At 46.8% G+C, this 136,008-nt stretch overlaps 1 protein-coding gene and 2 non-coding genes across 3 annotated transcripts; all 3 read right to left on the bottom strand.

Moving 5' to 3' along the window:
* Positions 1-5,670: 5,670 nt before the first annotated feature.
* LVRN (laeverin) lies at positions 5,671-67,755 on the bottom strand. Its single transcript, XM_038769888.1, has 20 exons — positions 67,169-67,755; positions 53,902-54,044; positions 52,230-52,369; positions 49,598-49,724; positions 46,379-46,533; positions 44,084-44,197; positions 36,625-36,765; positions 33,498-33,563; positions 33,317-33,382; positions 32,389-32,561; positions 31,031-31,107; positions 26,304-26,443; positions 25,151-25,206; positions 23,970-24,123; positions 20,740-20,834; positions 14,647-14,757; positions 13,333-13,500; positions 9,193-9,330; positions 6,954-7,032; positions 5,671-6,442 (listed from the first exon to the last, which is right to left on the bottom strand). The coding sequence occupies exons 1-20, from the start codon at positions 67,753-67,755 to the stop codon at positions 6,296-6,298; spliced, it is 2,877 nt and encodes a 958-aa protein (XP_038625816.1). The 3' UTR covers positions 5,671-6,295.
* Positions 67,756-102,974: 35,219 nt separating this feature from the next.
* Positions 102,975-103,112, bottom strand: LOC119948615. Its single transcript, XR_005456999.1, has one exon. It is a non-coding gene; the product is annotated as a small nucleolar RNA SNORA7 (small nucleolar RNA).
* Positions 103,113-129,978: 26,866 nt separating this feature from the next.
* LOC119948524 lies at positions 129,979-130,116 on the bottom strand. The gene has a single exon (XR_005456914.1). It is a non-coding gene; the product is annotated as a small nucleolar RNA SNORA7 (small nucleolar RNA).
* Between the last annotated feature and the right edge of the window lie 5,892 nt (positions 130,117-136,008).

Below are 136,008 nucleotides of genomic sequence, written 5' to 3' on the forward strand. Positions count from 1 at the left end.
AACACAGATGGCAAGAACATTAGAACGATCTTCCAAGTCCGCCTTCCACCGCTGAGGAGGAGGCCCTTTAAAGCTTAGAAAGCCATCCAAAAAGCGAAGGCGTGACTGCAGGTCCAATTTTTGAGGCTGTAACTTTTGTAGTAAAAATCATCCAGGAAGAGAGTGGGTGGGGAGGAGGGGGGGGAGAGGGAGGGGCGGATATTGTCCAGGACTTAGAACCTGTGCCAAAGTTTGACAACCCGCACCCTGCAGCATCCCCCTATTAGGGAGCTAGAAAAAGCGCTTAGTTCCTTTCCTCTGGACAGGTGATTGAGCTTCTCCTCTTGAGTTTTTGGTGCATACCTGGAGGAGGAGTTTAGATATTTAGTTTCTCTGAGCTAGGAAGGGTGGATGGATGGATGGAAGGCTCAAGTGAGTTAACTTTTTACAAAAAAACCTTAGGGAGCAAATAGAGGAAAAGGCGAGGGCTAATTTTTTTTTTAATGTATTTGTTAATCACTTACTATGTGCCAGGCACTGTTCTAAGCACTGGGGTAGATACAAGCTAATCAGGTTGGACACAATCCATGTCCCTCATCATCATCATCATCAATCGTATTTATTGAGCGCTTACTATGTGCAGAACACTGTACTGAGCGCTTGGGAAGTACAAATTGGCAACATATAGAGACAGTCCCTACCCAACAGTGGGCTCACAGTCTAAAAGGGGGAGACAGAGAACAAAACCAAACATACTAACAAAATAAAATAAATAGAATCCGGCTCAAAGTCTTAATCCCCAATTCAGGAAGCAGGGAAGCAGCATGGCCTAGTGGAGGGAGCACTGGCCTGGGATTCAGAAGATCGTGGGTTCTAATCCCGCTCCGCCACTTGTCTGCTGTGTGACCTCAGGCAAGTCACTTAACTTCTCTGTGCTTCAGCTTCCTCATCTCTAACATGGGGATTGGGACTGTGAGCTCCATGTGGGAAAGGGGCTGTGTCCAACCCGATTTGTCTGTATCTACCCCAGCACTTAGTACAGTGCCTGGCACGTAGAAAGCGCTTAAAAAATACCGTAATTATTATTTTTTCGCAGATGAGGGAACCGAGGCCCAGAGAAGTTAAGTGACTTGCCCAAAGTCACACAGCAGACAGAGAGTGGAGCTGGGATTAGAACCCAGATCCTCTGACTCTCTGGCCCCTGCTCTATCCACTAGGCCACACAGCTGGAGCCCCGTAACGGACACAACTGAGAGCAGTAACAGTAAGAGAGGAGCCAGCGACCAAAGCCCCTTGGTGTTCTGGCGAACTCCTGATGAAAGCAGCAGCCTGAGAGGGAGGAGCAGGAGGAGGAAGGCGGAAAGGAGGTAAAGAGGGGCAGAGACAAAGAACTGGAAAGGCAGATGGAAAAGAAAGGGGAAAGGAAATAATGCTGGCCAAGTGTCTTTGGTCAGAGCAGCAGCTCAGTCAGCAGGAAAGGAGTGAGAAGACATGGAGAAGAGGAAGCGATTGTAAACTGAGTCAGTAGATGGAGGAGGGAAGGAGACAGATCTGCAACCTGATGAACAAGGAATTTATTCTGACTGAGATTCAATCAATCAATCAATCGTATTTATTGAGCGCTTACTGTGTGCAGAGCACTGTACGAAGCGCTTGGGAAGTCCAAGTTGGCAACATATAGAGACAGTCCCTACTCAACAGTGGGCTCACAGTCTAAAACGGGGAGACAGAGAACAAAACCAAACATACTAACAAAATAAAATAAATAGATAGAATAAATATGTAATAGATTCACCAGTTAGCAAGGTGCCCTCACAGAGTAGATGAGGAGCAGTGTGGCCTCGTCAGAAGGTCATGGGTTGTAATCCCGACTCCGCCACTTGCCTGCTATGTGACCTTGGGCAAGTCACTTAACTTCTCTGTGCCTCAGTTACCTCATCTGGAAAATGGGGATTGAAAATGTGAGCCCCAATGGGGACAGGGACTTGGGTCCAACCCTTTCTGCTTGTATCAATCAATCAATCAATCGTATTTATTGAGCGCTTACTGTGTGCAGAGCATTGTACTAAGCGCTTGGGAAGTCCAAGTTGGCAACATATAGAGACGGTCCCTACCCAACAGCGGGCTCACAGTCTAAAAGGGGGAGACAGAGAACAAAACCAAACATACTAACAAAATAAAATAAATAGAATAGATATGTACAAGTAAAATACATAAATAAATAGAGTAATAAATATGTACAAACATATCTATCAATCAATCAATCATATTTATTGAACGCTTACTGTGTGCAGAGCACTGTACTAAGCACTTGGGAAGTACAAATTGGCAACATATAGAGATGGTTCCTACCCAACAGTGGGCTCACAGTCTAGAAATAATAATGGTATTTGTTAAGCACTTACTATGTGCCAGGCACTGTACTAAGCACTGGGGTGGATACAAGCAAATCGGGTTGGACACAGTCCCTGTCCCACGTGGGGCTCACAGTCTCAATCCCCATTTTACGCATGAGGTGACGGAGGCACCGAGAAGTGAAGTGACTTGCCCAAGGCCACACAACAGACAAGTGGCAGAGCTGGGATTAGAACCCAGGACCTTTTGACTCCCTGGATCGTGCTCTATCCACTACACCATGAGTATCCACCCCAGAACTTAGTAGAGTGCCTGTCACATAGTAAGTGCTTAATAAATAGCATTACTATTATTATCATTATTATTATTATTAGTGATTGCATGAATGCTAGACTCAAAGGAATTTAACTTCAGTCTAAAGTTGGGGCAGTTTATGACCAGCTGGGGAAAAGTGGCAGGAGGAGCAAGGAACAGATGTCTAGAAAGACTGCATAATTATAACTCTGAGGAGACTGTAGCTAAAGGTAATATATGTCAATCAATCAATCAATCAATCAATTGTATTTATTGAGTGCTTACTGTGTGCAGAGCACTGGACTAAGCACTTGGGAAGTACAAGTTGGCAACATATAGAGACAGTCCCTACCCAAATCAGTCATATCTATTGAGCACTAACTGTGTGCAGAGCCCTTTCTGCTTGTATCAATCAATCAATCAATCATATTGATTGATTAACTACTTAGGAGAGTCTAATATAACAGAGTTCGTAGACACGTTCCCTTGTCCACAACATGCTTACGGTCTAGAAGTCCTTTTAGAAGTCAGATGGTGCTGGCGAAAGGCCTTCAGCTTCCACTGAAGAAGCATTTTGATGGGTTTGTTTTGTGACAGATTCTGGACATATTTATCATGTAGACTGAGGAATACAAGTTGGAAGTGGAATAAGGGGTGAAACTCATAATTGTTTGGGGATTTTGTAAATATCAAGGACAACACGTAACCTGCTCTTAAGTGTGGGTATGAGTCAATTTCATTATGAAAGGATCATAATTTATTGCACATGAAGAGAGAAAGGACCTGGAAAAATTGACTACAGCTGCCCAATAAAGGCATAATCTACATATAATAATAATAATGACATTTATTAAGCACTTACTATGTGCAAAGCGCTGTTCGAAGTGCTGGAATAATGACGGCATTTGTTAAGTGCTTACTATGTGCCAAGCACTGTTCTAAGCGCTGGGGGGGGATACAAGGTGATCGGGTTGTCCCAGGTGGGGCTCACAGTCTTAATCCCCATTTTCCAGATGAGGTAACTGAGGCCCAGAGAAGTGAAGTGACTTGCCCAAAGTCACACAGCTGACAAGTGGCGGAGCCGGGATTAGAACCCATGACCTCTGGCTCCCAAGCCCGGGCTCTTTCCACCGAGCCACGCTGCTAGTGTCCACAAGTAGGGAATACCGAATTTCACGCAGAAGAATGGGGCGGATGAACCTCAGAAGGAGAGGAGGAGGGTGGAAGATCCCTGACCTCGAGTAATCAATCCTCTTTTCCAATTGTACATTTTCAAACTGTTTATAATTTTCTTAGGATCAAATGTAGAGCTGCATATATGTTGCCAACTTGTACTTCCCAAGCGCTTAGTACAGTGCTCTGCACACAGTAAGCGCTCAATAAATACGATTGATGATTTAAAATAACTGGCAGCAATTAGGGAAGGAAAAAAGAGTGTACAAGCCAAACAAGTTAATGTAGTCATAGGCAAGAAAGAAAAATAAAAGACACTTTATTAACTACATATTTGGATGATTTGCAGAAGGGGGGTGAAAATGCCTCAAGAACTGTTTAATTCTTCATATGTCATACTCTTGAGAAGCACAGAAGCTGTAATAGGATTTGTATACATTTCCCCAAATGACTTAGGCAGGAAGGATAAACTTTACAAGACCGTGTGAGCCCTCTGTGCCACAGTATGTTTTTATTTGATTTATGGCCTAGAGAGCTGAAGTGGTTAATCTATATAACTATTTATAAACAGGGTGGAAATGACAAGAAATACAGAAAATTACTCTAAAAATTAAACTGTTTTAGTATAATTGCTATTTAATGATGGTTTCTATTAAGCACTTACCATGTGCCAAGCAATCAATCAATCAAGGCTATTTATTGAGTGCTTACTGTGTGCAGAGCAATGTACTAAGCGCTTAGAGGAGCACAGAAGAATAAGTAGACACTATCCCTGTCCTTGAGGAGTTTTACAATCTAGTGGGGGCTTTCAATCTAGTGGGGAATACTGTGGAAGATACAGATAATCAGATTAGACATAGTTCCTGTTCCACATGGACCTCACAATCTAAGAAAGAGGGATTACAGTAATTTATCCCCATTTTACAGATGAGGAAACCAAGGCCCAGAGAGGTTAAACTACTTGCCCAAGGTCACACAGGAGGCAAGTGATAGAGCCTGGGCTCTCCTGAATTCCAGCCCTATGATCTTTCCACTAGGCCATGCTACCTCCCAATTGGAAGTAAAACTGTTCTTTTTTATTGTTTAAATTAATAAAATTTTATCCATTCGAAGAAAACTGTAGCTTTAGCAAAGAGCCTCTGTCTGAACTAGATTATAATCGGAAAGAAATGCATTTATTTAAAAGGCTTACAAGGAAAACCCTTGGATTTACACATAAAACTGATTCATATGAACTTCCTGTGTGTACAATGTGTACCTACTGCTCTAAATCATCATCATCATCAATCATCATCAATCGTATTTATTGAGCGCTTACTGTGTGCAGAGCACTGTACTAAGCGCTTGGGAAGTACAAATTGGCAACATATAGAGACAGTCCCTAGCCAACAGTGGGCTCACAGTCTAAAAGGGGGAGACAAAACCAAACATACTACAAAATAAAATAGAATAGATATGTACAAGTAAATGTAATTGTCTTCTTTTAATCAGGGATAATGTAGGAATAAAACCAGTAAATTGTGTGATTCTCAGCATGTGACAGTTCAAACACAATTGTGCCACGCAAGGAGCCCAGTTTCTAATTCAGATTCAATTGGGCTCAAATAAAATTAATGTTTGAAGAGGTTTTCTGGGATGAATTTAATACAACTCTGAGTGCCATAGTAAGGATGGAATGTTCCCTATTATTTAAGGATTTCCCTTTGCCACTGGGACAGCTAGCACAAGATTTCTTTGTGTCGTGCATGTCTCAGTCCACAAAAATCGTCTAATGAAAGTGTTCCCTCCTATTACATGTAAAAAGGAGGTAGTGTGGTCTAGTGGAAAGAGCAGAGAAGCCAGGTTCTAATTCCAACTCTTCTGCTGGCTTGCTGTGTGACTTCGGACAAGCCATTTAACCTCTCTGTGCCTCAGTTTACTCCTCTGGAAAATAGGGATAAGAAATTTGCTCTCCATACCTTTTAGATTATCAGGCCCGTGTGGGACAGATACCGCACCTGATCTGTTTATCTTGTGTCTAGCTTAGTGGTTGGCATATAGTAAGTGCTTAATAAATACCATAGCTGGCTTAAATAAACCAACAGAGTCTGCCATTGTCTACATGTGTCACAAGCTATCCCTCCTGGGTTATTTCTTCGAGGAGCAATTTCAGTGTATTTCATGGCCAATAATATAGCGTTGTTGCTGAACTGAGCAGTAGAATAGTCTTTTTCAAGGGTGTGAAATTCTCTCTCTCACGGAGCTAAATATGACAGACAGCATGAATGATTTGAAATAATGATTCCTATCCTCTTCAGTATTCACTTGGTCTCAGGACCTTCCTCTAAATGAAACAAATAAAAAATTAGGACACTTCTGTTGGGAGCAGTAAATGCCCCCTATTCTAACCCCCAACAAAATATGTGATTCTTCTTTGTTTGAATTCCAAGCTGTTTTCGAATAAAAACCGAAAACAAACCACAGTGTTAAATTACAGGATAGACACTGTATAAAGTCAATCGGCTATATTTTTCTTTAACCAATTAGCAAGTCTGCTTTTCCTCTTCTCATTGTTCACGTTGGCATTCCTTATTATTTGCAATTTCTCTTCCGTTAGAGTTTTCTGCTCCTCTGTGAGTATACACGCGAAAAGACGCTGCAACTAAAAAGTTCAAGATGTAGTTAGTCGACAGAATTAATCTAATTTCCCAGTTTTCCTCCGAAATTTCAGACGGCCTTCGGGGCATGGAGTAGATTGCACAATAGCTATTAAACCTCAGTCTGCCGAGAGAGGGGCCAGACTGCCATAGACTCGACGGGAATGCTATGGCTCTTCTCCAGATCTGCCCAGCCGGGCTGAACGTTTTCCCCGCTATTCCGAAGGATCGGGGCTGACCAGTATGGCTTGATGCCCTGAATGACAGCACCTGCGCTGGATGGGTCCCTTCAGGGGGCACGACTGGGACAAGGCCAACAACTTAACATCCTGCTGGGATGCTGGAGAAGTTGCTAGGAAGTGGCCATGGAGGCCACCAGCTTCCCAAGCCATTCCGACTTCTGAGCTCGGTTTTAGTAATGATCCCCAGGGAGGCCTTTCTGCCCTCTGTGGCTCCATAACGTGCCAGATGGAGGTGATTCAATGAATTATCTTTTATCTCGGGCAAGGTTCTTACCTCTAGGATCTGTGAATTTGAATGTATATGTCTGCCCAGAATTTGTGTTAGCATCTGTAATGAAGTATCCTCTCCGTACCTATGGTACAGTGAGAGATCAGTCAAGAATGGGAAAATATCATTTCACTATCAAACAATACTTCATTCCATAAATTCATAAAATGCATGCACACGCGCAAAGATTCCAAGTTCCAAGTGTTAATTGATTAACACTGCAGATGAAATTCTTTATAAGGTCTTCTTTTAAAGCCTTATTGAAGGCGTATCTCTAGGCTGTAAGGTCACCTCTAGACTGTAAGCTCATTACGAGTGGGGAATGTGTCTACTTTCTCTTGTACTGTACTCACCCAAGCGCTTAGAACAGCGCTCTGCACATAGTAAGCTCTCAATAAATACCATTGATCGCACTTGGATTTGCACCCTTTACTGATTCCCAAATCTAGAACTCCAGCCTTGAGCTCCCTCCCACTCTGCAGCCTCGCATTCCCTCCTGCCTTCAAGACACCTCTACTTGGACGTCCTCCTAACACCTCAAACTTAAGGTGTCCAAAACAGAACTCTTTATCTTCCCGCTGAAACCCTGTCCTCCCCCTGACTTGCCCATCACAGTAGACGGCACCAACATCCTTCCCGTCTCACAAGCTCGTAGCCTTGGCGTTATCTTTGACTCCTCTCGTTCAACCCACATATTCGCTCCATCACTAAGTCTTGTCACTTCAACCTTCACAACATTGCTAAAATCCACCTTGCCCCCTCCTACCTCGCCTCACTACTCTCCCACTACGATCCAGCCCGCACACTTCGCTCAATGCCAACCTATTCTCTGTACCTCGATCCCATCTGTCTCGCTGCTGACCTCTCGCCCACGTCCTACCTCTGGCTTGGAACGCCCTCCCTCTTCATCTCTGACAGACTATTACTCTCTCCACTTTCAAAGCCTTACTGAAGACACGTCTCCTCCAAGAGGCCTTCCCTGACTAAGCTCTCATTTCCTCTTTTCCCACTCCCTTCTGCCTTGCCCTCCTCCCAGCCCCAAAGCACTTATGTATATATCCGTAATTTATTTATTTATATCAATGTCTGCCTCCCCCTCTAGACTGTAAGCTCCTTGTGGGCAGGGAACGTGTCTGTTATATTGTTGTGTTGTACTCCCCCAGGCACTTAGTACACTGCTCTGCACACAGTAAGTGCTCAGTAAATATGATTGTTGGGAGCAGGATGTTGGAGGCTCCTTGTGGGCAGGGAATGTATCTGTTATATTGTTGTGTTGTACTCCCCCACGCACTTAGTACAGTGCTCTGCATACAGTAAGCGCTCAATAAATATGATTGTTGGGACCAGTAGAGACGCCTTATTTTTACCACAAACAAAATACGTGGTTCTTCTTTGTTTGAATTCCAAGCACTTATCTGTAATTTATCTGTATTACTGTCTGTCTTCCCCTCTAGACTGTAAGTTTGTTGTGTCCAGGGACTATGCCTATCAACTCTGTTATACTGTTCTCTCCCAAATGCTTAGTACAGTGCTCTGCACTCAGTAGGCACTCAATAAATACAATTATTTGATTGGTTAAAATAGAATTACATCCATTAATATAGAAGATAATAGGGAAAATATTATTTACACCTGCTGTGTAGAGAAGACTGTATCTCTACTGGTAAACATTTAGTGTCCAAGAATTGCCAAGCAATTTACAAAGATTATCTTTGACTTTTCCAATAACCCTGGGTGGTAGGCTGAGGGGAAGGTGTAATCTCCATTTCACAGAGAGAAGTGGAAGAAGAGGTTAAGCAACCACTCCAAAACTCACGTGAGTCAGAAGAAAACCCTCAGAGGGAAAGAGATGTACTTCTACCTCTGGTGTCCTAAACCATTAATTAATAAATTAATTAATAATAGCATTTATTAAGTGCTTACTATGTGCAAAGCACTGTTCTAAGCGCTGGGGAGGTTACAAGGTGATCAGGTTGTCCCACGGGGGGCTCACAGTCTTAATCCCCATTTGACAGATGAGGTAACTGAGGCCCAGAGAAGTTAAGTGACTTGCCCAAAGTCACACAGCTGACAATTGGCGGAGCTGGGATTTGAACCCATGACCTCTGACTCCAAAGCCCGGGCTCTTTCCACTGAGCCACGCTGCTTCGACCCCAACATGTCATCCCTCTAAATAATAACTGATTTCTGATTATAAATTTTAAGTCAAGCCAGAGACCAAAATCCCATCTGGTCCGGTTCTTACCTCTCATTTACAGCTTTCCAATTGGTGAGTAGAAATTCCTTTGCTATGTGCCATCCAACTTCAGTTGCTGCTACAAGCTCAATTATATTTGTTTCATTTGTTTCAATCAAAGACTGGTTGAGTGAATAATGTAGATACCTGGCAAAAGCACATTTAAAAAAATATATCAAAATTATACAAACAAGCCTGCCCTGAAATCTCAATCGTTTTGGAATGTATTTTGCTGAAAGCGAATTCTGTCATGTATCTAATGCACCACTACACGCATTAGCAGAGTACTGAGTAATAGCGGGCATTGTTCTGTAAAGAACAAGTGCTGTCAGGCCAATATTACCTCCTTCTCTGACAGGAAAGGCAGATCAGATTGGGAAAGCAAAAAGTACACAGAAACGTATTTTGACTTTATCAAAATAAATACAGTCTTCTAGACTGTAAGCTCGCTGTGGGCGGGGAACATGTCTACCAACTCTGTAGACAGGGAAGCAGCATGGCCTAGTGGCTAGAGCACGGGCCTGGGAGTTGGAAGGACCTGGGTTCTAATCCCGGCTCCGTCACTTGTCTGCTGTGTGACCTTGGGCACGTCACTTTGTTTCTCTGTGCCTCAGTTGCCTCATCTGTAAAATGGGGATTAGGACTGTGAGCCCACTGTGGGACAGCGTCTGTGTCCCACCCAATTAACTTGTACTTAGTACAAGTACAATGCTTGGCACATAACAAAAATTACAATTATTATTATTACTCTCCCAAGCACTTAGTGCAGTGCTCTGCACACAGTAAGCACTCAATAGATATGACTAATTGATTAATTAGCACCAATTTAGAGTCTGTCCTGACTTGCATTTATTGATGAACTGAAAATGCAGTGGAGTCAGTAATCGTGGGTAGAGGGGAAGGCCTATCCTCTAAGCTCCTGTCTGGGGCCAAAGAAAGTTCTTTGGGGGGCTTTGAGGGGAGGGAATGGAGCTCTCTAGCCTCTTCTCCCACTCTCTGGGGTAGACAGATGGTAACATTAAGATTAAGAGTATTAGCCCCCTGTGGGACAGAGAGGCATCCAGTTCAATCCTGCTAGATTGTAAGATTAATAATAATAACAATCATGGTATTTATTAAGCGCTCACTTTGTGCCAAGCACTGTAGTAAGCATGGGGGTAATACAAGGTAATCAGATCCCGACATGGGATTGACAGTCTAAGTTGGAGGGAGAACTGGTATTACCGAATCCCCATTTTGCAGCTGAGGGAGCTGAGGCCCAGAGAAGCAGCGTGGCTCAGTGGAAAGAGCCCGGGGTTTGGAGTCAGAGGTCACGGGTTCAAATCTCGGCTCCACCAATTGTCAGCTGTGTGACTTTGGGCAAGTCACTTAACTTCTCTGGGCCTCAGTTACCTCATCTGTCAAATGGGGATTAAGACTGTGAGCCCCCCGTGGGACAACCTGATCACCTTGTAACCTCCCAAGTGCTTAGAACAGTGCTTTGCACATAGTAAGCGCTTAATAAATGCCATTATTATTATTATTATTATTATTATTATTATTAGAGAAGTGAAGTGACTTGCCTAAGGTCACACAGCAGGTATGTGGCAGAGCCAGGATTAGATCCCAGGTCCTCTGAGTCCCAGGCCCATGCTCTTTCCACTATGACTTCATCGTAATGTACTCTCCCAATCTAATACAGCGTTCCTCAAACAGTAAGCGCTCAGTAAATACCACTGATTCATTAATTGATCTTTCAAACAGAAATTTTCTCTCTCTGAAATCCCTTAAACCCTCATTTCCACCTTAGAGGGCTGACTGAGTGATTTTTGAAAAATGAACCCGAGTCACACAGGATCGATTTGAATGTCACTTCATTACCAGTAATAGCCACAATAATGATAGTGTCATATCTGTAATTCCCTTCTTACACCATAATCCCCTACCACACCAAATTCTACATGGGCCATTGTTCCTATATTCACTAATGCCGCTGGTATTCTCAGATCCTTGGGCCCCGCAAATCTCACAGGGCGTTTCTGCATTTGTAACCGTCGCGTCTAGCAGGATTGTAAATTACTTTTAGGATTGACCCACTGTGCTTCAGTCTGCGATCGACCCACGCTTTGTACCCGGCCCATCGTTCCAACTGTAGCATGGTCCGTGGGCTGGAGGGACTGTGGCGTTTCCTGTTAAGTTAGCGGTTCGTGGAATGTTATCCTCTTAGAAACCTGATAACTACCGCCTTCAGTAAAATTCCCTGCCATTTACAATATAGGCAGTCCTCAAACTTAGGACACGATTGGGTCCTGAAAAACTACATCTTAAGTCGCAATATTGTAAACTGAATTCAATTTTCTCATCAGAACAATGAGATTGGTTCCCCCTCGTCCCCCTCTCCATCCCTCCCATCTTACCTCCTTCCCTTCCCCACAGCACCTGTATATATGTATATATGTTTGTACATATTTATTACTCTACTTATTTATTTATTTATTTATTTTACTTGTACATAGCTATTCTATTTATTTTATTTTGTTAGTATGTTTGGTTTTGTTCTTTGTTTCCCCCTTTTAGACTGTGAGCCCACTGTTGGGTAGGGACTGTCTCTATATGTTGCCAATTTGTATTTCCCAAGCGCTTAGTACAGTGCTCTGCACATAGTAAGCGCTTAATAAAAACGATTGATGATGATGATGATGATGAACCAAAGTCAAGATACCCTGGTCTTACCAGACTTACCCACTCAACTAATATAACTACAAGTTATATTACTCATCATGAACATTAGACAATAGCCTTTTTAGAGCCCAAATTTCAAAAACCGCCCCACTTGCCAAACTGGCCCCTAAGTTGCCCAATTAAGAGATCTATTATGAACCTGAATATGTTTTTCTTACTTAAATGGAAGTGGAGATGAGAAGAATGTGGATGTGAGGTGTCACAAACGCACGAGAACCCTACTTTAAGGAGGCTTTTTTGTAGTATTTGTTAAATGCTTACTAGATGCCAAGCACTGTACTAAGTGCTGCAGTAGATAAAAGCTAATCAGGTTGGACACAGTCCAGTCCAGTGCAGCTCACAGTTTTAACCCCATTTTGCAGATGAAGGAACTGAGGCCCAGGGAAGTGAAGTGACTTGCCCAAGGTCCCACAGCAGACAAATGGCGGAGTCAGGATTCAAACCCAGGCCCTCTGACTCTCAGACCAGTGCTCTCTGCATTAGGCTACGGTGTGTCTCAAAAAGTTATTGAATTTTTTCAATGATACCTCTTTCTTGCTACTTTACACGCAACACAGCGTGCCATAATGTCTCCTTGTGGAGTAGAAGTAAAAAAGGTATATAAATCATTTGTCTTTCCAAAGAAAATATGATTTTAGAGACTTCCTGGTGATTCTACTGACCTATTTAACAGATTCTATCAGAGCAAAAAGACATAAATAATAGCTTCTGAGAGGAAAAGCACTTTAGAAAACAGAAATATTTCATTTTATGTCTCGTCTTATGCTGTCGAGTCGTCACCGACCCATAGCGACGCCATGGCCACGTCTCTCCCAGAACGCTCCGCTCTCCATCTGCAATCGTTCTGCTAGTTTAGACACAGAATTTTCTTGGTAAAAATATGGAAGTGGTTTACCATAGCCTCCTTCCGTGCAGTAAACTTGAGTTTCCACCCTCGACTCGCTCCCACGCTGCTGCTGCCCAGCACGGGTGAGTTTTGACTTGCAGCAGATGGCCTTCCACTCGCTAGCCACTGCCCAAGCTAGGAATGGAGTGGATATGCCTCTGCTTGACTCTCCCTCCCTCAGTCGAGACAAAGGACCTGGGTTCTAATTCCAGCTCTGCCACTTATCTGCTGTGGGACCTTGGGCAGTTCCCTTCACGTATCTGTGTCTCAGTTCCCTCATTTGCAAAATGGGGATTCGATAATACCTATTCTCCCTCCGACGTAGACTGGGACCTGATTATGTTGTCTCCCTCAGCATTTAGTACAGTGCTTGGCACGTAGTAAGCGTATAACAAAAACCGCAATTATCATTATTATTATCCATCAAAGTAATATCTAGGAAACTAATGTGGTGCGTAATTTGAAATACCTCTTTTCTTGCTTCTCCAAGCAAAATATGAATAAGCTCCCAATGGACCCACATGCAAAATGTCCATAATCACCTGTTAAGTATCCAGGGTTCTCTACTGCAGCTCAGGGCAGAGAGTAGTAGATTTTGTTCTTCTTCCATTGCATCACTAGTATACATATTCCACAAAAACTCCCAATGTCTATAGTTTCCCATGGCAATACCATAACAGAATATGGGAGTACTAATGGGAAAAGATATCCTGCAAGATAAAACATGCAGTGGCATTGATTTCTAGAATGAAGACATGCTCTTAGCAGGTCGATATTACAGCGAGCTGAGAAATGCTCAGAAAATTTTGGGATGAAAAGTTTGGGAATCATCAGCGAATCTGATGCCGTTAAAGTAGATGATATGGTCGGGTGTAAAGTTTAGAGAAATGAAGAAATGGTGATTCTCGTACTAGGAATAGGCAGCGCAAAGTAAAGTGGAGTTGGCAGTGACCTAGTGACGTCACGACATCAACTTGATTGGCAAGGAGTTCGTTGGCATTGTTCACTCCTCTGCCCTTGTCTTCCTTTCCTACTGCTGGCACAGGTGGGCTCAGGACAGTATAAAAAGTCCAGGATGGTCAATGACAAGGAAGGAGAAGGAATGGCAGAGTTGTAAATACGCTGGGATATCATCTGCAAGCAGCGTGGCTTAGTGGAAAGAACACGGGCTTGGGAGTCAGAGGACGTGGGTTCTAATCCCGGTTCCACCACTTGTCCGCTGTGTGACCTTGGGAAAGCCGCTTAATTTCTCTGGGCCTCAGTTGCTTCATCTGTAAAATGGGGATTAAGACTGTGAGCCCCACAGGGGACAACCTGATTATCTTGTATCTATCCCAGCGCTTAGAACAGTGCTTGGCACATATAAGCGCTTAACAAATACCATCACTGTCATTATTATTACCCTTCTAAAAGAATAAGGAGGTATACACGAGAAAACCCCGCCACAAACTTACTGCCATATCTCCACTAGCCCCACCTTACAAAAATACTGGCTTACCAATTCCCCTTTGTTTAACCGTCTACAAAGCTGAGCCCACCAGCAATCAGCAGGTAGTGTTCATTCAGATTCTTTTTATTGTTTTCAAACTGCTTTTACCAGAGGACTGCAGAGACCTAGCCTGAGAGAAATGAATACGAACTACTGTTGGAGCCATTGGAGAGGGATGTAATTAACCAGGAGAAAGAGCAGAATGGCTAAATTCCAGGAATGGGAGAACTATGGAAGAAGGTGAAATGGAACGCACTGGAAGGAGGGTAGACCGTAAAGGGGAAACAGGTGTGGAGGCCAAAAGAGTCATAAGATGAAAGCGTTTCAGAACCACTCATATAGGAAGACATTGCATTATTACTCTTACTTGCTTTTGTCAGGGGAGTTCATCCACTTTGTGAAGAATTCCTTTGACAGTTGTAGACAATCATCGAGGCCCAACCAACATGCTATTTCAAAGACTTTTTGTAGTGACAATCTTGAAGGAAAGGCCAATGAATAAAAATATCAATTTACTTAATTCAACTTTTTCATAAACCAAGAACGTGAATTTAATGACGGTTGGATCTTTCAAGAAAGCATTCCTCCAATAATGTAACAATTAATAATAATAATTATGGTACTTAAGTTAATAATGTGCCAAGCGCTCTTCTAAACACTGGGGTAGATGCAAGCTAATCAGGTTGGATACAGTCCCTGTTCCAAAAGGGGCTCACACTCTTAATCCTTTTGAGAAGCAGCGTGGCTCAGTGGAAAAGAGCCCGGGCTTTGGAGTCAGAGGTCATGGGTTCAAATCCCGGCTCCGCCAATTGTCAGCTGTGTGACTTTGGGCAAGTCACTTAACTTCTCTGTGCCTCAGTTACCTCATCTGTAAAATGGGGATGGAGACTGTGAGCCCCCTGTGGGACAACCTGATCACCTTGTAATCTCCCCAGCGCTTAGAACAGTGCTTTGCACATAGTAAGCGCTTAATAAATGCCATCATCATCATCATTAATCCTCATTTCACAGATGAGGTAACTAAGGCCCAGAGAAGCTAAGTGACTTGCCCAAGGTCACACAGCAGACATGTGGCAGAGCTGGGATTAGAACCCAGGTCCTTCGAGCTCCCAGGTCCGTGCCGTATCCACTAAGCCATGCTGCTTCTTGTCAGGTTCAGGAGAAAAGAAAAATTATACTTTTGTGGAAAAGAAACAGCACATTGAGAGTTTGTGGGAAATAGCTAAGGAGAACTTCTGTTAGGACTGGCATTAAGATCATAATGATGGCATTTATTAAGTCTTCAACTAAACACTGTGCCGAGCACTGGCATAGATGCAAGATTATCAGATCAGATATAGGTCCTGTCCCCTATGGGAGCTCATGAATGCCAATGGACTCAAAATCTCTGCTATTTGCAGCTTTTCATCTATGCGCTCGGATCTTTACCCTTTGGGCACTTGGCATTCACCTCCCCACCCTCAACCCCACAGCACTTACAAACCTATCCATAATTTATTTATTTATATTAATGCCCGTCTCCCCATCTAGATGGCGAATTCCTTTTGGACAGGGAACACGTCTGAGGAACTCTGTTGCATTGTACTGTTCCACGCACTTAGTACAGTGCTCTGCACCCAGTAAACACTCAAATAAATACCACTGATTGATTGATTTCCAAAGGTAGTCTTTATGTGTATGTCCGGGGCGGACCCTAGAGAGGTTAAGAGAAGTGTAATTTAGGGACGGAAGAAGCACACAGATTCTTGGAAGCTGGCTGCTCCATGTTCTGACTGTAAGTTCACTGTGGGCAGGGAATGTGTCTGTTTATTGTCACATTGTACTCTCCCGAGCGTTTAGTACACTATTCTGCACACAGTAAGTGCTCAATAAATACGACTGAATGAATGAATGAATAAATGACGTATTCCAACCATAAATCTGTTTCACTGTTCACGGTGCTCAGTGGGCTGGCCTGCCCAAGTTCTGGGGTGCCTTAGGATATATTCTAGCAAACATGATGCTTTGGGCTGCTTTGGAGACCCTGGATCCCGAGAACAAGAAGGATGGGTTCGCCAGACCTATCTGAGATTCCAAGGGTCTCTAAAATCTGGGCCAATTCCAGAGAATCGTCCCAGTGGGCTGCGGGCCTCTAGACCCAAGGGAATGAACCATTCCAAGCTGGATCTCTAGAAAGGGAGAAGGGCTTGGAGAGCCGGGGGGGGGGCCTTGAATACTCCGGGAATTGGGGTCTCAGAGTCCTGAGCAGAGAGAAGCAGCATGGCTTAGTGGAGAGAGCATTGGCTTGGGAGTCAGAAGGACCTGAGTTCTAATTCCGGGTCGGTCGCATGTCTGCTGGGTGACCTTGGGCAAGTCACTTCACTTCTCTGGGCCTCAGTCACCTCATCTGTAAAATGGAGATTAAGCACGTGAGCCCCATGTGGGGCCTGGCCTGTGTCCAAGCTTGTGTCTACCCCAGAGCTTAGTACAGTGCCTGGCACGTAGTAAGCGCTTAACAAATACCACCATGATCGAAACTGTGAGCCCCATGTGGGACAGGGACTGTGTCCAACCCGATTTGCTTGTATCCACCTCAGTGTTTAGTACAGTGGCTGACACACAGTAAGTGCTTAACAAATACCATTATTATTATTATTATTATTGTTAGAAAGTCAAAAGGTGACCTACTGCATGCACAAGTGGTAGCATCTCCCCAGCTGTCCTACCTCACAGCCTCACTGCAAAATTGAGATTGAGACTGTGAGCCCTCGTTGTGAGCAGGGAATGTGTCTATTTATTGTTGGACTGTACTCTCCCAAGCACTTAGTACAGTGCTCTGCACACGGTAAGTGCTGAATAAATATGATTGAATGAACGACAGGGACTGTGTCCAACTTGATTTGCTTGTATCCACCCCAGCGCTTAGTACAGCATCATGGCTCAGTGGAAAAAGCCCGGACTTTGGAGTCAGAAGTCATGGGTTCAAATCCCGGCACTGCCAAATGTCAGCTGTGTGACTTTGGGCAAGTCACTTAACTTCTCTGTGCCTCAGTTACCTCACCTATAAAATGGGGATTAAGACTTTGAGCCCCTCGTGGGACAACCTGATCACCTTGTAACCTCTCCAGTGCTTAGAACAGTGCTTTGCACATAGAAAGCGCTTAATAAATGCCATTATTATTCTTATTATTACAGTACCTGGCACATACTAAGCACTTAACAAATACCATTATCATGATTATTATTAGGTCATATTGCATACTGCCAGAGACAAGCAATTATCCGTTACTGTTCATGCCCCAGGGGAGAAAGTGATCCTTCTGCTTGCCCCATGAAGGGCACATCCTCCACTGTACACATCGGGAGAAAGATTAAGGTTCATTATATGAACAGATAAGAGAGAAAATTAACTGTAAGAAGGAGTTATGTATATTCTTCAGCATATCCCAATCTCTAATAATAATAATAATGGTGGTATTTGTTAAGCGCTTACTATGTGCAAAGCACTTTTCTAAGCGCTGGGGGGGATACAAGGTGATCAGGTTGTCCCACATGGGGCTGACAGTCTTAATCCCCATTTTACAGATGAGGTAACTGAGGCACAGAGAAGTTAAGTGACTTGCCCAAGGTCACGCAGCTGACAAGTGGCTGAGCCGGGATTCGAACCCATGACCTCAGACTCCCAAGCCTGCAGTCTTTCCACTGAGCCACACTGCTTCACTTTGAGGGAACTCAGTATTAATACTTGACCACAAAAATATTACACTGATCTTCAGTAAGTTTCCTAAAATATTTGAACATCCTCTCCACCTCTGCGTGGCAGTGTGTTGTTGTACACCCATTGCATTGTACTCTCCCCAGTGCTTAGTACAGTGCTCTGCACACAGAAAGCACTCAATAAATACTACTGATCGATTGATTGACTTCAGTTTTCAACGGTCTCTTCGTTTGATCGTTCACACAACACTAAAATCCCATTTTCTCCGTGGAGCCTTCTCTGATTCCTTGGGAAAACTGACAATTCCCACTGACAGACATCTTGCACAATTCCTTCTTCATTCATTTCCCTCTTGAATGCATTGACCTCTTTTCTTACACAGAGCAACGAACTCTATTTAAGGTTTGTTCAGTTGTCTGTATGTCCCGAATACCCTCAGAGAGCTAGAAGAGAGGTCATTTGGTCCAGTCTCCTGCCTTTAAAGCACACAAATGACAAGTAGGTTGGCCCTTTGGTTTGAAGGCAATGTTAGTGATGGCTAGACCATCCCTGAGCACGTGTCCGAGATAAATGGCTAATACATCCAGCATAACTGATTGTCTCGTCTTAAAATGTAAGCTTAAATTGCAAGCTCCAGGAGGACAGAGCCCATGTCTACTTTTTTATTTATGGTATTTGTTAAGGGCTCACTATGTGTCAAACACTGCTCTAAGCACTGGGGAAGGTACAAGTTAATTAGGTCAGACCCAATCCCTGACCCACATGGGGCTCACCTTCTAAGTAGGAAGGAGACTAGGTATTGAATCCCCGTGGAGGAAATGGAGGCACAGAAAAATTAGGTGACTTGCCCATGGTCACATGGCAAGCAATTGGCAGAGCCAGGATTAGACCCAGCCTCTGCTTTTTCCACTAGGCCATGCCGCTTCTCACTGTATTGAACTCATTTTCTACTGCCTGGTTAGTGATCTTAATGAATTCCTTGAAAACATAATGTTAAGTGAAAGGGCGCTAAATGAAATATAGTTTCCCATAGAAAATAATGTAAAATCATATTAATAAAATGACCCAAACAATATAAGCATATCTTTAAGTGATAAAAACGCCATAGTTAACCCCTCTTACCGTTCACGATCAAATGACAAAATAAATATGTAGCATAAAGATTATAAGATAATAAGAGAATAATAAGATCAGGTGTTTGAACAATTAAATGATAACACATATATGCACAAAAAATTCTCCCCACCAATAGCTTTGCAATGTTGATTGGACGGTCATCTGTGTTCAGACACTTCAGAATATCTAATTTAACAACGAATTTAAAGATGTAAACTTTTAGGACATTTGCATTTGTGGCATCTGACTTTGCACGCTAGACTACACATTCCTCTTCCTTCCCAGAAGCGAGTTCCTACGTTATAACATTATTTGAGGTTTGCTTTGAAATCATGATGTCCCCTACTCTGTTAATCTGAGGGATGACTCTGCTCACTGCAGTGCAAAACTCAGCAGCTGTATGTCCCAGACACAGAATGCTGTAAGGGAGACCAAGAGCACTGTAAGGAATACCAACGTTAAAATCCAATGGCACTCACGAGGAAAAGTGCTAAATAGAAGAGCTTCATTCCTGGAGCTGTTTAGCACAGTGCCTAATGAGGCACTTACAAATGGGATAAGCTTCTTTGCTCTGAAACACTGAGCAGCATATGAACCAAAAGTCATGGTTATCAGTGGATCCGGTGACCCTTATTGCCGCAGGTAGCAGTCCCTGAATTTTGATTTGAGTTTGGAGCCTGGGTCAAATAACTCCACATTCAAAATCATCTGAAGTTGTCCCCAGATGTAAAGGATTTCTGCCCAGAATCTAGAATCTTTGAAGCAAGGAAAGAAGAGTAAATTAAACATGGCACTGGGGTTTCCCCTTGGCTTCTGCTTTTTGCCACAATTTTGCCCAGCTGTACTGAAATATCCATAAGTAAAGGAGTTTATTAGAAAGCCCACCTTCAAGTCAGGAAAGTCTCTAATTGGGAGCCCAAAGACTGAACAGCAGCAGAAGGAAAGAACACAGAAGCAGAATCTCCAGGTACAAGATAGTCCTATAAAGAACGAAAAAGAGAAAGAGAGAGAGCGAGAGAGATGAAAAAATAGGTTGTCAGCTGAAAATCTTGGGCACACCAACCCAAAACTGTAACTCAGAAGGGATGCAAACATAAAAGAGGAACTGGTCTGACATCTTCAGCGACTTTTACTTTCTTTGCCGGGCTGTTAGAATTACAGGATATGGAAAAGACTTTGGGAAAAGTTAGGACGTGGAATTATTTGAAGACCTGAAAGCAAATCACTCCGCGTCCTTCCTTTGCTCTCTTCTCTTCCCCCTAACTTTTTCCACTCCACTTCACACACACACTCACACACACACACACACACACGTTTAAATTGAAGTGGAAATGAAACCTGAGCCCCTGTTCGCTCACTCTTCGAGATTAGAGACAGCCTGAGGGTGGGAAAGTTTGAAAAGCGGTCATATAGTGCCCACTGCTTTCATGGTAACTACATTCTGGAGGGTAGTATCTTTCTGGGAGGTAGTATCCATTCAAAAGCAAAATTCTCCTTGAGAAAGTAAGTCAGAACAGCACGCGGAGAACTTGAGCAGAGATTTCAACTAGGTTCTATTTATTTTTGTTAAAATATTTTCCATTTTGGTGTTTTATCTACTAAAACTATCACTTTATTCGATTATTAGCTATATTGGGAAATACTTACAGACTGAAAATGTCATCTTGTATTGCTGTGATATTTTCACTAACGTAACCTGAAAATACGTGGAACACAGGAGCGAGTCTTTTCAGAATATATTTCTATAAACAAGAGAAAATGGCATGTTACTTTCATTTACCACGATAGCATTTACTTTTTATTTCCCTTTACCTAAAGAGGCTGTAATTATGACATGGTTCCTGGAGGTTCGATAGCTTTTTCCGAAGAAATTTCACCGATTCACCATTTAAAAGTCTTTAAATAAATATTACCGTTATCACTGATGATGAGGAAGAGTTCCAGGTGTTCTTTTACCATAGAGTCAACAAATCCCCATGGAATTTCCAAACTAAGGAGACAGGTGGATAAGACCCAGAGTTTTGCGTAAGTAAATAAAGGAGTCATTTGTTGTTTGGATGGAGGAGGCTCAGTTGGAGAGCTACCGAGCAAATGGCAGCTTTGAGGTAGATGCTCTTCAAATACATAAGCCATTTTTAAATGATCAGATTGTAACAGCATTTAACCTTACACATCCACCCAAATGACCCCGCCACTAGTACTAACCCTAGTCCCATTTTGAACTCCATCTACCGAAGGTTAGCCTATTATAGTAGTTTTCTTCAAGTGTATCCATCCCCGACCTTAATTCCTTGCCCAGGCTTCGTCCCACTTTCAGTTTCCATTGGCTGACAGGAGTGTAAAGGAGCAGGAGTGGGGGTTTGGAGGGGACAGCGGAAAAGGCAAAGAGATTTTACTGCACAGCCCCGGCCTTGGAGTCAGAAGGCTGGCTCTGCCACTCATCTGCCATGTGACCTTAGGCAAGTAACTTCACTTCTCTGGGCCTCAGTTACCTCATCTGGAAAATGGGGATAGGGACTGTGTCCAACCCGATTCGCTTCTATCCACCCCAGCGCTTAGCACTGTGCCTGGCACATAGTAAGTACTTAACAAATATTGCTATTATTATTATGCTCCCCTGACCTCACCCTGAATCAGCTTCAGGTGATCCTGGCCACTCGTCTGCAATTGTGCCTCTCATTCTTCTGGATTCAAGCTCACTCGCTGTCCTTTCCCTTCTCTCCATTTCTCCCACAACCCAAGTTGCCCTCCTTCAAATGGAGCTTCTTACATCTACCTGGATCATTCTAATTAATGGAAGTTTTTACGTGCTGATGAGGTGCCAAGCACTGTTCCACGTGGAACTTACAGTCTAAATAGGAGGGAGATGGATTTAAGTCCTTATTTTACAGATGAGGAAACTGAGGCACGGAGAAGTATCTTGCTCGAGGCCACACAGCAAGCAACTGGCAGAGCCAGGATCAGAATCCAGTTCCTTTTACTCCCAGGCCCATGCTCTTTCCACTAGACCATGCTGCTTCCCTAATCATTCCCCTAGAGGCCCAAGTGTGGAGGCCATGATCAGCCAATCAATCGATCAATCAATCGTATTCTTTAAATAATAATAATAATAATAATGATGGCATTTGTTAAGCACTTACTATGTACCAAGCACTGTTCTAAGCGCTGGGTGGGGGGGGAATACAAGGTAATCAGGTTGTCCCACGTGGGGCTCACAGTCTTAATCCCCATTTTACAGATGAGGTAACTGAGGCACAGAGAAGTTAAGTGACTTGCCCAGAGTCACACAGCTGACAAGTGGCAGAGCTGGGATTAGAACCCATGACCTCTGACTCCCAAGCCCGTGCTCTTTCCACTGAGCCACGCTGCTTCTCTAATGGCATTTATTAAGCGCTTACTATGTGCAAAGCACTGTTCTAAGCGCTGAAGCACTGTTCTAAGCGCTTATTGAGTGCTTACTGTTTGATCACTGTTTTAGACTGTGAGCCCACTGCTGGGTAGGGACTGTCTCAATATGTTACCAACTTGTACTTCCCAAGCGCTTAGTACAGTGCTCTGCACACAGTAAGCGCTCAATAAATACGATTGATGATGATGATCACTTTCTTTGGCCCTTTTTGATTTTTTAAAATTATGCTGGGTCTCTTAACCACTTGAAACTCTACATTTCTCCTGGGATATTCTCAGAAGAGCACCCCAAGTTTGAAGAAAGGTGACTAGAAAGCAAATGTGTGTCAATAATCTTTTTGGACCTAGGGAAGCAATTACTGACAGGGCTTCCCTCCTCCTCTCTGCTCATAAGAAGAGTTACTGGAAAATCTTCAACCAGATTTCTGAGAACCAATAATAAAAATACTAAAGCCAAGGAGTTGGAACTCTAATTCAGAATAACTCATCATCATCATCATCATCATCATCATCATCATCATCATCATCATCACCATCAACAGAATTATCAGAACGTTACTACTTGAATCCAATGCTCTCAGGAAATAAACAGAAGATTAAAACCTCGTCTTTCTCTTCAGGGAATTTACAATCGAATGGAGAAGACAAGCCAATAGACATAGTTTGACAAATATACAATAGTTAAAAGAATAAAACAGATAAGTGAAGCTATTACAAATATAAGTGCCTCGGAGGGGTGAGGTGACTGAGGGGATGGAGTGAGGGGAAAGTGGAATCAGGGGATGTCACATGAAAGAGGAGGCCTCTGAGAAGGGCTTGGCCATTATGAGTAAGAATTATTTGTCATTTTGCTGCTATTCTCATATACGAGGAAAATTCTGGCTGTGTCTCTGTGGGTCCCAGAACAGTGAATGACTACAACAATTACATGATCTTCTGATCTTCGGAGAAGCAGCGTGGCTCACTGGAAAGAGCATGGGCTTTGGAGTCAGAGGTCGGGGTTCAAATCCCGGCTCTGCCACTTGTCAGCTGTGTGACTTCAGGCAAGTCACTTAACTTCTCTGTGCCTCAGTTACCTCATCTGTAAAATGGGGATTAAGACTGTGAGCCCCCCGTGGGACAACCTGATCACCTTGTAACCTCCCCAGAGCTTAGAACAGTGCTTTGCACATAGTAAGCACTTAATAAATGCCATTATTATTATGAGGTCTACACAAACCCCTGTGCAAATTTGGTAATCTATTTTAGACAGTCACTAAACTGGAAGCTTAAGGAAAGACAGGGATGGCTTGGAAAGCACAATCAAAAAAAGGTTTTCCTGATCCTTGAGGAATAACAGTTTAGGATCAGGAAAGGACTCAGCGAACGTGAACCAGCTGCAAAGCAACATATACATCCTAGTTAGTATATAGAACACAGAAGAAGAGATGACTATCCTTATTTTGTTTTGGTACAAAGAATGCAGTTACCTCTAATAATGGATAGAGATCATAGCTTTTCTGAATGTTTTCAGAATCACTGTTTAGCAGGAACAGCAGAGTTGAATGCCACACCACCACATCTTCTTCATTGGCAAGGTACTTGGTTAATTCGAGTGCAGTTTCAATCTCAATGTAATTGGCTCTATTTTTTTTTAAGAAAAAGACCTGGTTAAGAATAGCTCTTAGTAATCAGTACTGAGAAAGTGAGAATTGAGCCCGTAGCAATAACGATGAGCACAATGTCCTTACAAAATTAGGACCGTGGGGGCAAAGTTTTGGATTTATGGACTGAGTCTGCTACCTTGAAATAAGCAGAATTCCTTAATGCTGCTATATGTATAAGAACCATCCCTAAGGCAGGGCTGAATAGGAGGGCAACTGGGACAGCCTAAAGATGGCCCTGGTTGGGGAATTTAGAAGTCATCGAGCCATCTGCATCCTTTGCAGATGCTGGAAAGGAGTAATATTACCAAAGAAACATTAGTCATCCACATGTTGTTGTAGGAGACCCTTTAAAATAAAAATGAACATAAACCCCAGAAATTTTGAAATCTGAATAAGATTTTTGTCTTGTCTTATGCTGTCATCTCCGACCTATAGCGACGCCATGGATGCCTCTCTCCCAGAACATTCCACATCCATCTGCAATTGTTCTGGTAGTGTACCAATAGAGTTTTCTTGGTAAAACTGTGGAAGTGGTTTACCATTGCCTCCTTCCACGCATAAACTAGAATCTCCGCCCTCCATTCTCTCCTTTGCCGCTGCTGCTCAGCACAGGTGAGTTTTGACTTGTAGCAGATTACCTTCCACTCACTAGCCACTGCCCAAGCTAGGAATGGAATGGATATTCATTCATTATTCATTCATTCAATCGTATTTATTGAGCGCTTACTGTGTGCAGAGCACTGTACTAAGCGCTTGGAAAGTACAGCTTGGCAACAGATAATGCCTCTGCTTGCCTTTCCCTCCCGTCATCGAGACTGGTAGAGTACTGGAAACTCTCCAGGTGTGACCTTGAGAGGGGATATGATTTTTAGGCACGTTTTATTTTTAAAAATTAAATTATTTCTTCCGGAATTTCACATTTTTATCCCTGACAAATCTCCACCCTAATCCTAATGGAATCAGCAGAAAGTTCCCATAACGGAATCAGAGGATGCTGTACTCACCTACTCAATGAAAAGGCATCCTCCAGCAACTGTAACCTTTGAATAACTGGAATAGCCTGCATGAATTAATTACAAAGTACAGTCAGAATCAAGCCCACAGTCAAGAGAAACGACTTTTCCTTCAAATGCATTTTGCACTGAAATTATTTCATCTGCCTGTCGGCTTTGAGTAGAGGATCTCTTAGGGCATCAATTCCTATTAATGACATATGATTAGAAATGACACTAAAGAGCTCTTTCAAATGCACTACATGCAAAGTTGAACAGGAAAATCATTTTTTTAAAGACTTAACCTTTATACACTTCGATTTTAGAGTAATATTGCAGGATTTCCTTTGGGCCCTAAAATGCTTTAGCTTCCCTCAGCTGGAGAGGGGCTCTCACTGGTGTCTCCAATAGCTTAGTGTGCGTGAGGGTCAAGGCTGCCAGACTATGAGACACTGATGACCTGCACCTTCTTCTTCTCTTTCCCCAGCTCCTGGATAGAAGCATATCCCCCCCAGCGCTTAGAACAGTGCTTGGCACACAGTAAGCACTTAACAAATACTGTCAATATTGTTATCATTATTATTATTATCATAGAAGCAGTGTGGTTCAGTGATTAGAGAACGGGCTTGGGAGTCAGAAGGACTTGGGTTCTAATCTGAGGTCCGCCACACATCTGCTGTGTGACCTTGGGTAAGTCACTTAACTTCTCTGAGCCTCAGTTACTTCATCTGTAAAATGGAGATTAAGACTGCGAGCCCCACATGGGACAACCTGATCACCTTGTATCCCCCCCCAGCGCTTAGAACAGTGCTTCGCACATAGTAAGCGCTTAACAAATGCCATCATTATTATTATTCTCTAGGCCTCAGTTACCTCACCTGTAAAATGAGGATTAAGAGTGTGAGCCTCACGTGGGAGAGGGTCAGTGTCCAACCTGATTAACTTGTGTCTATCCCAGCGCTTAGAACAGTGCTTGGCACATAGTAAGCGCTTAACAAGTGCCATAATTATTATTACTATTATTGTTCCTCTAAGGAGATAAAGGGGCAAATACGAGGGAAGAATGTGTAGGGACCTAGGCAATGTCTGTTCAGAATATCCCAGGGAGGTAATGGGGCCATCGTAACAGAAACCAGATCAGAACGTGTCCCACGGTCAGTCTTACCTTTGGATTTTTTTCCAAGAGCAGAGCCAATTTCTTCCACCCTAATTGATCATAATTAACTCTGTAGTATCCAGTCATGTCCAGATTCAAAATCACCCAGTCATGTTCTGAATCTGATGTCTGCATTTCAGGAAAAACTCCTGCAAGGGGAAATTTAGATATTTATTTTTTTTAATCACAATTTAAAAAAATCATTTGCAAAGGCCTCTGCTCCTCATATCTTAGTACCAAAGCATAAGTTCATTCATTCATTCAATCGTATTTATTGAGCACTTACTGTGTGCAGAGCACTGTACTAAGCACTTGGAAAGTACAATTTGGCAACAGATAGAGACAATCCCTACCCAACAATGGGCTCACAGTCTAGAAGGGGGGAGACAGACAAAAAACAAAGCAAGGAGACAGGCATCAATAGTATCAATATAAATAAATAGAATTATAGATATTTACACATCATTAATAAAATTAATAGAATAATAAATATGTACATATAAACACAAGTGTTGTGGGGTGGGGGGGTAGAGCAGAAGGAGGGAGTAGGGGCGATGGGGAGGGGAGGAGGAGCAGAGGAAAAAGGGGGCTCAGTCTGGGAAGACCTCCTGGAGGAGGTGAGCTCTCAGTAGGGCTTTGAAGGGGAGAAGAGAGCTAGCTTGGCGGATGGGCGGAGGGCATTCCAGGCCAGAGGTAGGACGTGGGCCGGGGGTCGACAGCGGGACTGGCAAGAACAAGGCACAGTGAGGAAGTTAGCGGCAGAGGAGCAGAGTGTGCAGGCTGGGCTGTAGAAGGAGAGAAGGGAGGTGAGGTAGGAGGGGGCGAGGTGATGGAGAGCTTTGAAACCAATAGTAAGGAGTTTTTGCTTCATATGAAGGTTGATAGGCAACCACTGGAGATTTTTGAGGACGGGGGTGACATGCCCAGAGCGTTTCTGTAGAAAGATAATCTGGGCAGCAGAGAGAAGTATAGACTGAAGTTGAGGTTGGGAGATCAGAAAGGATGCTGAAGCAGTAATCCAGTCGGGATATGGTAGTGATTGTACTAACAAGGTAGCAGTTTGGATGGAGAGGAAAGAGCGGATCTTGTTGTGCAGGTGAGACCAGCAGGTTTTGGTGATGGACTGGATGTGTGGGGTGAATGGGAGAGCGGAGTCAAGGATGACACCAAGGCTGCGGGCTTGTGAGTCAGGAAGGATGGTATTGCCGTCCACAGTAATGGGAAAGTCAGGGAGAGGACAGGGTTTGGGAGGAAAGATAAGGAGCTCAGTCTTAGACATGTTGAATTTTATGTGGCAGACGGACATCCAGGTGGATGTGTCCTGAAGGCATGAGGAGATACGATCCTGGAGGGAGGGAGAGAGAACAGGGGAGGAGATGTAGATTTGGGTGTCATCTGCGTAGAGATGATAGTTGAAGCCGTGGGAGCGAATGAGTTCACCAAGGGAGTGAGTATAGATGGAGAACAGAAGGGGACCAAGAACTGACCCTTGAGGACCCCTACAATGAGGGGATGGGAGGGGGAGGAGGAGCCCACGAAGGAGACTGAGAACGAACGGCCAGAGAGATAAGAGGAGAACCAGGAGAGGACGGAGTCTGTGAAGGCAAGGTTGGATAACGTGTTGAGGAGAAGGGGATGGTCGACGGTGTCAACCAAGGCATATTTAGGCTTCATGGATGCAAATCATCTCATAACTTCAATGATTTACTTCTACAGCCAAAGGTAAAAAAGGAGGAAGAAGAAGTCTGACATTTTGAGATACAGGCTAACCCAAGTTAAGACTCTAGATCAACCAAAAGGATATATTTGAGTTACAGAAGTACTCATTATTGAATTTAATTAATTGGGAATACAATTTCTCCCGTGAACTTCAAATTAAAGGAAGCAATATGAATTTACTCAGCTGGTGCCATAGGAGGAGCTCTACAATAAATACCACGCTCAGAAACTCTATTCTAAAATTGTAATTTCAATACATTTAGAGATTCATCAAAGACCTGCCTCCGGGGAATCCTTCTTAATCACTTCCAGACAGGAAGGGAGCATTTTTTGTTTTCTTCATGAAATTTTAGGCAGTTTGTATCTAATTGTATAATTAAGATTATCTTGGAGGAAGTGTAGTTTTTAAGGAATGCATGTACAATATGTTAGGGTCAAACGTTATCTTCAGAAAATAAACCTTTAGGCAGTGTTTCAGAGGTCGACAGTGCAATGCATCGAGTGGGAGCTCAATCAACATTACTACTACTACTAGTTACTGCTACTACTATTCATTCATTCACTTAATCGTATTTATTGAGCGCTTACTGTGTGCAGAGCACTGTACTATGCGCTTGGGAAGTACAAGTTGGCAACATATAGAGACGGTCTCTACCCAACAGCGGGCTCACAGTCTAGAATACTACTACTACTATTACTACTACTACTTCATGTGCAAAAGATTCTGTTTAGAGCCGGAAACTATTATAACAAAGCAAGTTCAGAACTGTTTGAAAATTATGGATCTTTACCTAAGTCCCAGGAAGAGCATTTTGGTCTACCATATTTAGATAAACTAGCAGGAGGGTAAAAAAGTAGGCAGGTATCAAGAGAGGTTTATTAGGGAGAAAGCCTGGAAATTGGGGTGGGGAAAAGGGCAAGAATGGTAAGAAACAACACGACTTTCCTTATATTTCCTTAAGAAGCAGCGTGGCTCAGTGGAAAGAGCCTGGGCTTGGGAGTCAGAGGACACAGGTTCTAATCCCGGCTCTGCCAGTTGTCAGCTGTGTGACCTTGGGCAAGCCACTTAACTTCTCTGTGCCTCAGTTACCTCATCTGTAAAATGGGGATTAAGACCGTGAGCCCCACGCTGGACAACCTGATTACCTTGCATCTACCCCAGTGCTTAGAACAGTGCTCGGCACATAGTAAGCGCTTCACAAATCCCATAATTATTATGATTATTATTATATGGTCCCACATGCTGCATTGTGGTTACTATATTCCCCTGTTCTTCCACCTTGTTCTATACACACCATATAATGAAAACACGTGTTTTCACGCAGAAATGGCAACTGTATCAGAACTTGAGTAGATTTTCATGAATGTTTCTCCTATAAATGATACAGACTAGTTAAACAATGATTCATTGTTAAACTGGGAGCTTTTTCATTAACCTCGGTTGAATGGAAGAGGCATTTTTCTTACTTTTCATAGTGAGCTGAATTCTGCCCTCGCGGGAGGAGAGTCGATTGTCTTAAGTCCACAGGGGGAGGCCAATGTGGGTTCATGGGGGAGGAAGGGGGCATGGCCTTCTCTTCCCACCCTTCACATATGGCACAAAAATATAATGTGGCATCCTTAGGTAGATAGAGCTAGCGCCATTTGGGAACATGGCAGGAAATAGGAAAGCAAATGCCTACTGTCTCAAAGATTCAACTCCGAGGGCAGCGGCCAGTACTCTGCTCCCCTTCTGACGTCTCGCCAACACAGCTGGAAGAGACATACTGGGGAAGAGAAGAGTGGGGAGGCCAAAAGTACAGGCTGGGGTACTAGGGAGCGATTCTCTGACTGAAGCACATGTAAGCTGCAAGCCTGCTTCAAGGGGAAAATAAAAGGAGTAGCAGGAGGGAGGGTGTTCCTTACGCAGCTTCCGACAGTGCCGCCTCATATTCATTCATTCAATCATATTTATTGAGCGCTTACTGTGTGCAGAGCACTGTACTAAGAGCTTGGAAAGTACGATTCAGCAGTAAAGAGAGACAATCCCTGCCCACACCGGGCTTACAGTCTAGAATGGGGGAGACAGACATCAGAACAAGTAAACAGGCAGCAATATAAATAAATAGAATTATAGATATGTAGATACATACACAAGTGCTGTGGGGCAGGGAGAGGGGAGTAGAGCAAATGGAGCGAGTCGAGGTGACGCGGAGGGGAGGGGGAACTGAGGAAAAGGGGGGCTTAGTCTGGGAAGGCCTCTTGGAGGAGGTGAGCCTTCAGTAGGGCTTGGAAGGAGGGGAAGTGTGAGTGTTTGGCAGATTTGAGGAGGGAGGGTATTTCCAGGCCAGAGGTAGGACGTGGGCCAGTGGTCGACTCATATCCTAGGGAGGGCTAGTTGGAAGAATATGGCTCAGTGTGCGTTGTGAGGGAACAGAATAAAAAACATTATGTAAAACCCAGGAGCAAGGATTAAGCAATACGGTGTGAATTTTAACTGTGAAGGACTTCATTTGGAGGTGATTTGCGGGGGCGGGGGGATAATAATAATAATAATAATAATAATAATAATAATAATAATAATAATAATAATGTTGGCATTTGTTAAGCGCTTACTATGTGCCAAGCACTGTTCTAAGCACTGGAGGGATACAAGGTAATCAAGATTGTCGCACGTGGGGCTCACAGTCTTAATCCCCATTTTACAGATGAGGAAAGTGAGGCACAGGGAAGTTAAGTGACTTGCCCAAAATCACACCGCTGACAAGTGGCAGAGCCGGGATTAGAACCCATGATGTCTGACTCTCAAGCCCCTGCTCTTTCCACTGAGCCACGCTGCTTCTCTAGGGATGGGACATTGCTTTTCAATTGAAACTTTTTTTGACTTAAAGTTACATGTACCACACCAGACTGATAATAGACTTCATTTCTAGATTAGAAAGTGTTTCAAATCTAAGGTACAACTAAATTAATGGTGCAGTTCCTGCCACTGTTTATGCAATAATAAAACAAAACATTTAAGAAAAATTGTTACTTACTGCTGCTTTCATTTAGCCAGACTAAGGGCTGGACAGTTCCATTTTTTATCCAAGAAATAGGAACAATCCAGGTATTCCTTTATTGGGGGAAAATTGAACATTTTAATTCATTCTTGTACCAAAAGAAAAAGTTCTAAATGGATATAAAATCAGATTGTAAAACAGTGGCGAGAACAGGCTCCTCTTTCCGCAATGCTGCCTCAGGTCTCAGCTAAAGCCAGACTAGCCCATCGGGATGCTGGAAAAAATCCTAGTGGATTGGTGCCCCAGGGGGTTGCTTCAAGCGAGTTAGAGCTGTGGGGCAGACAAAATTGGAGGAGCTTATGCTATTCAACCCGCCTCCCCTCACCCTTTCTCTTCCTGGGATCTTCTAGGAAGAATTCCGGAGGCAGTCCGGTCTTGGCCTCAAAACTCTTGTCAGTCATATCCTCAATCAGGCCAGTCCTGGCTTTCTCCGACCTGGTTCACCCTTCCATCCTCCCCTTCTTTCTACTTCTCTTTCTCCCAGCCTTATCACCTCTCATGCCTTCTTGAACTTTTCTGCTAGCTAAGGGCTCTGTCCAAAGCAAGATACAGATAGCCTTCGCTCCATCCTGAAAGGCTGTCAGTGATAGATGTGCAGCCAGCGGGTCTATCCCTGCATAGGATCCTGCCTAACTGTAATCGGGCACTCCTGTGCCTACTGAGATGCAGAGAAGCAGAGCGTCTTGGGAAGGAAAAGGATCGAAATATTCTCCAAGATGAAAAAATGCCCCCTGTTCCCACCGTTCCCGGAGGCTGTGGCTCACTTCCAGAAGAGGCCCTAGGGAAGGGGTCAGCTTCCTACTCCTCCTTTACCAAAGAACCTTCGGTCTTTTCGCTAAATGTGGCTGGAGGCCCTGCGGACCCTTCCCGATTGGGAGGGGAGCTGGTGACACCCGCCGCTTATTTTCCAGGGTAAGCAGCATGAGGAAGAGTGAACCATCTTCAGGGCCATGTTCCCCGGCATCTTTCCGATTGTACTTGGATGCTGAATCCCGGTGGAAGAACTCAACTTTGCCTCCTTAGATGCTGGTCCCTGACTAGGCCCTCACTGAGCTCTGCGGGGTGGGAGGGGGTCTGTCCTCCACCAAGCCCCTTGGGCTGGCAACTGAGTCAAGGGAAGGTCGGTCTAGAGGAACCCAAGCTTCAAAATCCCCCTTCTGACTCCAGCCGCACGAAACCGCTGCGCCCGAGAGAACAGCCCTTTCTAGGAGAGCGGGCAATTACTAAAGGCAGCTCTTATTCATGCCTTAACCTGGCTTCCATTTGGCAGAGTTTAACCCCAAAGGAAAGGAAAGAGAACGCTGACTGAAGCAGAGGATAGTACAGCAACCTACTTGTTGTTGGGAATGGACTGGTTTTGGGGGTTTTCAGTATAAAATGGTTCCTGCTTGACAGTGCCAGTGGACACATCTAGGGTTATAATGGGTAATCCATGCTGGCACGTCCAAGGGTCCATTATTCCTTTCACTGATGTTGGCAGGAGAACTTCGTTCTGTTCATCTACAGCCTTTAAAATGTCACAAAAACAGGTCTGTTAATTAGTTGTAATAACCTTTACAGATAGCCTCTTCCCCGTGGGTTTTTATACTCAGCAAAATGTGCTGCGCTGCTCCTCACCCCCATCATGTCACGTGGGACATCACCCACCTCTGGAAGCTCAGCCCAGTGGCCTGACGGAGTGGGAAATATTGGACTGAAGCAGTTTAACCCTGCCTGAGCTAGCGGAACATTAGCCAAAGGGTCCTGACTCGTTTTTTGGTATTCTTATTTGGTGGGACCTTTTCATAAATACAGGACAATTCCCCTGGCTTCTGTACTGGACAGGCGATTGGAGGGGGAAGGAAAATGGCAGTCTCTACTACCATCTCATTCAAGAGGGTTCGGGAAACACTCACGGACCAGAGATTATTCGGGGGGGGGATGTTAAGGACGTTAAGATAGGGCATCCCCAGTCCTGAGGATGATTACTCAGGGGGGCAGTTCCTCCAAGCATCTTGTTAGCATTCATTCATTCAATCGTATTTATTGAGCGCTTACTGTGTGCAAAGCACTGTACTGAGCGCTTGGGAGAGTACGATAGTACAATAAACAGACACATTCCCTGCCCACGACGAGCTGACAGTTGGAGATAGACTCCTCGCTCGGCTGAATGGACCATAGGACTAACCCAGTAACGGCTTTGCTACGGGCTCATGAACAACACAGTATATGCTCTAATCTGCAATTCGGGTGGCAACAGAAGACGAAAATCATAAAATGTACCATTTGAAAATGTCTCCACAGATCATCTTGCTGAACGTTTAAGAAGGAAAATGTTTTCAAGTATGACTGCAAAGAAATGAAAATGAAAATTAAGATTAAACGAATGATAATGCATCAAGCTCTTATTGTTACTTTCAAAGCATGCAAGGAAGTCCAGGTAAAAGCAATTTTCTAAACTCACATTGAGTGCTTTGATAAACAGTCTCTCGGTCAAAAAACTGGAAAGCATCCGGACCAGAGAAGCTCCCTAAAATGTAAGGATATGTGAAGATAAACATCATTGGAATAAAATTAAATATTCAGGCATAGATCCTGACCTCCCATTTGTTGGAATCAGTACGCTGGCCTCCTCTGTTTTGACTAAATATTAAACAGAGACAGGAAATACATTCATATATGTTTTCCCCTGAAACTGAATGTATTTGTATTATTCAAGGATGTAATCCAGTGTAACCCACTTCCTGGCCCTGGTCCCTATCCCCTTTCACCTACTGTTATCCCACTCTTGTGCCTGCCTTCTCCGATATTATCAGCATCTCTCTCCTCTGGCTCCTTCCCCTCAGCCCTTAAACGTGCCCAGGGACGCCTATTCACTTCAGGGCAGGGAATGTGTGCTTTGCTTCTGCTGTGTTCTCTCAAGTGTTCAGTAGAGTGCTCTGCCGTTGATTGATTTAATTCTCATCCCATTTCTGGTCTCCTAGTCATGGCTAAACTCTTGCAACTGGCTGTCTACCTCTCCTCGCTAACATAGTCCTTCTTGAGCCCTGACAAACTGGCTTTCACGCTCACCACTCTACTGACACCATGCTCCCAAAGATGGCGGCCCAATGGCCAAATCCAATAATATCTTCTCCGTGGTAATGCTTCCGGATCTTTCACTGCCTCTGGCTCTGCTAACCACTTTGAAACTCCACCTGGCCTTAACCTAAGGACCATCGTGCTTCCCTGGTTTTCTTCCCTCTCTGGCAACTCCATCTTTCCCTCCATTGTTGGTTGCCCTTCTTCCCCCCAGTACCCAACAGTTAGTATCCCCTGAGGCTCAATAGCTTAGCTCTCCTTAGCTTCTCTCTCAGAGAACTTGTCTGCTCACAAGGCTTCAACTGCTCTCTGTTTTCAGATGACTCTCAGACCTCCTTTGCCCTCCCCGATCCTTCAATTTTTTTGTGTGTTTTTATGGTATTTGTTAAGCACTTGCTATGTGTCAGGCACTGTACTAAGCCCTGGGATAGATACAAAGTATTCAGGTGGGACCCAGTCCATGTCCAACATGGGGCTCACAGTCTTAATCCCCATTTTACAGAAGAGGTAATTGAGGCACAGAGATGTTAAGTGACTTGCCCAAAGTCACACTGCAGACAAGTGGTGGAGCCAGGATTAGAACTCAGATTCTTCTGGCTCCCAGGCTGTGCTCGATCCACTAGGCAACGCTGCTTCCCAATTCCATATTTTTTTCTTATTTGTAGATCTCCATCTAGTCTGCCTCCACCTAAAACTTACACTAAACATATGCAAAACTCATTGCCCCTCAAAATCTCTCCCCCCTCCCAACTTTCTCAAAACCATAAACAGAACCTAAATGCCTTCCAGATTCTCTACCTTGCAATAAGACTTAATTCTTCTCTCTCCTTTTCCCTCCAGAGTTTTGACAATACCTTTCACAGGCAAATCCTCCTTAGAATGTGCACGTTTTTAAAGTTTTAAAAAGTAAATCGTTCAAGTCCTAAACTGATAATAGACTGTAAATTTCTCACTCCCAGAAACCATGCTTATTACCAGTGAAACTGGCAAGTGCTTCTGCCCAGCTAAATAGGGTTGTGTGTGGAGGGCAGGGGGAGAAAATATATGATCCTCCTTCACTTTTCTCCTTTGGCTAAGACCCTACCTGTATTCCCTCTTACTGTAGGTTTCTAGGGTTTTTTTGAAATTCCCTGTAGATATCTCAATTGAACAACCCAGAAGAGAGCTAAGCCAATAACGGCCAGGGTTGCAGAATGGAAAAAGTGAAATTGGGGGCAGACAGGACGTGGTTTTGCTCTTTCTCTCTTGCCCCATGAGAGGAATGAAGAGGCTCCCAGAGGACAGAAGAGCATGGATCCATGCTGAAGTCCAAAGCAAGACCCAGAGAGATGAATTGTGGTGAAATCCAGACTAAGCATCCTTCAAATGATTTAAAGTCTGTAAGAAGCAAGCCTGAGGAAAAGTGCAAGAGAGGGACAGGAGTGGGGTTTATTAAAGTGAAAGGATGCCCACATAATTGGGATGAACAATACTTTGCTGGGGGGGGGGGGGGGGGGGGGGTTCCATCTTGTTAACTTAAAAGCCTCCTGAGCGGCCCACTAAATGCCCCGCTTTGCTCCTGGAGTGGTGGAAGGGAACCCGACCACCACGGTAGTGGAGTGGCAGCAGTGGGGAAAATGGAGGAATAGAAAAGGGAGCAGGGAGGAAATGTGGCCTATTGAAAAGGCCACTGGATTGGGAGTCAGAAGACTCAGGTTCCAGTCCTGGCTCCACCACTTGCCTGCTGGGTAACCTTGGGTACATCACTTAATTTATTCCTGCCTTAGTTTTCTCAACTGTTTTCTCTCCTAGACTACGAACCCCATGTGGAATAGGGACTGTGTTTAGCTTACATCTGTCTTGTGTCTATCTCAGTGCTTAACACACTGCTTGGCACAGAGTAAGCGCTTAATAAATACCATCATTTTCCCTCTCATTTTTCTTTCTCTGCACCAGTAGTTGTGTCTGTCTCTTTACTGCCTTTTCTGTTCAGCTTCCAGTCCCATCTCTCGCTCCCATTTTATGCCTCCAAAATACAATCCCTTGGTTTTTATTTGGGCAGCCAGGGGGAAGTAAGAGCAAGGATGAGGGAGGAGGGCTTCTATCAACCACTAACTGCAAACTGCTGGTAGCGGAGCAGAGGGCAATGGGCTTGGACACTGCCCTGTGGATAAAGCAGCCCTAGCATTTCCATATACTGTGTCCCTGTACCAAATGTTTATACATTCCTCTCCTGGGGTTCCACAGTGGTTTATTCATGTCTGCCTCTGCCATTTAGTTATAGCCATTGTCCCTGGTATTTATAGATCTCTTATTTATAATGGAGTATTTACATTTGTCGTGCCTTCCTCCTTAAGAGCAGAGACCACCTCAACCACTAACCCGGCACTCTGCTCGCCGTGGGCACGCGATCCAATGGAAATGAAATGAAAATACGATACTGGAATTTCACACTCGCATAGTTTGATGGATTTTCTTAAGTTCGCTTTTTAAAAATGCATCAAAGACTGAAGCACAAAATCTGAATTTACCTTGCTGTAGCTAATCGCATCAAAGAGAGCATTGAGTTGAATCGTTTCTGTAACTTTTTCTTTCATGGACACAGGTCTTAAGAGGAGTGCGTTGTCTACTTCAAACACGTGTGTTAAAACATTATGATAAAAAAGTTTATCCTGCAAAAGAAAAGATAGAGGCGAGTTGGATCGTGAATTCCTGAGAAAGCATGGGTTTCAAAGTTACTACAGCATATGAGAAAATATCTATCACTGGAAAACACAGAGCTATTTATATGATTAAGTGACGATTTGCAATTTGCCGCTCTCAAGCTATTGGACACCAGTTGAACAAGAGCCAGAATGTGTCCAGCAAAATATTTATCTAAAATTCCTGTTCTCCCAGAACATAAAGCTTCTGGATAAATTTAAAGATTACTAACCACATCTTGGCTTCCTCCTACCACACAAAAAACTTGTCCACCCCTTGACCTTGATGCAATTTTTCCAGCACCTAAAATTATTCCCTGATTCGGCACTCCGAGAACTAACTCTTTCGGTTCCTGAGGGGATGTTTTAGTGCAGCACCGTCAAACTGTGCCTACCCTACAGAGATAATAATTATGGTATTTGGTAAGCACTTACTATGTGCCAGGCACTGTACTAAGCACTGGGTACCAAATGATTTAGTGAGCAAAGGGTTAATGCTCCTTCCAAAACGTTGTCTTATGTCGAGAATAAAATGGGAGAAGGGTGCTCACTACTTATCTCTTTCTTCAACATACATGTTTCTTCGATCTGGGCATCCTTTTTAATGCTTGCCCCAGTCCACGGTGCCTGTCTTAGATCCTACATGGGTAGAAGGCACTAATTCAATATTCAATACGGCTTAATGCTCAGAAAAGTACCAAGGTCAAGTGAGCACCGGTTGCAATCACCTTCATCATCACAGTTATTTATTCAGTTCACTACAATATGGCAAGCACTGACTCACGGGTCCCTTTGAGAAGTCGGCTAGTCCAATCTCCTGATCTCTGTCAGAACCACCCTTAAAATAATGGAAGGCGGGTGGGAATCTGTCCTGTTCCTATAGATGTTAAAGATGGAGAAAAATAGTTCTTCCTTATATACCGACCAAGGGGAAGCCTAGCTATCTGTGCTTCCTTCCAGAAGGAACAGCATCGTTACCGTATTTGTGATCTCTCAACGAAACAAAAGCTTCTTTATGCAGGAGGAAATGAACTGTTAAGAACGGGAGTCTCAAAGGGAAGAAGCACAATGGGGAGATCTAAAACCTAGCCCCTCCCTGTCCCAGGCAAGTGAACGCGTAAATGAACCCCTCTAGATGTATATTTCTGGTTAACTATATAGCACAGAGGTGGGTAGGCAGGGCATTGCCAGCTAGAAATCTAAAAATGTGGTAGTTCACGCTGTTCAGTAAAATGTCCATTGACTTCATTATAATGTGCACTCATTAGATTTCCTTTCTTTGGGCTGAAGCGGCACAAGAATGCCATCTAATGTAGTGTCATGCTATGTGAGCTCAGCATGCCTTTCTGATTCTTCCCAGAAATACTAGTATTATTATTATTATTATTATTATTGTTATCTTGCACTCTTGTCTGGTATCAAAGTCACACCTTAAAAATACAGCTCAAATCATGCTGTATTGTAATGATAATGACAATAATAATGATTATAATAGTATTTGTTAAGTGCTTACTATGTGCCAGGCACTGAACTAAGCGTTGGGGTAGATACAAGCAAATGGGGTTGGACGCAATCTCTGTCCCACGTGGGGCTCACAGTCTTAATCCCCATTTTATAGATGAGGTGACTGAGGCACCGACAACTGAAGTGACTTGCCCAAGGTCACATGGCAGATAAGTGGTGGAGCTGGGATTAGAACCCAAGTCCTTCGGACTCCCAGACTCCCGCTTTAGCCATTAGGCCTTGTAAATGACCATTGTAAAGAAATGGGGTAAGCGAGCAGGGCCATAGGATGGGGGTAGAGTTGCTACCATGTGGTGGGAGGAAGCCTGAGACCCCATAGCCTTATTTTGGTGCGGTGCTGCTGGGAGGGTGATGGGTGGAAGAGAGAAGTTGGCCGAGGCCAACAGGGAGGATTGATAAGTAGAGGATGAAAATAAGACTCCTTCAGGAACAGACATCATCTTAGCTCAACAAAAAAGAAGATGGCCATTGCTGCTGGTGTCCTACTTAGTCCCTACTAACAGGTGCTTCGGGGAAGCCAGTAAAACTCCTTGGCTGGCTAGATTTTGTTTGTGAGGCACGTGCAGTGATGTGATGTGAAGTTGTTCTTCCTGGATGATTTCCTTTAAAATCCACGGCAACCACCGTTCCAAAGCATATAACGCAACTGACAAGGGGATTTCTCCTAACAAAGAGCTAATGTCTCTATCCTGAGAGGCCCCGAAGCATCACATCGCGCGGCCCTGCTGCTCCTGGAAGGATTCTCTCCTCCGGATGCCGCCGTGAGGGCCGGGGCTCCCCCACCCTCCCTCCCTCAGCCCCCAAGCAGCCTGCTGTCGGGCGCTTATGCCCCGCGGCCGGGCTCCTGGCCGCCCCCCGCCCAGACATCTGCATCCCTGCCCGAGGACACCGAGGTCCCTGGGCAGGGCCCCCACACCCCCATCATCACTAGACTCATCCCTCGAAGCCAGCTCCACTCCATCCAAGTAGCCAACTGGGATCGTGGGTCATTGTGTCCCCCTGCTTCCACCTTCCCAACCCCATAAGCGACCTTCTTTGAGGAGCCCCCCCCACTTCCCCCTTCCCGGTCCGGACCTGACTGATTCCCCCCCCAACCCCGGCTCCCCTCCCCGGGGATAACCATTCGCGTCAGCCCACCCATGCTATTTGGCTGTTCACTCCTCTCCCCAGGCATCTCCTCTCCCATGACCCCCCCTTAACAGTTCCACCCTACTCCAGAACTGCCATCCACAGCACTCCATCCTCCACCACCTCAGAGACATTTTTGCCATGAGCCCCTGGACTCTCCTTGCCATTTGCCTCTTTGAGTTGATCTGACCGACCCATGGACCCATCCTTCTGCTTTGGGCATCATCTGCCTATTTTATGGTCGCTTCTGCAGGTTAATTGTTATCTGCTCTCTGTGATGTCATCATCTGATTATTTTATGATTGCCATAGCATGTTAATTGTTAACCACTCTCTGTGATGTCATCACCTACTTATTTCATTATTGCTGCTGTATTATTGCTACTGCATGTTAATTATTAACTACCCGCTATGCTGTCATTTAACTTGCTGACCTCACCATGGGCTATCAATTCCCCTGCTCCCAACTGCCCTTCCCTTTCCTCACCTTCCCCTTCCCCTCTCCCACCCAGCTCTTTCCCTCCCTTTCCCCCCCACCCCTCCCCCTTCCCCCCTCTCCAGAATCCCTCTGTACCAGCGCCAACCTTCAACTCCTCCCTTCCAACCCCCTCCTGTCAACCTACGCATCAAGCAAAAACTCCTCACCCTGGGCTTCAAGGCTGTCCATCACCTCGCCCCTCCTACCTCACCTCCCTTCTCTCCTTCTCCAGCCCAGCCCGCACCCTCCGCTCCTCTGCCGCTAACCTCCTCACTGTACCTCGCTCTCGCCTGTCCCGCCATCGACCCCCGGCCCACGTCCCTCCCCTGGCCTGGATTGCCCTCCCTCCATACATCCGCCAAGCTAGCTCTCTTCCTTCAAAGCCCTACTTAGAGCTCACCTCCTCCAGGAGGCCTTCCCAGACTGAGCCCCCTTTTTCCTCTCCTCCTCCCCATCCCCCCGCCCTACCTCCTTCCCCTCCCCACAGCACTTGTATATATATTTGTACAGATTTATTACTCTATTTATTTTACTTGTACATATTTACTATTCTATTTTGCTACTGATGTGCATATAGCTTTAATTCTATTTGTTCTGACGACTTTGACACCTGTCTACATGTTTTATTTTGTTGTCTGTCTCCCCCTTCTAGACTGTGAGCCCGCTGTTGGGTAGGGACCGTCTCTATAGGTTGCCGACTTGTACTTCCCAAGCGCTTAGTACAGTGCTCTGCACACAGTAAGCGCTCAATAAATACGATTGAATGAATGAATGAATAATCTAGTCCTTGAAACCACAAAGTCTGGGCATCCTGTGGTGGAAATGGAGAACTTCCTTGGATAATGTCCTCAAACAATGAGAAGCGGGAAGTCTGGCATGCAGAACAGGTTAAGGAAATGGGCCTGGGTTGAGAGTGGGAGGTTGAGGGGAGGTGGACAGGTCGGGGCATTGGAACATGGGCGCATTTTTGCATTTGCTCCGAAGTTCTAATCACATGCCCTCCTCCCATCCCTCTGCGGTGGTACCTTTTGGCCAGTGGGGAAGGGGGATTATCTCTCTTCCTCCACCTTGGGTATACTCATCCTGACCATTCCCCAAGCTCTCAACCCTTTCCTCAAGGTAGAAGCTCTTTTGTTCTTCATGGTTTAGGTGTGCTCCTGTACGAAGGCAGGAGAATGGACACGAAGGCTTCTCAAAAGTCCTCTCCAGTCGGATGAGTTTATCACACCAACTTTGCTCTTTGGTTCAAAATCTGCAGTGTGGGTCAAGACTAGGAGTCCCACTTCAGACAGACTTTCTGCGGTATAACAGAATTGTGGGATGAAGCAGCAAGAGTAGGTTAAAACTAAATTCTGTGAACATTTTTGAGGGTTGAGAAAGTGGAAAAGCTTCTTATAGGATACAAACAGTGTCCCAACACTTCTCCTAGGACTGAACAAAACACAAGGAATTCTCTGAATCTTTGATTTAATGGGTGAAGGTCCTTAGGATTATTTTGGAGTCAAAGAGGGATTTGTTATAATAAAACCCTTTCGGAGAGTTCTGTGATTAACTGGGGGTCTAACACGGACTTTTATAATGAACTATCCATGGGCGGGGGTTTACTTCACATGGGCTGTATCATAAAAGATTCTATATTGTAGTTGGGTGTGTTGCAAACTTCCAGATACACTACAACAAAAAGAGGCCCGAGCAGCAGACAGATTTCCTCTCATTTACTCATTGCTCATTTACCATGGCAACAACCTCATAATGGCAGAGAGCAAATGGATAGCACTCCAAATCACAAACAGATGCTGAACGGTTAGAGCCAAAACAGTATAGTTTCCTCTGGGAAATAATGTAAAGTGCATTAATGCATTCCCCAAGATCAAAACTTTGACTGAAACCAAATAAATACAGAAAGAGTGATTTTTTTTTTAAAAAAAGGCATAACGAATGGTTACGTGATCAAATGGGAACATAAATATATACTGATGATAAAATATTTGGGATCAGATTTTTTGTATGTACCTACGTAAAGAATTTTCAAAGTGCTATCTTTCACATCCTATTCAGCAAAAGAGACACCTTATGCTAACAACTAAGGATCTATTATTACCTGTGCTAAACAGATCAGCCATTACCTAATGCCATCTTGAAATGGACTCTAATCACTCTATTCAAGTCAGTCAAAATACTTAAGATGTTGAAGAGAAGAGCAAGGGCCATGTTTAAGCTAAAGTACCCTTTGCAAAGTAAACTCTAAGTGAGAGAACACTGAAAATTCGATAAGACTATAGATCTTCATTTAACAGGGACTGGCTTGGTTTCTTGTCTCTTGGTTGCTTGGTTTCGCAACCCAAACCCTTGTAACTGTCCTCTACAAAACTCTTCCTTATCAAGGGTTGGGAAAGGTAAATGGAGAGATTATTTTTCCATTCCATTATTTTAGGGGGTTTGCCTTAAATTTGAAGTTGGCTTAGTTTCTGAGAAATATGATACTTTAAAGGAATGTTCTACTTGGAAAGGGAGTTAGCTACCGATATACATTTCCTGTTTCTAAATTTCAATCACCTTGGAGTTTCATCTGCCTATGAAGTCACAGAAGCTTCTCTGAATGCAAATAAGGCATATACTATAATTCCCTCTTGAAACTGTGGGAACAGTTTACCGCTCATTTAAGCAAAAGTCTAATCAATGTGCATGTTGACCCATTCATTGAATGGAGAATCTCTTACTTGGTGTGGCAATAGTTGTCTTTGTCTTGGATAAGACTTGGATAAGAATCTTGGATAAGATTCCGCCTCAAATCAAACTGTTTTTCCTGACTACGCTCAGTTCTTCCATAACATATGTTTCCACTGTGTGTTTTGGATAGAATGCTGTTAAGGAAGTAGGGAACTCTCTTCTGTCCATACATAACTATCTGGACACGATGCAATGTCGCAAGAAACGAGTGCACACAACTGCCACATTGTAGGTGAACTGAGTTCATGTCCAGTCTTTCATTTGTTCTTTCCTGAGATTAAAGAGGGTGCCCGATTCTAGAAAAATGGTGATTTTTGTTAAGTGCTTACTATGCGCCAAGCACTGTTCTAAGCGCTGGAGTAGATACAAGTTCATCAGGTAGGACACAGTCCCTGACCAGCATGGACCTAAGCAGGGGGAAGAACGGGCACTGAATCCCCATTTTATATGTGAGGTAACTGAGGCCCAGAGAAATGAAATGCGGCTTGGTGGACACAGCCCGGGCTGGGGAGCCAGAAGGACCGGGTTCTAATCCTGACTCTGCCATTTGCTGTGTGACCTTGGACAAGTCGCTTAACTTCTCTGTGCCTCAGTTACCTCATCTGTAAAATGGGGATTGGTCATGAGCCCCATGTGGGACATGGACTGGGCTCAACCTGATTACTTTGTATCCACTCCAGAGCTTAGAACAGTGCCTGGCACCTACGAAAATACCACTTTTTAAAAAAGTGCCTTGCCCGCGGTCACACAGTAAGCAAGTGGTAGAACCAGGATCGGAACCCAGGTCCTCTGGCTCCCTGATCTGTGTTTTTTCCACTAGGCCATACTGTTCTTTTATACTGATGGTATTGACACCTGTCTACTTGTTTTGATTTGTTGTCTGTCTCCCCCTTCTAGACTGTGGGCCCGTTGTTGGGTAGGGACCGTCTCCATATGCTGCCGATTTGTACTTCCCAAGTGCTTAGTACAGTGCTCTGCACACAGTAAGCGCTCAACAAATATGATTGAATGAATGAATAAATGAATACTGGCTCTCCTGGAAACCCTACCCCAAGAGACGAACACTGCAGAAGACAAGCTGTCTCAAAACTACTGCTTGAGGCTGGTGGTACTTGAGAGTCTATTTGAGACCCACCCTCCGGTTGGGAAACAGCACCATGATTTTCCAGGAAAGTCATCAAAAATCTTCTGAACTGCATTCACATACCTAAGCACGTATAGGAAGCTGTAGTCATAACAGTTCTCCAAAAAGCACATTCAAAATCACATCTTACTCCTAGTAGTCAAAGCAACAGTCAAATATTTTAACTAGGCTGCTGCAAGTTCGAGGTATACTGGTAAGTCAATAAATACGACTGATGATGATGAAGTCAAGAAATCAGCTGGTGTTAGCAAAAGGAAAGTGCTCAAAGTCATCTTGGTCACTTACCAACTGAAGGGAAGGCAAAATATAGTTAGCCCCCACGCATTCAAAGTAAGATGCAAATCCCTCGTTGAGCCAGATATCATTCCACCAATTCATGGTCACTAGGTTTCCAAACCACTAGATGAAAAGGAGCAGAAAAGACCGTTTTTAAATTACAACCGCATTGGGTGCTTATTGTTAATTAGTTTTCTTGGTTGGTGAAAATTAAGCTGTAAAAATTCAATTTGAAAGAAATCATTTCCAATAAGAAAAAATGCTGGCCATTATTGCTAATCACTAAGTAGTCATTATTAAACGGGCATGTCTTGTGGGGAGATTTTGTGAAGGTAAACATCCTTTAATTTAAATCTTCTATGTGATCTTACTTTAAGCTGGCATTTTGAAAAATAAGGAAAACCAAGCTGAGATTTTTAAAAGGTGGCATTTTTTAAATTCCATTTTTTTCCAACAGCCACGATTAAGGTAAGTGGCTATTTTCTATGTGCGCTCAACTAACGGAAAGTATTGAATAGATGATGATGAAGCAGAACCAGGAAAACAGCCCCGTGGTTTCCAGAATCAGCAAATTCAAGTCCCGAGGCTTAACAGAACTCTAATAACGGCTGGAGGCCTAAGACTTAGTAAGTTCTATCTTTTAATGATGTGTCCCTTAAGGATCAGCAGTGAACACTACGTTTTAATTTTTCAATCCATGATCTCTTTTATTGCTACGTCATTCTGAAGCAAGTTATCACTGAATCCCAATGTTAATTTTTCTGACTTTAAATAAAAACATGATTTTTCACATTGTCTTACAGTACTTCACAATTAAGAGAGTATCAAGGTCATCTATTTGAATAACTTCATCAAATAACTGTGATGGGATTACTGCATAAGTGCAGAAATGCAGAGATTGTGTCATCTTTCCAAAGAGAACAACGGAAAATCTGAAATCACCTTGAGGCATGGACCACTTTGACTACACTTTTTCTTAATGATTACGTTTAAAGCAACTCTCCAATAATTTTTCATGCCCGTGTTTAAGATACATTCCCAAAACATAATTTATGGGACGGTCAGGCGACAAACTCAATGGAAACCAGCTGCCAGTAAGATCAAGGGGAGAGTTTTCTGTTGATTTTCGATGTTTCCTGGTTTGCTTCAAATGACCAAAATATGTTAACTCTAATCATTCATTCAATCAATCGTATTTATTAAGCGCTTACTGTGTGCGGCGCACTGTACTAAGCGCTTGGGAAAGTGCAATACAACAATAAGCAGTGACATTCCCTGCCCACAATGAGCTCACAGTCTAGAGCTCATTGCTCTTTACACAGTAAGCGCTCAATAAATACGATTGAATGGAGGCGGAGGGAGACAGATAGCAATACAAAAGAAACAAAACTACAGATATGTCATAAGTGCAGAGCAAAGGGAGCAAGTCAGGGTGATGCAGAAGGGAGTGGGAGATGAGGAAAAGCGTGACTTAGTCTGGGAAGGGCTCTTGGAGGAGATGTGCCTTCAATACGGCGTTGGAGGGGGGGAGAGTAAGTGTCTGTCAGATTTGGGAAGGGAGGGCATTCCAGGCCAGAAGCAGGACGTGGCCAGGGGTTGGAAGCGAGACAGGCAAGATGGAAGCACAGTGAGAAGGTTAGCACTAGAGGAGTGCAGTGTGCAGGCTGGGATGGAGAGAAGCGATCTGAGATTGGAGGAGGCAAGGTGATGGGAGTGCTTTAAAGCCAATGGTGAGGAGTTTTTGTTCGATACGGAGGTGGATGGGCAACCGCTGGAGATTTTTGAGGAGCGGAGTGACATGTCCTGAACGTTTTTGTAGAAAGATGATCCCGACAGCAGAGTGAAGTATGGACTGGAGTGGGGAGAGACAGGAGGCTGGGAGGCCAGCAAGGAGGCTGAGGCGGTAACCTGGGCGGGATAGGATAAGTGACTGTATTAACGTGGTGGCAGTTTGGATGGAGAGGAAAGGGTGGATTTTAGCGATGCTGCGAAGGTGGGATCGACAGGATTTGGTGTCAGATTAAATATGTGGGTTGAATGAGAGAGAGGAGTCAAGGATAATGCCAAGGTTACGGGCTTGTGAGACAGGAAGCATGGTGGTGCCATCTACAGTGATGGGAAAGTCAGGGAGAGGACAGGTGGCAAGATAATCCATCAGTGTTTTATGAAAACATCTCCATTCCCCCTAATCATCCCACCCCAATACCTGAATCAATTTTCCTCTATTAAACTTTTCCTTTACAGGGACAGCTGCAGCACAGCTTCCCACTGAAGAGAAATATGATAGAACATTTTACCACATGCCTGATGTCCTATCTCATGGGAGACAATGAGGGAAATGATGCTCTTTTTGCCAGTGAATTTTGCATCTGGCAACTCCAGCAACAATAACTCATCAAAAATTAACAGACCCCAGTTTTCCATCGCGCTGACTCCAAAATCAGGCAAGGCAACCATATCTGAGTGGATTTAAAGCATAGGAAAAATAATTAAAGTACATCTTTAAAATGACTGGAAGTTTTATTCTCACATGATCACTTCATAATTATTGTAATTATGAAATAACAATCCCTTTACCAGAAGAGCCAGTAAACAGAGCAGCATCGTTGTTCCATTTACTAGTTGTTTCTGTTTTCTTTACTCTATTATTCAATGGTGCAGTTTTCAAAGGAACTCCATAAGCTATTTTTACAGAAGTATTGGGCCCAATGACAGTACAATTCTCCAGCAACTGATTTGTTCAAAATAGGCTCGCAAGGAGAGATCCCGTGTCTCTTCATTCGGGTTTTCTTGAGAAAAGCTGAGGCTCTGGGCTTATCCCAGCCTACATTCCTGCTCTCAAATTGGAGGAAGCACTGTAACATTTGTTTTCTCCCCTTGCCCTAGTCAATGGCAGAGCACAGAAATAAGAATGTGAGGTCACTGAAGCTCCCAAGCACTTAGTACAGTGCTCTGCACACAGTAAGTGCTCAATAAATAGCGATGATGATGATGATGGTGATGCTAACGATTAATCAGAACCTCTAATTCACATAGGTGTCCCGGTATATGGTTTTCACCAGGGATGAACTTCGGGCCAGCCCAGTCAGTGATAAATACCATTTGGCATTTACTCTTCACTTACTCCGGAGAATCAATCAAATCCTAAAAAAAGAAAGTTTCTTTCGTGTCGATCGAAACGTTCAGATATAAGCAGTTCCTCTTTCCTGTTATTTTTTCCCATCCAACTTGAGGCGTTATTAATGCCGCGATAAATTACTGCCTTACATAGGGGATTGAGTTAAATATTACTCTGATGGTAACAGCAGAGCCTATATGGCCTAAATCAATTGGGAGGTTCCTACTCCGCCTTTGGTTATCCTGTTTTATTTTTGTGCCCTGCAGACGGTCCGATAAGACAGTAGGTTCATTGATCTCAATAGCATCAGAAATGTTATTCTGTGGGAATCTCGGCTGAGATGAGTGCAGAGGACATTAAAGAAGTTGCAAATTACAAAGGGGTGAGAAGAGGAAATAAGCAAAAAGAAGAAAGATGGTAGGGTTGAAAACGTTAGCAAATTATGGGTCACTGAAGCTGAGAGGTATGTGTGACATTGAAGAACACAGTGAGATATAATAATAATAATAATGGAATTTATTAAGCGCTTACTATATGCAAAGCACTGTTCTAAGCGCTGGGGAGGTTACAAGGTGATGAGGTTGTCCCATGGGGGGTTCACAGTCTTAATCCCCATTTTACAGATGAGGTAACTGAGGCCCAGAGAAGTTAAGTGACTTGCCCAAAGTCACACAGTGGCGGAGCCGGGATTTGAACCCATGACCTCTGACTCCAAAGCCCATGCTCTTTCTACTGAGCCATGCTGCCTCTATAGAGAACCGTGTTAGGAGGAAAGAGAGTTTCTGGATTAAGCAAAAAGTTCAGGAGATTCTGAAACTTGTTTCTGACCATTCCAGTGGCAGTAGTAGTAGTAGAAGTAGTAGTAGTAGTATTTATTAAGTGCTTACTGTGTGCAGAACATTGGACTGAGTGTTGGGAGAGAATACACAGGAGGGAATTAGACACGGTCCCTGTCCCTTGAGGGCTTCACGATATAAAATAATCCTCACAGTCCATCTACCAATTCCAAATTGTGTGACTGTTTTGATGTAGAAAATACAAATGCCATTTACCTAAATGGAAAACACCTTGAATACTACTAAAATGAGTTGCTGGTACAATTTCAAATATCACTTACCTGAATATGTGGTTTTGGAGCATAGAAAACAAATGTCTAAATAAATCATCTGCCCAAAGGACCACAGAAGAAGAGAGTTAATTAAATCTTGGTATCTGGAGCTTTTATTAAGGATCTGAAAATACCAGGCAGGAACTCTCTTGGAAGCAAGCCGGGCAGACAGGACCTAGATTGTTGACCTCATCTCCCACCCACTTCTGTGTCGCCCAGACTTGCTCCCTTTACTCTTCTCCCCTTCCAGCCCCACAGCACATATGTACATATCTGTAATTTTATTTATTTGTAGTCATGTCTGTCTCCCCACTCCCCTCTAGACTGTAAGCTCACTGTGGGCAGGGAATGTCACTTTTTACTGTTGTAGTGTACTTTCCCAAGTGCTTAGTACAGTGCTTTGCATAAGGCTAAGTGCTCAATAAATACGAGTGAATGACTGAATGATCTTCACCCCAGGCCAGAAGAAGAAGGAAGGTAGGGTCTCATTCCTGCCTTCGATAGGGTCCCGTTCTAGCCACGGGGGCTCTTCGAGCCCTTAAGAGTGGCACTGATGACTCCACATCACCCCTGCTTCTGGAGGCTACTTCAGCTGGGGTTCAAACATGTACAATATAACAGAGTTTGTAGACATGTTCCCTGCCCACAACAAGCTCGTAGTGTAGAGGGGAGACAGATGTGAATGTAAATAAATAAATTATATAACTGTACATAAGCACCGTGGGGCTGAGGGAGGGGTGGAAAAGGGGAGCAAATCCAAATGTAAGGGCGACGCAGAAGGGAGTGGGGCAAGAGGAAATGAGGATTTAGTCTCGGTTTAGTCTCCTGACTCACCATCCTATGCTCTTTCCACTAAGCCAGGCTGCCTCTCTGAGCACTGCGCTAAACTATCGAGGGCTACATTTAAAATACTGAATCCAGCCCCTTCCCTGAAGGAGCGTAAGAGGGCATCACGCAGGGTTGGAATATCCCAAAGTCTATTCAGGCTCAGCGTTCAGTGGAGCGAGCTGCAGCTCTTGCACTTTCGCAGAAGGAACTGCGGAGCGGCAACACCTCTGCCCTATTCGTATCTTCAGCCCACCTCTGAGCTCTGCCCAGTATTCAGGGAATTTGTTCAACCTGTTGGGTGGAGAAAGTCTAAAGAACTGGGTTCAGCCACTTTCCTGGTGGAGGGGTTGATGAGGGCCAGCTCCCGAACTGTTGAGTGGTTCCGGCAGCAGCCCGGGAAGCTATCTCTGAGCCTCTCCTGACCTATACAGAGAAAAATGATGGACTTGAGAAACAAAAACCACATCACCTGTTTTAGACAGAGGATAACTGACGTTTAATAAGTCTTCCAAAAACGAAAAGATGGGCCCCGAGATGTTCAAGGCAAAGTCTGCGGCCCCTTTGGCAATCAAATCTTTCCGAGCCCAAATTCGTATCTGAAACAAAGCAGTGGAACAGAGGTTTAGACAACAACCTGGTAGGTGACAACCTGCATTCTCTGTTGTCAGAGAATGCTTGGGAGAGTACAATACGGCAGAGTTGGTAGACACGTTCCCTGCCCACAAGGAGCTTACAGCCTAGAGGGGCAGACAGATATTAATATAAATTACAGATATGTACATAAATGCTGCGGGGCTGAGGGTAGGGCAATTATCAAGTGCTTAAAAGGGACAGATTCAAGTGCATAGGCAATGCAGAGGGGTAGGGAATAGGGGGAAAAGAGGGCTTAGTCAGGGAAGGCCTCTTGGAGGAGATGTGATTTTAATAAAGCTTTGAAGGAGGGGAGAGAGGTAGACTGTGGTACGTGAAGGAGGAGAGAGTTCCAGGCCAGAGGAAGGATGTGGGCAAGGGGTCAGTGACAAGATAGATGAGACTGAGGTACAATGAGCTGTTGTGAAGGTAGAAATGACAGGATTTGGTGATTGATTGAATAGGTAGGTTGAATGAGAGAGATGAGTCAAGGATAATGCCAAGGTTACGGTCATGTGAGACAGGGAGGATAATGATGCTGTCTACAGCGATAGAAAAGTCAGGGGGCTGTCAGGGTTTGAGCGGAAAGATGAGGTGTTCTGTTTTGGACACGTTAAGCTTGAGGTGTCGGTGGAACACCCATATGGAGATGTCCTGAAGGAAAGAGGAAAAGCGAGACTTGCAGAGAAGCAGAGCGGTCAGGGCTGGAGAGGTAGATTTGGGAATCATCTGCATAGAAGTGGTAGTTGAAGCCATGGGAGCTAATGAGTTCTCCAAGGGAGTGGGTGTAGATGGAGAATAGATGGGGACCCAGAACTAAGCCCTGGTGGTGGGAGGCAGAGGAGGAGCCTTCAACAGAGACAAAGAAATAGTCGTCGGAGAGATAGGAGGAGGTGGTCAGGAGAGGAGAGTATTAATGAAGCCAAAGTTGGATATTGTTTCAGTTGTCGAATGCAGCTGAGAGGTCAAAGAGGACTAGGATGGAGTAGTAGAGGCCACTGGATTTGGCAAGACGTTCACTGGGGACCTTGGAGAGGGCTATCACTGCAGAGTGGAGGGGGAGGAGGACAGGGAGAGAATGGAAAGAGAAGAACTAAAGGCAGCAGGTGTAGACAACTCACTCAAGGAGTGTGGAGGGTAACGGGTAGGAGTGAGATGGGGCAATAACTGAAGGGACTCGTGGGGTCAAGGGACAGTTTTTTAGGATAGGGAATACATGAGCATGTTGGAAAGTAGTGGAAAAGAAACCATTGGCAAGTGAACAGTTGAAGATGGTAGTCAGAGAGGGAAGGAAGGAGGGGACAAGTGTTTTGATAAGATGCAAAGGGATGGGGTCAGAGGTACAGGGGAGGGGTAAACTTTAAGAGGAGGTGGGAGAGCTCTTGAGATACGGCTGGGAAAGATGGGTGAGCCAAAGAGGGGGCAGGAGGAGGGAGGGCCTGGAGAGGAGCAGGAGAGATTTTTAGGGAGATCACGTCTGATGGCTTAAATTTTATCAATGAAGTACACGGTCAGGTCATTAGTGGAACGAGATGGGAGGAGTAGGGAGACAGGGTGTTTGAGGAGGGAGTTAAATGTCAAACAGCTGACACGAATAAGGGGTGTAGGAGTCAATAAGGATGGAGAATAAATATGATCGATTGATTGAGAAGTAATGTTGCCGGGTGGAAGAGAGGACAGAATTAAAGTAGGTGAGGATGAATGGAGATGGATGAGGTCAACCTGGTATCTGAATTTCTGCCAGCAGCACTCCGTAGCTTGAGCACAGGAACGGAGGAAACGTACTCTGCAGGTGATCCAGGGTTGATGCTGTATCCCCTTTTATGGAATAAACTTTTAAGGGCTGTCTTTAAATATTAGAGTATCCTCATCATCTGGAAATGGCATATACAATTCATAACTTTCACACAAAGGATTTTTTATAAAAAGAATCCCTTCAAAAAACGGTTGGATGTACTCTTAAATGGCTGTATGTTAAACAGGACATAACAAGCCAGATCTTCTGAGGAAAGTATTACCTGGTTTCAAAAATGGCATTTAAGGCAATGCATTCACAGATCATTAGAATAGCATTTGCTGAATTACAACTCCATCTGTCCTGAAGAGATTCATTGGCCCGGAGGCAGGGGACTGGCCCAAATGACCAGCTCTAGAATTCCCAAAGGACAGGACACTGGGGTGGCCAATACACTGTAGGGTAACGGTGCAGAGTGTCGGCTGACGAATGAGAGAGCAAAAAGTCACCTGGCGTGCAGAAAAAAAAATCATTTTCAAGAGAGAATCAAGAAGTATAGAAGGGAAAAGAGAGGGCCCGGGGTATTTGCTGTTCTGAGTGTGGCGATATATATCTGAACGTGTCAGCTAATTCTGTCGCACTGTGCTCTCCCAAGCACTTAGTACAGTGCTCTGCACATAGTAAGAGCTCAATAAATACCATAGACGGATTGATTAATACACCGATGGAGTCTCACCTCATTGCCCCTCTCAGTTCTGCTGACATAGTCGAAGTCACACACCACAAATGCAGTCAGGTAAGTGGGCATTAGGGGAGTAGTGTGAAAGGTGGTAACAGTCCATGTTGTTCCATTTTCATCTTCCCTTTCAGATTTAGCTAAAGGAAATTAATTTATTTTAATACAGAAACATTCAAACCACAGTAGTTAAATGAGTCTAGAAAATGTACTTTCCTTTCACATCTGCCCACCCCAACATTCACTTAGCTGCTCTTCCCCCAGCCCTTCCTCACTGTCTCCCAGTTCCCTTCTCCCTCATTCTCTTCTCCAGTTAAAAAAAATCCTCACTGGAGAGTGGATTTAACCCTCATTGTCAGGGCAGAAGAGCTGAGGTGAGAATGCTCTGGAGTCTATTCTCTGATGCCCCAAAGCTAGAAGGTGTTTTGCTTTCCCCCTCTCCATCCCCACCGCCTTACCTCCTTCCCTTCCCCACAGCACCTGTATATATGTTTGTACATATTTATTACTCTATTTATTTTACTTGTACATATCTATTCTATTTATTTTATTTTGTTAATACGTTTGGTTTTGTTCTCTGTCTCCCCCTTCTAGACTGTGAGCCCACTGTTGGGTAGGGACCGTCTCTATATGTTTCCAACTTGTACTTCCCAAGCGCTTAGTACAGTTCTCTGCACACAGTAAGCGCTCAATAAATACGATTGATTGATTGATTGATTTCGATTAGCCTCCAGGTCTGCTGGACTAGAGTAAAGATCAGCTCTGTCGTTGCTGTGGCCTAGCTGGTGGCATGGTGGTGATCGGAGAAAGGATTTGCCCTAAACTGCTGTAAGAGAGTGCTGATTTAAGCCACCTTGCCTCCAGAGAAGAGCTGAGAGCCATCCTGGGGCTAGCTCCATCCTATAGGGTCAGCCACCTCAGCTCCCCCAGACCCAAATATTAGATGTCTGTTGCAAGAGAGCAACCACTTCTATCTATGACTGCGTATTACAGTGAGAAATGGACCAGGCTACCGTCTTTAATTCTGCTAAGAGAAATTCACTGCCTCTAATCTTCGTTAGAGTGACAAGTGATTAGTGAAAAGTGGCACTGGCTATGAGCCCGAGGTGGCGTGTTCTTCAAATCAAAACAATTACACAGAGCCACGGATATCTGCAGGTTAAATAATTCATACTTAGGCTGTGAGCCCCATGTGGGACAGTGTCTGTGTCCGACCTGATTAACTTGTACCTAGTCCGGCACTTAGAAGGGTGCCGGGAAAATAGTAAGTGCTTAACAAATGCCATAATTGTTATTAATTATTAAGTAAATAAGTCATTAAGAAATTAAGAAGTAAAGAAGTCATTAAGTCATTATTAAGTAAATAATAAAAATGAGAAGCAGGATGGTTTAGTGGATAGAGCACGGTCCTGGGCGTCAGAAGGACCTGAGTTCTAATCCCGGCTCCGCCACATGTCTGCTGTGTGACCTTGGGCAAGTCACTTCACTTCTCTGGGCCGCAGTTACCTCATCTGTAAAAAGGGGATTAAGAGTGCGAGCCCCATGGGGAACGGGGACTGTGTCCACCCTGATTCACTTGTATCTACCCCAGCACTTAGAACAGTGCTTGGCACATAGTAAGCGCTTAACAAGCACCATTATTATTATTATAAGATAGGGCTCTGTCACTTACCCAGGGGGGGCATATTGGAGAGGGCCACAAAAGCCGGGTGATGGACAATTGTAATATTAAACGTGGTCTTCATGGCAGGCTCGTCAAAACAAGGGAAAGCAGTTCTCGCTTTCGATGGCTCCATTTGGGAGGCAATCATAACCCTGGATTGAAAATATAAATATATTTAGCACAGCCCGTGGAAAAGTCAGTTGATCGTATTTAGTCACTTGTATCTGTTGAGCCCTCACTGTGTGCACAGCACTGTACTAAGCGCTTGGGAGAGTATGGTATAACAATAAACAGACACACTCCCTGCCCACAACGAGCTTACGGTCTACAGAAGGTGGGCAGCGCCATTAGTTGCCGGCGAAAGATAAGCGAAGAGAGAAACGGTTCACATCACATCATCTGCCCACATCTTGCAGAGGCGAACTATGTACAAGCTGAGCACTGTAATGCTGCACGGTCTTCTGTTTCACCATGATTGCTGTCGTCAACCTCATCAAACTCCAGTCAATCCATCCATCGTATCTATTGAGTGATTACTGTGTAAAGAGCACTGTACTAAGCGCTGTACGATGCAACAGATTGGTAGACAGGTTCCCTGCCCACAATGACCTTATGGTCTAGAGGGGGAGACAGATGTTGTTGGGTAGGGACTGCCTCTATTTGCTGCCGAATTGTGCTTTCCAAACGCTTAGTACGGTGCTCTGCACACAGTAAGTGCTCAATAAATACGACTGAATGAATGAAGAGAAATTACGGATATGTATGTAAGTGCTGTGGGGCTGAGGGGATGGTGAATAAAGGGAGCAAATCGAGGTGGCACAGAAGGTAGAGGGAAAAGAGGACACGAGGGCTTGGAGAAGGTCTGTTGGAGGAGATGCGCCTTCAATACGGCTTGGAAGGTGGGGAGAGAGATTATCGCCACAGAGAAAGCGACTGGTGATATGAGATCCCAGACTTTTGAGCTGTTGCTACTCAAAAGGACTAGTGCTACTGGAGGATCTATATCGGGGGGATTCTCCAGAGGGATGGATTCTCCCTCTGTAATAGCTCCCAAATAGATGGGGAATTAACAATGTGTGCCTATGCCACACGGATAGGACTGTGGCCCGGCCTCTTCTCACTTTCCATTTAAAAAAAAGAAGAAAAAAAGAGAAAAGATCAAATCTGAGAACCTGACATGAAACCCTGAATACACTGATGTTTTTCACAGAAAACTCTGGACGCTTTAAAAAAAAAATGGTACTAGTGAAGCACTTCCACAGAGGAAGCACTATACCAATTACTGGGGCAAATACAGGATAATCAGGTGGGATGCAGTTCCTGTCTCACATGGGGCTCACAGACTAAGTAAGTTGGAGTGGAATTAAATCCCCATTTTACAGATGAGGTAACTGAGGCACAGAGAAGTGAAGCGGCTTGCCCAAGGTCACGCAGCAGAAAAGGGAGAAGCAGCATAGTTTAGTGGAAAGAGCATGGGCCTGGAGTTGGAGGACCTGGGCTCGAATCCCGGCCTTGTCAGTTGCTTGCTGTGTGACCTTGGACAAGTCACTTAACTTGTCTCTATAGTTTCCTCAACTATAAAATGGGGATTAAATACCCGTTCTCCCTCCTACTTAGACTGCAAGCCTTGTATGGGACAGGGACCGTATCCGACCTAATTCACTTGATGATGATGATGATTACGGTTTTTGTTAAGTGCTTACTATGTGCCAAGCACTGTTCTAAGCGCCGGGGTAGACACAAGGTAATCAGGTTGTCCCACATGGGGCTCACAGTCTTAATCCCCATTTTACAGATAACTGAGGCACAGAGGAGTTAAGCAGCTTGCCCAAGGTCACACAGCAGACATATGGCGGAACCGGGATTAGAACCCACGTCCCCCGACTCCCAAGCCCGTGCTCTTTCCACTAAGGCACGCTGCTTCTCCATCTTGTACCCAGCCCAGCGGTTAGAACGGTGTTTGACACATAATAAGCTATGTAACAAATACCACACAAAAAAGCGGTGGGGCCAAGATTAGAACCCAGGTTTTCTGACTCTCAGGCTCGTGCTCTTTCCACTAGGCCACGCTGCTCCCCTAGCACTTACAAATGAGCAGATGTTAAAACCCCAGTGTACGGGTGATGCTAAATCACCTTGGACTGTATATCTTTGGACCTGGTCTACACTAGAAAAGTGAAGAGGATAATGGGGGTTATTATCCAGATAACTCAGGCAAAACAAAAATACAGAGTTTTGGAGATTTCAGGCCCAGCATTCCGGATAACCACCTCAATTGTCCACTTGTTTGCTGATTGAGGTCTGGCCTCTTTTGCAAAAAAAAAAGAACAACCCCCCTTCCTCTGTCTCCTATTACTCACTCAACTGGATTGGTTTGACTTGAAAGACCAGAAGGCTCATCCCTTTGTCAGGCTCTGGAGAGTTCAGGGCTCTATCCGTACTGAAATCTGCAAAAAGGAACTTTTAAAATGAATCGCTTTTGCCACCCGGAGTCCCAGAATTGCCATAACTTTTCAACTCTGTGTAACAGGCAACCTAGACCAGGGCATGATCCCCGAGAGGCAGTCTTTGGACTAAAACCAACCTGCCGAGGGATTTTTACTAAGACGCTTGGGGAGAGGGAGTGGAGAGTCTGAGGAAATGGAGCCGGAGAGGCTACACAGAAGGTGTGGTGGATGTGGTGGCCACCACCAGCTAAGCATTGCGGTTGGAGGGAGGGGCAGCTGCTCCCCTGAAAAGCAATGACTCCCTAAGCGGCTTATATGACGATTCAGGAATGATTGGTCAGGGAGAGGGAGCACAGGTTCAGTTCAGGCATGGAACCGGAAAAGGGAAAGCGGAGGAAGAGGAGAGGAGAGGACAGGGAGAGGGAGATGGAGAGGGAGAGGAGAGGAGAGGAGAGGGATGAACCCTCAAGAAGGGCTCCAGAACACAGCCTTGATCAGGCTCCGGCTTACCCTGCAGAATAACCCAGGAATAAGGGGTTTGGAGTAAGCAATGCGGCTATATACTACCCAGAAGTTCTGTACTAAAGTTAGCTGCTTTGATAAAGTTGGGAATCGAGTATATTAGTGAACAATCACCAAGTGGGAGAAGCAGGGGGCCTGGCGGAAAGAGCACGGGGCCGGGAGTCTGAGGACCTGAGTTCTAATCCTGGCTCTGCCACTTGTCTGCCGTGGGCTCGTGGGCAAGTCGCTTAACTTCCCTGTGCCTCAGTTACCTCATCTGTAAAGCGGGGATTAAGTCTGTGAGCCTCACGTGGGACAACCTGATTACCTCGTACCTATCCCGGCGTTCAGAACAGTGTTCGGCACACAGAAAGCGCTTAACAAATACCATCACTATTATCATTACTATTAGCTCACCTGTAAAATGGGGATTAAGACTGTGAGCCCTATGTGGACAGCCTTCTGTCCAACCTGATCATCCCGTATCTACTCCAGAGCTCAGTGCAGTGCTCGGCACACAGCAAGTGCTTAACAAATAACCACCATTATTAAACGGGAATCCGATCATGAAAACTGTCGAGCTCCACCAGCATCAGGTCTGTAGCGGTCCTCCCTGAATCTTGAAAGCACTGCCGTCAGATTCCCTACCACGGTTTCCCTCCAATCCTTCGGGCAGTGGGCTTCGTCATTCCGAGACATTCAAAGCTGTACGGCTAGTGGGTGGAATTAGGTCTCGGAGGCATAAGCTGCTACATCTTCCAGGGCCACGAGACGACCATACGATCAGTTTTACTCTGAATCCGTGGACTCCACGAGACCAAACACACATGACTCGTTACACTTCCATTTCTCCACTCGTCTCCCATTCTGGACTGTAAACTCATTATAGGCCGGGAATATGCCTACCAACTCTGCTCCCAGTGGCTTAATACAGTGCTCTGGTCACAGCAAGTTCTCGATAAATATGATTAACCGATCGACCGATTCCATTTATTCTACTTTGCTGGTAATCACTTCCCTGCTAATAGAGGATAAAAAAGAAAGCTTGGGCTGAACTGCCTTCAGTTTCTAGCTTCTCTATACAATCCCAAGCACCTAGCCCGCACTATACACATAGTAGATCTCATTAAATGTTGGTAATGAAAGAGAAGGGAAAGGAGCAGATAGAAAATTGGCTTGCACCTTCTCCAATGGTTCCACTTTAGAAAGGATGTAGAAATCCCAGCGGATTAAGGTAATAAAGAGAAATATCTGTGGCACATTGAACACTGATATTGTTCCCTTCTGGTTTCTAACAACACCACAGACAGCCTGTTAACGAAATCCCTGGATCAAATATCCACATTTACCCATCCTGACACCGTCATCTAGAGAGAAGTCTTGTGCTGGGACTTAATTCCTTTCTCCAGCTACTTCCAGTTTAGTTTTGCCTGGAAGGACTCCCTAAGTCCTTTGTATATATCTGTAATTAATCAATCAGTCAATTTATTTATTTATATTAACGGCTGTCTCCCCCTCTAGACTGTGAACTCGATGCAGGCCAGGAATGCCTCCGTTTGTTGTTGTATTGTACTCTCCCAAGTGCTTAGTACAGGGCTCTGCGCACAGTAAGCGCTCAATAAATGACTGACTGAATGAATGAATGAATGAATGAATGAAAAGCCCTGCGAGCTAGATCCCACTATTCACCTCAACCCACCCCACCACATGCCACCGAGCTGACGACTTTGGTCACAAAAGTAACCCTAAAATCTAGATTTTAGATTTGTAAACCTCTAGCATCCACTCGGTATTATAGTAATAGGTGGCTCTTTCTGTTGTGACTCTACATGCAGAAGTGTTATTGCCAATGATGACGATAACGCCATCACAAATTCAAAATCATCATCAATGAACATTTAAAGCGCCTCTTTCACTGCAAATGAATCACTGACGGGCTAGCTTGAAGTCCCGTAGCTGAGTCCTGCAAAGCCACACGGTCCTCCTCGTGGTGCAGGTGCCGGCCTTTCATGTCTAGAACAGGGTCTGAAAAGGGCAGGGCTCTAAAAGCAAGGAGCAGGCAGGATGGGTTTGGGCACGGCAGGACGGGCTTCGAAGAGCTAACAGGTCAGAAAAACCTGTTTGGAGACTTCTTCCTGAACCCCGTGAAGACAATGGACCCCACGGCCCCGCTGAAGTTGGCATCTCTGCCACGTGAGGCTTAAAATATATGCCCTCTACTTGGCGGACCCCGAGAGAATCGTGTCCGGGGGCTCTTTCTCCTACTAGCGTAAAAGTGAGCAGATACCGATACTGGATTCCAAATATTTTACACAGCTCCAGTTCCCATCTAACAAGTGCTGAAAGACACAGTCGTTTGAGGACTGAAAAGAAAAATGGGGAGCGATCCACAACAATTTGTCAAATCATCCCCCAAAAACCCACACCCTGGGCAGCCAGATGTTTTGCCCGCTGGACTCCAGATCAAGCATCAACACATGAGTCACTTCTTGTTTATTACTTGTTTGCAAAAAATATTGGACCTAAGTCCTACACTGAACAAAACTACCTCAGAGAAAGTCCACTCTCCCAGTGTCCTGGGATTACTGTGTGGTGACATCCCCCAAGCACTAAATGGCAGAGTTCATTCATCTCAAGTGGGCAGGGCTGTTTCTGTCACCGAGGACGGCATGCACCGGAGTCACGCACAGGCTCTCCTATCAGTGACACAGAGGACGAATCCACATTGGCACTTTATAATTGCCTCTTAGTAGGTCCTAGCCCTGCCTGACCTCTCAATTGTCTCTGAGGCTACACACAGTAAGCGCTCAGTAAATACGATTGAATGAACTGAATGAACCTCCACAACATTTGATAGAGCCTCACCTTCCTCTCCACCCAAATGGCCACTACCCATGAGGATAAAAATAATAATAATAATAATAATGACATTTATTAAGCGCTTACTATGTGCAAAGCACTGTTCTAAGCGCTGGGGAGGATACACGTTGATCGGGTTGTCCCACGAGGGGCTCACAGTTTTAATCCCCATTTTACAGATGAGGTAACCGAGGCACAGAGAAGTTAGGTGACTTGCCCAGAATCACACAGCTGACAAGCGGCGGAGCAGGGATTTGAACCCATGACCCCTGACTCCAAAGCCCGGGCTCTTTCCACTGAGCCACACTGCTTCTCAGTTGATGTTAAAGGAGCAGAATACACAAGCTGAGTTGTACTATGAGATCAGCAAGGTTAGGTAGGAGGCAGAGAGCTGATTGAGTGCTTGAAGACAAGAGTAACGAGCTTCTGTTAGATGCAGACGTGGATGGGCGACCACTGAAGGTTTCTGAGGAGCGAGGGAGGAAATGGACCGCAGTTTTTGTTTTCTACAAAGATGATCGAGGCATTTCCTCTCCATCCCAACCGCTACCCTGCTTGTTCAAGCTCTCATCCTATCCCGTCTGGACTACTGCATCAGCCTTCTCTCTGATCTCCCATCCTCGTGTCTCTCTCCACTTCAATCCATACTTCATGCTGCTGTCCGGATTATCTTTGTCCAGAAACGCTCTGGACATATCACTCCCCTCCTCAAAAATCTCCAGTGGCTACCAATCAATCTGCGCATCAGGCAGAAACTCCTCACCCTGGGCTTCAAGGCTGTCCATCACCTCGCCCCCTCCTACCTCACCTCCCTTCTCTCCTTCTACAGCCCAGTCTGCACCCTCCGCTCCTCCACCGCTGATCTCCTCACCGTACCTCGCTCTCGCCTGTCCCGCCATCGACCCCCGGCCCACGTCATCCCCCGGGCCTGGAATGCCCTCCCTCTGCCCATTCGCCAAGCTAGCTCTCTTCCTCCCTTCAAGGCCCTGCTGAGAGCTCACCTCCTCCAGGAGGCCTTCCCAGACTGAGCCCCTTCCTTCCTCTCCCCCTCGTCCCCCTCTCCATCCCCCCATCTTACCTCCTTCCCTTCCCCACAGCACCTGTATATATGTATATATGTTTGTACATATTTTTTACTCTATTCATTTATTCTATTTGTACATATCTATTCTATTTATTTTATTTTGTTAGTATGTTTGGTTTTGTTCTCTGTCTCCCCCTTTTAGACTGTGAGCCCACTGTTGGGTAGGGACTGTCTCTATATGTTGCCAATTTGTACTTCCCAAGCGCTTAGTACAGTGCTCTGCACATAGTAAGCGCTCAATAAATACGATTGATGATGATGATGATGAACAGAGTGAAGCATGAACTGGACTGGGGAGATTCAGGAGGCAAGTGGGTCAGCAAGGAGGATGATGGAGTAGTCAAGGTGGGACAGAAAAAGTGCTTGAATCAGCATACTAACAGTTGGATGGAAGGGAAAGGACAGATTTTAGTGATGTGACAGTAGAATCAACCAGATCAATCAATCAATCAATCAATCGTATTTATTGAGCGCTTACTGTGTGCACAGCACTGTACTACGCGCTTGGGAAATACAAGTTGGCAACACATAGAGATGGTCCCTACCCAACAGTGGGCTCAGAGTCTAGAAGGGGGAGACAGAGAACAAAACCAAACATATTAACAAAATAAATAGAATAGATACGTACAAGTAAAATAAATAGAGTAATAAATCCGTACAAACATATATACATCTATACAGGTGCTGTGGGGAAGGGAAGGAGGTAAGGTGGGGGGGAGGTGAATGGTGAAGTAGGGTTTAGAACCCAGGTCTCAAGCCGTCCAGCCTGTCCACTAGGCGACATTCCCGCCTAGCGAACCACTTTGAGAACGACTTCCCTAGGGTATTATTCCCGCTTCAATCCCTTAGTGGTACTTTTGACCTTCCAGATGGGCTCCACCCATCCCAAAAATCATCACAATTTTTTTTCCAAGGTGGTGGTAGGGAAGCAGCCATGGGAAACTGTGTTCCCATGTGCACAGGACAAGCCCAGATCCTCTTCATGAGGAGTGTCCTAGGAACACATTCTTTCTTCTTCATTCCCAAGGAAAGAAGGATGTGCCCACCAAATAATGCTGATGGCATTTGCTGAGCGCTTACTATGTGCAAAGCACTGTTCTAAGCGCTGGGGCGGTTACAAGGTGATCAGGTTGCCCCACGGGGGGCTCACAGTTTTAATCCCTCAGATGAGGGAACTGAGGCCCAGAGAAGTTAAGCGACTTGCCCAGAGTCACACAGCTGACAGTTGGCGGAGCTGGGATTTGAACCCATGACCTCTGACTCCAAAGCCCGTGCTCTTTCCACTGAGCCGCGCTGATCTCATTCGCTCTCTGAAGCCTAATATCTCCATCTTTCCGCCTTCATTTTTATACCGTTTTCCCTAACTCACCCTCCTCTTCTAGACTCTTCTGGTGAGGTGCTCCCTGCTTATCTGGGCGTGTCTGACAGGTAAATACCCTATCAAACTAATTTACTTCTCCTTCAGGGCAGCCTCCCCTACAAACAGCCTTATCTTTGGATGAACAGACTCCTGTCTTCCCTGTATTGTGTTTTAATCCAACCGGCTTGAAATAGTTGCAGTTAATGACTAATTTGACTGCCACCTATTTAGTCACTTGAGATAGGAGTCCTCTTTCTACTCTAAGGCTAATAGGAATAGCTTAAAACTCTGCAAAGCCCAGTGACTTTTTGGTTTCTTAAGCCTCTACCTTATAAACCTCCCCTCTGTCTCCCCGTAGCAGGGCATTTAATTAACCATTACGGGCAAATCAGTGGATCGATCAATCGTATTTATTGAGCACTTACTGTGTTGGGGGGGGGGGGGACCGTACTAAGAGCTTGGGGGAGTACAACATAATAGACACGATCCCCGCCCACAACGACCTTAAAGTCTCCAGGCCTCAAAAATCTGCAATTCCTACCCATTCTGCAACAGAAGGAACTCCTTAACATTGCTTTCAAGGCCCTCCGCTACCTCTCTCCTTTATACTGATCTGTCGTTCCCTTCACTTGCGCTTCCTAAACTCCTCTTTCCAACTGTGTCTCACTCTCAATTTTCCAGCCTCTCACCCCTTGTTGACATATTTTCCCCTATTTGGAATTCCCAGACCACCCTCCTCATCTTTACAGTCCTCCCCACGTCCTCCAGGAAGCGTTCCTTGATTAAATTCTACCACCTCTCATTGGGTCATCCCAACAGTCACCCCCTCAGCACTTGCCCCCTTCCCCTTAGCTGTCACGTCTATACTGATGAATGCATTCTATCGACTTAATAATCGCAATAATGATTGCGGTATTCGTTAACCTCTTACTACATGCCAGGCGCTGTACTAAGCGCTGGTGTAGATAGAAGCCAAGAGGGTTGGAAGCCAAGCACTGTTCTGAGCGATGGGGAGATACAAGGTGATCAGGTTGTCCCATGTGGGGCTCACAGTCTAAATTCCCATTTTACCGATGAGGGAACTGAGGCCCAGAGAAGGAACTGAGGCCCAGAGAAGTCAAGTGACTTGCCCAAAGTCACACAGCTGACAATTGGTGGAGTGGGGATTTGATCCCACGACCTCGGACTCCAAAGCCCGGGCTCTTTCCACTGAGCCGCGCTGCTTCTCTTACTTCTCTGCTTCTTTTTGCGTTCAAATTCAGCATCTTAAGTACAGAAAAATACGCTGCAAAGAAATAGTATATCCATTATTTTCAGGATTTTTAAGCGTGCTGCTCCGATGAAAATGAAATCGAAGGTTGACTACTTTCAGACCGAAAGTATGGAAGCCAAACTATAGAGCGTGAGCGGTTTCCGAACTCCCCGAGTGCCTAAAGCACCAAATGGTCGCTCAATATCCGCTCACACACTCTATATTTAGCAGGCATTCTCCAGCTCAGCTGCCTTGCTTTATAATTGTTTTTATAACGGAGCTATGTAACACTTCTTAAAGTAAACTCATCATAGGTCCTCTGCAGTACTGAGGAGCTCTAAAAATTGCTTACCGGGAGATAGCCTCCATAGTCATTTGCCCTTTGCCATGGTTAAGCATTAAAAACCGGGCAGAGAGCCACGCATGAGAATCTTTCAGGTAATATAGTCGGCGAGTCCTATCTGCAACCAAAAGAGCGTAAAAACTTACAACAGCGTAATACATTTTAATTTCAAACCCTTCCCCTTATCTTTCCATTGCAACATCTGGGCTCAGACGTTCAAGGCCTATAACCGTCGGTGGGCTGCGGGGTGTTGGCTGCCGTCCGGGACTCACTGCATTTTTCAAGCGTGGAGAGTTAGGTATCCTCCCACAGTCGTTCGATTCCCTCCCGGAGACCACGGAAGTTTCCAATTCCCCGGCTGTGACATCGCCGCTGGAAAAAGGTCGCCGCGCTCCTCCCCGGTGAGAAGCCAGGGGAGAGAAACGGGATGCACGCCAGGCCGACAGAGAGGCTGTGACCGCGTCGTGGCTACCGCCACGACCTTCCCTTCCGAGACATCCGACCGTGCCACGGTCCACGCTTCTGAGAGCCACACGGACCTTGGGAATGGCAAGAGAGGGTGGTAGAAGGCCGGAGGTCACCGCCAAACCTGTTACGGCTCCTGGTACCATGCGGCGACATCCCCCAAGCACTAAATGGCAGAGTTCATTCATCTCATGCGTGTGGGGCTGTTTCTGCCACAGAGGATGGCAGGCACTGGAGTCACTCACAGGCTCTCACATCAGCGAAACAAAGGATGAATCCAAATCGAGCCGGAGCCTCCGTGTCAGGATGGCACGGCGAACTACTCTGGGGCGGATTCTGGGAGGTGCTGATGCCATCCCAGCTTGTGAGAGGGGCAGACGCTCACACCTCGCGCTCTCCTCGACTTTGGGAAGTAGCACAGAGTAAAGCGCTCAGAGAAACCACAGCGGATTGATTGACGATATTAGAAAATATCTCGAGAAACTACATTGGTATCGATGCGGTCTGGCTGAAGACAAAAACTGGAGATTGGTGCTGTGTGGCTAGGGATATGTTGGGACACTGTTGGGTAGGGACTGTCTCTATACGTTGCCAACTTGTACTTCCCAAGCGCTTAGTATAGTGCTCTGCACACAGTAAGCGCTCAATAAATACAATTGATTGATTGATTGATTGATTGACAAGTGAGGGAAGGCTGGCTGGGAGAGGGCTGGAAAGCCTACCTCTTTACTGATCTCCAACGTACGATTCGTTTCTCTTATAAATGATGTGAGGGTCCACCACAGATTCCTTTCCTCTCCGCCGCCCGCGGGTCAGGGATATAGCTATAATTCTATTTGTTCTGACGATTTTGACTCCCGTCTACATGTTTTCTTTTGCTGTCTGTCTCCCCCTTCTAGACCGTGAGCCCGCTGCTGGGTAGGGACCATCTCTATATGTTGCCGACTGGTACCTCCCAAGCGCTTGGTACAGTGCTCTGCACACAGTAAGCGCTCAATAAATACGATTGGATGGATGAATGCATGACATTGAGAGTGGTTCATTCGTAAAGGCATCTCATTGGTAAACAATCGCGGTAAGGAGATGAAAGAATTTTAGGTTCTCTTTATAATTGAGGGTGTCCTCCGAGATCTGCCTCCGATCTGTCTCTGTCTCTGCCTCCGGCCTCTCCCCGCGCCAATCTACGACGCACAGTGCGGCCCGGGTCATCTGCTCAAAACATCACTCAGCCCACATCTCTTCTCAAAATGCCGCCAGTTCACGCTGGCGACACAAAATTGTTACCTAGGCAAAATGAATAAGGGCACAGTGGCCAAGGACTGCACGTGCCACCGAGAGGGAGGGGGCCGGTTGACTCAATGAAAACCGTCACCGCTACTGCCAAAACGACGAGTGCCGGACGGAGCCCTCGGCCCTCCCTAGCATCGATGTCTAAGCACTGTCTGGTTCTTCACTCCTCAGAAATTGAAGAGGAGAGAAAAACCACTTCTTTCCTTTATCACGCTTCTCTATGCTGAGGAGCAGCACGGCCCGGCGGATAGAGTAAGGCCCTGGGAGTCAGAAGGACCCGGGTTCTAATGTGTGACCTCGGGCCAGTCACTTCACGGCTCCGCGCCTCAGTCACCTCAACTGTAAAATGGGAATTACGACCGTGAGCCCCGTGTGGGACCCGGACCGTGTCCGACCCGACTGGCTTGTGTCCCCCAGCGCTCAGTACAGCGCCTGGCGCATAGCAAGCACTGACCAAACACCATAAAAATATACAGCACTTGGGCGCCACTGAAGTACCGTGACAAGACAGGAAGATAGGGAAGGATGGGCGAACCGGGAGCAAGAAGGAGAAGGAGACAAAGGGAAGACGGTGAAGGAAGAACGAAAGGAGGTAAGAAGGACGACGATCAGAAATTAAGCGTGAAAGGAAAATCCGCTCCCGCTCCGTAAGGCTGCAAGCTAGACCGACGGCAAGTGGTGTCCATAAATCCAGCAACAGTTCATTTTACCAGACGGAAACTCTTGCCAAACCTTTTTGAAAGCAACAGTGGAATTCAGAGGTTAACAAATAGACAGTCTGTGAAACGAAAGCTACAGATTGCAAATCCCCGAGGCAACTGACCAGACTGACTTCAAAGTCCCAGGCGTTTACTGCAGAAGATGGGTGGTGAAGCAATTTGGTGGGTTTATACTGTGGGTTTTCTTTTCCCCCTGCAAGCATTTGGAAACGTTTTGTCTAATAATAAAGCGGAAGGGCAAGCAACTGTGTAAACTGCAAATGCAAAACTAGTGAGGGAGTGAGAGCGCGTCTGAGAGAAAAGGACTTCTTGGCATCTCAGTTATAAACCATCTTCAACCGTGGAAAAGAGGGAGCGAGGGAGCTGGGGTGTGGGGAGAGAGAGAGGCAGGAATGGGCAAGGAGGAGGGAGAGGAGAGATGGAGATGGATGGGATGAAAAGGGAATTCGATCTGGCTGGAGAAGACGGATGCTGCCGGATTTTGACGGGCGGGGAGAATTCAGGCTGAGGGTCCTTCCTTGCGGAGGGCAGTTGATTCTTTACTGAGCGCTTACTGCGCGCAGGGCACTGTACTAAGCGCTTGGGAGAGGACGATCCGGTGGGGGGGGGGGAGCGGGAACCGGAGAGAATCAATCAATCGATCGTTTTAACTGAGCGCTTACTGCGTGCAGAGCACTGTACTAAGCGCTGGGGAGGGACAAGTCGGCAACGCAAGAGAGAAGCCTGCGAGGGGGCTGGAGGGAAGGCTGGGGGGGGGGGGGGCGAGGAAAGCGGGTGGAGAAGCCGGGTGGAGAAGGGAGAAAGAGGGGAGGAGGGGAGGGGCCGCACCGCGCCCTCCCGAGCGCTCAGCGCAGTGCTCCGCACCCAGCTTTGTCCACCCCGCTCCTGCGGTGATCGGACGGGGTTCCTGGAAGGGCCGGGCCCGGCGAGCGGGCCCGAGGAGGGGCGCCCATCACCTGCTCCGGCCCCGGTCCTCGTAGTGGTTGACGAAGAGCCCCGCCAAGTCCCCCGGCCGGTGCAGGGCCGCGGAGAAGTTGAGCTGCAGCAGGTAGAGGCGGCCGGGCCTCAGGGCCTCCCCCAGCTCCAGCACCAGGAAGTCGGTGTCCCGCGGCTGCCACCAGCGGTCCAGCGGGACGGCGGGGGGCTCGGCCGCGGCGGCGGGGAGCAGCGGCCCCCGGACGGCGGCGCCCTGGCAGCCCAGCCGGCCGCCGTGCAGCAGCACCGTGGCCGTCGCCCGCAGGCAGCGCGCCGTGATGGCCACGCGGCCGCCGAAGCGGGCCGGCGGGGCCCGGCCGGGCACCAGCCGGGGCCACAGCTCCAGCTCGTAGTGGCGCGGCCGCAGCTGGGCCGGGAGCCGCGCCCGCTCCCACGGCCCCCGCGGCGGCGGGGTGGGCGCCGCGGTGGGGGCCGCCGTGGGCGCCGGGCCCGGCCGGCAGCGGCCGTACAGGGCGGCCAGCACGCTCAGCGCCAGCAGCAGGGCGGCCAGCAGCGCGCTCAGCACGGCGCCCGCCGGCCGGCTCAGGTAGAAGCCCCGCGCGCCCATCCCACCGAGCGGGGGCCGCGCCGCGCCGCGCCTTCGCCTCGCCCGCTAATAACCGGCGCCGGCAGGGGAGGGGAGGGGAACGGGGGGCGGGCCCTCCTCCTTAGCCACCGGCCCAGCCGGCCGATCGTCATCAATCGTATTTATTGAGCGCTTACTATGTGCGGAGCGCTGGACTAAGCGCTTGGGAAGTGCAAATCATCAGCAATCGTCTTGACTGAGCGCTTACTACGTGCGGAGCACTGGGCTGAGCGCTTGGGAAGTACGAGCTGGCAACATCTAGAGACGGTCAATCAATCAATCAATCAATCGTATTTATCGAGCGCTTACTATGTGCAGAGCGCTGGGCTGAGCGCTTGGGAAGGACAAGTTGGCAACACATAGAGACGGTCCCTACCCACCGGCGGGCTCACAGTCGGAAAGGGGGAGACGGAGAACAGAACCAGACATACCAACAAAATAAAATAAATAGGATAGAAATGTACAAATAAAATAAATAGTGTAATAAGTGTGTACGAACATATAGACATATATACGGGTGCTGTGGGGAAGGGAAGGAGGTAAGATGGGGGGATGGAGAGGGGGACGAGGGGGAAGTCCCTGCCCAACGGTGGGCTCACAGGCTAAAAGGGGGAGACGGAGAACAGAACCAAACATGCCAACAAAATAAAATAAATAGGATAGAAATGTACAAATAAAATAAATAGTGTAATAAATGTGTACAAACATATAGACATATATACGGGTGCTGTGGGGAAGGGAAGGAGGTAAGATGGGGGGATGGAGAGGGGGACGAGGGGGAGGTCCCTACCCAACGGTGGGCTCACAGCCTAAAAGGGGGAGACGGAGAACAGAACCAAACATACCAACAAAATAAAATAAATAGGATAGAAATGTACAAGCGAAATAAATAAATAGAGTAATAAATATGTACAACCATATATACATATATACGGGTGCTGTGGGGAAGGGAAGGAGGGAAGATGGGGGGATGGAGAGGGGGACGAGGGAGAGGTCCCTACCCAACGGTGGGCTCACAGGCTAAAAGGGGGAGACGGAGAACAGAACCAGACATACCAACAAAATAAAATAAATAGGATAGAAATGTACAAGCAAAATAAATAAATAAATAAATAAATAAATAGAGTAATAAATATGTACAACCATATATACATATATACGGGTGCTGTGGGGAAGGGAAGGAGGTAAGATGGGGGGATGGAGAGGGGGACGAGGGAGAGGTCCCTACCTAACGGTGGGCTCACAGGCTAAAAGGGGGAGACGGAGAACAGAACCAAACACGCCAACAAAATAAAATAAATAGGATAGAAATGTACAAGCAAAATAAATAAAGAAATAGAGTAATAAATATGTACAAGCATATATACATATATACAGGTGCTGTGGGGAAGGGAAGGAGGTAAGGTGGGGGGATGGAGAGGGGGACGAGGGAGAGGTCCCTACCCAACGGTGGGCTCACAGTCTAAAAGGGGGAGACAGAGAACAAAACCGAACATACTAACAAAATAAAATAAATAGAATAGATATGGACAAATTAAATAAATAGAGTAAAAAAAATATGTACAAACATATATACATATATCCGATCATCATCATCAGTCGTCTTTATTGAGCGCTTACTACGTGCGGAGCACTGTACTAAGCGCGTGGGAAGTACAAACTGGCAACATCTAGAGACGGTCCCTACCCAACAGTGGGCTCACAGGCTAAAAGTCAGTCGGTCGTATTTCGTGAGCGCTCACTGTGTGCAGAGCGCTCGGGAAGGCCAAGCTGGCAACACGGGGAGACGGTCCCTACCCAACGGTGGGCTCACAGTCCAAAAGATCGATCGATCAATCAATCAATCGTATTTACTGAGCGCTTATTATGTGCAGAGCACCGGACTAAGCGCCTGGGAAGTACAAGTTGGCAACATATAGAGACAGTCCCTACCCAACAGTGGGCTCACAGTCCAAAAGATCGATCGATCAATCAATCAATCGTATTTACTGAGCACTTACTATGTGCAGAGCACCGGACTAAGCGCCTGGGAAGTACAAGTTGGCAACATATAGAGACGGTCCCTACCCAACAGTGGGCTCACAGTCTAGAAGGGGGAGACAGAGAATAAAACCAAACATACTAACAGAATAAAAGAAATAGGATAGATATGTACAAGTAAAATAAATAAGTAGAGTAATAAATATGTACAGACATATATACATATATACAGGTGCTGTGGGGAAGGGAAGGAGGTAAGATGGGGGGGATGGAGAGGGGGACGAGGGGGAGAGGAAGGAAGGGGCTCAGTCTGGGAAGGCCTCCTGGCTAATTTGTGTGACCTCACATCTTAAAAGATGTGACCTCTAGCCCCCTTTCACGGAGCCGCCGCAGACCAGCCACCCCGGTTATCACCTGTCGCAACATCATCCCCATCCAGGTCACGATCGCCCCCCCGATACTCCAGCCCACGACCATCTACAACGCTCCGTCCTGCACAAACCATCATCAATCGTATTTATTGAGCGCTTACTATGTGCAGAGCACTGTACTAAGCGCTTAGTAGGAACCACCCTTCCTACTAAGCGCTTAGTACAGCGCTTAGTAGGAACCACCCTTCCTCCCGGATTTGCCTCTGGCCCAGCTCACCGAGACCACCGTCACTCCGTCCCCAAGGGTCTCGCCTTTTCTCATTTTCCGTGACCAGCTGGGGAAGGTGGAGGGGCCGGGCTATAACCCTCACCCCCTCCAGAGCTACTTCCAAACCATCTCGCCTCCTCCATCGTTCACCTTAATATCATCAGAATGATGATGATGGCGTTCGTCGCGCGCTTAACTACGCGCCAGGCACCGTACTAAGCGCTGGGGCGGGTACGAGCAAGTCGGGTTGGACACGGTCCCTGTCCCACGTGGGCCTCACGGTCTCAATCCTCATTTTACCGACGAGGTGACTGAGGCTCAGAGAAGTGAAGTGACTTGACCAAGGTCACCCAGCAGACGAGTGGCCGAGCCGGAATTAGAACCCATGACCTTCCGATTCCCAGGCCCTAGCTCTAGCCGCTACGCCACGCTGCTTCAGATTATTTAGACTTCATGTCGTCCACCTCTATCACTCACTGTAGCTTCTAGTTGCCTCCAGGATCTACTCCTGATGATAACGAGGGCATTTATTAAGCGCTTACTGTGTGCAAAGCACCGTTCTAAGCGCTGGGGAGGTTGCAAGGCGATCAGGTTGTCCCACGGGGGGCTCACGGTCCTCATCCCCATTTTCCAGATGAGGCAACTGAGGCCCGGAGAAGTGAAGTGACTCGCCCCAAGTCCCACAGCTGACAATTGGCGGAGCTGGGATTTGAACCCCTGACCTCTGACTCCAAAGCCCGGGCTCTTTCCACTGAGCCACGCTGCTTCCCCATAGTAGAACGTAGTAGTAGTAGTAGAATGGATCTACTACTTCATTCTACCCGCTCTGCTCAGCTAGACTCACTCACTCCCCTTTCCCTTCGCCGCTCTCATACCACTAACCCGCAGCCCTGGATCACTGCCACCGTCCGCCTCCTTCGCTCTTATGCTCGAGCTGCCGAACGCTGCTGGCAAAAGTCTAAACCCCGTGCCAACCTAGTTCACTTCAAGTTTATCCTTTCCTGCCTTAACTCAGCCCTCTCCTCTGCCAGACAAAACTATTTCTCCACCCTTATTGACAGCCATGCCCATCACCCCCGCCGGCTCTTCCGTACGTTCAACTCCCTTCTCAGGCCCCCGGTTCCTCCCCCTCCTCCTTCCCTCACCCCCAACGATCTGGCCTCCTACTTCATTAACAAAATTCAATCCATCGGGTCCGACCTCCCCAAAGTCACTCCCCCACTTCTCCAACCCCCCGGCTCTCGACGCTCTCTGCTACTCTCCCATCCTTCCCAGTAGTATCCCCAGAGGAGCTCTCCTCCCTCCACTCAAGTGCTACTCCGGCCACCTGTGCTTCTGACCCCATTCCCTCTCATCTCATGAAATCTCCTGCTCCGTCCCCTCTCCCCTCCTTAACTTCCATCTTCAACCGCTCGCTCTCCGCTGGTTCCTTCCCCTCCGCCTTCAAACATGCCCATGTCTCTCCCATCCTCAAAAAACCCTCTCTTGACCCCACCTCACCTTCTAGTTATCGCCCCGTCTCCCTCCTACCATTCCTTTCCAAACTCCTCGAACGAGTCGTCTACACGCGCTGCCTCGAATTCCTCAACGCCGACTCTCTCCTCGACCCCCTCCGGTCTGGCTTCCGTCCCCTACATTCCACGGAAACCGCCCTCTCAAAGGTCACCGATGACCTCCTGCTTGCCAAATCCAACGGCTCCTACTCTATCCTGATCCTCCTCGACCTCTCAGCTGCCTTCGACACTGTGGACCACCCCCTTCTCCTCAACACGCTATCCGACCTTGGCTTCCCAGACTCCGTCCTCTCCCTGTTCTCCTCTTATCTCTCCGGTCGTTCATCCTCAGTCTCTTTTGCAGGCTCCTCCTCCCCCTCCCATCCCCTTACTGTGGGGGTTCCCCGAGGTTCGGTGCTTGGTCCCCTTCTGTTCTCGATCTACGCTCACTCCCTTGGTGACCTCATTCGCTCCCATGGCTTCGACTCTCACCTCTATGCTGATGACACCCAGATCTACATCTCTGCCCCTGCTCTCTCCCCCTCTCTCCGGGCTCGCATCTCCTCCTGCCTTCGGGACATCTCCATCTGGATGTCTGCCCACCACCTGAAACTCAACATGCCCAAGACTGAACTCCTTGTCTTCCCTCCCAAACCCTGCCCTCTCCCTGACTTTCCCATCTCTGTTGACGGCACTACCGTCCTTCCCGTCTCACGAGCCCGCGACCTTGGTGTCATCCTCGACTCCGCTCTCTCGTTCTCCCCTCACATCCAAGCCGTCACCAAAACCCGCCGGTCTCGGCTCCGCAACGTTGCCAAGCTCCGTCCTTTCCTCTCCATCCAAACCGCTACCCTGCTCGTTCAAGCTCTCATCCTATCCCGTCTGGACTACCGCATCAGCCTTCTCTCTGATCTCCCATCCTCGTGTCTCTCCCCACTTCAATCCATACTTCACGCCGCTGCCCGGATTGTCTTTGTCCAGAAACGCTCTGGGCATGTTACTCCCCTCCTCAAAAATCTCCGGTGGCTACCAATCAATCTGCGCATCAGGCAGAAACTCCTCACCCTGGGCTTCAAGGCTGTCCATCACCTCGCCCCCTCCTACCTCACCTCCCTTCTCTCCTTCTCCGGCCCAGCCCGCACCCTCCGCTCCTCTGCCGCTAATCTCCTCACCGTGCCTCGTTCTCGCCTGTCCCGCCGTCGACCCCCGGGCCTGGAATGCTCTCCCTCTGCCCATCTGCCAAGCTAGTCTCTTCCTCCCTTCGAGGCCCTACTGAGAGCTCACCTCCTCCAGGAGGCCTTCCCAGACTGAGCCCCTTCCTTCCTCTCCCCCTCGTCCCCCTCTCCATCCCCCCCATCTTACCTCCTTCCCTTTCCCACAGCACCTGTATATATGTATATATGTTTGTACATATTTATTACTCTATTTATTTATTTATGTATTTATCTTACTTGTACATATCTATTCTATTTATTTTATTTTGTTAGTATGTTTGGTTTTGTTCTCTGTCTCCCCCTCCTAGACTGTGAGCCCGCTGTTGGGTAGGGACTGTCTCTATGTGTTGCCGACTTGTACTTCCCAAGCGCTTAGTACAGTGCTCGGCACACAGTAAGCGCTCAATAAATACGATTGATTGATTCATTCATTCATTCATTCGACACCTTTCCCCACCCAACTACATTATTTCAATGGTCCTCGGAGACTTTAACACCCACCTCGATCATTCTACTAACCTCCCCCTCCCGCCATCCCTCCCCCGACGATACCTCCTCTCAGTGATCTGGTATCCGACCCCACTGCTCCCCTCTCTTCCCCTGCACACAATGCCCTGTTCTCTTAAATCCGCCAAACCGCGTCTGTCCTCTTTCGAAACCCTAACACTGAAAATGGACCTACTCAGAGGGACATTTTCTGATTAATCTCGTCTTCCCCATCATGTCATTCTACTAGCCCCCTTAACGCTCGTAAGTATATCTTCCTCCCTCTTGGATGGTGAGACCCCTGTGGCACCAAGGCTGTCTGATCCGATTACTGTCAATTGAATCTACCCCAGCATTCATTCATTCAAGCGTATCTATTGAGCGCTTACTGTGTGCAGAGCACTGTACTAAGCTCTCGGGAAGTACAGGTTGGCAACGTATAGAGACGGTCCCTACCCAACGACGGGTGCACACGGTAAGCATTTAATGAATGCCATAATAATCCCGATCTCTTATTTATTTACTTATTTATTTAATTCCCTACCTGCATCTTTTGCTCCGTTAGAGAGTAAGCATCTTGCGGGCAGGGATCACGCCTTCTGCCTTTACGATACCGGCCCCAACACTTAATACAGTGCTTTGCACGTTGAGGCCTCGCTAAGCATCCATGACGATGATGACGACGACGATGATTTCTCTCATCTCCGCCACGACTGTCATCTTTTCTCAGAGCGCCCGCTCCTCCGGCAGTGTGCAGCGTAGGGTGCCGCGGGCTGCTGCCGCTGAGCATGGCGGAGAGAACTGAGGGTCGACTGTCGATGCCGTCGAGTCGTTTCCGACCCTCAGCGACCCCACGGACACATCTCTCCCAGAACGCCCCGCTCTCCATCTGCCATTGTTCTGGTAGTGCATCCGTAGAGTTTTCTTGCTTAAAGATATGGAAGCGGTTTACCATTGCCTCCTTCCGTGCAGTAAACTTGAGCCTCCACCCCGGACTCTCCCGGGCCGCTGCTGCCCAGCGTAGGTGAGTTTTGACCTGTAGCAGATTGCCTTTCACTCGCTAGCCATTGGCCAAGCTAGGAATGGAAGGGGGGGTATTCCTCTGCTTGAATTCTCCCTCCCGAAGCCGAGACTGGTAGAGTACTGGAAACCCTCCAGGTGTGACACTGAGAAAGGATGAGGGTCGATAGGGGCGGGTATTCTGCTGCATCTTCTTTTCCACCAAGCCACCTTTTAGTTATTCGTGTCAGAAGTTAAAAAGCATCTTAGTCAGTTCTGCAGGTTGGCTTTCATCACCATCAGCGGTATTATTGGGCACCTAGGGCATGTAGAGCTCTGTACCTGAGACAGATAGAAGGAGAACGTATGGTCCCAGCCCTGGAAGAGCTCCCGTTCTAAGGGGGAAGACGAACTGACGAAGTTTGGCAGATCTATGTGGTAGTTGAGAGATGGTGAGAACACATGTAAATAACGGACACGAGGGAATAACTAGATCAAATACAAATAAATAAACATCTTAAGGGGGTACTGATCCCCGTAGAGGTAAACAAAAGCAGTGTCGTGCATTTGATAATCTCTTTTGCAGGCTCCTCCTCCTCCTCCCGTCCCCTTACTGTGGGGGTTCCCCAAGGTTCGGTGCTTGGTCCCCTTCTGTTCTCGATCTACACTCACTTCCTTGGTGACCTCATTCGCTCCCACGGCTTCAACTATCATCTCTATGCTGATGACACCCAGATCTACATCTCTGCCCCTGCTTTCTCCCCCTCTCTCCAGGCTCGCATCTCCTCCTGCCTTCGGGACATCTCCATCTGGATGTCTGCCCGCCACCTCAAACTCAACATGTCCAAGACTGAACTCCTTGTCTTCCCTCCCAAACCCTGCCCTCTCCCTGACTTTCCCATCACCGTTGACGGCACTACCGTCCTTCCCGTCTCACAAGCCCGCAACCTTGGTGTCATCCTCGACTCCGCTCTCTCGTTCTCCCCCCACATCCAAGCCGTCACCAAAACCTGCCGGTCTCAGCTCCGCAACATACCCAAGATCCGCCCTTTCCTCTCCATCCAAACCGCTACCCTGCTCGCTCAAGCTCTCATCCTATCCCGTCTGGACTACTGCATCAACCTTCTCTCTGATCTCCCATCCTCGTGTCTCTCCCCACTTCAATCCATACCTCCTGCTGCTGCCCGGATTGTCTTTGTCCAGAAACGCTCTGGGCATGTTACTCCCCTCCTCAAAAATCTCCAGTGGCTACCAATCAATCTGCGCATCAGGCAGAAACTCCTCACCCTGGGCTCCAAGGCTGTCCATCACCTCACCCCCTCCTACCTCACCTCCCTTCTCTCCTTCTCCGGCCCAGCCCGCACCCTCCGCTCCTCTGCCGCTAATCTCCTCACCGTGCCTCGTTCTCGCCTGTCCCGCCATCGACCCCTGGCCCACGTCATCCCCCGGGCCTGGAATGCCCTCCCTCTGCCCATCCGCCAAGCTAGCTCTCTTCCTCCCTTCAAGGCCCTACTGAGAGCTCACCTCCTCCAGAAGGCCTTCCCAGACTGAGCCCCTTCCTTCCTCTCCCCCTCGTCTCCCTCTCCATCCCCCCCATCTTGCCTCCTTCCCTTCCCCACAGCACCTGTATATATGTATATATGTTTGTACATATTTATTACTCTATTCATTTATTTTACTTGTACATATCTATTCTATTTATTTTATTTTGTTAGTATGCTTGGTTTTGTTCTCTGTCTCCCCCTTCTAGACTGTGAGCCCACTGTTGGGTAGGGACTGTCTCTATATGTTGCCAACTTGTATTTCCCAAGTGCTTAGTACAGTGCTCTGCACACAGTAAGCGCTCAATAAATACGATTGATTGATTGATTGATTGATTGATTGATAACTTCACCAGGGCAATGAATTTCACACACTATTTCTCATTTGGGTAGGTTTCAGTAGGCTGATGCGCTATCCGGTTTGCTCAATCCATCACTGGCATTTATCGAGCGCTTACTGTGCAGCAGGGCATCGTACTAAGCACTTGGGAGAGCACAATACGAAAGATTAAGAATAAAGGATCCCTGCCCACAAGAAGCTTACAGACGAGAGGGGGAAGCAGACACTAAAATCGATGTACATAAGCGTTGTGGAGTTGGGAGGGGGCCGATATCAAAGCACTTGAGAGGAAGTACTTGATAGCAAAGTATATCAAAGTACTTGAGAGGAACAGATCCAAGTACATAGGTGACGCAGAAGGGAGGGTTTAGACGGGGAAGTTGGACAATCCTGGATTTTGTGAATCAGCCCATCCGGCTGGAGCAAGTTTCTCCAAATGTCCCAGAGCTGTAGGCGGAGAGTCCCGTCGCAGGCTCAGGCGGTTATTGGGGCAAGGAGGGAGGTGCGAGTTTCCCCGAGCACTCAGAGAGGGCAGATGAAGGAGCCCCTGCCTTAGAAGCAGCGTAGCTTAGTGGCTAGAGCACGGGCCTGGGAGTAGGGAGGACCTGGGTTCTAATCCCGGCTCTGCCACTTGTCTACTGTGTCTCCCTGGGCAAATCACTTCACTTCTCTGGGCCTCAGTTCCCTTCTCCATAAAATGGGGATCGCGACTGCGAGCCTGATGCGGGACAGAGACTGTGTGCTTGTATCCACCCCAGAGCTTAGCACAGTGCCTGGCACACGGTAAGCGCTTAACAAATTTCACAATTACTAATTATTGCTATTAATTATTAAGGGAGTCCGCCTCATAATTCTCCCTCATGTTTTTAGGTAGATGGCTTTCTGCTATTAGAGCTCCTGGCTCAGTTTTTTTTTTTGAAAATGTATATTCATTCAGTCATATTTATTAAGCGCTCACTGTGGGCAGAGCACTGTGCTGAGCACTTGGGAAAGAATAAAACAACAATAAAGAGTGGCAATCCCTGCCCACGATGAGCTCACGGTCTAGAGGGATGTACAGCCCAATAATAATAATAATAATAACTGTGGTATTTGTTAAGTGCTTACTATGTGCCAAACACTGGGGTAGATACAAGATAATCGGGTCCCACATGCGGCTCACAGTCTAATTGGAGGGAGAACCGGTTTTGAATCCCATTTTGCAGAGGAAACTGAGACACAGAGAAGTGAAGTGACTTACCCACATTCACAATGCCCTAATCGTGTCAACCCAGCGGGGACTCTCAATTCCTGTCCAATTTTTTCTACGATGCGAGACCTGCTCTCCCCCTCCGGTTCCTGAGCAATTACAATCGTATCACTTGCGGGCCATGCTCGACGTCACGTGGCAAGGCAGAATCACAGACAACTAATAATGATGATAACAACAGCAATGATAAAATAATGGCGATGGCAATTATTAATCAGTCAATCAATCAATGGTATTTGTTTAGCACAAATTTGTACTTGGTATGGTATTTCTTTATGTACAATCGCATTTATTGAGCGCTTGCTGTGTGCAAGCACTGTACTAAGTGCTAGCACTATGTGTGGATTACACGCTTGGGAGAGTACGATAAGACAGAATAAGAAACGTTCCCTGCCCACAATGAGCTTCCAGTCTAAAGTTATTTAGCACCGTGAGCCAAGCACTGTGCTAAGCGCTGGGGTGAGAACAAGGTAATTAGAACGGACACGGCCCCGATCCCAGACGGGGCTCCCAGTCTAAGAGAGAGGGCGAATAGGTGGTATTTTCTCCCCATTTCACAGCTGAGGACCCTGAGGCCTAGCGCTATTAAGTGACTAGGACTTGGGTCTCCTGACTCCCAGCCCGTGTTTTTTTCACTAGTCCATGCTAAAGTCACTCATAATAACAATAGTTACAATAATTGTATAATTAATAATCATATAATTATATAAAATAGTTATAATTATTATCACTATTAAAGTCACCCATAATAATAATAATAGCTATTATTATTATATTTGGTAGATGCTTCCTGTGGGCTTGCTATGGGCCAATCACTGTAGTAAGCGTTGGGGCAGATACGAGATAGGTCAGTTGCAGTCATAAATTCAGTCTAAGTATGAGGGAAAATAGGTATCTAATCTCCATTTTACAAGTGAGGAAACTGAGGCAAAGAGAAGTCAAGTGGCTCACCCAAAGCCACACAGCAGGCAATTGGCAAAGCCATGATTAGAACCCAGGTTCTCTGACTCGGAGGCCCATGCTCTCCGTGCTTTCTCAACTCCGTATTATTGTACTTTACCCAGCACTTACTACAGAGAAGCAGCGTGGCTCAGTGGAAAGAGCCCGGGCTTGGGAGTCAGAGGTCATGGGTTCCAATCCTGGCTCCGCCAATTGTCAGCTGTGTGACTTTGGGCAAGTCACTTAACTTCCCTGTGCCTCACTTACCTCATCTGTAAAATGGGGATTCAGACCGTGAGCCCCCCATGGGACAACCTGATCACCTTGTAACCTCCCCAGCGCTTAGAACAGTGCTTTGCACATAGTAAGCGCTTAATAAATGCCATCGTTATTATTATTATCGCAATGCTCTGCACACAGTAAGTGCTCAATAAGTACGATTGATTCATTGATTTCCACTAGACCTTGCGGCTCCCGAGTATCGAAGCCACGTTCAATCAACACAGCTTCTCTAGGCATGTGAGGTGAATGGATGATAGCTGGCTACCAAAGGACTAGAAGAAAAAAAAAAGTGGTATTTGTTAAGTGCTTGCTCTGAGCCAGGCACTGTACTAAGCGCTGAGGGGAATACAAGCAAAAGAGAGCAAAACAGAGCCTCAGGCAAGTCTGTATCTCAGCAGAAAACTGGTAGACCAGCTGTGGCAGACAGACCAGCGTGGTGCACTGCAGCCAAGATGATGGGTGAATCTTCCCAAAAGAACGGAGTGAATTTTTTTGAAGTCTTAACCATATTGACTTAAGCTTTTCATCAAAATATAACTGTTCTCTTTCGGAATCTTGCTATTGGACGCTCATGCCTACAGTTAAGCCAGGAAGGGAATAGCCTTTGCTCCTTTGGTTTATATTCCCAACCTATTCCTCCAGCTTCTCCCTCTTGGGCCTGTTTTTAAACAAAGCAGTACATTTGATGGGATATGGGATTTTGCTGTCAATAATAACAATCACATTTCTAAGTGCTTACCATATGCTAAGCACTGTAATAATAATAATAATAATGGCATCTATTAAGCATTTACTATGTGCAAAGCACTGCTGTAAGTGCTGGGGAGGTTACAAGGTGATAAGGTTGTCCCACGGGGGGCTCACAATCTTAATCCCCATTTTACAGATGAGGTAACTGAGGCACAGAGAAGTGAAGTGACTTGCCCAAAGTCACACAGCTGACAATTAAGTGCTGGGGTAGATAAAAGATAATCAAGTCCCACATGGGGCTCAGAGTCTAAGGAGGAGGCAGAACAGGAATTGAGTCAACATTCTGCAGATGAGGGAACCGAGGCCCAGAGAAATTAAGTGACTTCCCCAAGGTCACACGGCAGGTACATAGTGAAGCCGGGATTAGAACCCAGGTCCTCTGACTCCTCTTTTCACTAGGGCACATTGCTTCCCTCTGTTTCCATCTGCAAGTGCTTGGGAGAATACAATAAAAAAGACATGAACCCTGCCATCCAGCTCAACAGACACAGACAGAACAGCAGCGATCAAAATCTGCACTTTTTCAGGAACCCCCGCGAAAAAAGTCAAGGGTGAGTGCTGGTGGGGTGGGGATAATAGAGGAAAACGGCTGCTTCTGAAACTTTATGATGCGGTGTCAATCACTGGTATTTATTGAGTACTTACTGTGTGCAGGGCACTGTACTGAACGCTTGGAAAAGTACAATCGGTAGAAGAGGTAATCGCGATCCCTGCCCACAAGGAACTTACAGATCATGGGGGGGAGACAGACGTTAAAATAAATGACAGGTAAGAGAAACGGCAGAGTATAAGGATATTTATGTAAGTGCTGTAGGGCCGGGTTATCCAAGTGCACAAGGGATACATATCCACATGCGTAGTTGATGCAGAGGGAAGGCAGATGGGGAAATAAGGACTTAGTCGGGGAAGGCCTCTTGGAGGAGATGTGATTTTAGGAGAGTCTGGAAAGTGGGGTGAGTGGTGGGCTGAAGGGGCCAGGTCCTAGGGAGGACGTGGGCAAAGCGTCAGTGGCGGGACAGAAGGGATCGAGGTACAGAGAGTAGGTTGTTGTGAAAGGAGTGGAGTTGGGTTGTAGGAGATCAGCAAGATACATTAGGAGGGAGAGAGCTGGTCGAATGCTTTAAAGCCAATGTGAGGTGTTTGTGTGTGATGCGGAGGTGGACGGGTAACCATCGGAGGTTCTTGAGGAATGGGGAAATATGGACTAAACGGGTTTCCAGAAAAACGATCCGAGCGACAAAGTACGGACGGAAGAGGGGAGAGATGAGATGCAGAGAGTTCGGCCAAGAAGTTGGTCTAATAATCAAGGTGGGCAATGATAAATGCTTGGATTAGTGGGGTAGCAGTTTGGATGGAGAGGCAGGAGCGGATTCAGGAGATGTTGTGAATGTAGAATCGACGGGATTCGGCGACAGGCTGAATATGCCAGTTGAATGAGAGGGATGAGTGGAGGGTAATTCCACGATTACGGGCTTGTGAGACAGGGATGACGGTGGTGCTGTCGACAGTGGAGGGGAGACACGGGGAGGGCAGGGTTTGGGTGGGAAGATGAGGAGTTCTGTTTTGGACATGTTGAGTCTGAGCTGACGTCAGGACATCCAAGTGGAGATGTCCTGAAGGCAGGAGGAAATGTGAGACCGCAGAGGAGGAGAGAGGTAAGGGCCTAGTGGGAGAGTTGGGAATCATCTGCATGGAGGTGGTAGTTGAAGCCATGAGAGTGAATGAGTCCTCCAAGGGAGTGGATGGAGATGGAGAGTAGAAGGGGGCCCAGAACTGAGCCCCACAGTTAGAGGACGGGAGGCAGAGAAGGAGCCGGTGAAAAGGACCGAGATGGCTTCACTTTAAGTTTTTCTTTTAAGTCTACTTACTAAGTTATGCTTACCAACCGAAATCCATTTTGACTTTCCTGTCACTTCTCCGGGACACATTCGAGCTAAATTCTTCTTCTTTCCTTATATTTCAAAAGTTCATCTCCCTCCGTTCTGCCATGGCACGAATCCAAGCTGCTGAATATTTTCCTTCTTTGGAGTCCTATCCTCCCTCGTCCCCATCTTTCATCTTTCTTTCAGTCTGTCTAAACAGACCCACCCTTCGCATTCCACCTTCCTTCTTTCATTTCTGGAAGGTTCTCTGGAGATTTTCCAGGCCAATATTTGCTTGGGGAGCTGGCTTCCCCAAGCCCCCCTCACCTCAGCCCCCCCAAACACGTGGGCTTGGGAGTCAGAGGTTGTGGGTTCTAATCCCGGCTCTGCCACTTGTCTGCTGTGTGACCTTGGCAAGCCACTTCACTTCTCTGGGTCTCAGTAACCTCATCGGTAAATTGACTGTAAGCCCGCCGTGGGACAACCTGATTGCCTCGTATCTACCCCAGAGCTTAGAACAGTGCCTGGCACATAGTAAGCGCTTAACAAATACCATCATTATCATTATTATTATTATCTACTCTTCAGGCAAATGGGAGTAAGATGGCTTGAAGAAGGGGGTGGTAGAAGGCCCGGGGTGTTGATATTTCCTTCCGTGGGGAGCGGGAGGAAAAATCCCCATTACCCCACAGTGCCCAAGGGGTGACCTGTGAGGTGCTCCACCCATGATTTTCCTAGTTGTGCCACCCAAAATGAGACTATACCATGAATTGTTTGGGACTGGATGCAGCGGGTCAGTCTTCCGGGCCATCAATTCTACTTTGCGAGAAACAGCGTGGCGTAGTAGATAGAACACGGGCCCGGGAGTCAGAAGGTCACGGGTTCTAATCCCGCTCTGCCACGTGTCTGCTGTGTGACCTTGGTTAAGTCACTTCACTTCTCTGTGCCTCAGTGACCTCTTCTGGAAAATGGGGATTGAGATGGTGAGCCCCACGTGGAACAGGGACCGTGCCCCACCCGATTTGCTTGTATCCACCCCAGCGCTCAGTACAGTGCTTGGCGCATAGCGAGCATTTAACTAATGCCACGATTATTATTATTTACCACACAACGTAATGAAATCATTCCCATCCGAAAGCCCGATACGCTATTTAGATTCTCAAAAATGGTCACTCTCACCGCCAGCATCTGTCATCTTAGATGAGGGGGTGGGGGTAGGGGAAGAGAGGGAAAAAGAAATAAAGAGAGAAGCGGGGCAGGGCTGGGGAGAGGGAGAGAAACTCTTGGGAAAAATGAAGAAGAGGCAACACTTCAACATAACTACCAAATAAATCCCCTCAAGGGCAGGTCAGTCCAGCACTCCGCAGCCCAAGATTTACATGAGATATTTAGGAGGAAGTGGGAGGCTGACATACAGAAAACACTCTGAGAGAAGTAGTGCATAATGCCAAATAGCATTTTTATCCAGGGGAATACAGGAAGCACTTGGGCCCATCTCAAAACATTCTATAATGCGGAAGAAAACCATCAGGTTCATAAAGAAGTCAACGGAAAACTGGAGCTTAGACCTGCCAATTGTTCTTCTCCCTCCGGCCTTACTAGGTTACCTTCCTTACTCCTTTTCTGCTTCTCTTACCTCTAGCATTTTCTCTGGGAAGTTTGGGTTCAGGTAAAGTGCTGTTTTCAAGCCCCATCAAGTTGAAATTTCACCGAACCTGCTGAGAAGTCAGAGCTTCATGAAGCGAATCCTGGGGAGACCGTGCCATAGGTTGCTTTATGCAAAACCTCAAAACGTGGCATCGAGCTCATATTTCCCACTGGTGTGCTACAGCAAGTTCCCCAGGGGACCCCAGGAATCTTAGGGGCCACCATCTTTGGCTGCATATCAGAATATGCATAGAGAAGCAGCGTGGCTCAGTGGAAAGAGCCCGGGTTTTGGAGTCAGAGGTCACGGGTTCAAATCCCCGCTTTGGGAAAGTCACTTAACTTCTCTGGGCCTCAGTTCCCTCATCTGTAAAATGGGGATTAAGACTGTGAGCCCCACGTGGGACAACCTGATCACCTTGCATCCCCCCAGCGCTTAGAACAGGGCTTTGCACATAGTAAGCGCTTAACAGATACCATCATCATCATTATCATTATTATTATTAGAATGCTCACACATTCTCCAGGGCGAACCCAGAGTCAGATATAAGCCTATCCTTCATTCTGTGGTCGGCCCAAAGTCTGTGAACGCGCCTGTCCTCTTTGCTCTTGGCATTCCTGCCACTCCCCTGGGTGTCTGGTGGGTGGCAAGCAGTAGTCCAAAACACAGGTCAGGAAGCCAAGGATCAAATTTTCCCCCCTGAGACATCCCACGTGCTTAGTGCTCTGCACATAGTAAATACCACGAACCGATCGATCCATCTCTGTGTTCTTCCAGTTTGGTGAGTGGAGGAGGTAGTCCCTGAGGTGATTGAAGGGAAGAGGCTCAAGAACTTAGTCGGTAGGATGGGAAACAACCCTAAGGAGCATAGATTATCTATCCGCGGCGGACTCACAGCATTCAAACAAGCTGAGGTATGGCAATACGGAGCTGGAAAAGAAAAAGGCTCTGATTTGCCTACTAAAGTGACTATTAGAATCACTAACCAGTGGATTCTCCCGGGAGAGAATTTCCCTAAGAAATTCGCAACCATCTCCAGCAGTGAAGGGCCAATGGAAGGGATTGAGTGACAAAAAACAAATCATGAGTCACGGGTATGCCAGGAAAGTCACGGTAACCAGATAGTGAACTTAATTTTTGGTTTGACTTGCATGGATGCAACTGAATATGGGATCCGGGGTTCCTGGAAAAAGGATAAAATAGAAAACAGATCATTCAAAAGAGGGTCATTACGTTAATCCAAGAATGAAATAATTAAAGAATTTATATTAAAACAAAACTTGTTGCATAAGGAGCACTGTTGGCAGAATTAGGGTACGTTGGTCGGGATCTCGACAGCTAAGCGGGGTCGGGCCTGGTTTATACTTGGATGGGAGACCTCCTGGGAATACTGGGTGCTGTAGGCTTTATTTCACCCCCCAACTGTGGGGCGGGGGCGGTCCCTCAAGGTTCAGTTCTGGGTTCCCCTCTATTCTCCATCTACACCCACTCCCTTGAATAACTCAGTTGCTCCCATGTCTTTAACTACCACCTCTATGCGGATGATACCCAAAGCTACATCTCCAGCCCTGGGCTTTCACTCTCTGCAGGCTTGCATTTCTGCCTGCCTTCAAGACGTGCCTATTTAGATGTCCTCCCATCACCTCAAGTTTAACATGTCCAAAACAGAACTCTTCATTTTCCCACCCCAACCCTGTTCTCCCCTTCACTTTCCCATCACTGTAGATGGCACCACCATCCGTCCTGTCTCACAAGCCTGTAAACCTGGTGTTATCCTTCACTCCTCTCTTTCATTCAACCCACATATTCAATCCGTCACTAAATCCTGTCGGTCCCACCTTCACAACATCGCTAAAATCTGCCCCTTCCTCTCCATCCAAACTGCTACCACGCTAATACAACCACTCATCCTATCCCGCCTCGATTATTGCATCGGCCTCCTTGTTTACCTCCTGTCTCTCCCCACTCCAGTCCATACTTCACCCTGCTGCCCAGATCACTGTCCTACAGAAACGCTCAGGACGTGTTTCTCTACTCGTCAAGAAACTTCAGGGGTTGCCCATCCACCTCCGCATCAAACAAAAGCTCCTCACCATTGACTTTAACGCACTCCCATCACCTCGTTCCCTCCTACCTCAGCTCACTACTCTCCTACTGCAATCCAGCCCGCACACTTTGCTCCTCTAATGCTTCTCACTGTGCCTCTATCTCATCTATCTCACCGCTGCCGACCCGTCCCCCACATCCTGCCTCTGGCCTCCAAAGCCCCCCTTCCTCAAATCCGACAGACAATTACTCTCCCCTCGTTCAAAGCCTTATTGACAGCACATCTCCTCCAAGAGGCCTTCCCTAAGCCCCCATTTCCTCTTCTCCCACTCCCATCTGGGTCATCCTGTCTTGCTCCCTTTGTTCATCCCCCCTCCCAGTCCCACTTACATACATATCTGTAATTTATTTATTTATATGAATGTCTGTCTCTCGTCGTCCCCCCCGCCTCCCCCGCAGCCACTAGACTGTAAGCTCATTGTGTGCAGGGAATGTGTCTGTTTATTGTTGTATCGTACTCTCCAAAGCGCTTAGTACAGTGCTCTGCACACACAGTAAGCGCTCAATAAATACAAGTGAATGAATGAATGCAGGAGTAATCTGAGCCATTTGGCACGTAGTTTCTAGAGGTAGAAATGGCCAATGAGAATGGGTAAACTGAAGCAACTCTCTTAGCACCAGACCATGCTACAGCTGAGGCTGTCCAGGGCAGGCCAGTTGACAGTTTCAAAAAACAATTTTCCAAGCCGACCGGTTATTAAGTTTAAATGATATCTGCAAGCCAGACAGGGATTTAGTACGGAATGGCACATAATAACAATAGTAAGCAGCATGGCCTAGTGGATAGAGCACTGGCTGGGAGTCAGAAGGTCATGGGTTCTAATCCCGCCTCCACCACTTGTCTGCTGGGTGGCCTTGAGCAAGTCACTCCATTTCTCTGGGCCTCAGTTACCTCATCTGTAAAATGGGGATTGAGACTGTGAGCCCCATGTGGGACGGGGACTGTGTCCAACCCAATTTGCTTGCACCCATCCCAGCGCTTAGTACAGTGCCTGGCACACATAATAAGCACATAACAAATGCCGTGATAATAACAATAGCAGTTGCACCAAACACTGTGGTAGATACAAGATAATCAGGTCCATCATGGCTCTCACAGTCTAAGAAGAAGGGAGAACAGGTGTTGAATCCCCATTTTGCTGATGAGGAAAGTGAGGCACAGAGAAAATGATAATAATCCTACATGTGGTATCTGTTAAGCATTTACTGTGTGCCAAGCACTGTACTAAGCACTGGGGTGGATACAAGCATATCAGGTTGGACACAGTCCCTGCCCCACATGGGGCTCACAGTCTTAATCCCCATTTCACAGCTGAGGGAACTGAGACACAGAGAAGTGACGTGACTTGACCGAGGTCACACGGCAGGGACGTAATGGAGTTGGGGTTAGAACCCTGGTCTTCTGATTCCCAGGCCAGTGCTCTTTTCCCTAGAAGACGCTGCTTCACTTGCAGTACTGCATGGAGAAGGGACAGAGAAAGGTAATCGAGCTGATCAGAGGGATGGGGTAACTTCTGTAAGAGAATAGTGGATTAAACTCTACCAAATCATGAAAGGTGCAGAAATTTAGAACTTTTTTTTTAACCAAACCCTCAATAGCAAGAAATTGTCGAGGGACATCTACTGAAGCTAGAAGGCGGTTGGTTCAAAACCAACAAAGAGAAACACTTCTCACAGTGGAGAAGAATGAAATCTTACTACAGAAATCTGTGCAGACTGAAATCAATCAATTAATCGTGTTTATTAAGTACTAACTGTGCAGAGCACTGTACTAAGCACTTGAGGTGGACACATTCCCTGCCCACAAAGAACTCACAGTCTAGAGTGGGAGACAGACATTAATATAAGTAAATAAATTACGGCTATTTACATAAGTGCTGTGGGGCTGAGGGCGGGGTGAATATCATCATCATCAATCGTATTTATTGAGCGCTTACTGTGTGCAGAGCACTGTACTAAGCGCTTGGGAAGTACAAATTGGCATCATATAGAGACAGTCCCTACCCAACAGTGGGCTCACAGTCTAAAAGAATATCAAGTGCTTTAAAGGGTACAGTTCCAAGCGCATGAGCAACGCAGAAGGGAGAGAGAATAGTGAAAAGGAGGGCTTATGTGTATCGCCTGGTGGGGATGTCGAAAAACTTTGAGCCTTTTTAGTACTGAAGGTGAGGAATAAAAGGATTGGTTTGGGGAAAATCAAGGAGAAAGCGAAACAGAAGGTTTCCCCGTTCGCTGCCCCTTCCTTGCTAGGCTCAGCCTTTTCTGGGAAGCCTTTGGCGGGAACGGAAAGGAATTAATACTCTTAATCAGAGCCCCCAGCCAATGCAGAGTAACATAATAATAATAGCAATAAATGCGGTGTTTGTTAAGCGCTTACTATGTGCCAGACGCTGTACTAAGTGCCGGGGTTGTACGCAAGTAAATTGGGTTGGACACAGTCCCTGTCCCACGTGGGGCTCGTAGTCTCCATCCCCATTTTACAGATGAGGTAACTGAGGCCCAGAGAAGTGAAGTGACTTGCCCAGGGTCACCCCGCAGACAAGTGGCAGAGCCGGGATTAGAAGCCGTGACTTTCTGATTCCCAGGCCGGTGCTCTGGCCGCTACACCATGTTGCTGCTCAAGTGTGCATCTGTACATCTCAGGGTATCCAAGAGATTCTCTCTCATGGACTCTCAGCGTCAAATTCAAACCGGAGGACAGGCCTACTCTTAAGATCATCGTGGCCTGAATGAGCCCGATCTGGTCTGCTGTTAGAAGCTACCCGAAGCCAGGCCGGACTAATAAATGGATGGGAGCTTATGTGACGGTTCCATCAGCAGGCAAGGGCCTCTGTAATACACTAGAAAAGGTAACACCAGCATTCCTCCTTTTTGGCCCACTCTGCTTTGCTTCCATTCATTCATCTCATCTTTCCTTTATCCCTGGGAGTTCGGGATTTATATCCCCACTTTACAGTGAGCCCGCTCTTCTAGACTGTGAGCCCGCTGTTGGGTAGGGACCGTCTCTATATGCAGCCAACTTGTACTTCCCAAGCACTTAGTGCAGTGCTCTGCACACAGTAAGCGCTCAATAAATACAATTGAATGAATGAATGAATCAATCAATCAGTCATTCAATTGGCCGTATTTACTGAACACTGACTATGTGCAGAGCACTGTATTAAGCGCGTGGGAGGGTGCAATATAGCAATATAACAGAGTTGGGAGACACGTTCCCTGCCCACCACGAGCTCATAAATGGGAAACAGAGAGCAAGTGGCTCGGTCGAGGTTACAGCTGTTACTCTCTAATCAGCGCTTAGAACAGTGCTTTGCACATAGTAAGTGCTTAATAAATGCCATTATTATTCCGATTATTATTATTATCATTACCCAGTCCTCCTCTCTCCCCTTGGCAGAGACCCGAAGGAATTCTTTCCTCTGAGGGGGGAACTCCAGAAAGGATGGCGGATTGCTCCATGATCCCCGGTGTCACTCCAATGAAATGGGGGGCAGTTGTAATTCCACTCGCATCAGGAAAAAAAAAACTTTCGCCCCACAAACTTTTTCCCCCTCTCTACTGTAAGCTCGTCGTGAGCAGGGAATGTGTCTACCAACTCTATTATCTTGTGCTCTCCCAAGTCCCCTGCACTCAGTAAGCGCCCAATAAATACCGTCGATGCCAAGTTGTGAAACTCAAGAAGAAATTACTCTTCCATCCTACTTCCCCTGTCGCCCGTCGCCCGGGGACAGGTTCGGGAATCGGGGAGGCGAGAGAAGGAGACCAGAATCGAGGGCAGAACGGTAGAAAATTTAGTCCTCAAGGTGAATCGAACTTCCCTTTCGGGAGGACTATGATTATTGAATTGTTGGGATGCGGCAAATGGAACTTCCCTTCCGGGAGGAATTCACTTATGCGTTGCTCACCCCTAGCAAAGCACCAAGCCCCCACCCACGAGAGCTCAGTGAGACACTCACCCATCCCACAGTCCCTCACTTAGTGCGCTGGTTCCAGAGACAGAGCGGGCGTCCGACCCGCTGGGCAGGGGAAACACGCAAGCAGATACTGTAAGTCTCGATCCGCTGTGCAGAACGTTGGAGGCGGCAGGTATTTATCACTCACGCTCCCAGGCTGTTCCAGCTTCCCACCTTCCACTTGTCTAATCTCTGCCTTCCCTTCCTCCATACCTCGATTGGCACGGGAGCGCGGGACACCTACTTCCTCACTCCCGGCCTGGGATGTCTAGTGGTCTCGGTCGCGCGGCCCCGTCCACGCTTCCGTCTTCCGCCTCGCTAGTTCAGGAAGTCACGGATAGCGTTTTGACCTTGAGATGGCAAGTACCCGGCTTCACCTTGGCACTTCCCGCAATTCCCAGGTGACAACCCCAGCCCGGGGAACTGGAGAGCAGAGACTTTCGATGGCTCCCCGTTTAGTTAGACTTCCGACCTGAAGGGCATTTACTTCCTCTCTTTCATTCAAACCCAATACTTAACCTCAGCAAGAATCTCAAGTGGAATCTTGCCTTCCAAACAGAACCACAACAAATAGCCAAATATTCGAAACCACTTTTCGAATGATCGGTGACCGTTCATTGATCTAGGCCGACTTTTTCTTCCTCAGAAACTTTTTCTTCTTCGTAAACAAGTCTTTCCCTCACCTTGCTGTACATCCGCTGTACACAGATGAAATCACGGATCAGTTTACTTAGTCTTCTGGGGTCAGAGATTCCCGTGACACCTTCCTCTTCCTTTGAGGAAGGAGAAAGAGTACATACCGTACTTTCTCCAGCTGAAAGAGAGATGCATTGTTAGTTGAAGTTATAACGATCCCTCCACTTGGAATAAGAACTAGCTCTCAGCTTTTGTTTACATTGGCAAATGGGGGCCAGGGCCAGAAGCAGTCTTCCTACAGGCCTAGGATTTCTGCTCCATAAACTAAACGGAGAGAGTCATTTCTGGGGTCTAATCACTGATCACACAGTTCAGGCACTGGTTTTCTAATAAAAGAAGGGAAAACCCCGGAACATCTGCACAGTTGTCCTCTCATATGCTTTCAATCCATGCAGAACGAAGGCGTGAGGAATTTAAAAGAAGGGAGACATTTTCAAGTTCCAGTATTCCATTATTTATGCTAGGAATATAGTGAGGCCCTGACTTGCTGGAACTTGATACATTTGAAGGATTTGCTTCAAATCATCTCCATTCCCTGGTGCATGCTCATTTCATAAATATTACCACATGCCCGGCACCAGGGCCCAGTCCTTCGGTGTGACAATGCTTCTGGAAGAGAGGCAATTCTCAAAAAGCCCACGGCTCCTTGTTTTCCCTGCCCCGTTCCAACAAACTCCGAGAAAGATCGTCGACACCGTCTTCATGGGGTTTGGGATAAGTGGCCCTCCTGGAAGCACAGCTGTTCCTGAGGGGCATGTTGCAATGGGAATGAGCCGAAACATGCCGAAGCACATTCAGACATCTGCTAATGTCTTAAGCTGTGGTTTCCAGCCCCAATGGGTGCTAGTTCTTCATAGTTACCGAGGGTCTGGAAACAATCTTCAGCCTTCACGAGGGGACTATTTGGGAGTGCGCCTTTTGGGACTGTGACCGGAAACCGGGACTGAGGGAACTGACGGGTGGGCAGCCAAGACCCTCACAGGATTGCAGCCTTCTCTAGGGGATGACATGGGTGTGCGCCCTTTGGGACCGGGGGAGCGTTTCAGGATTCCAGTGGAGGGATCGGCGTAACGTCCCGTGGGGGGACCTCTATCGTGATTCAGGGCAGAGATCAAGGTTTTCATTAGAGCGGGCCTAATTCATGGTTCATGGACACTTTGGCAAAGATGAGCCTTTCTGAGACCCTATTGATTTTGTCTGTCCCGCCTTAATCAATCAATCAATCAATCGTATTTATTGAGCGCTTACTATGTGCAGAGCACTGTACTAAGCGCTTGGGAAGTACAAATTGGCATCACATAGAGACAGTCCCTACCCAACAGTGGGCTCACAGTCTAAAAGGGGGAGACAGAGAACAGAACCAAACATACCAACAAAATAAAATAAAATAAAATAAAATAAAATAAAATACTGTCCGATGAGGCCGGGATTTGTACGGTGCCAAGAGTAGGATACCAACGTGAGTGGCATCTTGAGCCCACCTCTCTCCTCTTTGCCTCGGTCCCTCTTCACTACCTGTGTGTATTTGTTATACTTTCCTCCCAGGAGGTTTTTTTTCTTTTAGGTTCCCCCATTTCCCAACTGTGTAGCAGGCTACAGATTGGTAGGTGAAGAAAGAGCTCTAGTTAGACCATGAACAGGAATTTTACACAACTTTGATTTTCACCCCACAGCACTTACGTACATATGCATCACCAATCAATCAATCAATCAATCAATCAATAAATCATATTTATTGAGCACTTACTGTATGCAGAGCGCTCTTGGGAGAGTACAATATAACAATATAATCATATACTATAAATGATTTATTTGTGCAAATGTCTCCCTCTCTAGACTGTCAGCTCATCGCGGGCAGGGGCATTTACCAACTCTGCATTTACCAGGGGCATTGCGGCATTTACCAACTCTGCCGCATTACACTCTCCCAAGCACTTAGTACAGTAAGCGCTCGATAAATATCATAAATGATGATGATTTAAGATGCTACGAAATGGAGGTTTGTGAAATTTTTCAGATGTCCCATAAAAATAAACAGACAGGATCTGTCCCCCTTCATTGTTCTATCCAAAATATTTAAGAAAACCACATGTTAGGGCAAAGGTAACTGTATTATCATCTGCAGGTGGGTTGGCGTATTTGTAAGTCTCTGTTGGGGATCTGCCTGTCTTTGTGTCTCTGAGTAAGTGTTGTGTTTTGGGGAGTGCATGTATCACACACCCAACTGAGCACTTTCTTTTTACTCTCTATATACCGCTTGAACCCTAACTAATGCTTTCGATTGGGTCCATGAAAATAGAGAGTTAAGCAAAAGTGCTGCTAAATGAAGTGCAGTTTCTCAAAGGAAACAACGAAAGGTGAATGAATGAATTCTCAAGATCCCCACCCCTCAACATTGGTCAAGACACTTAAGTTGGTTGGGGGCAGGGAATGAGTCAGTTTATCGCTGTATTGTACTCTCTCAAGTGTCCAGTACAGTGCTCTGCACAAAGTAAGTGCTGAATAAGAATGAATGAATGAATGAATATGAAAAAACAGTGATAAACATTGTTGGGATGGGAGGGTCTGAGCGATGGGAAGGAGACCACATACTCTTTGGTAGCTCCCTGCCAGGGACTGGCACCCCTGGAATGCAAATCAGTCCCAGGGTATCTTGACAAGTTGATGAAATAGCGGGGGGCTAAACCCTGGGGGCCGCAGCGTCCCACCCAGTACTTGGGTAGGGATTGTCTCTTATCCGTTGCCGAATTGTACTTTCCAAGCGCTTAGTACAGTGCTCTGCACTCAGAAAGCACTCAATAAATACGATTGGATGAATGAATGAATAATGAGGGTGACATCCTGCTGTGTGGCCTACCTTGTGTAAGTCACCTCACTTCTCCGTGCCTCAGTTTCCCCAACAGTCAAATGGGGATTCAATACCTGTTCTCCCTCCTACTTAGACTGTGAACCCCAAGTGGGAAAGGGACTGTGTCCGACCTCATTAACATGTGTCCACCTTAGAATTTAGAACTGTGCGTGACACATAGTAAACACTTCACAAATACCATAATGATGATGATGCCAATAATAATAATAATTATAATAATAATAAGTTTCTCTACTCCGGTTCATTCTTTCCAGTCAAACGAGCTAGGGGCTTTGGCAGTAACTAAGTGAGAAAGAAATGCCCATGTCTCCAGTCTTAAGAGACTCCCTGAAACTTTTCTTCCCAAGACTCCCCAGACTGGCTTATCCAGTGGGTGGAGGATTGTATGATTTTGTGACAGAAACTGTCTTGGATGAGCAACTATTGTTAGCCTTCAGACACTATCATTATTATTATTATTGTACTCATTAAGGACTTATCATGTGCCAAATTGGAAGGAGTAGGATTTAGTCCCCACTTTAGAGTTGAGGAACTGAGGCCCAGAAAAATTAAATGGCTTGCCCCAGGTCTCAAAGCAGACAAGCGATGGAGCCGGGAGTAAAACCCAGGTCCTCTGATTTCCAGGCCTGTGCACTTTCCACTAGGCCATGAGAAACTCTGGGTTCTCTCCCAGTCTTCAAAACCCTTTTCAAGTCCCATCTCCCCTATGAGCCCTTCTCTGCTTCATCTCTCCTCTTCTCTAATTAATCTCTCCTCTCCCCAGCCTATTTCACCACCCGCTACTGCTACTTCAACATTTCTGCGTCATCTACGCACTCAGCCCTTGGGTACTGACTCTAATCCCTTCCCCCAGTAGCATTTATGTGCATATCTTTAAAGTTTGGTGCTTTCCCTTACCCATACCTTATTTTAGTGTCTGCCTCCCCATCTAGATTTAAGCTGCTTCAGGGCAGGGATCAGGCCTACTTACTCTATGGTCCTCACCCAAGCACTTAGTACAGAGTGAGCTCTCAATAAATATGATTGATTGATTGACTGACTGACTTCGGGGTAGGCTTGGCTGTGGATTCGGGAGAGGGGAAGGTTATTCATTCAATCATATTTATTGAGCACTTACTGTGTGCAGAACACTCTACTAAGCGCTTGACACTGTACTAAGGTTATGAACCATCCTTGTGTATTTAGAATCTATGGGCTGCTGGTGGGTGGGTTTTATATTAATTCTTAGATTGTGGGACACAGACTGTGTCAGTCAGTCAATCATATTTCTTGAGCACTTACTGTGTGCAGAACACTGTCCTAAGCACTTGGGAGAACACAATGAACAGACACATTCCCTGGCCACAACAAGCTTACAGTCTAGAGGGGGAGACGGACATTAATGTAAGTAAATCAGTTACAGATATATATATATATATATACAAGTGCTGTTGAGTCGTCCCCAACCCATAACAACTCCACGGACACATCTCTCCCAGCACACCTCACCTCCACCTGCAATCGTTCTGGCAGTGTATCCTTCTAGACTGTGAGCCCGTTGTTGGGTAGGGACCGTCTCTATAAGTTGCCAACTTGTACTTCCCAAGTGCTTGGTACAGTGCCCTGCACACAGTCAGTGCTCAATAAATATGATTGGATGAATGAATGGAGTTTTCTTGGTAAAAATTTGGAAGCGGTTGCCATTGCCTTCCTCAGCACAGTAAACTTGAGTCTGCACCCTCGACTCTCTCCCATGTCGCTGCTGCCCATACTGAATCCTCCCATAAGAATGGGAGGGGGTATGAATAAAGGGAGCAAGTCAGGGTGGCACAAAAGGGAGTGGAAGAAGAGGAAAGGAGGACTTAGTCGGGGAAGACCTCTTGAATCAGATGTGCCTCCAAGATAAGGCTTTGAAGCGGGGGAGAGTCATTATCTGGCGGATATGAAGAGGGAGGGCATCCCAGGCCAGAAGCAAGACACAGGCGAGAGGTTGGCAGTGAGACAGACAAGAGCGAGATAAGGTGAGAAGGTTACCATTAGAGGAGCAAAGTGGGCAGGCTGGGATGTAGTTGGAGAGTTGTGGGCAAGGTGATTGCTTTCAACAGAATGGTGAGGAGTTTCTGTTTGATGTGGAGGTGGATGGGCAACCACTGGAGTTTCTTGAGGATTGGGGAAACATGGCCCGAACATTTTTGTAGAAAAATGATCCGGGCAGCAGAGTGAAATATGGACTGGAGCAGGGAGAGACAGCAGGCAGGGAGGTCAACAAGGAGGCTGATACAGTAATCCTGGTGGGATAGGATAAGTTCTTGGATAAAAGTGGGAGCAGTTTGAATGGAGAGGAAAGGGCGGATTTTACTGATGTTGCAAAGGTCAAGCCAACAGGATTTAGTGATGGATTGATGATGTGGGCTGAATGAGAGGGAGAAGTAAGGATAATGCCGAGGTTATGGGCTTGTGAGACAGGAAGGATGGTGATGCCATCCACAGTAATGGGCAAGTCACGGGGATGATAGGGTTTGGCTGGGAAAATAAGAAGGCCTGTTTTCGATTAATTAAGTTGGAGGTGATGGGAGAACATCCAAGTAAAGATGTCTTGAAGGCAGGAGGAAATGTGAGACTGCCGAGAGGGAGAAAGGTCAGGGCTGGAGTTACAGATTTGAGTATCATCCACATAGCGGTGGTAGTTGAAGCCATGGAAATGAGTGAGTTCTCCAAGGGAGTGGGTGGAGATAGAGAATAGAAGGGGACCCAGAACTGAACCTTGAGGGACACCCACAGTTAGGGGGTGGGAGGAGCCCACGAAAGAGACTGAGAATGAGCAGCCAGAGAGAAAAGAGGAGAACCAGGAGAGGACAGAGTTAGTGAAGCCAAGGTTGGATAATGTTTCCCAGAGAAGGGGGTGGTCTACCGTGTCAAAGGCAGCTGAGAGGTCGAGGAGGATTAGGATAGAGTAGAGGCCATTGGATATGGCAAGAAGGTGAACACTGGTGACCTTTGAGAGGGCGGTTTCTGTGGAGTGAAGGGGAAGGAAGCCAGATCGGAGGGGGTCAAGGAGAGAACTGGAAGAGACGAACTTGAGACGGCAGATGTAGGCAACTCGCTCAAAGAGTTTGGAGAGAAATGGTAAGAGGGAGATGGGGTGATAACTGGAGGGAGCCCTGGGGTCAAGGGAGGGTTTTTTTTTAGGATAGGGGAGACATGGGCATGTTGGAAAGCAGTGGGGAAGAAGCCATTGGTGAGGGAACAGTTGCAGGTGGCAGTTAGGGAGGGAAGAAGGGAAGGGGCAACTGTTTTGATAAGGTGCGAAGGAATCCGGTTGATGCGCAGGTGGAGGGGGTGGATCTTGAGAGAGGGCAGGAGATCTCTTCTAGAGATCCTGCTGGAAAAGATGGGAGAGTTGAAGGAGGGGCAAGGAGGAGGGAGGGACTGGGAAGAGGCTGGAGAGATTTTAGGAAGACCACGCCTGTGTCCGAAATGATTGTCTAAATCTACCCCAATCAATCGTATTTATTGAGTGCTTACTGTGTGCAGAGCACTGTACTAAGCGCTTGGGAAGTACAAGTTGGCAACACATAGAGACAGTCCCTCCCCAACAGTGGGCTCACAGTCTAAAAGGGGGAGACAGAGAACAAAACCAAACATACTAAGAAAATAAAATAAATAGAATAGATATGTACAAGTAAAATAAATCAATAGAGTAATAAATATGTACAAACATATATACATATATACAGGTAATTAGCATTTAGCACAGTGCTTTAGCAGACAGGAAGAGCTTAACAAATACAACAAATGATTAATTCCGAGGGTGATTTAAATGTGATCAACAGCTGTTCATGTTAGTTTCACCTACAGGTAGAGGTGTCCAACGGGGTCTCTCCCACCAGTTTGAACCCTGCTCGGTGCACCTAAATGTTAGAATTGGGATATGGGGTGAGGCAAAATGCCCCCTGGATGGTGAGGATTAGTCTTTGAGGTTCCCCTTTAAATGCTGGTAAATGCAGAGCCTACAGTCGGCCGCAAAAACTCCTTCTCCAACCTTTAGTTTTAGAAAGATTAGTTGACGCCATTCCCAGTTGAATCTGGGCCATAAGGACGCCAATCCCCAGGAAGCTTCCTCAGGGACTTTTATCTGTTGATTCATTCATTCATTCAATCATATTTATTGAGCGCTTACTGTGTGGAGAGCACCGTACTAAGCGCTTGGGAAGTACAAGTCGGCAACATACAGAGACGGTCCCTACCCAACAACGGGCTCACGGTCTAGAAGGGGGAGACAGACAACGAAACAAAATATGTGGACAGGTGTCAAGTCATCAGAATAAATAGAAATAAAGCTAGATGCATATCATTAACAAAATAAATAGAATAGGAAATATGTACAAGTAAAATAAATAGAGTAATAAGTCTGTACAAACATACATACAGGTGCTGTGGGGAGGGGAAGGAGGTAAGGCCGGAGGGATGGGGAGGATTGTCATTCTTCCAAATATGAATGACAGGTAGCTCTGGAGGAAACAAAAAGTACTACTAGAGAAGCAGCGTGGTCTAGTGGAAAGAGCCCGGGCTTGGGAGTCAGAGGTCGTGGGTTCTAATCCCGGCTCCGCCACTTATCATCTGTGTGAGTCTGGATAAGTCACTTAACTTCTCTGTGCCTCAGTTCCCTCATCTGTAAAATGGGGATTAAGACTGTGAGCCCCACGTGGGACAACCTGATTACCTTGTATCTACCCCCGCGCTTAGTACAGTGCTTGGCAAATAGTAAGCGCTTAACAAATACCATCATTATTATTACTACTCCAATGGGGTCTACCATAGCAAAGTGGAAAATAGAGTATTGAGAAGCAGCGTGGCCTAATGGAAATCAATCAATCAATCAATCGTATTTATTGAGCGCTTACTATGTGCAGAGCACTGTACTAAGCGCTTGGGAAGTACAAATTGGCATCACATAGAGACAGTCCCTACCCGATAGTGGGCTCACAGTCCAAAAGGGGGAGACAGAGAACAGAACCAAACATACCAACAAAATAAAATAAGTAGGATAGAAATGTACAAGTAAAATAAATAAATAAATAAATAAATAAACAGAGTAATAAATATGTACAACCATATATACATATATACAGGTGCTGTGGGGAGGGGAAGGCGGTAAGGCGGGGGGATGGAGAGGGGGACGAGGGGGAGAGGAAAGAAGGGGCTCAATCTGGGAAGGCCTCCTGGAGGAGGTGAGCTCTCAGCAGGGCCTTGAAGGGAGGAAGAGAGCTAGCTTGGCGGATGGGCAGAGGGAGGGCATTCCAGGCCCGGGGGATGACGTGGGCCGGGGGTCGATGGCGGGACAGGCGAGAGCGAGGTACAGTGAGGAGATTAGTGGTGGAGGAGCGGAGGGTGCGGGCTGGGCAGTAGAAGGAGAGAAGGGAGGTGAGGTAGGAGGGGGCGAGGTGATGGAGAGCCTTGAAGCCCAGGGTGAGGAGTTTCTGCCTGATGCGCAGATTGATCGGTAGCCATTGGAGGTTTTTGAGGAGGGGAGTGATATGTCCAGAGCGTTTCTGGACAAAGATAATCCGGGCAGCAGCATGAAGTATGGATTGAAGTGGAGAGAGACACGAGGATGGGAGATCAGAGAGAAGGCTAGTGCAGTAGTCCAGACGGGATAGGATGAGAGCTTGAATTAGCAGGGTAGCGGTTTGGATGGAGAGGAAAGGGCGGATCTTGGCAATGTTGCGGAGCTGAGACCGGCAGGTTTTGGTGACGGCTTGGATGTGAGGGGTGAATGAGAGAGCGGAGTCGAGGATGACACCAAGGTTGCGGGCTTGTGAGACGGGAAGGATGGTAGTGCCGTCAACAGAGATGGGAAAGTCAGGGAGAGGACAAGGTTTGGGAGGGAAGACAAGGAGCTCAGTCTTCGACATGTTGAGCTTTAGGTGGCGGGCGGACATCCAGATGGAGATGTCCTGAAGGCAGGAGGAGATGCGAGCCTGGAGGGAGGGGGAGAGAGCAGGGGCAGAGATGGAGATCTGGGTGTCATCAGCGTAGAGGTGATAGTTGAAGCCGTGGGAGCGAATGAGGTCACCAAGGGAGTGAGTGTAGATTGAGAACAGAAGGGGACCAAGCACTGAACCTTGGGGAACTCCCACAGTAAGAGGATGGGAGGGGGAGGAGGAGCCTGCAAAAGAGACTGAGAAAGAACGACCGGAGAGATAAGAGGAGAACCAGGAGAGGACGGAGTCTGTGAAGCCAAGGTCAGATAACGTGTGGAGGAGAAGGGGGTGGTCCACAGTGTCAAAGGCAGCTGAGAGGTCGAGGAGGATTAGGACAGAGTATGAGCCGTTGGATTTGGCAAGCAGGAGGTCATTGGTGACCTTTGAGAGCGCAGTTTCCGTGGAATGAAGGGGACGGAAGCCAGACTGGAGGGGGTCGAGGAGAGAGTTGTTGTTGAGGAATTCTAGGCAGCGCGTGTAGACAACTCGTTCAAGGAGTTTGGAAAGGAATGGTAGGAGGGATATGGGACGATAACTAGAAGGTGAGGTGGGGTCAAGAGAGGGTTTTTTTAGGATGGGAGAGACATGGGCATGTTTGAAGGCAGAGGGGAAGGAACCAGTGGAGAGTGAGCGGTTGAAGATGGAAGTTAAGGAGGGGAGAAGGGATGGAGCGAGAGATTTCATAAGATGAGAGGGAATGGGGTCAGAAGCACAGGTGGCCGGAGTAGCACTTGAGAGGAGGGAGGAGAGTTCCTCTGAGGATACCACTGGGAAGGATGGGAGAGTAGCAGAGAATGTTGAGAGCCGGGGGGTTGGAGAAAGGGGGGAAGAGACTTTGGGGAGGTCGGACCTGATGGATTTAATTTTGTTAATGAAGTAGGAGGCCAGATCGTTGGGGGTGAGGGAAGGAGGAGGGGGAGGAACCGGGGGCCTGAGAAGGGAGTTGAATGTACGGAAGAGCTGGCGGGGGTGATGGGCATGGGTGTCAATAAGGGAGGAGAAATAGTTTTGTCTGGCAGAAGAGAGGGCTGAGTTAAGGCAGGAAAGGATAAACTTGAAGTGAACGAGGTTGGCATGGTGTTTAGACTTTCGCCAGCACCGTTCGGCAGCTCGAGCATAAGAGCGAAGGAGGCGGACAGTGGCAGTGATCCAGGGCTGTGGGTTAGTGGTGCGAGAGCGGCGAAGGGAAAGGGGAGCGAGCGAGTCTAGCTGAGTAGAAAGGGTAGAGTTGAGAGCAGTAATCTGATCATCAAGACTGGGTAGAGAGGAGAGGGCGGCGAGGTGGGGTGTGAGGCGTTCCGAAAGATGGGTGGGGTCCAGAGAGCGGAGATCTCTGTGAGGGAGTAATACGGAGTAATACGGAGTAATACGTGGAAAGCACACGGTTCTGAGAGTCAGAGGACCTGGGGGTTCATTCGTTCATTCATTCATTCATTCATTCAATCAATCGTATTTATTGAGCACTTACTGTGTGCAGAGCACTGTACTAGCGCTTGGAAAGTACAATTCGGCTTTAAAGAGAAACAATCCCTGCCCACAACGGGCTTTAATCCCCGCTCTGCCAGATGTCTTTTGTGTGACCTTGGGTAAGTCACTTCACTTCTCTGTGCCTCAGTTACCTCAGATGGAAAATGGGGATTAAATCCTATTCCCCTCCTACTTAGACTGCGAGCCCCATGTGGGACAGGGACTGTGTCCAATCTGATTAACTTGTATCTACCCCAGCATTTAGAACAGTGCTAGGCACACAGTAAGCACTGAACAAGCACTGTTACTATTATTATTATTTTTAATAATAAGTGCTTAGTACAGTGCTTGGCACACAATAAACTCAGTAAATACTGAATCCGCCCATACAGGTGGAAAGTCTTTCCAGATGCCCTAGTAATTTATCACATATCTATAGATCTACTGATTAGCATTTCCTCTTCTTTTAATTATTGTTCCTGAATTAAATGAAGATTAGTTGTTTTGGGAGATAGTTGATAGGGTCATCACAGTGTTTGTAGTAGGACCGTCAATCCACTCTATAACGAAACTGGAGCGGGTTTGAAAGCATGTTCTTATGGAGGATTTGTTTGTATAGAGAGATTTTTCAAAGCAGTGTTAAAATCTCTAGACTATAAGCTCCCCTCTAGACTTTCAGTTCCCTGAGAGCAGGGATTATGTCTATCAACTCTGTTGCACTGTACTCTCCCAAGCCCATAGTACAGAGCTCTGCCCGCAGTAAGTGCCCAATAAATACCATGATTGATTGATTGCTTTAAGTTTCCTTATAAGGCGACTTTTGTGAGCAAGGAATTTGCTCTAAAGAGGTTAAACTCATTTCAAATACTGAGGGGCATTCAATTACCAAAACGATTAAAAATCAGTTCTCCCATTTCTATGGCTTCCTAGGTTTCTTCATAGCCTCAGCATTTCATGTTCCTAATCAAAAAACTGCTGGGAAGAAATTGATCGGCCAGGCAATAGGAATTTTCTAAAGTTGCGAGACTGGAACGATAAAATCGTTGGATGCAGTTTAAATATCCAGATTCATTCTGGGTCGACTTTTCAGATAAGAATCAAAATTGTTTAAAACTCCATGTCCTTTCCTGGTAACTTGCAGAATATTAATTTTACAACTGTTTATCCGATAATTTCATAGTAGTATTTGATTTCAGTCCATCCTCCAAAATACTAGGTTTGACCTGAAATTGTTTTGTAGGTTTGAAAGAAACCTTGAGTTTAGAATGGAAGCTTGACTTTTTTTCCCCTTTAATTGGCCACAGAATGGAACTTGCTCTCAGCATATTAATTGGCTGCATCTCTTCCTTGAGTTCTTGATACAGACAGATTTCACATGGTGAGAACTGGAAAAATGCTAGATGACTACGCGGTCCTGATATGTCTACTCAGAATGATCAGGCCCGGCCTGGAATTGCATCATAAATCACACAGAAAAATACAGCTGGACTAATTTTGCAATTTTACGAGAACCTCAGATTGAAAAGATAGCAAAGATTTTCCTCCTTGTGAGCTGTCACTTCCCTCTGATGTATTTACACAGGTCTTTGTCTGTTGAGCAGTCTTCAGAGTCATCTTATACCTCACTACCTCAAATCTGGTCAGTTCTACCTTTGCAACGTTTCTACAATATTCCCTCTCCTCTGCACCCAGACCTCTACTCCACCGATCCAATCACTTATCCTATCCCTTCTCCATTACTGCATCAGCCTCTGCATTGACTTCCCACTTCCCTGTCTCCTGTCTCTCTTCCCTGCAGTCCATATTGCACTCTGCTGCCTGGATCGTTTTTCTAAAAATCCATTTCATGCAGGTCTCCCCAAGCTTCAAAAACCTTCAATGATTGCCCACCCAGCTCCGCCTCAAACAGAAACCCCCAACTCACCTCTCTCCTCTCCCACTACAACCCAACCCACCCACTTCGCTCCTCTGCCACCAACCTACTCACTGCACCTCGACCTCGACTCTTTCACTGCTGTCCACTTGCTCACGTCCTGTACCCCCTAAACACTTTGATACTCACCCCATCCCCAGCCCCACGGCACTTGTTCTGTGCTGCCTCCCGTATCTGTAATTTATTTTAACGACCGTCTGCCCAGAGACAGCTCCCCGGAGCTGGACACAGTCGGAGGAGGAAAGAACTGTGCCTGGGCAAGAGCAGTTCAGTGCCCCAGCTGTGGTACTTCAGTGCTCGGGGCAACAGTTCGCATACTAGAGGCAGTGTGGCTTCGTGGGAAGAGCACGGGCCCAAGAGTCAAGAGACCAGGACTTAATGTCGGCTCTGCTACTGGCCTCATGTGTGACCGTAGGGAAGTCTGGGCCTCGGTTTCCTCATCTGTGAAATGGGGATCAGATCTCAACTCTTCCTACCTCTTAGACTGTAAGCCTTGTGTAGGCCAGGGACTGCGTCTGATCCGATTATCTTCCATCTCTCCCCGGCGCTTAGTTTAGTGCTTAACATATTGTTGTTGCTGGCTTATGATGTCAAGTCCAACTCATAGTGACGCCATAGACACATCTCTCCCAGAACGCCCCACCTCCATCTGCAATCATTCTGGTTGTGTATCCATAGAGTTTTCTTGGTCAAAATACAGAAGCGGTTTACCACGGCCTCTTTCCATGCAGTAAACTTGAGTCTCCACCCTCGACTCTCTGCCATGCCCCTGCTGCCCAGCACAGGTGAGTTTTCACTTGTAGCAGATGGCCTTCCACTCGCTAGCCACTGCCCAAGCTAGGAATGGAATGGGTAGACCTCTGCTTGACTCTCCCTCCCATAGTCGAGACTGGTAGAGTACTGGAAACTCTCCAGGTGTGACCCTGAGAGGGGGCTTAACGTATAGTAAAGTATTTAATGCCATTCACTAATAAGAAATAGAATACATCACATAATAAATATAACAATACATCAGAACCAGGGCTGGGACCCAGGCTAACTGGGGATATTCCTCTTTCTGTATACAAAGGACATAATAGACACATCACATAAACTCAGCGTCAGGACCCCAAATGCACAAACCCCATCTCCTTGCTCTGCCTTCCTCCTTCTGGCACCATCCCCTCCGAATCCCGACTCCTCCTTATCGCCATTCCTTTCTTATGTTCTCTCCCTCTCTCTCTTCCTCGCCCCATCTCCCCAGGGCCCACAGTTCCTTTCCAGCAACCACTGCCATGATTCCCAGGCCTTGGGGAAGATCTAGGTGAAGTCTAGGGCCAAGTGTTCCTCTGTACTACCACCCCTCCAACCCCTGAACCCCAGGTCTACCCTGTCCCTGCTCCCCCTCTTTGTTTTTAATGGCATTTGTTTTGTAGTACTTAAGCACTTATCATGTGTCAAACACTGTTCTAAGCACTGAGGTAAGTACAAGTCAATTAGGTTGGACATAGTCCCTTTTCCACATGGGGCTTACGGTCTTAAGTGGGAGGGAGAACAGGTATTGAATCCTCTTTGTTAAGTTCTCACTATGTGCCAGGGACTGTACCAAGCACTGGGGTAGATGCAAGTGAATCAGATTGGACACAGTCTATGTCCCCCATGGAGCTCACAGCTTTAATCCCCATTTTACAGATGAGGTAGCTGAGGCCTAGAGAAGTTAAGTGACTTGCCTAAGGTCACACAGCAGCAAGTGGTGGAGCCGGGATTAGAACCCAGGTCCTCTGACTCCTGGGCCTGTGCACTTTCTACTAGGCCATGCTACTTCTCTACCCGGAAGATATGAGCGCTAAGCTGCCTTACCCCATCTTCCAGTCTTTAGCCAGAGCAGGGAGGACTCCAGACTTCACTCCCAGGGCAGCCTGGACCCTGGGGGCTGAGTTGTAGCAGGAGTCTGGGTTGGATTGGAAAGGGAAGCAGCCATCTTGCGTTCTGAGGTACGGCCTGCCTCACCCCAAATCCCGCTGCAGGCACTCGGGGCCTCCAGCCCGCCCAGCTGTGGGCAGGGAATGTGTCCGTTTATTGTTATATTGTACCCTTCCAAGTGCTTAGTACAGTGCTCTGCACACAGTAAGCGCTCAATAAATCCAATTGAATGAATGAATGAATGAATGAGTGAGGAATTGTCTCAAAAGAAATGACAGAAGCCTCCAGAGGTGTCTGAGCTGAGCAGGCCAGCAACACAGCAGACTATAGGCAGACACTCCAATTCCCGGGGGAATAGTCTAACCATCCCAAACCGGGCTCTATAACCAGTAGGGCAGGTGGGGTACGGTTGAGAAACGCCCCAAACCAGGGCGTTTGGGGGCTGAGGGAATCAAAGTGGCTTGAGAAAGCTGGGACCACAGGACGGAGGGTGGGGAGGTAGAGAGGCAGGGCAAGTCCTCATTTAAGGAGGCTATGAGGCGGGATGGAGCACCAAAAAGCCAAGAACTCGCTGGAAAGACGTCACAGAGAGTTCCAAACACGGAATACAAATGAGTGGGGAGAGGGGACACCAGGCCAAGCAGGATCGTCCTCATTAAGAAACAAATTCCTTCTGCTACAGGTGGTCAACAGAAAGGCTCGCTGGTGATGAATCACCTATAGGTGGTTTTCATGAGCAATTCGACAAAGACAAAGATAGAAAAACACAGACTGTGTCCCAGTCAGCACCCCGCTTGGCATTATTGCAAATTCAACATCTCCATATGGAGTAAATTTCCCTTCCCGACAGTCCCACCCCTCTCTAGGCAGAGCCTATATTTGTCTTGACTGCCTGCTGCATTCAAACAAAGGCGTTTTTAAGAAACAACCTCTTCCCTTGAGTTCTACGTCCGTCCGTTCCCCCCCCCCCCCGCACCATGCAGTCCTGCGGTTACCAAGCAAGCTCACCCAACTCGACCCTTATCGGGTAGTTCCAGTTGGCCTGTGTGTCTGCTTGGTCGACCGTCTGGCAAAACGAAGCAGGTCTAGAACGTCGCTCTGTGGGGCAGTGAGGGTGTTGTGCGGGACCCTCTACTTCTTCTTCTCTCTGTGGATCTTGTTCATGTTGCGGCTTTAATGGTGCCTGTGACTCTCTGGTGACTTCCATGCCGTGGTGTTTTTCTGGGCCTCTGGTTGACGCCCATAGGCTTTTCAGTGGTTTCCCAAGACCTTCATCGGGCCTCACCCTCACCTGGAATAAAGGCCAGCGGCTGGGATCTCTCTCTCTCTGCCTTCCCCTATCTTCTCCGTTATCCATTATCAGTTCCAGTGTCCCCCAAGCGATTCCAGACTCGGCATTCTTTTCCACATCGTGCTTGGCATTCACCCAGCCAAGCTGGGCAGCTCAGGAGGGAAACCAGAACTCCCCAATCAGGATAGTAGAAATCTACCCACCCTGAGACTCGGAGAGCAGATGGCACCAGCTGGAGGTATTTGGAAGGAAATGATGGATTTGCTGTTGCTTCTCGGTGACGTTTTTTAAAAAAAGGCGACCACGATTAGTCGACTCAAGAGGTTTACTGGAACATTGAGGGTTGTAGCAGACGTCGGGAGTGCTTAACCTGCTTGCTCCGATCAAGCCAGGCAACTGGGTGGTCAGCCCGACCAGCAGATCTCCCGTTCCCTGCTTCCTTGCTACTCCATGCCTCAGTACCCATCTTCTTTAGAGTCCATTTACCCTGCCCTGCAGGAACTTGAGAAAGAAGGGGTGACAAAGAGATCAGCAGATTGTGCAGCTGGGGATTATTAAGGGTGGGGGAAGGGGGTTAAGGAGAAGCAGCGAGAAAAGGGAGGAGAGGAAGGAGAAGAGCAGGGAGAAAGGGCAGAGGAGAAGGGAGAAAGAGGAGGCTGCAGAATTAATCTAATCGAACCATCTTGGTTTAGGGAATTTGCGGTCCTGAGGGTGAGGGGTAAAGCCCAGAGAGGAGGATTTACTACCTACGAACCTTTATTCATTAATAAAGTAACCCTATTGCTGAAAATTGCAGTAGCGGCAATTCTGGTAAACAGGGATTATATTCCAGCTACCGCCCAAGCATGTGAAGAAACAGCTGTAGGTTGGAATCAGTGCCATCCCGTTCGTGTTTTGTTTGTTTGTTTTATGGTATTTGTTAAGTACTGTACTAAGTGATTAATCAACTGTATTTATTGAGTGCTTCCTGTGTGTAGAGCACTGTACTAAGCACTTGGGGGGAGTACAGGGTTGGTAGACACTTTCCCTGCCCACAACAAGCTCACAGTGTAGAGGGGGATAACAGCACTGGGGTAGATCCAAGCTAATCAGGTTGGACACAGTCCATGTCCCACAAAGTGGCGGGGGAGGTCACACTTTTCATCCCCATTTTACAGATGAGGTAACTGAGGTACAGAGAAGTGAAGTGAGTTGCCCAAGGTCGCCCAGCAGACAACCGGTGGACAGCCAGGATTAGAACCCAGGCCCTTCCGACTCCCAGCCCACGCTCGATCCACTAGGTCTACGTTGCTTCTCGGAGGATGTGCACATGCAGAAGATGCTTTATTTGATTTTTTTTCATAGAAACCGAAACCTTACTCTGCCTCATTCTGCATGCTAGTATCCCTTGATCCTGTCTCCTTGTTTACCAAACCTCCTTCAGAGCAGCATCTTAGCATTTCTGGGGAACTCTGTGAAAAGTCCCTTTACCCCAGCCCCTGGTCTGCAGGAGGGGAGGGCAGCTTAAGATGAGGTTCACGAGACTGGATTCAATTGTTAGTTCACGCTTGCCTGAAGTGACTAATACTGGTGGAAATAAGGACTGAAGGCTGAATACTGAGTCAATGCTACCATGCCAGCATGAAGCAACGGTTTTCTAACTGAATGGCTTGGCCCCAAATCTGTTTTTCCATCTCCTTAGTCTCTTCATAGTTTGAAAAAGGGCAGCCCATCAAAGAGGATTTTGTACGTGGCCTAACCAGGAGAGATTATAAGCTATACTCAACATCAAATGTCAAGATAAGATCACAGACAATGAAGTTCTGGAACGTAGTCGGAATCCTAGCGTTTTATTTTATTTTTATATTTTTTTAGTATTTGTTGGGCGCTTACTATGTATCAAGCACTGGGTCGATAGAAGATAATCAGGTCAGACACAGTCCCTGTCCCACCTGGGGCTCACAGTCTAAAGAGGAGGGAGAACAGGTATCGAATCCCCATTTTACAGCTGAGGAAACTGAAGCCTAGTGAAGTGACTTGCCCAAGATCACACAGCAGGCAAATGGCAGACCTGGGATTAGAATCCAGGTCCTCTGACTCCCAGGATCTGCCTCTTTCCACTAGGTCACGTCGCTTCCCAAGAAGCATGAAGGCTACGATCACCCCAGCACAGCAATGCTGGGTGAGATGTGTGAAGAGGATGAGCTACAGCAGGAGAATCGTGACTGTGACTAGACTGTGATCCCGTTGTTGGGTAGGGACCGTCAAGATTTTGCGGATTTGTACTTCCCAAGCACTTAGTTCAGTGCTCTGCACACAGTAAGCGCTCAATAAATACGATTGAATGAATTGAACTTAAGAAACTGAAAGCAAGGAGGACTGAGAAAATGTTTTCAAAGACACGGTAAAACAAAGCCTCAGACAATGATACATCCTAGTTGAAAACTGAAAGGTATTTGCCAAGGTTGGTCCAGAAATGGCACATTTCTATCAAGAAAAGATCAGCTCTGTTTGAACACACTGTGTCTGTGAGCCCACTGTTGGGTAGGGACTGTCTCTATATGTTGCCAATTTGTACTTCCCAAGTGCTTAGTACAGTGCTCTGCACATAGTAAGCGCTCAATAAATACGATTGATGATGATGATGATGAACACAAGCTTCTTAAGAAATGAAAGACAAGAAGATAAAAGCAAAAACAGTGTTAAGTGCTGCAAGCATCGCACGTGACAGCACAGCAAGGGACAGCCTTTTTGAGCACGACATGTTCCACGTTGGCTTTTTCGGTCATGCATGCACCTGTGGGTGAATTTCACCATCAGTGGCCTCCTCTTTGAATAAGAAGGACAACAGGAGAGAGAGAGAGATTGTGTGTGTGTGTGTGTGTGTGTGTGTGTGTGTGTGTGTGTGTGTGTGAAGTATATGTATATATTTATATAAAACCAGGAGAGACATTCACTGGTTGGGTCTCGCCAAGGGAAATGGGGGATTCTTCTCTGTAAACAATCCCCACCAGATAATTTGAGTCCCCCCCAAAATCCACTCTGTGTCCTGAATTATCCACTTGCACAGACTATATGGAACCCAAAACCAGGTATCTTTTCAACCTTCCACCTGGAGGCTTTCACCTGGAAAATTCTCCTCAATGGACCGGAGGCAGAGGGTAAGAATAACCCCACTAGAACCATACCGGTTCCCCAAACGGCCTGCCCTGGCTCATTCTCCGTCCGGCAGACTGTCAACTTGCTGCTGGGAAGACACACGGTGGTGAACTCAAGTGTTTGAAAACTTTGCAAGTGCCTGACAACAAGTTCCTGACTAGGCTACTAAGGCTCTGAACAGCATAAAAACATTCTGCAAAACGTGCAGAGAAGCCAGTCTTGGACAAGGTCAGGCGATGGTTGTTATCCAACACTCTGAGCCTGCTACAGCCTCCCTTCGTGAGGAGGTAACTTTGGTTGGAACCTCCAAGCCAAGATCTATGCTCAGAAGATTTCATCAAAATTGCTGTTATAGTAGGAGTTGGGGTATTCATTCAATCGTATTTATTGAGCGCTTACTGTGTGCAGAGCATTCGACTTGCGCCCTTCATTCACCCCTCCCTCAGCCTCACATCACTTATGACTCAATCCATAATTGATTTATTTATATTACTGTCTGTCTCCCCGTCTAGGCTGTAAGCTCTTAATGGCCAAGGAACATGTCTACCAACTCTGTTATATTGTACTCTCCAAGCGCTTAGTACAGTGCTCTGCACACAATAAGCTCTCTACAAATACTATCGATTGATTATTGGAGAAATGGAAAAGGAGGTCACACATGGGAAAAAGAGGAAAGATGGGAGAGTACAATACAGGTTAGATCCTCCCGGTAGCCCGTTAGACAGTGGGACCAGGGAATCTTTCCCCGGCCAGCTGGGTGTGGGCTAACGGCTAGTGTTTTTGTTGTCTGTCTCCCCCTTCTAGACTGTGAGCCCATCGTTGGGTAGGGACTGTCTCTATATGTTGCCAACTTGTACTTCCCAAGCGCTTAGTACAGTGCTCTGCACCCAGTAAGCACTCAATAAATACTATTGAATGAATGAATGAGTAGTGGGAACTAAGTGGAAAGAAGGTGCTCCATGCTTGAGCATAGTGGATCGAGCACGGGAGTGGGAGGCAGAAGGTCATGGATTCTAATCCCGACTCCACTACTTGTCTGCTGTGTGACCTTGGGCAAGTCACTTCACTTCTCTGGGCCTCAGTTCCCTCATCTGTAAAATGGGGATTGAGACTGTGGGCCCCACGTGGCTCACATGATGTGCTTGTACCCACCCGAGAGCTTAGCACAGTGCCTGGCATGTAGTAAGTGCTTAACAAATACCATAATTATTATTATTGGGCCCCATCAGGGGTTCAGCTTAACCAAGGGACTTGCCAAGATGACCAGCTGGTAGCAAGAGTGTGAGACTACCAGGTGATGCACTCCTGACTCCATCTGGGTGTCTGCCGGGTGAGTTGGAGCAAACTGCTTCCCGAACAGGGGGACCGTTCAGGAAGTACAAGATAAGCACTGTCGGCACCAGGAGCCTCTATTTTCGGAGGCATTGAGATGCTCCGGTGATGATCTCGACTGTAAGAGCGTTGTGGGCAGGGAACGTGTCTACCGATTCTGATATATAATAATAATAATGGTATTTGTTAAGCCCCCTCCCAGGGTCGTACCTGGAGAGTTTCCAGTACTCTACCAGTCTCGACGACGGGAGGGAGAGTCACGCAGCGACATATTGAGACTGTGAGCCTAACGTGTGACAGGGACTGTGTCCAACCTGATTACCTTGTATCTACCCCAGCGCTTAGCACAGTGCCTGGCACATAGTAAGCGCTTAACAAACACCACAATTATTATTATTGTTCCCATTTCATTCTTATCTTGGGCAGTGGCTAGCTGGTGGAAGGCAATCTGCTACAAGTCAAAGCTTACCTGTGCTGGGCAGCAGCGGCATGGGAGAAACTCACGGGGGGAGACTCAAGATTGCTGTGTGGAAGGAGGCAATGGTAAACTGCTTCCGTACTTTTATCAAGTCAACTCTATGGATCCACTACCAGAATGACTGCAGATGGAGGTGGGACGTTCTGGGAGAGATAAGTCCACGGCGTCGCTATGGTTTGGAGACAGCCTGTCAGCATAAGACAAGATGAGATTCATTAAGCGCTTACTAGGTGCCAGGCACTGTACTAAGCGCTGGGGTGGATACAAGCAAATCAGGTTGTACACAGTCTCTGCTCCACAGAAGGTTCGCAGTCTTAATCCCCACTGTACAGATGAGGGAACCGAGGCACCGAGAAATGAAGTGACTTGCCCAAGGTCACACAGCAGACAAGTGAGCCCACTGTTGGGTAGGGACCGTCTCTATATGTTGTCAATTTGTACTTCCCAAGCGCTTAGTACAGTGCTCTGCACACAGTAAGCGCTCAATCAATACGATTGATGATGGTGGAGCCGGGATTAGAACCCATGGCCTTTCATTCATTCATTCATTCATTCAATCGTATTTATTGAGCGCTTACTGTGTGCAGAGCACTGTACTAAGCACTTGGAAAGTACAAGTTGGCAACATATAGGGACGGTCCCTACCCAACAGCGGGCTCACAGTCTAGAAAGGGGAGACAGAGAACAAAACAAAACATATTAACAAAATAAAATAAAATAGCATAAATAGGTACAAATAAAATAAATAAATAAATAGAGTAATAAATCCGTACAAACATATATACATATATACAGGTGCTGTGGGGAGGGGAAGGAGGTAAGGCAGGGGGGATGGGGAGGGGGAGGAGGGGGAGAGGGAGAGGAGAGGCCTTCTGATTCCCAGGTCCCTGCTCTATCCACTATGTCCTGTTGCTTCTCAAGCGTTTAGTACAGTGCTGTGCACAAAGTGCTCAATAAATACAATTGATTGATTGATGGATAACAAACCTTCGAGCAACACTAAGCCCACAGATTTAGAAGTTCTTCTTTTCAGTGTCAGCGGCTGGGCTTTCAGGCCAGCACAAGGGTGCTGACTGAACTGTTGTGACCCAGGATGGAAGGGGCCCCTGAGAGAGCTCTGGTGTCGGGATCTGTCACTCAAAGGCTTGAATGCCGTTTTAAACACCCCGGGATTTACCAAATCCTAATTGGGTTCGCCAAGGACTCCCACCCTCCACTCTCCACCTTCATTCTTAAGCCCGTGTGCATTTAGAAGAAAATTTAATCCATATGTTTCTAATTTACTAATACTTAAATCATCAACAACATGTTGTTTTGCAAGAGCAACTGGAGGTCCAAAAACTTTGGACACTTTTTCATGAGAACAGGAAGCTGGGTTTTTCCAAGAGTAAACACCAAAAGGTTTGAGTTCGCGATTCCAAAATCCGAACCCATGAGATTCGAATCGTGGGCTTCGCCAAGCAGTGCCCATTTGCCAGGACCAAAGAACTCCCCTGGCAGCAAGGGCTGAGCAGGGTGGAGGGAGCCAGTGAGAGATGCCAGCTCTGGCTCTGGGGGAGAGGGAGTCCTCGGGGCAGTGAAAAGTACTTCCAAAATCCTCTAGAAGTTCACGCCGGAAAGCCGGGGTCGGCAGTAGTAGGCAGGACACAACAGAAGTCACGCAGGATTTTACACTTAGAAATAACTCTCTGGCTCATATCCATATTTTAAAACCAAGAACAAAACCTAAAGTTTCTGCTTTTCTCTGAGCAGGTGGTGGAGTCTGTGGATACCGTATCTTTCACTCTAACAGTCCATCGATCGATCTTATTTATTGAGCACTTACCGTGTGCAGAGCACTGTACTAAGCTCTTGGGAGAGGGTAATCCAACAGAGTTGGTTAGTCACGTTACTAGAGACTGGAGAAATGAGGGAGTAGCTGAGGAAGGCTTTTTGGAGGAGAAAGGATTTCAGTAGGGCTTATTCAGTCCTTAAATAGTGTTTACTGAGCGTTTACTATCCACAGAGCACCGTACTAAGAGCTCGGGAGAGTACAATACAACAGAGTTGGTAGACGCAAATAATAATAATAATAATAATAATAGCATTAAGCGCTTACTATGTGCACTGTTCTAAGCGCTGGGCCTGTCCACAAAGAGCTTACAGTCTGCCATCTATTCCTACTTATTCAGTAAATTTTCTGCTGTACTGATTGTTGAGTTCAGCTGTCCTGTCCCAGGTTTGTGACGCTGTAAGAAGCCTCCCCCATCCCTATATTCTCCACCGAAAAAAGGCACACATGGACTTTAACGGGTGACGTCAAGAACGGGAACCACAAACCTATTGGCCTGAAATTGTCATGTGTTACCTATTAAAACTTGATTTTTAAAATACCAAGGCTCTCGTTGTCAGAGGAAAGCATTCCATGATGGAAACAGATTTGCTTTATTTGAAAAATTCTAAATGGGAGAAATTTTTCTTACAACTGCCCAAGCATAGGTTGAAATGCATGAACATTCAGGACTCCCCGTTATCGCCAAAGAGGAAAGATGCCTAATCCCCTTCAAAAACCTATGTGTGCTTCTCCTGGGAATGAAAAATGTACAGAGGAAGCAGCAATCTAAAGTGAATTGCAGGGCCACTCTGCGATGTCGTGAACCGAGCCGCCCAGAAACTGAAAATGGAGTTTCCACCTCATCATTTGAAATGAGCCGACGTGCCTCAGTTTGAATTTTCTCAGTCCAACCCATTATTACATCTCTTCAGATTCATATATCACTGGGGTAGCTGGACTCTTTCCCAAAACAGCTCTTTGAGGTGAGGAGAAAGCAGAAGTGGGCCGAAAGGCCTGGGAATGAGGGAGGAGAGAGAAATGAGTATAAATATGTACATATCCATAATTTATTTTAATGTCTGTCTCCCCCTCTAGACTGTAATGCTCACCGTGTGCAGGGAACATGTCTACTGAATCTCTGGGGGTGTTCTCTCCCAAATGCTTAGCACACAGTAAGTCCTTGACCTCCAACCTGTGACCTCGTGATTAAGTTGTCATTCACCCAACTGGGACCTGCTGGTGGGCAAGGTGACGTCAACTCAAGGTGAGAAGTAGTGTTGTCTAGTCTAGTGGACAGAGCAGGGACCCGGGAGTCGGAAGGGCCTGGGTTCCAATTCCAGCTCCCCCGTTTGCCTGCTGTGCAACCTTGAACAAATCACGTCATTTCTCTGTGCTTCAGTTACGTCATCTGTAAGATCAATCAATCAATCAATCAATCGTATTTATTGAGCGCTTACTATGTGCAGAGCACTGTACTAAGCGCTTGGGAAGTACAAATTGGCATCACATAGAGACAGTCCCTACCCAACAGTGGGCTCACAGTCTAAAAGGGGGAGACAGAGAACAGAACCAAACATACCAACAAAATAAAATAAGTAGGATAGAAATGTACAAGTAAAATAAATAAATAAATAAATAAATAGAGTAATAAATATGTACAACCATATATACATATATACAGGTGCTGTGGGGAAGGGAAGGAGGTAAGACGGGGGGATGGAGAGGGGGACGAGGGGAGAGGAAAGAAGGGGCTCAGTCTGGGAAGGCCTCCTGGAGGAGGTGAGCTCTCAGCAGGGCCTTGAAGGGAGGAAGAGAGCTAGCTTGGCGGAGGGGCAGAGGGAGGGCATTCCAGGCCCGGGGGATGACGTGGGCCGGGGGTCGATGGCGGGACAGGCGAGAGCGAGGTACAGTGAGGAGATTAGTGGTGGAGGAGCGGAGGGTTCGGGCTGGGCAGTAGAAGGAGAGAAGGGAGGTGAGGTAGGAGGGGGCGAGGTGATGGAGAGCCTTGAAGCCCAGGGTGAGGAGTTTCTGCTTGATGCGCAGATTGATCGGTAGCCATTGGAGGTTTTTGAGGAGGGGAGTAATATGTCCAGAGCATTTCTGGACAAAGATAATCCGGGCAGCAGCATGAAGTATGGATTGAAGTGGAGAGAGACACGAGGATGGGAGATCAGAGAGAAGGCTAGTGCAGTAGTCCAGACGGGATAGGATGAGAGCTTGAATGAGCAGGGTAGCAGTTTGGATGGAGAGGAAAGGGCGGATCTTGGCAATGTTGCGGAGCTGGGACCGGCAGGTTTTGGTGACGGCTTGGATGTGAGGGGTGAATGAGAGAGCGGAGTCGAGGATGACACCGAGGTTGCGGGCTTGTGAGACGGGAAGGATGGTAGTGCCGTCAACAGAGATGGGAAAGTTAGGGAGAGGACAAGGTTTGGGAGGGAAGACAAGGAGCTCAGTCTTCGACATGTTGAGCTTTAGGTGGCGGGCGGACATCCAGATGGAGATGTCCTGAAGGCAGGAGGAGATGCGAGCCTGGAGGGAGGGGGAGAGAGCAGGGGCAGAGATGTAGATCTGGGTGTCATCAGCGTAGAGATGATAGTTGAAGCCGTGGGAGCGAATGAGGCCACCAAGGGAGTGAGTGTAGATTGAGAACAGAAGGGGACCAAGCACTGAACCTTGGGGAACCCCCACAGTAAGAGGATGGGAGGGGGAGGAGGAGCCTGCAAAAGAGACTGAGAAAGAACGACCGGAGAGATAAGAGGAGAACCAGGAGAGGACGGAGTCAGTGAAGCCAAGGTCAGATAACGTGTTGAGGAGAAGGGGGTGGTCCACAGTGTCAAAGGCAGCTGAGAGGTCGAGGAGGATTAAGACAGAGTATGAGCCTGAGTATGAGTATGTAAGATGAGAATGAAGACTGTGAGCCCCACGTGGGACAGGGGCTGTGTCCAACCTGATTAGCTTGTATCTACCCCAGAGCTTAGTACAGTGGCTGGCACGTAGTGAGCGCTTAACACACACTATTTAAAAAAACTCAACTCAGGGAAAGGAGCTCTGAGGAGATACCATCTCTGTCCTATCTCCTGGGAGCACCCCTTCCCAAGCCTTTGAAGCAGCTTTGATCATTCCAAAGTGCCCTGGGGAAACTCTTCATCAAACCATGTTTCTCTGTTCCTTCAAGTCACACGAAAATCTCACGCTTCCCATGAAGCTTCTCCACATGACCCCTTCCATTCCAGTGTACTTCGGTAGCCCTCAGGCCTGTGTTTTCTCTATAGAAAATGTTAAAATGTTTCTGCTGTTTTGTTCTGTGCCTTGTGCATGTATTTTTCTGCCATTTAGGCTGCATATGTCTTTATGTGTGCGTATTTGTATCTATCTTGCCTCTCCTATTAGACTGTAAACACTTCAAGAGCAGGAACCATGTCCAGTTCTTTCTCTGAAATTCCATTCAGTGTGTGTGTGTGTTTATGTGTCTGTGTGGGTATAGGCATCCGTGTCAGTCCTGTCTCTTTGGGAACTCTCCACAGCACAGGAGAAATTGTATGTGTTTGTCCTCTTTCCCCTACCCGATTGTAAGCTCTTGAGGGTAGGGATTCTGTCTTATTCTCCCTCTGTAAATCCACTCAGCCTCTCCTATTGGCATTTTCCCAGGCCTTCCCTGACTTAAGTCCTCACTTCCCCTATTCGTCCTCCCTTCGGCGTCACCTGCCCCTTAAGCGCTTTCACATTCACCTCACCCCCAGATGCACAGAACTTACGTACATGTTCTTCACTTCGCTCCTCTAGTGCTAATGTAAGCCTAGTGTGGGCAGGGATTAATAATAGTAATAATAATGGCATTTATTAAGCACTTACTATGTGCCAAGCATTGTTCTAAGCGCTGGGGAGGTTACAAGGTGATCAGGTTGTCCCTCAGGGGGCTTACAGTCCTAATCCCCATTTTACAGATGAGGGAACTGAGGCACAGAGAAGTGAAGTGACCTGCCCAAAGTCACACAGCTGACAGTTGGTGGAGCTGGGATTTGAACCCATGACCTCTGACTCCAAAGCCCGTGCTCTTTCCACTGAGCCACGCCGTTTCTCTATCGCTGAATTGTACTTTCCAAGCACTTAGTACTTGCACTGTACACAGTAAGCACTTAATAAATACAACTGAATAAATGAATGAACCGTCTCACTGTGCCCCGATCTCGCCTGTCTCGCTGCCGACCCCTGCCCCAGATCCTGCCTCCATCCTGGAACATCCTCCCAGCCTCAAATCCTCCAGACAGTTACTTTCCCCAGCCCGTTCAAGGCCTTATTGAAGGCGCATCTCCTCCAAGAGGCCTTCCCAGACTGAGCCCCACTTTTCCTCATCTCCCACTCCCTTCCGTGTCACCATGACTTGCTCCCTCTGCTCTTCCCCACTTCACCCAGCCCCACGGCCCTTATGTATAGATCTGTCATTTTATTTATTTGTATTGACGTCTGTCTCTCCACCTCTAGACTGTGAGCTCACTGTGGACAGGGAATGTCACTGTTTATTATTGCATTGTACTTTCCCAAGCATTTAGTACAGTGCTCTGCACACAATAAGTGCCTAATAAATATGATTGAATGAATGAATGAATGAATGAATGAAATTGCTTTTTCTGTCTGTCCTCCCCTCTAGTCTGTAAGCAACCTGGGGTCAGGGATCCTATCTACCGACTCTTTCATACTGTACCCTCCCAAGCCTTCAGTACAGTGTTCTGCACACAGTAGACACTTAATCAATATTATTGATGGGCTGACTTGGCTTCCACCTCCATCTGTTGGGACCTCCCTGCCAGCCGTGGGGCTTCTGGAAAGAGGAATCAGGCTAGGAGTCTTTCCAGCCTCCTCTCCAGAATTGGGGTTCTCTGCCTGGGGGACCCCCATCATTCAGGGTACTGATGGCCCTATAATGACAAGTCCTGCGATGAGCAGGGCAGTGCTGCCACTGTCCTGGAGCCTGGAGCACGTGAAAGGAGACAGAAGCTTTGATAAATGTCTTCCCGTATTTACTCCACGGTTTCTGCTCCTCCACCTGGTTTCAGGGACTTGAAAAACACGCAGTTTCGGCAGCTGACAGCATCCAATGGATCAGGACATCTTGCTGACATTCCACGTACTTCTGGACGATCATTATACATGGCCCTCTCCAGCTTTGAGCCCCACCAGTCCCTATGGCAAATCATTTCTCAGAAGCTGCGCTGATCGGTAACCGACTCCAGCCCCAGAGGACGGGTGAAAACTCAGAGAAGGAAGAGTATAATATCTGTTTTCCTACTAACTAATCTGCCCGAGCCTTTGCGCCTTCTCTAAAATTGTTCTTCGTTCTACACCTGCTCTGGGTCAGCAGATGCACTGTCTTGAGGGAAATATTGACTCCAGCAGAGTATTTCCTGCCAACAGGATCCCTAGTGGAGCAGGGAAAGGAATGTTCAGAGTCTTTCTCTTGGAAAGCGTTTGTGTGGAGGGAGCTCTGGATGCTGGCTGTTAGATGGAAGAATGACAGGATTAGAAATATCCAAGGCCTCGGTATGTGAAGAAAAAGCCAAACCGGCCCAGCCTCCTGGCCTCTCCAGCTTTTGAGATGTACCCAGGAAGGTATAACTCATGTTTCTGCAACAGGGATCCTTCTCTAGAGAGACCCAGCATCGGTCGATAATAATAATGATGATGATGATGATGATGGCATCGGTTAAGCGCTTACTATGTGTCGAGCACTGCTAGAAACACTGGGGTAGATCCGCGTTAATCAGGTCGGACACGGCCCCTGTCCGACCTGGGGCTCACAGTCTAAGTAGGAGGGAGGGTGGGTTTTGAATCTCCATTTTCCAGATGAGGAAAGACCGAAGCACAGAGAAGTTAAGTGACTTGCCCAAGATCACACAGCAGGCGAGTGGGAGAGCCAGGATTGGAACTCAAATCCTTTGAATCCCAGACCTGGGCTCTTTCCTCTACACCGCGCTGCTTCCCAATCAATTGTGCAGCCAATCCGTGTCATTTATTGAACGCTCACTGCATGCAGAGCACAGTACGAAGTGTTTGGGAGAGCACAGCACAGCAGAGTTAGTAGACATGATGCCTGTCCAGGAGGGGCTTACAGTCTAGAGGGAGAGACAGACACTACCATAAATAAATTAATTCTGGATAGGTACATGAGTGCTCTGGGCCTGAGGGTGGGGTGAATATTGACACCTGTCTACACGTTTTGTTTTGTTGTCTGTCTCCCCCTTCTAGACTGTGAGCCCGCTGTTGGGTAGGGACCGTCTCTAGATGTTGCCGACTTGTACTTCCCAAGCGCTTAGTACAGTGCTCCGCACACAGTAAGCGCTCAATAAATATGATTGATTGAATGAATGAATGAATCAAGTGCTTAATGGATACAGATCTGAGGGCATTGCTGACACAGAAGGGGGTGTGAGTATGGAAAATGAAGGCCCGGGCAGGAAAGGCCCTCGTAACCCGTGATGAATCTGAGTTATGTCTTGAGGTCGAGGTCTGGCCACGGCAGGTTGCAGAAGAGTCTCAGTTCTAATGGAAAACTCCCTACCGTCATTCGCACACCCTGACTCAACATTTCCCCATTTCTTTCCTACTCCACTGTCTTTATGAAGATGCTGCCTCGATGCGCATTCTCCACCAGGCATAAACACAAACACCAAGGCAGTCATCCCCCCGCCAAGTTCTACCTTCCCCCAGGCTCAGAGTCGCTCTGTTTCATTCATTTTTCTATGACTGACTTGCCTGAACTGCAGTTCAATATTAATCATTGCCATGAATGATTCAGATAATAAATTATAGCATTCTCTTCTTCCTTTTACCCAAAGAGCAGAATGTTCTTCCCCAATTAGCAGCATCTCTGAAGGTACGTTTAATAATAATAATAATAATAATAATAATAATGGTATTTGTTAAGCACTTACTATGTGCCAAGTACTGTTCTAAGCGCTGGGGTAGATATACGGTAATCAGGTTGTCCCTCGTGGGGCTCACAGTTTTAATCCCCATTTTACAGATGAGGTAACTGAGGCACCGAGAAGTTAAGTGGCTTGCCCAAGGTCACACAGCAGACAAGTGGCGGAGCCGGGATTAGAACCCACATCCTGCGACTCCCACTGAGCCACTTTAACTGATGCTTACCCTGAGAAGCAGCGTGAGGAGCATCGTGGCCCAGTGGAAAGAGCTCGAACCTGGGACTCAGAGGAGCTGGATTCTAATCCTGGCTCTGCCACTTGTCTGCTGCGTGACCTTGGGCAAGTCACTTCACACCAGTTCCCTCATCTGCAAAATGGGGATTCCAGACCTGTTCTCCCTCCTACTTAGACTGTGAAACCAGTGTGGGACCTGATTATCTTGTATCTGCCCCAGTGTTTAGGACAGTGCTTGGCACATAGAATGTAATAAATACCACAAGTATTAATATAACAATTATATTATAATATGCAATAATAACAATCATCATAAAAGTGTTGAGAAAACCAAAATGCAAGCTGGAGGAAAGAAGGGGGAAAATCTACCAAAATTCAGGAAGCCCATACGCACCTCAGTAGCAGCAGTATCGATTGGGTGCCTGTACTTCCCAAGCGCTTAGTACAGTGCTCTGCATACAGTAAGCGCTCAATAAATACGATTGAATGGATACTCTTTTCTGGGCAGAGCGTAAATTATTCCCACACCATACCTCATACAATGTTAACGTCCAATGCCTCCCTGCACACTCTGCCTGTGTGCCCGAATGCTGAAAGCACAGAGAGGAGACAGAAAGGAGCTGACTGGCGAAAGTCATACCTCCGCAGCGCTTAGAACAGTGCTTCGCACGTAGTAAGCGCTTAATAAATGCCATTATTATTATTATAAAGGCGAAAGGACAGGGAGGTGTGGGCACCAATGGATGAAAGTGGGAGAGAAAACGAATTGAGATGGATGAAAACAGAGGGGAAAGAAGCTGAGTGAATCAAATCGATTAACTTTAGGAAAGTAAATTTCAACCAGTTTAAGACAATGGGAAGATTCTGGAGTCAATAACCAACTTGTTTGCAAATTCTTAGAATTCATTCATTCATTCATTCAATCGTATTTATTGAGCGCTTACTGTGTGCAGAGCACTGTACTAAGCGCTTGGGAAGTACAAGTTGGCAACATATAGAGACGGTCCCTACCCAACAGTGGGCTCACAGTCTAGAAGAATAATAATTATGGCATTTGTTAAGCATCTACTATGTGCCGAGTGCTGTTCTAAGCACTGGAACAGATACCAGGTTATCAGTTGGATACAGTCCCTGTCCCGCACCGGGCTCACAGTCTGGGTAGGAGGGAGCAGGATTTCATCCCCATTTTACAGATGAGGAAACTGAGGCACAGAGAAATTAAGTGACTTGCTCAAGCTCTTCCAGCAGACAAGTCGGGGAGCTGGGATTAGAAATCCCCTGACACCCAGGCGGGGGCTCTTTCCAATAGGCCATGCTGCTCTTCTTAGAAATCTTAGCGTTTCAGACCATGTTATCAAAGCAAAGTTCAAATGCGTGGCTTTGAGGCACATAATAATAATAACGATTGCATTTATTAAGCGCTTACTGTGTGCAAAGCACTGTTCTAAGCACTGGGGGGATACAAGGTGATCGGGTTGTCCCACGTAGGGCTCACAGTCTTAATCCCCATTTTCCAGATGAGGGAACTGAGGCCCAGAGAAGTGAAGTGACTTGCCCAAAGTCACACAGCTGACAATTGGCAGAGCCGGGATTTGAACCCGTGACCTCTGACTCCAAAGCCTGGGCTGTTTCCACTGAGCCACGCTGCTTCTCTCCATTCTCCTCCCTGCTACTTATCTTCACAGTTCTCATACCACGCTCCAGTTGACCAGTTTAGTTTCTTTTAAGCCAATTTCCTCACAATACCTCATTCTCTGTTCTCTTGCCAAGGACCTCCTGCCCGCACCCTCCCTCTTCCCTAGACTTCCTCCCCTTTCCCATCTGGCAGACCACTCATCTCCCAAACTTCAACCTTCAAGGTAAATGCTTAACAAATACCATAATTATTATTCTAGGAATTTGCAAACAAGTTGGTTATTGATACGGAATCTTCCCATTGTCTTAAACTGGTTGAAATTTACTTTCCTAAAGTTAATTGATTTGATTCACTCAGCTTCTTTCCCTTCTATTTTCATCCATCTCAATTCGTTCTCTCCCACTTTCGTCCATCGGTGCCCACACCTCCCTGTCCTTTCGCCTTTATAATAATAATAATGATGGCATTTATTAATGCCAAACCTCAAGGTCCTTCTGAATTCACATCTCCTTCAGGAGGCCTTCCCTGATAAACCGGCGCTTAGAACAGTGCTTTGCACATAGTAAGCGCTTAGCAAATGCCATTATTATTATTATTATTATCATTAACCTCTCATCTCCTAAGCCTATTTCCCTCCCATTTGCCAGTCCAGCATTTCCGTATCACTGAGCACTTGGCTTTCTCCCTACCTATAATTCATTTTAGTGTCTGCCTTCTCCTTGTGAGCTACTAATAATGATGGCATTTATTAAGCGCTTACTATGTGCAAAGCACTGTTCTAGGCGCTGGGGAGGTTACAAGGTGATCAGGTTGTCCCGTGGGGGGCTCACAGTCAATCCCCATTTTACAGATGAGGTCACTGAGGCACAGAGAAGTTAAGTGAGTTGTCCAAAGTCACACAGCTGACAGTTGGCGGAGCCGGAATTTGAACCCCTGACTCTGACTCCAAAGCCCGGGCTCTTTCCACTGAGCCACGCTGCTTCTCATTATCTACTAACTACTTATAAGAGCTACTAACTCTTATTAGACTCCCCGAGTGCTTAGTACAGTACTCTGCAATCAATCAGTGATATTTATTGAGTGCTTACTGTGTGCAGAGCACAGTACTAAGTGCTCGGGAGAGCGCACAATACAACAGAGTTGGTAGACACATTCCCTGCCCGCAAGGAGTTTACAGTCTAGAGGGGGAGACAGGCATTAAAAGAAATGAAGGATACATACGTAAGTGCTGTGGGGCTGAGGGAGGGGTGACTATCAGAAGCAGCGTGGCTCAGTGGAAAGAGCCCGGGCTTTGGAGTCAGAGGTCATGGATTCAAATCCCGGCTCCGCCAAGTGTCAGCTGTGTGACTTTGGGCAAGTCACTTAACTTCTCTGTGCCTCAGTTACCTCATCTGGAAAATGGGGATGGAGACTGTGAGCCCCCCGTGGGACAACCTGATCACCTTGTAACCTCCCCAGTGCTTAGAACAGTGCTTTGCACATAGTAAGCACTTAATAAACAGTGCTTTGCACATAGTAAGCGCTTAATAAATGCTATCATTATTATCATTATTATCAATAAATGCCATTTTTAAAAAGTGCTTAAAGGGGACAGGTGCAAGTTCATAGCTGACACAGAGCGGGAAAGATGAGGGCTTAGTAGGCAAAAGCCTTTTGAAGAAGATGTGATTTTAATAATCAATCAATCATATTTATTGAGCGCTTACTGTGTGCAGAGCACTGTACTAAGCGCTTGGGAAGTACAAGTTGGCAACATATAGAATAAGGTGGGGAGAGTGGTGGTCGGTCGGATACGAAGTGGGAGTTCCTGGCCAGAGGGAGGATGTGGACAAAGGGTCAGTGGTGAAGTAGATGAGATCAATCAATCAATCGTATTTATTGAGCGCTTACTGTGTGCAGAGCACTGTACTAAGCGCTTGGGAAGTACAAGTTGGCAACATATAGAGACAGTCCCCGAGGTACAGTGAGTAGGTTGGCGTTAGAGGAGTGACGCTTGCCAACTAGGTCGTAGTAGGAAGTCGGCAACGTAAGACAGGAGGGGTTTCTGTTTGATGCCACGATGGAAGGGCAACCACCGGAGGTTTTTGAGGATCTGGGAGATGCGAACTGAACAGTTTTTCCGACAGACGATCAGGGCAGCGGAGTGAATCAATCAATTAATCAATAGTATTTAGAATAATAATGGTATTTGTTCCACTAAGGTGCTCCTTGATCCCACCACTGTCTCTGCATGCCTTTCCTTTGTTGGGACCAGGGCGCCCATCTTCTCTCAGAGAAGCAGCGTGGCTCAGTGGAAAGAGCACGGGCTTTGGAGTCAGAGGTCATGGGTTCGAATCCCGGCTCTGCCACATGTCTGCTGTGTGACCTTGGGCAAGTCACTTAACTTTTCTGAGCCTCAGTTACCTCATCGGTAAAATGGGGATTAAGACTGTGAGCCCCATGTGGGACAACTTGATCACCTTGTATCCCCACCCCCGTAGCGCTTAGAACAGTGCTCTGCACAAAGTAAGTGCTTAACAAATGCCATTATTATTATTATTTCTTTCAGGGTGGCCCAATGGAAAGAGCCCGGGCCTGGACATCAGAGGACCTGAGTTCTAATCTCGGCTCTACCACTTGTCTGCTGTGTGACCTTGGGCAAGTCACTTAACTTCTCTGAGCCTCAGTTACCTCATCTGTAAAATGGGGATTAAGACGGTGATTCCCACGTGGGACATGGATTGTGTCCAACCCGATTAGCTTGTATCTACCCCAGTACTTAGTAGAGCGCTTGGCACACAGTAAGCACTTAACAAATATCACGAAAAAAAGCAATGAAAATGGGACCCGAGGGGGAATCTGGGAGCAGGAAGCATTTCCTTTTGAGTATCCTTCATCAGGCAGTTGATGCAGAAACATTGCTCCTATCGTTCCCATTTCAATGTCTGCCCCAGCACAACCCCGACTCTAGAGCTTTCAGAGAAATTCTTCGGGACAGGAGGAAACTGGGACATATGCAGAAGGGAGTCTATTGTCCAGACGTAAGCCCGTAGGCAAAGTCATTCGATGACCCTAACCCATCAAACGCTAGCCCACCTGACTCTTGGGCTTTCCAGTACCACTGGAAGCCCTTTAATGGTATTATTGATGGCCATGGCCTTTTGCTCATGGTGGCAGCAGTGGCGATATCGAAGGATACATGGTGGAAGAAAGAGGAAGTTTTCAGGAATCAATAAAGCCTTTCAGGTTGCTGTCACGGTCATTATCCCGATCGACGGACATCGATCGGTTTCGTCTCGGCATTGCTGGGGCCGGGGGTGGGGCTTAATGTTGGGCTCGGGAAAACCTCTACCCGATTTTTGGCGTTCAGTGGTTTCCCGGGCAGCGAGAATGGCACACACGGTGAGCTCTGCCTAAAGCGGGACTTTGCTGATAGCTTTGCTCTTCCATAGCTGACCTCTCCCATTCAGGCCTATCGAGACGGGGCGGGTGGGAGAAGGGGACATTAACTTTCATCTGACGCAGCAGATGGAGACAGACAGGAGCAGTTATTCCCAGGGGCCTGGAGGAGCAGCCAAGAAAGGCTGGAAATGACTGAACTGGGCCGGACTAACTCTGCCCCGCATGCCAGGGAACCGCGTCTAGGGTCAGGAAATCCAGGTGCCGGTGAGATCCCGTGGGATTCTCTCCAAGGTGGGAAGAGGAGGGGGACAGAAGCAGAGGTCAGGAGCTGATCCTGGCTGCTTGCATACCCTTGCACTACCTGAAATGGGCAAGCTCTCCTGAAGATCACTGACAAACACCCAAAGGTCTCTGGGGATAGTCAAACCCTGTAACTGAGTTGGATGGAAAGGGATGGGTGGAGAGGGCTGGATAGTGTTGGCTAGAAGAATCCGCTTTGTTCCTAGGGGAAAAACCCTGGAGGGTACAACCAGGTCTCCCAAAGAGAAGGTGGGAAGGTGGGAATGCTTCATTTTGCCTGAGGTGTTTATCTCTTGCTTTTTTCAGGATATGGATGACAGAGTTAATAGGAAAAGGTCAGGATCATTGTTTTTTTTTGTTTGTTTTTTTTTGATGGCATTTATTAAGCGCTTACTATGTGCAAAGCACTGTTCTAAGCGCTGAAGCGATGGCTACTCTTTGTGATACCTAAGAACTCCAGGGCTCTACCTCGATTCGTAATGCACTCTCTCTCCCTCAGAGTCTCAGAGAAGCAGGGACTAGCTGCAGTTCTTACTTTGCTTTTTCCAAATCCTCAGCCTTGACACGGTATCATTGGAGTCCTTTTGTATTTTGTTTCCCTCAGGCTTTCTTGTTAGTTCTGAAAAGATGGAGGGTGGGGAATGAGTGAAATGGAAGACACCCAAAATGTCTTGGTCTTGAGATCATAAATTCTGAGAATTGGGCCGGGGAGGTTGATTTTCTAGAAGCGTCTAAGGGCTGCCTCCTTCTCCTCTACATCAAGACGCAGGGTGATTCTGGGGACATCAGCCCCAGTTCACCTTCAAAGGGATTGAGATCTTCCAGCTAGGGTGGCCCTGGGCCCTCCACGTGGGAGCAATGCCCAGAGGCACTGACCAACAGGGACATCGATGGTCCGGGTTGATGACTCAGATCACCAACCCGACGGAACCCCTGTGGTGTCCCCTAGAGTATTAAGACTCCCCCCGCCCCTCCTCGAACCCCAGATTTTGCTGACCTGTGGCTCCCTGCTTTCGGGTGCTCTTGACATGCTCTGGTGCATTAAGCTCCCACCCTTCACTCTTTTAGGGGCACCGAGGAGAGTTTAGATTCTTTGAGCCTAGTATAGGATTCCCTGGAGCGAGTTCCAGCTGAGTTGGGAGACTGAGTGAACGCTTATGGGAACACTCTTTGGCCTTAATCAATCAAGCCATGGTATTTATCGAGCGATTAGAGCACCCTACTCAGCGCTTACATAGACCCAACTTTACAACAGGTGAGAGGCAGAGGAAGCTGAGCCTCGGCTTGAGATCGTAAATTCTGAGACTTGCTTCTGGGGAGGCTGATTTTCTAGAAACACCCAAGGGCCACTGCTATCTAGCTAGATAGGTGCCCAGCCCCGTCTCCCATTTGGAAACTGCCTGGCCTCTGGATCGGGATCGTGCTGCGGCTCACTGCTAGTATTAAAGGTTTGGTCCTTATAACAGGGAGGATCCACAAGATGCGTTCCCACGTGAAAGAGCATTTTGCCAATTCTCAGGGTTTTTGAGGGCACCGCAGAGGTCACTGCAGCCCAAGATGAATAGGTTCTAATGTGAGGGGAAAGATGCAAGGGGGATTGGTTTCTCCGTCTCCATCCCAAAATCATCATGCATCGAAAGCTAGCCCCCTTAGGAAGTGTGAGTGTGTGAGTGTGTGTGTGTGCGAGAGAGAGAGACAATATATATATATATGGTCAGGAGAGTCCTGACCTATAATCCATAGGAAGAATAGCTGAGGGAGAATCCTATCCCTAATGCTGCCCTGCCTTAAACTGCAAGGGGGAGCGGGGATGTGCACTCCAGAATATGCTTCTCAAGCCCCCTAAGAGTGTAGTCCTGGAATAAGGCTTCCTTATGCAGGGACGGGGATATGGAGACCCCTATTCAGCCCTATACTCTCTGGGAGTCTTTTTAGACTGTGAACCCACTGTTGGGTAGGGATTGTCTCTATATGTTGCCAACTTGGACTTCCCAAGCGCTTAGTACAGTGCTCTGCACACAGTAAGTGCTCAATAAATACGATTGATTGATTGATTGATTGATTGATTGATTGGGAGTCAGCAGGGGCACCTTCCAGCCCCAAGGGGTCCCAAGTCAGGAGCCTGGAGACTTGGGGTCACACATGACTACTCTCTCTGTCTTCATCAAGTGAAAAGAAGGAATTGGAACTCATTTCAGGGTCCCCACTGACCTTTCAGCATCATGTTTTTTTCACAAATTGCAATGAAATTGAAATTCCCCAAACATTTAATGTATTATACGTGTTCTAAAGTGCCGCATGTTTCTATTGAAGTGATTTTAGAAATGAGTAAGAAATCCCTCTCCTCTAGATTGACAGCCCTTTGGGAAGGGGATAGTGTCTGACCCGATTATCTTGTCTCTATCCCAGTGCTTAGTGCAGTGCTTGGCACACAGAAAATGCTTAACAAATACCACAATTATTGTTATTATTATTTAAGATATAGAAAAACAGAAAAGCGTGTTGAAAAATTCCCAGTACGTATCCTAGTTGTTCGGTTGAATAATGGTTGTTAAACTTTATGGTTGTCAGCTTATGTTTCGTTGCTTCTCCCCCTGAACCCTCTCCCCCGTCCCATTTTATAAGTTGCCTGGCACACCAGATGGCGGGTGTGTCTCCGACACATTTTAGGTTGTGAGTCAAGGAGGGGTCCAGTACGAGGAGAAATCTAGCATGCTCCTTGCCAGGGCGTGAGGCCGGGCCATAAACAGGAAGAAACACAAAATGGCTCCTGGCCAGACAGTGGAAGGATTCGTCAAAGAACAGACGAGGCAGACATTTGATGCTCATTCACTGCCAGGAACACAATGGTCTTTTGACACCCCTGGAAAATGGCAGTGTCAGCAGTGTCATCTCAGGCTAGTGTGGACAATCTGTATCGAAACATAAAACAGGGTTCAGGGGTCCAGTCGAATTCCCCTTCAGAATTCCAGGATCAAATCCTCCAACATCTGTTTCATCTGACCCTCTGCCTAGTCTGCGTTACTCCTGAGCCAACTGGCAATAGGTTTTCCTTGGCTGTCCAGAAATGGAGTGAGCATTTTTAGAAATGTCAATCCACCTTGACTCCCCTCCATCCCTCATGGGTTTTTTTGAGTTGAATCTTGCACTTGCTTGGTCTATGTAGAGGATTCTTTTTATTCCACTTGGTGAAGAATTAGCATGGATTCTAGAAAGTATTTGCTGGAACTGCCTGAATTTGTTACACACACACACACACACACACACACACACACACACACACACACACACACACACAGTTCAAGAATAAAAATTTAGCTGCTGGAAGCTGAGAATTATTCTAGAAAGTAAAGGATTTACTGCAACTGCCTGAGCCCATCACACACACTCTCTCTCTCTCTCTTCAAAAATAAAAATTTAGCTGCTGGAAGCCTAGAATTATTCTAAAAAGTAAAGGATTTACTGCAACTGCCTGGGCACATCACACACACACACTCTTCAAAAATAAAAATTTAGCTGCTGGAAACCTAGAATTATTCTAGAGAGTAAGCCCATTGTTGGGTAGGGATTGTCTCCGTCTGTTGCCGAATTGTACTTTCCAAGTGCTTAGTACAGTGCTCTGCACACAGTAAGCGCTCAATAAATACGGTTGAATGAATGAACCATTTGCTGTAACTGCCTGGACACATCACACACACACACACACACACTTCAAGAATAAAAATTTAGCAGCTGGAAGCCTAGAATTATTCAAGAGAGTAAGGATTTGCTGTAGCTGCCTGAACACATTTCACTCACACAGACACACACAATTCTAGAATAAAAGTACAAATAAAAATTTAGCCGCTGAAAGCCTAGAATTATTCTAGAGAGTAAGGATTTGCTCTGTCTGAACACATCGCAGACTCACACAAATGCACACACACTCTCTCGATTCAGGAATAAAATGCCACTGCTGGAAGGCCATGGACTCCATGGGCTTGGAGGACTCTGGGTTCAGTTGGTAGGAGAGTGTCCCCAATACAGTTGTGTGAGGGTACACACAATACAGTTGTGAGTGTCCCCAATACAGTTGTGTGGCCCTTCAGTCACTCTCTTCAGGGGCTTAGTATGGTGCTTGGCACATAGTACGTGCTTAACGAGAAGCAGCGTGGCTCAGTGGAAGGAGCCCGGGCTTTGGAGTCAGAGGTCACGGGTTCAAATTCCGGCTCCGCCAACTGCCAGCTGTGTGACTTTGGGCAAGTCACTTAACTTCTCTGTGCCTCAGTTACCTCCTCTGTAAAATGGGGATTAAAACTGTGAGCTCCCTGTGGGACAACCTGATCACCTTGGACCCTCCCCAGCACTTAGAACAGTGCTTTGCACATAGTAAGCGCTTAACAAATACCATCATTATTATTATTATTATTAACCAATACCATCATTAATTAATTAGGTGACTTAACCTCTGATTCAGCCAAGAGTACCCAAAAGCAGGAGGAGGAGGGAGTGATTAGAAGGGGGAAGTGGTAATATCGGTAATTGGGTGGGGCCGGTACAGGTTTTCAATGACTGGGAGTGGTCTAATGATTCGCAAAAACTAAATCTGAGGTTGGGAGTAGGTATTGTAGATGCAGTGTCCATTTCCCTAGAATCTCAATCATATTCATTCAGTCGTATTTATTGAGTGCTTACTGGGTGCAGAGCACTGTACTAAGTGCTTGGAAAGTACAATATATACTGCATGCCACCGACTGTTCTACAACACACTCTTCACCGTTTCCATTGGCTTACTCGTCAGCAGGTTAGCTTACTTATCAATCAATCAATCGCATTCACTGATTGTTTACTGTTTGCAGAGCACACTCTTGGGAGAGTACAATATAACAGAATTGGTAGACACGTTTCCTGACCACAGTGAGCTTTATAGTGTAGAAGGGGAGAGTCAACAGAGTTAGGTGGGAAGGTCTTGAGTGGACTTTGGGACCAACACCTTATATCACCCGATTTTGATTGGCATGGTTTCCTCTGATGGCTCCTCTCTTCCCATTCATATCCATTCCCCGACTGTCAAGTGTATTTGGCTCGAGTTTCAATTAGTGGTATAAAATCAGACCTACCTCCGGTAAGGGCACAGCAGACTTGAAGTAACGAGCGGTCTTGTCTTGACTTGTCTTATGCCGTCGAGTCGTTTCCGGCCCATAGCGACACCACGGACGCATCTCTCCCAGGACGCCCCGCTCTCCATCTGCAATCGCTCTGGTAGTGGATCCATAGAGTTTTCTTGGTAAAAATACGGAAGCGGTTTAACCATTGCCTCCTTCCACGCAGTAAACTCGAGTCTCCCCCCTCGACTCTCTCCCGTGCGGCTGCTGCCCAGCATGGGTGAGTTTTGACTTGTAGCAGATGGCCTTCCACTCGCTAGCCACTGGCCAAGCTAGGAATGGAATGGATAGGCCTCTGCCTGACTCTCCCTCCTTTAGCCGAGACTGGTAGGGCACTGGAAACTATCCAGGTATGACCCTGAGAGGGGAACTAGAGGTACCTCCTTAGAAAAACTCTTAGGCTTATTCAAATCACTATTGGCTACAATAGAGGTTACGGAACCCCAAGGCAAGAGTACACAAACAAATTACACTCGATTTTTTTTGTGAGGGGCCTGCAAAGAAAATTGAGACCATGCTTTTTTTTGTTTGCTTTTAGCTGTTACAAACTGTGTTCACATGCACTGTCAGATTACAGGAAATCAGCAAGTGTCGTTCTGGTTCAGCCTGTTTAGCCCTGCTATTATAAAATAAAACAGCTTGCTGACTCCTAACGTGACCACCGAGCCATCGGAAGAAAGGCGGGGAAGAGAAGGGGGGTGCTTTTCACAAGCCCCTTGGAAAAATTCTTTTCCAGATGACAGTGGAAAAGGGCAAAGACTGTTTCAGAAGCTGGCGACAGCATCCACTGGTCGAGGGTTGGGACATGAGGCGTGATATCGTCCCCATAGATTTGCTTGCAAATGCCCAGTGCTTTGAACTGGCCCCAGACTGTGGCATCTAGGTATTAAGTGAGACTGAGAGGGTGAGTCATTCCCCTCAGAGTTCCCAGACAGGGAGAGTTGCGGGATTGTTCTGAACCTGGTCCAGCCAGACAAGCTTAGAGTTGGTACTAGCCTGACCTTGCTCCTCAGAGCTGGGCTGAGATTCGGGGGCCGGGCCTAGCCCATTCAGAGCTCTCGTCCCGACATTTGCCGAGAACTCTCGGTTAGGCTGACTCAGAATTTAAGACCGTGGAGCGGTGCCATTTGCTGAGTCGGACCAATGGTCCAGTCAGGCCGGGACTCTATCTCCGGCACTGGTTAACAGCCAGACGGCGCTGAAATCTGCCCTTTCCTCTCCATCCAAATTGTTACCACGATGACAGAAGCACTTGCCCTAACCCGACTTGATTACTGCATCTGCCTCCTCGCTGACCTCCCTGCCTCCTGTCTCTCCCCACTCCAGGCCATAATTCACTCCGCTGCCGGGATCGTTTTTCCAAAAAACATTCAGTCCACATCTTTCCACTTCACAAGAACCTCCAGTGGTTGCCCACCCGGCTCCGCGTCAAACGGAAACCCCTTACCATTGCTTTAAAGCACTCAATCAGCTCGCCCCCTCCTACCTTACCTCACTGATCTCCTCCTACAACTCAGCCGACACATTTCGCTCCTCTAAGCGCTAGCTTCGCTTAGTGCCCGGATCTCATCTATCTCGCCACCGATCCCTTTCCCATGTCCTCCCCCTAGTCTGGAATTCCCTCCCCTTCCAAATACACCGGACCACTACTCTCTCCACCTTTAAAGTCTTTTTAAGGTCACGTCTCCTCCAAGAGGACTTCTCCAATTAACTCCTCTTCTCCCTCTACTTTCTGTGTCGTCTACGTGCTTGGATCTGTTGCTTCTCCGCATTTGCTATTCACCCCACCCTCAACCCCTCAGCGCTTATGTACATATCTTTAAATTATATATTATAGATCGTTTATTTACATTAACGTCTGTCGCCCCTTCCAGACTGTAAGTTCGCTGTGGGCAGGGAACGTCTCTGCCAACTCTGTTGCACAGTACTCTCCCAAGCGCTTAGTACAGCATATAGTAAGAGCTCATTAAATATTCATTCATTCAATTCAGTCCATTGTATTCATTGAGCGCTTACTGTGTGCAGAGCACTGTACTAAGTGCTTGGAAAGTACAATTCGGCAACAGATAGAGACAATCCCTACCCAACAACAGGCTCACAGTCTACAAGTGCGAGACAGACAACAAAACAAAACAAGAAGACAGGCGTCAATACTATCAAAATAGATAGATAGAATTATAGATATATACACATTAATAAAATAAAGAGTAATAATATGTACAAATATACACAGGTGCTGTGGGGGGAAGGGGGTGGAGCAGAGGGAGGGAGTAGGGGCGATGGGGAGGGGAGGAGGAGCAGAGGAAAAGGGGGGCTCAATCTTGGAAGGCCTCCTGGAGGAGGTGAGCTCTCAGTAGGGCTTTGAAGGGGGGAAGTGTGATTGTTTGGCAGATTTGAGGAGGGAGGACATTCCAGTTCAGAGGTAGGACGTGTTCCAGGGGTCGACGGAGGGACAGGCGAGAACAAGGCACAGTGAGAAGTTTAGCACGAGAGGAGCAGAGTGTGCGGGCTGGGATGTAGAAGGAAAGAAGGGAGGTGAGGTAGGAGGGGGCAAGGTGATGGAGAGCTTCGAAGCCGAGAGTGAGGAGCTTTTGCTTCATGCGAAGGTTGATAGGCAACCGCTGGAGATTTTTGAGGAGGGACGTGACATGCCCAGAGCGTTTCTGTAGAAAGATAATCCGGGCAGCAAAGTATAGACTGAAGTGGGGAGAGACAGGAGAGACAGGAGGATGGGAGATCAGAAATGCTATTGATGACGATGATGATGATGAAGATGATGATGACTCTCCGGTAGTTGGCTATCTCTAGACAGAGATTAGGCATTTTGTGAGGTGCCTTTCCCAACAGACTTTAAGCCCGGTGGATTGGCCTGATTAACTTGTACCTGCCCCAGCGTTTAGAACAGCGCTTGGTCCATAGTAAGCGCTTAGCAAGTACCATAATAATAACAAGTACCATAATTATAATCAGCCCTCTTGACCTGAGTTAAGACCCTTCTCAAAATGCCTATCAGACTCAGGCAATAGCTTGATAATAGCTGATAATAGTATTATCAGGCTTCCTGACCCCGCTGGGAACTGAGGGCAAGCAGAGAACTACTACTGCTTTTTTTTTCAAATGGAGAAACTGAGGTATACAAGGCCTGTGAAGTTTAGGGGCTTACTCAGTTAAGGTACCCACTGCATTGCTTTTTGATTCACGAAAGATTCTTCATCAAAGGCCACTGTAGAACATGTGCCTTTCATTGAGTTATATTTGGTTCTGTTAAGATATGTGAAAATGAATCCTCTTTGCTTATTATTCAGACATTTGATTGAATTTAAAGGAAGGTAAATGTCCCTCATCTTTGGCTCACTCTTGGCTGTCACTTTGAAAATTTAACTTACGAATTTAGATGTTCGGTACTAGATGTAGCTGTTCTGAAGAATACTAATGGGTTTATAAAACAGACACGTTCCTAGGAAGACATATTATGATCGGAGAACGATTTGTTTCTTTTATGAAGAGGGCAGAGTTCCCGAACGGTGCTTTGTTGAGAGGATGAAACTTGGGGAAGATTCTAAGGGAAAAAACCAAATAAGTGCTGTTGAGCCGCATCCATGATCTGTGGAATCATCCAAAAGTCTTGGCTCTGGCCAAGACCTCTGACAGACTTATCACTCCAGGCCTCCCGCATTTACTCGTCCAACTCCACACTTCCCTCTCATCATCCCTCCAGTGGCAACAGGCTCAGATCTCTGGCCATGAACTCCGCACCCTGGTCTGCGCCCTCGTCCCACATCCATCTGGACGAGGGCTATGAAGGGACTTCAAAGGAAAATTCCCCTAGGAAAGCCAAGCTACTGGGTTTCCCGTCCTCTTGTGAGCACACTCAGAACTGGCAGCTTTCACGGATCACGATCTACCGCGGGAGAACAGCGATGGGCCTTTGGCTTTGACTTCACTTGAGTCTGATGCAAAGCAGCCTTGATACATCAAATGCCTTAATTAGAGGAAAACTGGCGAGCAGCGTACGGATAGCTTTGGTTCAACTGATTTTAGGAGACTCGGTGACCCAATTAGATATACAGCTGCCCTGCAAGTTCAAGGATGACATGAAAAATGGTAGGAGCATTTATTAAATAGTTATGTGCAAAGCGTCTTGTCTAATCCCCAACTGTGTATTCTTTCCCAGGGCGTAGTACAGCGCTCTGCCCATAGTAAGCACTTAATAATTACCATTACTTCTACTAAGTAGAAGCATCATGGTGCAGGGGGTAACGGGTTCTAATCCCAGCACCACCACTTGTCTGCTGTGTGACCTTGGGCAAGTCACTTCACTTCTCTGGGCCTCGGTTACCTCATCTGGAAAATGGGGATTGAGACTGTGAGCCCTACGTGAGACAGGTATTGTATCCAACCTGATCTGCTTGTATCCACTCCAGCGCTTAGTACAGTGCCTGGTCCTAGTAAACGCTTAACAAATACCATAATCATTACTAAGTGGTAGGAAAGAAGTACCGGGATGAGATCTAGAAATGGTCCTTGGTTCCCAAGCAGCTCACGAACTAAGAATAAGAAGGATCGGTGACAGACACTTAAGGAAAAAAATACATACGACACAAGGATGACGATAAACACGAACGGAGCGACAGGATTTCAGGCTCCTCTCGGCTCAGACCTACAGTCACTGAAGTGTCTGCCATGGCAGTGGCCTTCCCAGAGTCCTGCCTGGGCTGCAGCAGGGGCTGATAGGATTCCTGGTGCCATGAGGATAGAGAAGTCTCTTTCTCCCATAGTTGGGCCCTGGAGGTTGACCATAAAGGGAGCGATGGATGGCAAACGCTGCTGTCCCTGTTCAAATCCTTCCCCCGCATTACCTGGAAAGGGAGATGCGAGCAACAGTGCCACGTGACTCGGCCTCCAACCCACAGGATAGCTGAGCTGCCTATTTTTATGGCATTTGTTAAAAACTCACTGTGTGTCATACACTGTTCTAAGCAAATGGGGCTCACAGTCTAAGAAGGAGGGAGAACAGGTATTGAAGCCCTATTTTACAGTTGAGACAACTGAGGTACTTGCCCAAGGTCATACAGCAAGCAATTAACCAGAACCGGGATTAGAACCCAGGTCCCTCTGTCTCCCAGGCCACGTTGCTTCTCAACTGCATCACCCATGTCCCTCGGCCTGACCTGCCTTGCGCTCCAACGTGGCGGGAATCACAGAAACAGTAGCAGTGCACGAACCCCCGGATGGAAATTTCTATATTATCATTATCATCATTTTATTGATGACTGTAACCCCCTCTGGAGTGTAAGCTCACTGTGGGCAGAGAACATGCTTACCAACTCTGTTGTATTGTTCTCTCCCAGGTGTTTAGTACAGTGCTCTGCACACTGCAGGCGCTCAAGAAATACTGATGATGATGATGACGACGATGATTATGGAGTGGCTGCTACTCCCTCCCTCTGTGGGACCTCTATCCCAACCCGCCTTGCTCCAACTCGGGCTCTAGCCTGCCGCCACCACAAAATGAAGACCACTGGCAGGCCGTAGCTGTGCCTGTGGTTCTAGCTGTTGGACTTTGAGCCACAAAAAGTCCGAAACGCCGCTCTTCTAGCCTCGGTGCCCTCCTGCTTTTTTTCCATATTATTTTTGTATTTATCTTGGTCCTTACCTTTTATGTTGCTTTTGTTCTTTGATTGCTTCCTTATACGTGTCTGTGACCAGTCCCTTCTTTCCCTTTATTATTGGAGCGCGAGCCCCTTGAAGGCCAGGGACAGTATCCAAGTCTCACCTGTGTATTCTTTGTGCTTAGCACAGTGCTTTGTTCAAGATAAGCATTTAATACATACTACTATGACTACTCCATTAGTGACAGTCAGCTTCTTCCAGGAGCCCAGTTCAGAGCAGATCAAAGATGAAGTGTCTTTTTCATCGACCGTGGGATTTGGGCAGTGTCGGTTGGATCCCGACAGACTAAGTAGGAGATTTCTAAAGGGTCCCTATTCCGGTATTTTGGTGGCTAGGACCCAATTACACACCTTCTCTCTCTATTTTTCCCAATGTCAACGGTGAAGAAGCAGAGTTGGCACTGACAAACAGCATCTTGCATTCCCTCCGTCTCAAGGATATGCTTCCCTACCAGCGCTGAGCAGTCGAGCATTCTTTTTTTTCTTTTGGTATGCTTTTTGTTAAGTGCTTACTATGCGCCAGGCACTGTACTAAGCGCTGGGGTAGATATAAGCTAATCAGGTTGGACACAGTCCCTGTCCCACATG

This window comes from Tachyglossus aculeatus, chromosome X4 (assembly GCF_015852505.1).
Source record: "Tachyglossus aculeatus isolate mTacAcu1 chromosome X4, mTacAcu1.pri, whole genome shotgun sequence".
Lineage (NCBI taxonomy): Eukaryota > Metazoa > Chordata > Mammalia > Monotremata > Tachyglossidae > Tachyglossus > Tachyglossus aculeatus.

Coding starts and splice junctions, on each gene's coding strand:
- LVRN (XM_038769888.1), bottom strand. CDS start 67,755: ATGGGCGCGCGGGGCTTCTACCTGAGCCGGCCGGCGGGCGCCGTGCTG. Junction 33,564..36,624: donor ATGCGATTAGCTACAGCAAG/GTAAATTCAGAT, acceptor CTTACATTTTAG/GGAGCTTCTCTGGTCCGGAT. Junction 9,331..13,332: donor GAACCCTGGATACTTAACAG/GTGATTATGGAC, acceptor TGCTTTTGCCAG/GTATCTACATTATTCACTCA.